Source organism: Coregonus clupeaformis, chromosome 1, assembly GCF_020615455.1.
Source record: "Coregonus clupeaformis isolate EN_2021a chromosome 1, ASM2061545v1, whole genome shotgun sequence".
Classification (NCBI taxonomy): domain Eukaryota; kingdom Metazoa; phylum Chordata; class Actinopteri; order Salmoniformes; family Salmonidae; genus Coregonus; species Coregonus clupeaformis.
The window spans coordinates 58,394,954-58,523,639 of NC_059192.1; the positions used below are offsets into that span (position 1 = coordinate 58,394,954).

The 128,686-nt window shown below is 43.1% G+C and overlaps 4 protein-coding genes across 6 annotated transcripts; 2 read left to right on the forward strand and 2 right to left on the reverse strand.

Annotated features, from left to right (window-relative positions):
• The first annotated feature begins 1,540 nt into the window (after window positions 1-1,540).
• On the forward strand, window positions 1,541-51,282 carry LOC121571160 (trithorax group protein osa-like). The gene is given in 10 exon segments (XM_045222026.1): window positions 1,541-3,912; window positions 39,694-39,848; window positions 45,897-46,041; window positions 46,609-46,815; window positions 46,945-47,159; window positions 47,681-47,811; window positions 47,902-48,029; window positions 48,134-48,260; window positions 49,548-49,614; window positions 49,616-51,282. Coding segments are annotated over 10 exon segments (3,270 nt in total). The 5' UTR covers window positions 1,541-1,934; the 3' UTR covers window positions 49,733-51,282.
• A 713-nt stretch (window positions 51,283-51,995) lies between these two features.
• On the reverse strand, window positions 51,996-92,769 carry LOC121571168 (ubiquitin thioesterase Zranb1). Of its 2 annotated transcripts, none has more exons than XM_041882516.2 (10): window positions 91,866-92,769; window positions 78,266-79,282; window positions 63,307-63,494; window positions 62,580-62,733; window positions 61,020-61,091; window positions 58,297-58,495; window positions 56,854-56,974; window positions 55,928-56,057; window positions 53,799-54,028; window positions 51,996-53,496 (listed from the first exon to the last, which is right to left on the reverse strand). In XM_041882516.2, the coding sequence occupies exons 2-10, from the start codon at window positions 79,209-79,211 to the stop codon at window positions 53,290-53,292; spliced, it is 2,247 nt and encodes a 748-aa protein (XP_041738450.1). In that variant the 5' UTR covers window positions 79,212-79,282; window positions 91,866-92,769; the 3' UTR covers window positions 51,996-53,289. The 2 variants fall into 2 exon arrangements, with proteins under 2 accessions (XP_041738450.1, XP_041738440.1); XM_041882506.2 differs by lacking the exon at window positions 91,866-92,769 and adding an exon at window positions 90,935-91,850.
• A 3,283-nt stretch (window positions 92,770-96,052) lies between these two features.
• Window positions 96,053-107,797, reverse strand: LOC121571177 (BRISC complex subunit Abraxas 2). 2 transcript variants are annotated; one of them, XM_041882534.1, is made up of 9 exons: window positions 107,670-107,797; window positions 106,666-106,756; window positions 106,112-106,148; window positions 105,667-105,733; window positions 105,367-105,557; window positions 103,956-104,075; window positions 103,775-103,859; window positions 97,978-98,095; window positions 96,053-97,887 (listed from the first exon to the last, which is right to left on the reverse strand). In XM_041882534.1, the coding sequence occupies exons 1-9, from the start codon at window positions 107,739-107,741 to the stop codon at window positions 97,343-97,345; spliced, it is 1,326 nt and encodes a 441-aa protein (XP_041738468.1). In that variant the 5' UTR covers window positions 107,742-107,797; the 3' UTR covers window positions 96,053-97,342. The 2 variants fall into 2 exon arrangements, with proteins under 2 accessions (XP_041738468.1, XP_041738462.1); XM_041882528.1 differs by having other exon boundaries at window positions 103,956-104,078.
• A 397-nt stretch (window positions 107,798-108,194) lies between these two features.
• eef1akmt2 (EEF1A lysine methyltransferase 2) lies at window positions 108,195-117,680 on the forward strand. Its single transcript, XM_041882541.2, has 6 exons — window positions 108,195-108,657; window positions 108,871-108,936; window positions 109,174-109,288; window positions 109,932-110,039; window positions 116,423-116,639; window positions 117,412-117,680. Exons 1-6 carry the CDS (start codon window positions 108,554-108,556, stop codon window positions 117,507-117,509), a joined length of 708 nt encoding a protein of 235 aa, XP_041738475.2. The 5' UTR covers window positions 108,195-108,553; the 3' UTR covers window positions 117,510-117,680.
• Window positions 117,681-128,686: the final 11,006 nt, after the last annotated feature.

The window sequence follows — 128,686 nt, forward strand, 5'->3', positions numbered from 1 at the left end:
ATCCATTTCCCTCTCTCTCTATCTCACTTGCCTTATTTCCTTCTGTCAACTATGGTTTCCTGGAACTATATAGTATAAAAACACAAAGGGAAAACGTCAGTTGGTCTGAAGTCAATTCCACTATCAATGATAATGCCCCTTTTCCTCTCAACCCATAATGCAACAGCAGTGGGCGCTTTAGCATTTCCTCTGACATCTTGTCCAGTGTAATTGCTTCTCTTCCTAATTACGCAACACTGATTAAAGAACGATAGCACGATCCACCACTGCAATCCAGCAGCCAATCTGGATCTTCACGATGGTCTAAAAACCGAATGCAGGGTAAACCCTAGTTTGTCAACGTGGTGGGATATTTGAAGGGTCCCCTAGCTGTCATAGCAACAGAAAACATGAGGCCCCAGCACTGATCCCAGGACAGGGTTAATGAAAATGGAGGCGTCCTCTCCGCCTTAACATCTGTTCTCATGCATTAGTTAACAGGAGCAACGGGGATCAAGTGTCAGATGGCCAGGCAGGTAGGTAGGCCTAAGAATGATGTGCCAAAGGGGGACTGGGAGGATAGGAAGGATTCACAGAGGGTTTTAGGGATTGCTTAGGGAAGTGCGTGTGTAGTGACACAAAGTGCATTCTCCCCCCAGGTCTCTCTGACAAGGGGCAACATCCAGATTAGAGCTTCGCTTGGTAAAGGGGATCAACAAGGCTTTGGGTGAAGTGCTGTGGTAACAGCAGGTAGACAGAATGTGGTTGGAACAAATGGCTTTAGTCCAACAATTGTACATTTTAAATTGTTGCTTTGAGGACAAGCCTTGCTTTTGTCAGTTTCTTTCACGCTTATTATTTGTAAAGGGTGGCAGGTTCTAATAATGTTTTCAAAGTGTGTATGTTTTTAGCAGTCAGTTTCCCATGGCCCCCTGTGGGTTCTGTGTCTCAGAGTCCCAGTCGTCTCGTGACATTTAACAGGTCGTCTCAGTGAGGGGGGAGAGTGTGACAGGAGTTTCATAGCAGTTGCGTGGTCACTCTGTCAGCGTCGGCCCAGGCAACGTATTAGTGTCCAATCAGAGTGGATATGATGTTTCCTGACAGCACATGAGACTTAGCAGGGAGATCTGTATTCATTTCAATCACCCGCCTGCCTGCCTTCCCCTCCCTGAGGACTACTAGCGGTGTAGTGTAAATCTCTCCTGCTCAATGAACGAGACCCAGCCGGCCCTGCAACTCGTTGACAACAAAATCAAGTGATCAGACCCAGGTAAGTGTCCCGGGCCACGGATTTAGATGGAGGTGTGCCCTCGTGTAAATGGACAGAATCCTCAGAGATACTTTTTATTTGGTTCACGTAACATCACGATGGGCAGCAGAATTAAGCGGTCTTTATTTAGACTGTAATCCCTCAGCAATCGCCGGAGTGAGTAAAATGTCCCAGAGTAGGGGAAGGATAAACCCTACTGGATTAGTACAAGCCCCTGCCTACTACCCCATCCCATCCCCTCCAATATTCCCTCCTTTCAAGTTTTTTTCCTCTCACCGCATCGGGTAGCCTACATGGTTGGTGGCCAGCACAAGCACGGACCCTGTCATTGTGGTTCAATGGAGTAGTTGGGGCTGCCTTTGCAACATTTGCACAGTGTGGTGTCCTCTTTACCTTCTCACAACCAGCAACAATATTTCCATAGATTAATTATTCAAGGATTGCCTGTCAAGGGGGAGCCACTGAATAGAAAGGACTTCAGGAGAGCCAAAAAAATTACAGCTGGATATCAGGTGAAACGATATACCCCACTGCTTCATCTCTTTTTGCTCCTCCTCCTCTGTCCTCCCTCCCTCCTTTCCACTATTTTGATGTAAATTGTAACTGAAGACTTGAAAGAAAACACCAACTACTCCCTGCTTTTTTTTTCCCTGTGTAAAGCTGTCTTCAGTTTTTTTCTCTCCAAATGCTCGTCGCCAGCAAGCAGTTGAGGATCGGTCGTTCCCACAGTTGGGACACCCTGGGAGGGAATGAGGGTCAGTGGGCCGGGGGAGAAAATGTTTACGACCAACAAGGCAGGATAGCGGGCCGACGAAACTCGCTGTCTTACGGGGGAGAAGGAGGAGGTTACTACGAGCCTACCCCTGGGATGTGTCCTCCGGACCTGGATCTGAAACGAGACACCTACTCCTACCAGGACTCTTTGTACAGCCAGCAGGGCTACGCTACTGATCCCTGGGGAATGAGAAAGGGCTCAGTCCCTGAGCTAAACCACTACGACTGTCCACCAATGCCTCACAGTCACAGAGGATCCATCGTCTCCCAGGACTATTATCCCCATGACCCTGCTATGGTTCCCCGACCACCAGAGGACCCCCTGGGCTTCTACCGGGTGGAGCAGCAGCCTCAGCAGCAGCCTCACCCGCTCAACAGATCCCCGTCCCACTACGGGATGAACCCAGTGGGATGGCCACCATGGGACCAGGGACATGGAGGGAGGCCCGGACCTCCGGGTCCTTCATCTGCTTCTCCTCTTCCTCCTCCGCCAACTGCCCATGGCATTAACCAGGTTTACAGTCAGCCTGCAGCTGTAGCTGCTACCGCTGCTGCCAAGATGATGCCAGATGGCCAACACTCTCCTGCTCACTACGGGATGGAACAACCCTCTTCACCTCGTTACGCATCTGAGCCACCCCCTCTAGCCGGCCAGCCGGTCTACACTGACGTCAACGGCCATCCCCTGGTCCCTCGGCGGCAGCAGCCTGCAGCCACCTGCCTGGTGGTGGACCCTAACACTCAGGGGCTGGATGGGAGCATGCAGCAGCGAGGTATGATGATAAGGCAGGAGTGCACTTTGCCCTACAGCGTTCAACAACAAGTTCCGCAGCCCAACATGCAGGTCTACAACCCCAACCCTCCTCTCTCCTCCCCTGTTCCTGCACCTGCTCCTGCCCCTCTTCCTCTCCCACCAGCCCCTGTAGCCCTCCCCCCTCCACCTCCTACAGCCAACCAGACGCCTGCAGCCTCAGTGGATCCCAAGAGGAACGCTGACCCAGAGTTCCTGGCTCTGCTTCGTAATGAGGGTCTCTCAGAGAGTACCATCTCCTCACTTATCAAGCAGGGCTTTGACACAACAGGCATGCTGGCAGTCATGGAGGAGAATGACGTGCGCTCTGTGGCTCCCAACCTAGGGCAGGCGCGGGTGCTGTCACGGGTAGCCATCAGCGTCAAGAGGCCCTTAGAGCCCCCTCCCACGCCCCAGCAACAGGACCCCATGCGGGGCCGCTCCAACAGCTTCAGCCACCGCTCTGACATGTACCTCCAGCAGCAGCAGCACCAGCAGGCCATGGGCATGGACCCCCGGCTGATGCCACCACAGACCCCTGGTGCCATGCAGACCATCTCCCCCACGATAGCCGAGGCCATGGCCAGGAGGCCCAACAGTGCTCCCTCTCAGCACCTTCTAGAAACCACACAGGGCTACCCAGGACCTCGTACACCAGGGACCTACAATGGCGCCATGGTCCCTGTCCAGTCCCGGCCCATGTCTGCATTCTCCCAACACCCGGGTGTCCCCATGCCGCCGGGCATGCAGATGATGGCTGCCATGCCCCAGCAGATGCAAGCCATGCAACAACAGCAAATGCCAGTGTCCATGCCTGCCCAGCCGTCACCTCAGCAGGCCCCGAAGGCATACTCCACCAACTACACAGTGCCTATGGAGCTGATGAAACGGGGCCGCAGCCTGCAACCCATGTCACCCATGCACAGCGCCCACCCCAACCCTCAGATGATACGCAAGGCTGGGGGCACCCCGTCCGATGGAGCCATGATGCCCGTGGGTACCACCATGCAGAACCAGAGTGCTATGGCCACCAACCAGAAGCTTAGCCGCCGTACCGGCCCACCTGTCATCGTCTCCACCATGGCATCACCAGATACAAGTAAAGCATACTTTTATCCCCCCGTCCATTCCCTCCTCTTCCTCCTCTCTCCTAGTCCTCCTGTATAGAATGTATCTTGGCTGTAGTGTATTTGTTGGCTACTGAAGGAGTATGGTTACTGAAGGAGTATGGTTTCTCTTGGGTTATATAAACATTTTTGTAGTTATAGATTTTTTCTATTTGAAATGAAAGCTCTGCTTAGATAACCATTCACTCCGCACTGTAAGACAATGATTAGGTATTGTGATTGTGCAATAAAATGTATTCTTCTTTTATACCCTTCCTTGTCAGGAATAACCCCTTTCTCAAATAACGATTGAATATTTAAGGCTATGAAACTTATGCTGTGCTCTTAAACCAAGTGCCCAAAAAGGGCCATTTATATGGTGTTTTGAGATACTTTTTCGGTAGATTGGGATGAATTTATCTCTTTGCTGCTTTCACATCATTTCAATCTACCTTTTGGCTGTGTGGAGCTATGCTTGTTGTTAACCTGTGTATGTGTCTTTGTATTGTATTGACAATGGATAAACATCTCAACTTAAGACTACCATATCTTCTGTGAATGGCTTTAGTTACAGTATATACATATTTTAGATAATGTTTTTTTTTTTGGTGACTGGCTTAATGGCCTAAAAGGATAACTTTTTAACAATGTCAGCCTTTAATCCTCCCCATGCCCTAGATATTTATAGTCAGCTGTTGTCAGAGTTGAAAAGCTCTGAGTAGGCCTACCTACCTCTTTCTGAATTAAGTGTTTTAGACACTCATGTGTACTGTCAATCATCTTTGAGATGCATGCTGTTCTCTGTATTGTTTTTTTTGCCACACATAATGGTTGTGATGACCAAGATGGAGGTTTGGAGTGGGGCAAGGACAGTGTGATGTGGTAGGGTGTGAGCTGTCATCTGAGGTAACGCTGCTTTTAAAGCAGAAACAGCCTGTCAGTAGCTGTCTTTGTCCAACCAATCTGGGTGGCCAGTATTCCATGGTCACTGTTAAACGTGGGAGACAGTGGGAGAATTGGAGCCATGAGTTTGTGTGCCTGCGTGCGTTGCATTGTTTGTGTGTGTGTGGGAGAGAGAAAGAGAGAGAGAGAGAGCTGTTTTTGCTGTATTCCCTGCCCGTCACCTCATCTGTAGGCATTTGAAGCTTGTCCACACAGAGCAAAGGCATAATTGTCCACACAGAGCATAATCTTCAGGGCTGGTGGCCTGGTGGGAAGGGTTAGTGGTTGCAGCATCATTCTGCTTATAGTGCATTGGAGTAGCCTGGAGCAGTAGGTTGGGTGTAGTGTTGCATACACTGTTATTTTCTCTGTTCAGGTGCAGCAGTGACCGTTGTAGGGAATGAAAATGAATTATGTGGAAAATGTTGAAATGAACTATATTGTTTACTGTAGCTCTCTAATAATGTTGGCGCTACATAAATGTGGAAGATGTGCACTAGCTATGATTTCAACAAGTCTGATTCATCATCAAAGTTGTTCAATAAAAAATGCATATGAAGAGAGAGCTGCTGCTATTGGACAGCATCCATCGGGTTGGACGGCATCCTAGCTGTGCTGCTGAAATCAAATTAATGTGATGATCAGCAAATGTGTCTTTTCTCTGAGTTACTGTAATGAGAAGCGAAAGGGGTTTAATCCTTTAGATCCTCGTTTTACAATACTGCTAATCCACAGATCCACTCCATAATTTCTGGACTAGGCTGGCATCTTTGGATTCCCCAGTACTAGAGCTACAGTTGAAGTCGGATGTTTACATAAATTTAGGTTGGAGTCATTAAAACTTGTTTTTCAACCACTCCACAAATTTCTTGTTAACAAACTATAGTTTTGGCAAGTCGGTTAGGACATCTACTTTGTGCATGACACATGTAATTTTTCCAACAATTGTTTACAGACAGATTATTTCACTTATTATTCACTGTATCACAATTCCAGTGGGTCAGAAGTTTACATACACTAAGTTGACTGTGCCTTTAAACAGCTTGGAAAATTCCAGAAAATTATGTCTTGGCTTTAGAAGCTTCTGATAGGCTAATTGACATCATTTGAGTCAATTGGAGGTGTACCTGTGGATGTATTTCAAGGCCTACCTTCAAATTCAGTGTCTCTTTGCTTGACATCATGGGAAAATCAAAAGAAATCAGCCAAGACCTCAGAAAAAATATTGTAGACCTCCACAAGTCTGGTTCATCCTTGGGAGCAAACGCCTGAAGGTACCACGTTCATCTGTACAAACAATAGTAAGCAAGTATAAACACCATGGGACCACAGAGCTGTCATACCGCTCAGGAAGGAGACACGTTCTGTCTCCTAGAGATTAACTTACTTTGGTGCGGAAAGTGCAAATCAATCCCAGAACAACAGCAAAGGACCTTGTGAAGATGCTGGAGGAAACAGGTACAAAAGTATCTATATCCACAGTAAAACGAGTCATATATCGACATAATCTGAAAGGCCGCTCAGCAAGGAAGAAGCCACTTCTCCAAAACCGCCATAAAAAAGCCAGACTACGGTTTGTAACTGCACATGGGGACAAAGATTGTACTTTTTTTAGAAATGTCCTCTGGTCTGATGAAACAAAAATATAACTGTTTGGCCATAATGACCATCGTTATGTTTGGAGGAAAAAGGGGGTTGCTTGCAACCCGAAGAACACCATCCCAACCGTGAAGCACGGGGGTGGCAGCATCATGCTTGGGGGGTGCTTTGCTGCAGGAGGGACTGGTGCACTTCACAAAATAGATGGCATCATGAGGAAGGAAAATTATGTGGATATATTGAAGCAACATTACATTTACATTTACGTCATTTAGCAGACGCTCTTATCCAGAGCGACTTACAAATAGGTGCATTCACCTTATAGCCAGTGGGATAACCACTTTACAATGTGTTTTTTTGTTGTTTTTTTTGGGGGGGGGGGGGTGGGTTGGGGTAAGGGGGGGGTAGAAGGATTACTTTATCCTATCCCAGGTATTCCTTAAAGAGGTGGGGTTTCAAATGTCTCCGGAAGGTGGTGAGTGACTCCGCTGTCCTGGCGTCGTGAGGGAGCTTGTTCCACCATTGGGGTGCCAGAGCAGCGAACAGTTTTGACTGGGCTGAGCGGGAACTATGCTTCCGCAGAGGTAGGGGAGCCAGCAGGCCAGAGGTGGATGAACGCAATGCCCTCGTTTGGGTGTAGGGACTGATCAGAGCCTGAAGGTACTGAGGTGCCGTTCCCCTCACAGCTCCGTAGGCAAGCACCATGGTCTTGTAGCAGATGCGAGCTTCAACTGGAAGCCAGTGGAGTGTGCGGAGGAGCGGGGTGAAGTGAGAGAACTTGGGAAGGTTGAACACCAGACGGGCTGCGGCATTCTGGATGAGTTGTAGGGGTTTAATGGCACAGGCAGGGAGCCCAGCCAACAGCGAGTTGCAGTAATCCAGACGGGGAGATGACAAGTGCCTGGATTAGGACCTGTGCCGCTTCCTGTGTAAGGCAGGGTCGTACTCTCCGAATGTTGTAGAGCATGAACCTACAGGATCGGGTCACCGCCTTGATGTTAGCGGAGAACGACAGGGTGTTGTCCAGGGTCACGCCAAGGCTCTTCGCACTCTGGGAGGAGGACACAACGGAGTTGTCAACCGTGATGGCGAGATCATGGAACAGGCAGTCCTTCCCCGGGAGGAAGAGCAGCTCCGTCTTGCCAAGGTTCAGCTTGAGGTGGTGATCCGTCATCCATACTGATATGTCTGCCAGACATGCAGAGATGCGATTCGCCACCTGGTTATCAGAAGGGGGAAAGGAGAAGATTAGTTGTGTGTCGTCAGCGTAGCAATGATAGGAGAGGCCATGTGAGGATATGACAGAGCCAAGTGACTTGGTGTATAGCGAGAATAGGAGAGGGCCTAGAACTGAGCCCTGGGGGACACCAGTGGTGAGAGCACGTGGTGCGGAGACAGCTTCTCGCCACGCCACTTGGTAGGAGCGACCGGTCAGGTAGGACGCAATCCAAGAGTGAGCCGCGCCGGAGATGCCCAGCTCGGAGAGGGTGGAGAGGAGGATCTGATTTTTCACAGTATCAAAGGCAGCAGACAGGTCTAGAAGGACAAGAGCAGAGGAGAGAGAGTTAGCTTTAGCAGTGCGGAGAGCCTCCGTGACACAGAGAAGAGCAGTCTCAGTTGAATGACCAGTCTTGAAACCTGACTGGTTTGGATCAAGAAGGTCATTCTGAGAGAGATAGCAAGAGAGTTGGCTAAAGACGGCACGCTCAATAGTTTTGGAGAGAAAAGAAAGAAGGGATACTGGTCTGTAGTTGTTGACATCAGAGGGATCGAGTTGGTTTTTTGAGAAGGGGTGCAACTCTCGCTCTCTTGAAGACGGAAGGGACATAGCCAGCGGTCAAGGATGAGTTGATCAGCGAGGTGAGGTAAGGGAGAAGGTCACCGGAGATGGTCTGGAGAAGAGAGGAGGGGATAGGGTCAAGCGGGCAGGTTGTTGGGCGGCCTGCCGTCACAAGTCGCAAGATTTTATCTGGAGAGAAAGGGGAGAAAGAAGTCAAAGCATAGGGTAGGGCAGTGTGAGCAGGACCAGCAGTGTCATTTGACTTAACAAACGAGGATCGGATGTCGTCAACCTTCTTTTCAAAATGGTTGACGAAGTCATCCACAGAGAGGGAGGAGGGGGGGGGGGGATTCAGCAGGGAGGAGAATGTGGCAAAGAGCTTCCTAGGGTTAGAGGCAGATGCTTGGAATTTAGAGTTGTAGAAAGTGGCCTTAGCAGCAGAAACAGATGAAGAAAATGTAGAGAGGAGGGAGTGAAAAGATGCCAGGTCCGCAGGGAGTCTAATTTTCTTCCATTTCCGCTCAGCTGCCCGGAGCTCTGTTCTGTGAGCTCGCAATGAGTCATCAAGCCACGGAGCTGGAGGGGAGGACCGAGCCGGCCGGGAGGATAGGGGACATAGAGAGTCAAAGGATGCAGAACGGGAGGAGAGGAGGGTTGAGGAGGCAGAATCAGGAGATTGGAGGGAGAAGGATTGAGCAGAGGGAAGAGATGATAGGATGGAAGAGGAGAGAGTAGCGGGAGAGAGAGAGCGAAGGTTGCGATGGCGCATTACCATCTGTGTAGGGGCAGAGTGAGTAGTGTTGGATGAGAGGGAGAGAGAAAAGGATACAAAGTAGTGGTCGGAGACATGGAGGGGAGTTGCAGTGAGATTAGTAGAACAACAGCATCTAGTAAAGATGAGGTCAAGCGTATTGCCTGCCTTGTGAGTACGGGGGGACGGGGAGAGGGTGAGGTCAAAAGAGGAGAGGAGTGGAAAGAAGGAGGCAGAGAGAAATGAGTCAAATGTAGACGTAGGGAGGTTGAAATCCCCCAGAACTGTGAGGGGTGAGCCATCCTCAGGAAAGGAACTTATCAAGGCGTCAAGCTCATTGATGAACTCTCCATGGGAACCTGGAGGGTGATAGATGACAAGGATATTAAGCTTAAATGGGCTAGTGACTGTGACAGCATGGAATTCAAATGAGGAGATAGACAGATGGGTCAGGGGAAAAATTGAGAATGTCCACTTGGGAGAGATGAGGATTCCTGTGCCACCACCCCGCTGACCAGATGCTCTCGGGGGATGCGAGAACACATGGTCAGACGAGGAGAGAGCAGTAGGAGTAGCAGTGTTTTCAGTGGTAATCCATGTTTCCGTCAGCGCCAAGAAGTCGAGGGACTGGAGGGTAGCATAGGCTGAGATGAACTCTGCCTTGTTGGCAGCAGAACGGCAGTTCCAGAGGCTGCCTGAGACCTGGAACTCCACGTGGGTGGTGCGTGCAGGGACCACCAGGTTAGAGAGGCAGCAGCCACGCGGTGTGAGGCGTTTGTGTAGCCTGTGCGGAGAGGAGAGAACAGGGATAGGCAGAGGCATAGTTGACAGGCTGCAGCAGATGGCTACAATAATGCAGAGGAGATCGGAATGAAATGAACTAAACATCTGGGAAAGGAGAGAGCGGGGCCTCCCTCACCACAACTCCCAAATATAACTCTCCCAACTTCCACCTCAGAAACTATAATTGTTCTAAACTACAGCGGTTCAATGTTTTCTAGGAATAGACTAATTTAGTTTATTCAGCTAGCTAACTAGGTGCAGTATTATTCCGTGAAAATCGTCCGGGCACCTAGTCATAAGACGCCAGAGCCAGCTAGCATGCCGGACTCCAACAACACGGTTTAGCGCCAATACTCGGCCACAACAAACCACCAGTGTATCAACACGCAAGCAGATCGTTCGTGTCCGTGTCTAACATTGTGGGTTAGTCCCGACAGCTTGAGCGAGTCCGTCGTCAACTTATTCAGCCAGTTAGTTTGCTAGAATAGTGAGCAAACTAGCTAGCCATTGCTTTCAGACAAAGATGAACCCCTCCTTTCACGGCACGAACACACAGAGAGCCAAACTAACGTTAACTAGTCACCCATGTCCTGAATTCCTTGAACGACTCGGGCTATCAATATGAAAAAAACAAAACACAAATGTAGGTTATGACTTACCCCTAGCAGCTACTGTTAGCTAGCCAAGTGCAAAGCTAGCCACTGAATTGACTCAGCCAGTTCGCGTCTGTTCGCTCGGTTGTTCCAGCTATTGTTTACTAGTAGCTATCCAGGTAGCAACAAGCTAGCTAAATTTCAAGCACAGTAGCCACTTGCTACCTAATGTTAACGGTTCAGACAATGAGGTTAGAAAACAGCTGAATGGTAGGCAATTATTGTATGTAATTATTGTAGGCAGCCAGCTGGCGTAATTACAGGCACTCTCAGGTGTGAAAAAACTATACCGTTGCTAATAGCTACTCGCCAGCTAGTCCAGGTGGTGGGTTAGTTAGCTAGCTTCGTGCTACACCGGGCACAGCCGAATACAATACTAACCTACAATAATTACATACAACAACCCACGATAACTACCTACAATACCTAACTACAATCTAAATACATAGTTTAAGCCTTACTCGACAAAGCCCAAGCTGTGTATAAAGCCAAGTTTACCCGACGCCAAGCTTACCCGACGTAACATCTCAAGACATCAGAAAAAAAGCTTGGTCGCAAATGGGTCTTCCAAATGGACAATGACCCCAAGCATACTTCCAAAGTTGTGGCAAAATGGCTTAAGGACAACAAAGTCAAGGTATTGGAGTGGCCATCACAAAGCCCTGACCTTAATCCTATAGAACATTTGTGGGCAGAACTGAAAAAGTGTGTGCGAGCAAGGAGGCCTACAAACCTGGGAATGTGATGAAAGAAATAAAAGCTGAAATAAATAATTCTCTCTACTATTATTCTGACATTTCACATTCTTAAAATAAAGTGGTGATCCTAACTGACCTAAGAAAGGGAATTTTTACTAGGATTAAATGTCAGGAATTGTGAACAACTGAGATTACATTTATTTGGATATGGTGTATGTAAACTTCCGACTTCAACTGTATAACCATGGGCTCCGACAGCTCCCCTACAGATTGAGAACAAATTGATTCATGAAGTCTGTCTAGTCTCATGAAAAAAAAGATGGTACTTCTGTTTATGTCCAAAGGACCCTTTCTCTTTAGCTATCTTTCTCTGCTGTAAAAAATATGCAGCCATGACACTAGCTCACCCTAGTTCGCTTTTGCAGACAAGGGTTTCCTCATGTTAAACACACACTCAGTACAACAAAATCATGTGCATGTGGCTGACATTTGTTGCTTAGGTAATTTCATCTGTTAATGGACACCCACAAAGCGCCTCTGAAAGCATATTCCTTAATTATGTGTTGCTAGGCAACAGGGGTTTGGTCGTAATCACAAAGATTATCTTCTCTTTTAAGGAGCGGGGGAAAGGTTTCACTGGAGTGGGGACTGGTGGAAATGGCTCAGAATTAGCATTTTATGCCAATGTGTTGAAAAAAGGGTGCTTGAGTTAATACTGTGAGAAAGAGGAAAGTCATAATTATGAGATTTTTGTCACCTCGTACTGAAATATGACCACAGAACAGTAATGGCGTTTGCCCTTTTTGAGAGCGGGAGGTAATACATTTTGCATTGTAGAAATTATCAGGGTCAACCGTTATTTTGGTTGCATAGAGTATGTCTGAGTATAATTTCTGACATTTGACAACATGATATAGGGAATATCTCAACCATTTGAGCTGGTAGAGCACGGCGCTTGTAACGCCAAGGTAGTGGGTTCGATCCCCGGGACCACCCATACACAAAAATGTATGCACGCGTGACTGTAAGTCGCTTTGGATAAAAGCGTCTGCTAAATGGCATATTATATTATTATTATTATATTCCTCTATACCATCTTCATAATCCATAATAAGTAAGCCTATATAAATATTTAGGTATGATATGCCAATAGCCTCAATATGTTCATTAGTAACACCTAGGGCTACACGATTTGGACAAAATATCTCATTGCGATTTTATGGCAATACATTCTAATTGCGATTATGAAAAGTGATTTTCAGACACTTGGGTGAAAAATTGGTAATTCAATCAGACATGGTTAAAACAAGTGTCAGGGTAGAGAACATCACTTCTAAAATGAGATCATATGAATTAATACATACTGCGCTAACTGAATACAAAACCAAATTGAACAAATATTTTCCAACATTGTTATACATCAAATCAAATCAAATGTATTGGTCACATACAGTGCCTTGCAAAAGTATTCATCCCCCTTGGCATTTTTTCCTATTTTGTTGCATTACAATCTGTAATTTAAATGGATATTATTTGGATTTCATGTAATGGACATACACAAAATAGGCCAAATTGGTGAAGTGAAATGAAAAAAATAACTTGTTTCAATAAAATTCTAAAAAATAAGTAACGGAAAAGTGGTGCGTGCATATGTATTCACCCCCTTTGCTATGATGCCCCTAAATAAGATCTGGTGCAACAAATTACCTTCAGAAATCACATAATTAGTTAAATAAAGTCCACCTGTGTGCAATCTAAGTGTCACATGATCTCAGTGTATATATACACCTGTTCTGAAAGGCCCCAGAGTCTGCAACACCACTAAGCAAGGGGCACCACCAAGCAAGCGGCACCATGAAGACCAAGGAGCTCTCCAAACAATTCAGGGACAAAGTTGTGGAGAAGTACAGATCAGGGTTGGGTTATAAAAAATATCAGAAACTTTGAACATCCCATTTTTTATTAAAACATTTAAAGAATATGGCACCACAACAAACCTCTCAAGAAAGGGCCGCCCACCAAAACTCACGGACCAGACAAGGAGGGCATTAATCAGAGGCAACAAAGAGACCAAAGATAACACTGAGGGAGCTGCAAAGCTCCACAGCGGAGATTGGAGTATCTGTCCATAGGACCACTTTAAGCCGTACACTCCACAGAGCTGGGCTTTACGGAAGAGTGGCCAGAAAAAAGCCATTGCTTCAAGAAAAAAATAAGCAAACACGTTTGGTGTTCGCCAAAAAGCATGTGGGAGACTCACCAAACATATGGAAGAAGGTACTCTGGTCAGATGAGACTAAAATTGAGCTCTTTGGCCATCAAGTAAAACGCTATGTCTCGTGCAAACCCAACACCTCTCATCACCCCGAGAACACCATCCCCACAGTGAAGCATGGTGGTGGCAGCATCATGCTGTGGGAATGTTTTTCATCGGCAGGGACTGGGAAACTGGTCAGAATTGAAGGAATGATGGATGGCGCTAAAGACAGGGAAATTCTTGAGGGAAACCCGTTTGTCTTCCAGAGATTTGAGACTGGGACGGAGGTTCACCTTCCAGCAGGACAATGACCCTAAGCATACAGCTAAAGCAACACTCGAGTGGTTTAAGGGGAACATTTAAATGTCTTGGAATGGCCTAGTCAAAGCCCAGACCTCAATCCAATTGAGAATCTGTGGTATGACTTAAAGATTGCTGTACACCAGCGGAACACATCCAACTTGCAGTTTTGCCTTGAAGAATGGGCAAAAATCCCAGTGGATAGATGTGCCAAGCTTATAGAGACATACCCCAAGAGACTTGCAGCTATAATTGCTGCAAAAGGTGGCTCTACAAAGTATTGACTTTGGAGGGGTGAATAGTTATGCACGCTCAAGTTTTCTGTTTTTTTGTCTTATTTCATGTTTGTTTCACCCCAAAAAATATTTTGCATCTTCAAAGTGGTAGGCATGTAGTGTAAATCAAATGATACAAACAAAATCAAATTTAATTCGAGGTTGTAAGGCAACAAAATAGGAAAAATGCCAAGGGGTGTGAATACCTTCGCAAGCCACTGTACACATGGTTAGCAGATGTTATTGCGAGTGTAGTGAAATGTTTGTGCTTCTAATTCAGACAGTGCAGCAATATCTAGCAAGTCATATCTAACAGTTCCACAACAAAAACCTAATACACACAATCTAAGTAAAGGAATTGCATAAGAATATATAAATATATGGATGAGCAATGTCATTATCAGTGTGGCATAGGCTAAGATGCAATAGCTAGTATAGAATACAGTATATACATATGAGATGGGTAATGCAAGATATGTAAACATTATTAAAGTGGCATTAATAAAGTGGCCAGTGATTGTCAAGTCTGTATGTATGCAGCAGCCTCTCTGTGCTAGTGATGGCTGTTTAACAGTCTGATGGCCTTGAGATAGAAGCTGTTTTTCAGTCTCTCGGTCCCAGCTTTGATGCACCTGTACTGACCTCGCCTTCTGGATGATAGCGGGGTGAACAGGCAGTGGCTCGGTTGGTAGTTGTCCTTGATTATCTTTTTGGCCTTCCTGTGACATCGGGTGCTGTAGGTGTCCTGGAGGGCAGGTAGTTTGCCCCCGGTGATGCGTTGTGCAGACCACACCACCCTCTGGAGAGCCCTGCGGTTGTGGGCGGTGCAGTTGCCGTACCAGGCGGTGATACAGCCTGACAGGATGCTCTCAATTTGTAGTAGTTTGTGAGGGTTTTAGGTAACAGACCAAATTTCTTCAGCCTCCTGAGGTTGAAGAGACGCTGTTGCGCCTTCTTCACCACGCTGTCTGTGTGGGTGGACCATTTCAGTTTGTCAGTGATATGTACGCTGAGGAACTTTCCACCTTCTCCACTGCTGTCCCGTCAATGTGGATAGTGGGGTACACCCTCTGCTGTTTCCTGAAGTCCACGATCATCTCCTTTGTTTTTTTGACATTGAGTGAGAGGTTATTTTCCTGACACCACACTCCGAGAGCCCTCACCTCCTCCCTGTAGGCTGTCTCATCATTGTTGGTAATCAAGTCTACTACTGTTGTGTCGTCTGCAAACTTGATGATCGAGTTGGAGGCGTGCATGGCTACGCAGTCATGGGTGAACAGGGAGTACAGGAGGGGGCTGAGCACACACCCTTGTGGGGCCCCTGTGTTGAGGATCAGTGAAGTGGAGATGTTGTTTCCTACCTTCACCACCTGGGGGCGGCCCGTCAGGAAGTCCAGGACCCAATTACACAGGGCGGGGTTGAGACCCAGGGCCTCAAGCTTGATGATGAGCTTGAAGGGTACTATGGTGTTGAATGCTGAGCAATAATCAATTAACAGCATTCTTACATAGGTATTCCTCTTGTCCAGATGGGATAGGGCAGTGTGATGGCAATTGCATTGTCTGTGGACCTATTGGGGCGGTAAGCAAATTGAAGTGGGTCTAGGGTGACAGGTAAGGTAGAGGTGATATGATCCTTGACTAGTCTCTCAAAGCACTTCATGATGACAGAGGTGAGTGCTATGGGGCGATAGTCATTTAGTTCAGTTACCTTTGCATTCTTGGGTACAGGAACAATGGTGGCCATCTTGAAGCATGTGTGGACAGCAGACTGGGATAGGGAGAGATTGAATATGTCCGTAAACACACCAGCCAGCTGGTCTGTGCATGCTCTGAGGACGCGGCTAGGAATGCCGTCTGGGCTAGCAGCCTTGCGAGGGTTAACACTTTTAAATGTCTTAGTCACATTGGCCACGGGAAGGAGAGCCCACAGTCCTTGGTAGCTGGCCGCATCGGTGGTACTGTGTTAACCTCAAAGCGGGCAAAGAACTTGTTTAGCTTGTCTGGCAGCAAGACGTTGGTGTCCGCGACGTGGCTGGTTTTCCTATTGTAGTCCGTGATTGTCTGTAAGCCCTTCCACATATGTCTTGTGTCTGAGCAGTTGAATTGCGACTCCACTTTGTCTCGATATTGACGTTTTGCCTGTTTGATTGCCTTGTGGAGGGAACGACCACTCTGTTTGTATTCTGCCAAATTCCCTGTCACCTTGCCATGGTTAAATGCGGTGGTTCGTGCTTTCAGTTTTTTGTGAATGCTGCCATCTATCCACGGTTTCTAGTTAGGGTAGGTCTTAATAGTCACAGTGGGTACGACATCTTCTATACACTTCCTTATAAACCCACTTACCGAATCAGCGTATAAGTCTATATTATTCTCAGAGGCTACCCGGAACATATCCCAGTCTGCGTGATCAAAACAATCTTGAAACGTAGATTCCGGTTGGTCAGACCAGCGTTTAATAGTCCTAAGCACGGGTGCTTCCTGTTTGAGTTTCTGCCTATAGGAAGGGAGGAGCAAAATGGAGTCATGGTCAGATTTGCTGAAAGGAGTGCGGGGGAGGGCCTTGTATGCATCGCAGAAATTAGTATAACAATGGTCTTAGTGTTTTTCCAGCACGAGTTCTAAAGTCAATATGCTGATAGAATTTAGGTAGCCTTTTTCTCAAATTTGCTTTGTTAAAGTCCCAGCTACAATAAATGCAGCCTCAGGACATATGGTTTCCAGTTTGCATAAAGTCCAGTGAAGTTCCTTGAGGGCCGACGTGGTATCGGCTTGAGGGGGGATATACACGGCTGTAACAATAACCGAAGAGAATTCTCTTGGGAGATAATACAGTCGGCATTTGATTGTGAGGAATTCTAGGTCAGGTGAACAAAATTATAATAGGTAGGATTATTACACCTATATACTGTATTAACAAACATTCAATTTTAACATGATCATCAAAATATACAGTACCAGTCAAAAGTTTGGACACACCTACTCATTCGAGGGTTTTTCTTTATTTTTACATTGTAGAGTAGTGAAGACATCAAAACTATGAAATAACACATATGGAATCATGTAGTAACCAAAAAAAGTGTTCAACAAATCAAAATATATTTTATATTTGAGATTCTTCAAAGTAGCCACCCTTTGCGTTGATGACAGCTTTGTATACTTTTGGCATTCTCTCAACCACGCTCAACAGAATACTGTGTGTATCAAGAATGGTCCACCACCCAAAGGACATCCAGCCAACTTGACACAACTGTGTGAAGCATTTGAGTCAACATGGGCCATTTTTGCAAATGTAAAAAAAAAAAAAAAAAATGCATTTGTATTCAGACCCTTTACTCAGTACTTTGTTGAAGCAACTTTGGCAGCGATTACAGCCTTGAGTCTTCTTTCTTGGGTATGACGCTACAAGCTTGGCACACCTGTATTTGGGGAGTTTCTCCCATTCTTCTCTACTGATCCTCTCAAGCTCTGTCTGGTTGGATGGGGAGCGTTGCTGCACAGCTATTTTCAGGTCTCTCCAGAGATGTTCGATCGGGTTCAAGTCCGGGCTCTGGCTGGGCCACTCAAGGACATTCAGAGACTTGTCCCATAGCCACTCCTGCATTGTCCTGGCTGTGTGCTTAGGGTCGTTGTCCTGTTGGAAGGTGAACCTTTACCCCAGCCTGAGGATCTCTCTGTACTTTGCTACATTCATCTTTCCCTCGATCCTGACTAGTCTCCCAGTCCCTGCTGCTGAAAAACATCCGAACAGCATGATGCTGCCACCACCATGCTTCACCGTAGGGATGGTGCCAGATTTTCTACAGACGTGACGCTTGGAATTCAGGCCAAAGAGTTAAATCTTGGTTTCATCAGACCAGATAATCTTGTTTCTCATAGTTTGAGAGTCCTGTAGGTGCCTTTTGGCAAACTGCAAGTGGGCTGTCATGTGCCTTTTACTGAGGAGTGGCTTCCGTCTGGCCACTCTACCATAAAAGCCTGATTGGTGGAGGGCTGCAGAGATGGTTGTCCTTCTGGAAGGTTCTCCCATCTCCACAGAGGAACTCTGGAGCTCTGTCAGAGTGACCTTCGGGTTGTTGGTCACCTCCCTGACCAAGGCCCTTCTCCCCCGATTGCTCAGTTTTCCAGGCGGCCAGCTCTAGGAAGAGTCTTGGTGGTTCAAAACGTCTTCCATTTAAGAATGATGGAGGCCACTGTGTTCTTGGGGACCTTAAATGCTGCAGAAATGTTTTGGTACCCTTGTGCCTCGACACAATCCTGTCTCTGAGCTCTACAGACAATCCCTTCGACCTCATAGCTTGGTTTTTGCTCTGACATGCACTGTCAACTGTGGGACCTTATATAGACAGGTATGTGCCTTTCCAAATCATGTCCAATCAATTGAATTTACCACAGGTGGACTCCAGTCAAGTTGTAGAATCATCTCAAGGATGATCAATGGAAACAGGATGCACCTGAGCTGAATTTCAAGTCTCATAGCAAAGGGTCTGAATACTTTAAATTTTTTATAAATTTGCACACAAACAAAAAACATGTTTTCGCGTCGTCATTATGGGGTATTGTGTGTAGATTTGAGGATAATTTTTTATTTAATCCATTTTAGAATAAGGCTGTAACGTAACAATGTGGAAAAGGGGAAGGGGTCTGAATACTTTCCGAATGTACTGTGCACAATCCTTGTCTCTGTTGACTCAAGTCTTAAAAATCCTTCTTTAGCCTGTCTCCTCCCCTTCATCTACACTGATTTGAAGTGGATTTAACAAGTGACATCAATAAGGGATTCACCTAGTCAGTCTATGGCAGGGATCATCAACTAGATTCATCCATGGGCCGATTTCTTTCTTGAGTGACTGGTCAGGGGGCCGGAACATAAATACAAATCATTTGTAGTCTGCAAATTGACCACAAGAAGCCCAAACAGATACTGTATAATATTTGAATAAAACATAATTTGTGTCTCTCTATTATGTTTGGGAATACTTGGGAACAGATTTCCTAAATTAAAATCACTTGGAGACGATTTCCTGTTGTGGAACCTCGGTTGGGGAACCCTGGTCTATGGCATGGATCTCAAAAGAGCACAGCACAAATTAATTAATTAATTATTTAATAACATTGAGTTCCTATTTTCTATTTTACCATGATGAGTTCTTAAATAACCTAAGTTAGTTATTTATTCAGGCAGTCATAGGCTGCAGTTGGAATAGGAAGCTTATGATTGTGTAATTATGTACAAGTAGGCTCAATCATTATTATAATAGAAATTAAGTCAAAGTGCCTTAAAAACATGTAACACGTAGCCTACCGATTACAAGGTGCAGCCTGTGTCCAAAACATTGGAGTCTGGTCCAGTCATTCAACGCGATGGCCTTTACCACGTTTGCGCCGTTACAGTTATGCACACTTGCTGCTCCTCATTCAGGCCCCAGGTGGCTAAGGGTGTTTTCACACTTGGTCACTTTCAGCAAATCTTTGCAGTGTGAGCACATTCCAAAGGAACTCAGAACCCTCAAAAGAGCCCCCGAAGTGAACCAAACTGAGACCACACACTAGATTACTGCAACACCGTTTCCCCTGTCATAACCCCTCACATTGGTGCCACAAAAGAGAGACAATTATGATGTGCAGTGGCGTATTCATTACGCCGATTCTGTTGCAAAACGTTTCTTAAAACGGAAGCAGATGGAGCGAAAAGCGGAGGAACCTACCTGAATTTCTCCAATAGGAACTCTTGTTTTAGTTGACTGTTTGGATAATGATTGCACCCCAGGTTTGCGGAACAAAACGTGTGCTGGTTTTGGATATTGATTAGCGATTGTCAAAATGTGTGTGTGGAGTTTTTAGTTCAGATTATTTGTTTGCAGTATGTGATCTATAGGCTTAGAGAGCTTCATAAGATGTTTATTCAATTGTGGGGTTTGATTAGTGTTAGAAGACAACATACAGTGAGGGAAAAAAGTATTTGATCCCCTGCTGATTTTGAAGACCAAGGCCCTTCTCCACCGATTGCTCAGTTTGGCCAGGCTGCCAGCTCTAGGAAGAGTCTTGGTGGTTCCAAACTTCTTCCATTTAAGAATGATGGAGGCCACTGTGTTCTTGGGGACCTTCAATGCTGCAGACGTTTTTTGGTACCCTTCCCCAGATCTGTGCCGCAACACAATCCTGTCTCGGAGCTCTACGGACAATTCCTTCGACCTCATGGCTTGGTTTTTGCTCTGATATGCACTGTCAACTGTGGGACCTTATATAGACAGGTGTGTGCCTTTCCAAATCATGTCCAATCAATAGGATCTAACACAGGTGGACTCCAATCAAGTTGTAGAAACATATCAACGATGATAAATGGAAACAGGATGCACCTGAGCTAGATTTCGAGTCTCATAGTAAAGGGTCTGAATACTTATGTAAATAAGGTATTTTGCAAAAATGTCTAAAAACTTGTTTTCACTTTGTCATTCTAGGGTATTGTGTGTAGATTGAACCACTTTTTATTGCGTTCCCATCATTGATCAACGCTTGGAAGGCTTCTTGATCAGAGTTCTAATCGCGTCTACATTTTAAACATTTTAGTCATTTAGCAGACGCTCTTATCCAGAGCGTGCATACATGTTTTTTTCATACTGGTCCCCCGTGGGAAATGAACCAACTACCCTGGCGTTGCAAACGCCATGCTCTACTAACTGAGCTACAGTATGAAAAAAATGTATGCACTCACTAACTGTAAGTCCCTCTGGATAAGAGCATCTGCTAAATGACAAAAAAAAAATATATATATTCATTCACCACTCTGCCCAATGGGAAACTCGCCCACGACATAGGCCGAGAGGTGAAACTACCTTAGCCTAGACCTACAGTGTTAAGTAGCAGAGAGACGCTGCTGACAGTGGGAATTTCTTAAATGCAGTTTCAACAGACATCCCCCAAACAAAAAACTCCTGACTCTCGGAAAATGAGTGTACAACTAGTAAATATTAGCTGATATTTCCATCAGATCTTTAGCTAGCTAGGTAGCTCAAGGGCTCTTGCTATTAGCCAGGTAGCTATCTATAACTAGCTAGCTAGAAGGATGAAGTTAGAAGGTAACGTTGAATGGAGCCAGACCTCAGCAGGAGCAGTTGACTGAAATTAAGCTAGCTATATATCAAAAGATGGGCTACTGTAAGTTCTCATAACAAAATACATTTTCTTTATAGGGAGTAGTGAGACAGACAGTGGTGAGTCAGGCCACAATGAAGGAGGCAAAGGAGATGCACATAGAGAGGGCGCAATGAAGCAAGCAGGGAGAGAGGTTAGTAGTACAGTGGTACCCAAACTTGGGGTCCGGGACCCATGTGGTGTCCCCTAAAATGTAAATAGTGTCCCCTGAGAGAATCTTTAATCTTATCAAACACATGAATAGCTTCTCTTCAAATAGTTGTAGAATACAATATTTTTGAGTCAACTAAGGGCCGTTTACACTGTCAGAATTCACTTACATGTCATTATGTGTTGGGACAGCCTGTGGTAACATTTTGTAAAATATAAAGACAATTTAAATATGAAGACAATTTAATATCATCATGTACATTGAACAAAAATATAAACGCGACATGCAACAATTTCAAAGAGTTTAATGAGTTACAGTTTATATAAGGAAATCAGTCAACATCATCAGTACTGACTTACCACTCATGTATTTAGTAAATAAGTATTGAAACATGTATTATTGAGTAGAACTTGTAAGGTAGTGATGAATAGTACGTTTTCTTTTTCATGAGGTTGTTGTGATATACTGACATCTGGTGGCAACTAGAAACAATTGCATAATAGGAACTATTACAAATTGATGGTCCTTGAAAATAAATATTAGTGCTTGAAAAAGTAATTGAAAGTCCTTAAATTTGACTTGCCACTGTCTGTACAAACACTGAGTGGGATAACCTTTTGTTCCTCTGAGAGACAAGTGCCTGACATCGCACCGATGACACAGCTTTGGGTACATGGCGCCATGAATAGGTTCTAGAAAGTGTGTACACATTGTAAATTACTTCAGACAGTCATGTCGAGTTGTGTCTACTTGGAACCAACAGGTACAGCATTCCCTCTATTCACCTGGCTTGTAATGTTAAAGACTGGTATAAAATAATAATATCTATTGTTTACAGGTAACCCATTCAACAATTCTAGATGAAGTTGCGTGGAAAAAGGAATGGGGGGGGCAAAATATGCTTCTCCCATGGACTAAGAAACTCAAAAGGGGTGATGATATTAATTAACAGTAATTTCGATCCGAATGTGCAAATTGTCCAAACAGATACGCAAGGTAGATGGATTATTTTAAATATGTTATTGGACCATAAACAAATATGGCTCATTAACCTTTACGGACCAAATAATGATGATCCACACTTCTTTGAAAATATATATAATAAATTATCGACCTTGCAAGCAATTCAAGACTCTATTATTATGGTGGGAGATTATAATACCGTTTTAAATAGCTCAATGGACCGTAAAGGAAATCACACTACAAACAATCACCCTCATGCTCTTAAGGAAATCATGAATGTCATGGATACATTAGAACTAGTAGATATATGGAAGCTTAAATATCCTGATCTAGTGAGATATACATGGCGGAGACTCAATCAAGCTAGTCGTCTTGACTTCTTTCTTATGTCATTCTCGTTGGCACCAAAAGTTTAAAAAGTGTTGATAGGGGACAGAATGCAGTCGGACCATCATATAATTGGCATATACATTACTCTTACTGAATTTCCACGTGGGTGAGGATATTGGAAATTTAATCAAAGCCTATTGGATGATAACTTGTTTTTAACTAGGACAGAGGAATTTATAACTGATTTTTTCCGACATAACATAGGTACAGCAAATCCCCTTATTGTATGGGACACCTTTAAATGTGCCTTTAGAGGCCATGCAATTCAGTACTCATCTCGAAAACAAAAGCAATTTAGGTCAAAAGAATCCATACTAACAAAGGAAATAGAAAGTCTAACAGAACAGATAGATAAAACTGTAACAGAGGCTCAGAATAAATTAGAAGAAAAACGAAAAGAAATGGAGAAACTTATTCAAGAAAGATCAAGTGTAATATATTATAAAAATAAAGCAAACTGGATGGAATATGGGGTAAAATGCACCAAATTCTTTTTTAATCTTCAACATAGGAATGCTACCAAAAACTGGTTACAAATGACGGAGTCACCTATGATTCACCAAATTATATTTTGAAGGAGGAAACAAAGTAACACATATGTTTTCATTTCAGTCGCCTCCATCTCCTCTAACTGAAACAAATTGTAGAGATTTTTTTTCTATTGATAATGTAAAATTAACAGCCATACAGAAAGACTCATGTGAAGGTGAAATTACAGAGGAGGAACATCTGAATGCAATTAAAGACTTTAAGTCTGGGAAAACTCCAGGGTTGAATGGCATACCAGTCGAGGTACAGTGGGGAAAAAAAGTATTTAGTCAGCCACCAATTGTGCAAGTTCTCCCACTTAAAAAGATGAGAGAGGCCTGTAATTTTCATCATAGGTACAAGTCAACTATTACAGACAAATTGAGGAAAAAAAACCCAGAAAATCACATTGTAGGATTTTTAATGAAATTATTTGCAAATTATGGTGGAAAATAAGTATTTGGTCACCTACAAACAAGCAAGATTTCTGGCTCTCACAGACCAGTAACTTCTTCTTTGAGGGGCTCCTCTGTCCTCCACTCATTACCTGTATTAATGGCACCTGTTTGAACTTGTTATCAGTATAAAAGACACCTGTCCACAACCTCAAACAGTCACACTCCAAACTCCACTATGGCCAAGACCAAAGAGCTGTCAAAGGACACCAGAAACAAAATTGTAGACCTGCACCAGGCTGGGAAGACTGAATCTGCAATAGGTAAGCAGCTTGGTTTGAAGAAATCAACTGTGGGAGCAATTATTAGGAAATGGAAGACATACAAGACCACTGATAATCTCCCTCGATCTGGGGCTCCACGCAAGATCTCACCCCGTGGGTCAAAATGATCACAAGAACGGTGAGCAAAAATCCCAGAACCACACGGGGGGACCTAGTGAATGACCTGCAGAGAGCTGGGACCAAAGTAACAAAGCCTACCATCAGTAACACACTACGCCGCCAGGGACTCAAATCCTGCAGTGCCAGACGTGTCCCCCTGCTTAAGCCAGTACATGTCCAGGCCCGTCTGAAGTTTGCTAGAGTGCATTTGGATGATCCAGAAGAGGATTGGGAGAATGTCATATGGTCAGATGAAACCAAAATATAACTTTTTGGTGAAAACTCAACTCGTCGTGTTTGGAGGACAAAGAATGCTGAGTTGCATCCAAAGAACACCATACCTACTGTGAAGCATGGGGGTGGAAACATCATGCTTTGGGGCTGTTTTTCTGCAAAGGGACCAGGACGACTGATCCGTGTAAAGGAAAGAATGAATGGGGCCATGTATCGTGAGATTTTGAGTGAAAACCTCCTTCCATCAGCAAGGGCATTGAAGATGAAACGTGGCTGGGTCTTTCAGCATGACAATGATCCCAAACACACCGCTCGGGCAACGAAGGAGTGGCTTCGTAAGAAGCAATTCAAGGTCCTGGAGTGGCCTAGCCAGTCTCCAGATCTCAACCCCATAGAAAGTCTTTGGAGGGAGTTGAAAGTCTGTGTTGCCCAGCGACAGCCCCAAAACATCACTGCTCTAGAGGAGATCTGCATAGAGGAATGGGCCAAAATACCAGCAACAGTGTGTGAAAACCTTGTGAAGACTTACAGAAAACGTTTGACCTGTGTCATTGCCAGCAAAGGGTATATAACAAAGTATTGAGAAACTTTTGTTATTGACCAAAGACCTATTTTCCACCATAATTTGCAAATAAATTAATTAAAAATGGATTTTTTTCTCTCATTTTGTCTGTCATAGTTGACGTGTACCTATGATGAAAATTACAGGCCTCTCTCATCTTTTTAAGTGGGAGAACTTGCACAATTGGTGGCTGACTAAATACTTTTTTCCCCACTGTATACCAAACCTTTTTTGATATACTCAGAGGACCGTTATTAGCATGTTTTAACCACTCCTATGTAAATGGTAGATTATCAGACACTCAAGAAGAAGGTCTGATTTCATTATTACTGAAACAGGATACAAGTGGAAAATATAAAGATTCAGTCCATTTAAAAAATTGGTGTCCCCTTACACTTCAGTGTTGTGATGCAAAAATTCTAGCAAAATGTATAGCACATAGAATTTAAAAGGTATTGTCGGACATTATTCATTCTAATCAGACAGGTTTTTTACATGAGCGATACATTGGAGATAATATAAGGTAAGTACTGGAAACGATAGAACACTATGAAATATCTGGGAAGCCATCCTACTTTTCATAGCAGACTTCGAAAAGGCATTTGATAAAGTACGACTGGGGTTTATATACAGTGGGGAGAACAAGTATTTGATACACTGCCGATTTTGCAGATTTTCCTACTTACAAAGCATGTAGAGGTCTGTAATTTTTATCATAGGTACAGTCTAGCCAGTCTCCAGACCTGAACCCAATAGAAAATCTTTGGAGGGAGCTGAAAGTCCGTATTGCCCAGCGACAGCCCCGAAACCTGAAGGATCTGGAGAAGGTCTGTATGGAGGAGTGGGCCAAAATCCCTGCTGCAGTGTGTGCAAACCTGGTCAAGACCTACAGGAAAAGTATGATCTCTGTAATTGCAAACAAAGGTTTCTGTACCAAATATTAAGTTCTGCTTTTCTGATGTATCAAATACTTATGTCATGCAATAAAATGCAAATTAATTACTTAAAAATCATACATTGTGATTTTCTGGATTTTTGTTTTAGATTCCGTCTCTCACAGTTGAAGTGTACCTATGATAAAAATTACAGACCTCTACATGCTTTGTAAGTAGGAAAACCTGCAAAATCGGCAGTGTATCAAATACTTGTTCTCCCCACTGTATATATGCAAGAGAAAAAAAAAACATATGGGGATTGGAAGTGATGCAGACAATTACATTGATGGAAGTTACAATCTATCTACAATATTAAAGCTGATCTACCCCCTAAAAAATTTAATAATTATAATAAATTAAAAAAAAGACGGGTATTCATTTTGTCCTTCAAACAGTAGGGCTGCTTGCATTCTTGAAATATACTTTATTGAGTACTATTGAGCATACGTGTATAGGAGTTTGAGGAGAAAAAAGGGGTCATTGAAAGGTGGCGAGTGTGAAGTTTGATCAGTAGGAAAGTAGAGTATTCCCAAGCAGATGTTTCTTTTTTTCTTTTTTTTTCTTATCACTAATGGTCTACTGGTAATATAAAGTCAATCTCTCGATCTACCTACTATAACTCTGCCTCACACTAGGATTACATTCTCACTCCCTCATTCTATCTTTCTGTAGAATATGGAACATAAACTGTCCAAATTAATTTCCAAGGAGAGAAAAAAGTAACAGAAAAAACATCAGAATGAGAGACATTTCTCCATATTGCTTCTCCATACTCAGCTCAGCACATTCATTCATGATGACTGTGGTTGTGGTTTTGAGTCGTGCAGATGAAGAAAAAAGAGAGGAGAGGGTGGAGGGATCAAACCCTGACCAGAGAGTGAAAGATTAGATGAGTGGAAATTCCCAGATGCCATTTGTGAAACGGTGAGGAAAGGGGGAGGGATGGGAGAATACGGTACACACCCAATGGTTTAGTAATCCCATAGAAATGAATAAAGAGATTATAATCCCTCATTTCCAAATTCTACATGCAGTAGAAAGGGCCGTAGTTACAGTGAGGGAAAAAAGTATTTGATCCCCTGCTGATTTTGTACGTTTGCCCACTGACAAAGACATGATCAGTCTATAATTTTAATGGTAGGTTTATTTGAACAGTGAGAGACAGAATAAGAACAACAACATCCAGGAAAACACGTCTAAAATGTTCCAAATTTATTTGCATTTTAATGAGGGAAATAAGTATTTGACCCCTCTGCCAAACATGACTTAGTACTTGGTGGCAAAACCCTTGTTGGCAATCACAGAGGTCAGACGTTTCTTGTAGTTGGCCACCAGGTTTGCACACATCTCAGCTCCCTCCACAGATTTTCTATGGGATTAAGGTCTGGAGACTGGCTAGGCCACTCCAGGACCTTAATGTGCTTCTTCTTGAGCCACTGCTTTGTTGCCTTGGCTGTGTGTTTTGGGTCATTGTCATGCTGGAATACCCATCCACGACCCATTTTCAATGCCCTGGCTGAGGGAAGGAGGTTCTCACCCAAGATTTGACGGTACATGGCCCTGTCCATCGTCCCTTTGATGCGGTGAAGTTGTCCTGTCCCCTTAGCAGAAAAACACCCCCAAAGCATAATGTTTCCACCTCCATGTTTGACGGTGGGGAAGGTGTTCTTGGGGTCATAGGCAGCATTCCTCCTCCTCCAAACACGGCGAATTGAGTTGATGCCAAAGAGCTCCATTTTGGTCTCATCTGACCACAACACTTTCACCCAGTTCTCTCCTCTGAATCATTCAGATGTTCATTGGCAAACTTCAGACGGGCCTGTATATGTGCTTTCTTGAGCAGAGGGACCTTGCGGGCGCTGCAGGATTTCAGTCCTTCACGGCGTAGTGTGTTACCAATTGTTTTCTTGGTGACTATGGTCCCAGCTGCCTTGAGATCATTGACAAGATCCTCCCGTGTAGTTCTGGGCTGATTCTTCACCGTTCTAATGATCATTGCAACTCCACGAGGTGAGATCTTGCATGGAGCCCCAGGCCAAGGGAGATTGACAGTTATTTTGTGTTTCTTCCATTTGCGAATAATCGCACCAACTGTTGTCACCTTCTCACCAAGCTGCTTGGCGATGGTCTTGTTGCCCATTCCAGCCTTGTGTAGGTCTACAATCTTGTCCCTGACATCCTTGGAGAGCTCTTTGGTCTTGGCCATGGTGGAGAGTTTGGAATCTGATTGATTGATTGCTTCTGTGGACAGGTGTCTTTTATACAGGTAACAAACTGAGATTAGGAGCACTCCCTTTAAGAGTGTGCTCCTAATCTCAGCTCGTTACCTGTATAAAAGACACCTGGGAGCCAGAAATCTTTCTGATTGAGAGGGGTCAAATACCTATTTCCCTCATTAAAATGCAAATCAATTTATAACATTTTTGACATGCGTTTTTCTGGATTTTTTTGTTGTTATTCTGTCTCTCACTGTTCAAATAAACCTACCATTAAAATTATAGACTGATCATGTCTTTGTCAGTGGGCAAACGTACAAAATCAGCAGGGTATCAAATACATTTTTCCCTCACTGTAGCTGAGAAAGAGTGAGGACGGCTGAGGACAGACAGTGTGAGAGAGAGAGTTGGAGTACGAAAATGAAAATTAAAGGGGAATGAAATGAAAGAAAATAAATGAGACATTTGAAGCCCTATCCGACCCCTCCACTCCTCCTCCCTCTTTCACACTCTCTCTTCTCCCTCTCTTTTACTCTTTATCTCTCTGCCAAGCAGGAAGTCACATTGAATAATTCATCCAGAGAAAATGAAAACTTCATGGCTATTAAATTTCTGAGCAGAAGTGGCTGCACTAACCTTGTTTTCTCCAGTTGAGAATATATGGGAATATAGAGGCTTTGCAGGGGAGAAATGCTCACTACGCTGGCTGACTGTGTTTTACCAGAGGGAGGCCATCTTGGAAGGGGAATCTCATTTTCTGTGTGGCTGTAGAGTAGTAGCTGTAAGGGAGTAGCCCTTCAAGGTTATGATTCTTGCTCTCCACCTCGACACGTCCCTTATTCTCTGTCCCTATTCTATCCTGTCTTTTATGTTGCTTTTATACCTTGAGGTATCTACCTGACAAAAGGAGTTATGCGATCTGGTGTGTCTAGATCTAATGGCTTTGTACATTTTTAATATTTCGCTATCAAGTCTTATCCAACTTCTAAACCTTATGTGAGGGATTTCGCTGAAACGACCTCACCTGGGATTTAATTCCGCACACACCAGCAGCACATGAATGTGTTAGCTCATTAAGGCTCTAGTGCTGAGTCGGACACTATCATCAGGTCTCCGGCAAGACAACATCAGCACTGATAAGCAAGCTTCGCTACACCTCCTTTATCTATTCCAGCTGTGTGTGTGTAAATGGTGTGTGTTGTCCTGTAACTCCATCCCTGGTGTTGTGAGCTGACATCTCCCCAAAGAGCTTTCTGCCTTCAGCTGGAACAGAGCCCAGCTGTGTGTGTGTGTGTGTGTGTGCATGCCTGTGCGTGTACTTGCATGCGTTCGTGTACTTGCATGCATGCGTGTGTGCATAACTTTTCACTTACTGTATGTGTGTCTTTGTGCGTTTCTCTGTAGACAGTGTATAGGAGGAGGGTATAGGGGAGCTTTTCTCTCCCTCCTCTCTCTTGCTCACTGTGTTACCAGGCCAGATGGCTCATGTCACACAGAAGAGAGTGATGGAGAGAGCATAATGAGAAAAGAGGAGCTCCAGAGCTGAGACACCCTCCCCTCAAGACACAACATCTGGAGTCCACCTGCTGCTGTGCCATCCTCCTCTGTCTCTCTGTCTCTCTCTCTCTCTCTCTATATATATATATATATCCCTCACAAAACCGATGCGTTAGCATCAATTAGCGACAATATGCAGAACATGTCTTCTACTAGGCTAACACATTGGTGGATGTACACTGAGTATACCAAACATTAGGGACACCTTCCTAATATTGAGTTGCACCCCCTTTTACCCTTAGAACAGCCTCTACAAGGTGTCAAAAGCGTTCCACAGGGATGCTGGCCCATGTTAACTCTAATGCTTCCCACAATTGTGTCAAGTTGGCTGGATGTCCTTTGGGTGGTGGACCATTCTTGATACACACGGGAAACTGTGAAACTGTTGAGCGTGAAAAACCCAGCAGCGTTGCAGTTCTTGACACAAACCGGTGTGCCTGGCAAGGACTACCATACCCCGTTCAAAGGCACTTACATTTTGTGTCTTGCCCATTCACCCTCTGAATGGCACACATGCACCATCCATGTCTCAATTGTTTCAAAGCTTAAAAATCATTATTTAACTGGTCTCCTCCCCTTCATCTACACAGATTGAAGTGGATTTACAAGTGACATCAATAAGGGATCATAGCTTTCACCTCGTCAGTCTATATTATGGAAAGAGCAGGTGTTCTTAATATTTTGTATACTCTATAGATCGGGTTTGGTTAAGGAAGTCATTGAAAACAAGCTTCCTAATCAAACTATCTTTGTCATTGATATGTTAGGCATAGATGCCATTTCTAACATTAATGTCAATTAATGGTTTTCCATTCTCGCACACTGAAGTGGTGTTTGTGTTTGTTCCTAGAAGGTTGTGTTGTGGTTGTAGAATAACCTCTAATTGAAGGCAGACTTGTTAACCTGTATTTATAAATCCTGTTAAGTCCTGTTGTAGGGCATTTTGTCAGTGAGCTCCATCTGTGGCTTAAATGTACTCCTTCAGACTACTAGCCCTAGAAGTAAACAATCTGTTAGTCCTTTTTTGGGGTTTAGAACAGCACTGAGGCTAATTAGACTGTTACAGAGTGCAAGTGTGTTTAATACCTTGATTACATTGTGCCTCAATGTAATCAAGGTATGAAATTATTGTATTTGAAAATAACAATCATTTCTTACCTTGATTACATTGAGACACGATCACATCTCCTTTTTTATTTGTGGGAATACTTGGGAACAGATTTCCTACATCAAACTCATTTTTAGCTGAATTCCTGGTGAATTTTTGTTTGTTTTTGACCAAAACTAAAATCCCCCTCACCCGGTTTTGGCCCGTTGCCGACCCCTGCTCTACAGTGTGTGCATTCTAGCAGGGGAAGCTCAGCTCTATACTCTCCCTCTGTGTCTCTGACCTGGTTTTGTCTGACTGAGTTTGGCTGAGAATTCATTAATCCTTCACTGCTGTCACTGCCACCAAGACCACTGGAGGAGTGGGTTCAGAAAAGGGTTAACTGTGTGCGTGTGCATGCATGTGTGTGGGCACGTTTGTATGTAGGTGTGCATGTCCTATGGTTGTGTACGTCAATGTATTGTCATGACAAACTTGGTGACACAAGCCACCAAACCATGCGAGGTTGTGATCATTTAAGGGACAACATGCAGCTGATTGTAGGAGAGGTTACTTTCCTGGGAATATGCTCGAAAACATGCCAGTGATATTTCTAGTTTTTCCTGATTTCCAGTTCTTTGTCGACGTAACCCTTTAGTAATCCTTAACCGCAGTCTCATTCTTTTCTTCCTTGTTTTTTTTTGTGTATGCATGCACACACATTTGTGTATTTCTGTTTATTTGCCCTTGTGTGTCTGTTTCACTTAATGTTGGCAGGTGATGATGTTGATATTTTACTGCAATCTTTTGTTGATCCATTAGACATTAGGTGGACAATGCAGGTTTCAGAGAAGAACACACCATATGTGTACTTCAGTGATTGGGTGTGAAAATAAATGGGATGTTTTGTGAAGAAGGGGGAAGCAGGAGGGAAATAACAGAGTGTGAAAAGGAGGGAGAGGGAAAGTGGAAAAAAGGGGGCTGGCGGTCTTAAAATGCAGTGAAGGCCAGATCACAAATAATAAAACTGAGCGAAAGGGAGAGTGGGGGAAAGGGGGAAGGGGGAAGGGGGAAAAAAGAGGGGAGGAAAATGTGTTGAGTGCAAGCAGAGCGAACGGAAGAGTGAGTCGTCCGCACCAGGAGCGCCGCACCACTCGTTTTGACTGGAACTCGTTTAGGGATTTTCTTTCTTTTCATTTTCCTCTTTTTTTCCCTGCGTAGCTGAGGCTCTCTGGTTTGCTCTGTCTTTTCTTTCTTCCTTTCTTTCTTTCTCGCTCTCGGCCTCACACAAAGGCTGGTGGAGAAAGCCTGCGATCTAAATAGCCAGAACGGAGCGTGCAGTAGGGTGGGAGGGAGAGAGAGAGAGAAAGACAAAGACAAAGACGGAGACAGAAGATATTTGCGATCCACGAGAGGAGAAGAGAGGAGATTGCTGGCGGATGCTGACTGGAAAAGAGCGGTTTATGCCCCGGAGGTAAAATAAGTGACGCTTCTTCTCAGTCCGAGACTATTCATAATCCAACCAACCTGACCCCCCTGCCCTGAACCCCCTACTGCTCCTGTCACCCCCCACAAGGCTCGCAAGGATGGAACAGCTGAGGGGAAGGTGAAAGGTGCTTTTGGACAACGACTGACAGATAGAGACTGAGCAAGAAGAAAGGAGAGAGGGAAAAGGAGGAGAGGAGGGAGGGGGTAAAAGAGAGGAGGCGGCGGAGGGGATACCCTCAGGACACACTCGGAGAATCCCCCCTGCCCACTTCTCTTTTTTTTATTTCCTTCTGCCACTGCCATGTGCCTCTCTTAATCTGAAGAATGTGGAGACCGCATTTCCCAGGCAAGAAGCATGTTTCCTGTTGGTTGTTCTCTCTGTGTGTGTGTGTGTGTGTGTGTGTGTGTGTGTGTGTGTGTGTGTGTATGTGTGTTGTGTGCGCGCATGTGTAAGTGTACCTGTGTGGGGTGTCATGTATGGGAGCATGTGTGTAGAGGGGGGTCTGTAAAGGCTTGAGGCAATTGAACCTCAATTTGTCTGCAATGAAGTGTGTCATGAAATAGTGTGTGTGTGTGTGTGTGTGCATCTGTCTCTCCACTTGGCTTGAAACCAGTGAACCATGTAAATCAAAGGGTAGGAAAGCGAGTGAGTGAACAGAGAAGATCGAGGGGGGGTTGTAATTGGGTGTCGGGAGTGTTGGGGGGTGGTCATTGAAGAATGGTTGTGCGTGTTACCAGTAGTATGAGTGAGTGATGTCTGTGTTTGTGGGGTGCATGATCTTATACAGTGTTTAGCTCCTTTGTAAACAGTATGTAGTTATTACCACAATAAATCCCAGAGAGTCTGTGTCTACATGGCAGGCAGTGCTGTGTGTGTGTGTTTTTTCCTCCCTGTGGTGTATATACGGTCCATGTGTGGTAGTTCCCTGTGTAAAGAATGCCAGTGTGGTTGAATGGGAGCTGAAGTGTGCTGTCCACTAGTCGCCTGCTTTTGTCTCTGGCCCCCAACTGTGTTCTAGAAAGGGAGCCTCGCTGAGGAAGCACAAAGGCTGCCATTTAGGAAGAAGGACCTTCTTTCACGTCTTTCTCCCTCTCTCTATCATGGTCTCGTTATATCTCATTCGTTCTCCCCCTCTCCAGCTCCTCCACTCGCTCTTATTTCCCTGTATCTCTTCTCCCTTTCTTTCTCTGGCCCCCCTTTCTGCCCTCTCTTTCTTTTGGCAGGGGAGTGGTTGGTTGGTGGGGCTGGTAACAGGGCAGGGGCAGCAGGGTGGTGATGAGTGGGGAAGGATGGCAGGCAGAGGGAGGACAAGCAGGGGCTTTGTGTGTCTACAGGGGGGATAGGGTGTGCTGGGAAGTGTGAGAGGGGGCAGGGCGCCGATATGGTCCAGATAGGGTCTGGAAGGGAAAAACCTGCCAACAAAAGAAGATGATATGCTCTTTACCCTCTTGCTCTCTCTTTCTCTCTCTCTCTTGCTCACACACAAGCATATACACACACAGTATGTACCGTAGCTCATGTTCTGACCCCGTGCTGATTCATGCTGTACAATAGTGAGTCCTGACCTTTTCCTTATTTATTCTATATAGGGGGTTAGAGGAGGGGCACCGGGAGGCTGTGTTTTGTGTGTACATGAATGCATACATGCATGCATGTGTGTGTGCATATGTGTGTGCCTCTGTGTGTCCATGTGTATTGTGTGTGTGCTTTTTTTATTTGATGCATGTGGATTGGGAGCTGGCCCTCTGAGGCAGTGCAATGTTCCAGTGCTCTGGCAGAGCTCCAGTAGAAATGAGAGGAAACTCCAGAGAGAAACGCTGCCATGTCACTACCCATCCACGTACTGTCTCTGCAGCAGGACTTAAACCATGCTGCTTTTGGCTACTGACCAGCCATAGACACACGTTACACTTATTCATGCTCCTGGAATATATTGATACACAAAGACATAACACATTCACATACCTCTCGTTTGTTGTTTTCTTAGTTGGAGTCAGAACCTCTCTTTCTTTCGGTGTGCCAGTTTTGGAGGCCTGTTAGTTTGAGTGAAGATGTCTGTCTCACCACTGGTTGCCATATTGAGTCAGGAGAGTGAGACCCCCACTCTGAGCCAACCTGTAACCGTGGCCTCAGCTAGGGAGTTGCTAGGTAACAAGAACCAGCTGTTGGTCCTAAGCCATTGAGCCCCTCTTGGCTCTTTATCTACATTAGGAAAGAGAGCAGATTCTATAAAACCCCATTCTGAGCTTGGCGACAGCACAGCGGCATAGCCCTGACATCACCGCGCCATGGAAAATCCTCCTCACTTCCTTTTGTTTTCTCAGTTTTATCGTTCAACGGGCTGGTAACTAGAGGCCAGGGTAGATGTATTGAACGTATCACACACATACTTTAGCCATTGGGGCTGTGTTTTGTCATCTTTCTCACACTTATCCATGAAAGAGAATTAGAGAAAGGCAGAATGAGAGTGGATGGATGATGAAAGCCAGGGGGTGGTTTAGATTGAAAGAGACAGCTATTCCCATAATTAGGGATGGTGGTTTGAAAGAATTGTACTATTCGAATAGAATCATACATTGTTGGCGGATATCAGGGTATTCGAAATACATGTATTTTTTGTATATTAGTTATAAAAATATATATATTTTTTTTTACTTACGTTTTTAACCTGAGCACTGCTGTTCTAGGGAGAGAGGCTGGCGCTCTATTGATGCAGCTGTGGAGGTGCCGGTGTATGATCAGATGGGAGCGAGCAGACGGATGGAGAGAGAGGCAACTCGGCTACAGACAAGACTAGCTAACTTGTAGCAGCCACAATGTTATTTATCATCCCATATAACAGTGTCTGTCTTGACTAGAGTAGCCAGTTAGCTAGCTAGCTAGGCTATTTGAGGCCACATGCTGCGCTTTCTACTCAATTATTCAGATAAAACAACAGCCTACCTGTTGGTTGCTCATTGTAGCCTACTCCTTCTCATTTTGCTAACTTTTTATTCCATAATTTAATTCCATCTTGCGTTGCATTAGTGAACTAACTCTCCACTAGCTACACATTGAGCCTCTTTGCCGATTTGATTGGCCAACATAAACAACAAGCTACACAGGTAAAGGCTACCGGTTGGCTACCTGTCTTTTTATGGGGCGCATGTCATAAAAACGCAATTGAAAAGTTTGTTGTTTTATAAAATGTATAATTTGAAATGTCATGGTATATTCTTGTATCCAACAATGTCACATGGATATTTTAATTTAATTTAGAAAAAGCCTTTAATGTATTTGTCTTGCAAAAATGAATACTCACACAGGTATTCGAATACTAACGTCCGGTCAGATATTTGAATAATCGTGCACATTTCTACCCATAATCTGTTGCGGAAAACCTGATCGGAGAACAGGGGGAGTGCAACACTCCCTTAATTAGTCAAACTATCTCACTGTTCTATTAGCAAGTATGCTAAACTGTTTGTTTCCAGATAGGACATTGTTACTGGAACTATGCAGCATGTAAACAACAACGTATCGGGTATGTGAGACAGTCTTTGGTGTCTCAAGGTGGTCCATTTCTACCTCAAAGCTGGGTCTTCTGTCAGGAAACTTGTACTAACAGCTGACCGTTAGTCTTTTAAAGTAAATGTGAAATGAGGCACACAGAAATATCACAGCATATCACTCATTCTGTTATTTGAAGGGTACTTAAAGAAGGGTACAAAGTGAGTTAGCTTACAAATGACGGCATACAATAGTATGGCCGCTACTAATGAAATACAACTCAAGTTCCAAGAGAAACGGAAGAGAAACTGATGAGAAAATTAAAATGAGGGATTGTTTCTCAATTGTTTTGCTCTCTTTAGGAAATTATTCTCATCTGTGACTCATCCTCTGGCAGCGGAGAATAAGAACTATGATCAGGCTTCCAACTGGGAACTAGACACCCCATCGTATTCTCTGAGGGAAAAGCACATTTCTATGAATGTTTTTTTCTATTTATTTTGTCAGAATCCAAAAAGGTTTTTAGTGGCAGAACATCTGGGCTTTATCTGTGGATGGATGCTCATGTCTCTCTGCTCTCTGACAGCTTCGTTCATACTGGCCTGGTGTCAATCTCAAGCTCATCTCGGGAGCAGTATCACAACCACACTGCATGGTGGTGACACACTTCCTTGTGAGTCTCAGAGCAACGTCATCTATTGGTTGTGTTAGTGTTCTTTGATAATAATGCAGAGGAAATAGAGTAAAATTGTCTACATTTGTTTCCACTTAAGCACATAGACCATAGGCCAAATAGTATCTCCTGTATTTACGTAGCTCAGGGTGTAGTAAATGATTATCTATTAACTATGAAGTGTATCAACTTGGTGGCTTCAAAAGTTACAGTGGCATCTTTATCCACTAAAACAAAGGGCTCATTTAATATTTTCTCCCTCAAAATGAGCCTAATATCTTGTCTACTGTGTAGGCTCTCCACCCTGTTTTGACTAGTGTTTACCCCTGCACTGGTTTCCTATGACACAGGTGTTGGGTGGGGCTCAGGCTAGTCTGCCAAATTCCCATGGTGCTAAACAGACCAGTGCATTTAGCACAGAGGAGGGTGAGACACATTGCCAGGCTGGATTATAAGTCTGTAAGTGCTGATCCAGGACCAGCTGTGGTGGTGGATTTGATTGGACACACAACTGTAACTTCATGTTTGGTTCCCGGAATGCACAGGTTCCTGGCGGCGGATATCAGGACCCACAACTAGGAACTTCACAGTTTGCCCTGGGTACGGCCTTGCACCCGATCCTTGGGATGTTAGCTGGCACAAATGTAGATCTCCTGAGCTAGTTTTCATTTCAGTAATCCTCAAGGGAGAGAGTCAGACCCTATTAGCTGTCTGTTCCTGGTAGCAAATTGGTTGAGAATCACTGCTTGGGTAGCTAACACAAGTCTTGGTGTCTCTGGCAATGTTACTTATCACATGAGTGTGGTTCATAGAACCACGTGGGTTGCATAAGCACTGGTCCTGGACCAGCTGTGGTTATGAGATCCCAGAGGACATATCAGTTCTGTAATGATGTGGGATCCCATGGGGAACAGAGCTAGCCAACAAGAGCAGCTGGACTGGATGAATCCACTCCAACTGTGTGTGCGTGCCTGTGAGCAGTGTGTGTGTGTGTGTGTGCTGGTGAGTTTTTGCACATGTGTGTGTGCGTATCTGTTCATCTTCACTCTATTTTCAGATTATCCAGAACATGTATGCATACATTAGTATTGCATTATGGCATTAAGAACATACTGGTACAGTATGGAGCTGTAGCACATTTGACGTGATGTGACTTGCATTTCATAGAAGGTGGAGGCGTGACTTGCCTTTCATAGAAGGTGGAGGCGTGACTTGCCTCATGTTGTTTTCTCCCAGGCTGCTTTAAGAAGCTCTTCAGAATTTTTGACCAGGTATTAGGTCCTCATTAGGCTCTCATTAGTAGCTAATTAACCAGCAATTTATCATGTATTTAGCACAGCTTCTTATTCGGTCTTATTAGGGTGCTGAAAGTCTATTAGCCACAAGGTAATAATGAATCATAAGTATATTAAACCACTTCCTACAGTGTTGCCAGTTTTCCGCCAGCCTCTTATCTGTGTGTGTGTGTGTGTGTGAGAGAGAGAGAGAGAGAGAGAGAGAGAGAGAGAGAGAGGGAAGTAAGGGGAAGAGAGATACAGAGAAAGAGAGAAAATATCTTCTCAACCACTAGGCCTATAGGACCTGCACACTGCAGCAAATACACTACATGGCCAAAGATATATGGACACCCCTTCAAATCAGTGGATTTGGCTATTTCAGCCACACCCGTTGCTGACAGGTGTATACAATCGAGCACACAGCTATGCAATCTCCATAGACAAACATTGGCAGTAGAATGGCCCGTACTTAAGAGCTCAGTGAGACAGAGAGAGAGAGAGACCCTCTGCTCCCGGCTAATAGGGTATTTGAAAGAGGTTGTTTTTATCTGTGCTATGTTAATGGGGGGTATTAGGAGACTCTGGTGTGTGTCTGTGGAACAGTATTTTACTTCAGAGCACCCTGCATAGTCCCTGAACTGTGCAATGTATAGCTATATTGACCACTCTTCCAGGGATATTGATGCTGTAGGTGCCCTATTCACTCAATTGTAAAGAGCAATATTGTCATGGCAATTTCCTTCCTCGGCGCTCCTTCATGTACAAGGCTGTGAGAGTTGATTTGACACAGTGAGAGGCACAGAGACACTAGCCCATGATCAAATCTATGCACTAGCCTTTCCCAACTCCTCCACACTCACATGGCTTAGTGGTGACCTCAGTGGATACTGGCTGTCTGTCACAGCTGTGACATTATACAGGATGTCTATAGGTGCTCTATAGGGTGTACTGTATGAAAATATGTTTCTCATTCAGCGCTATCCCTACCATCACCTTATGATTTTAACCTCCCTGGTTCCTGCCACCAAGACAAATTTCATACATTTATTAGGCTGGATTCAGTTTAGGATGTTGTGGTTAGCTGGGTTTTGTTATTGCTAAAAACTAATGGAAAACCAAAGAGTGTTATCGTAAAGCACATTATTTTGGTGTTACATTCTGACACATTTCTATGTATTCTCTTTTGTATTCCTGATGCTATCTTGTGTTCTCATTCAACGGGCACAGGGTACAGTTCTTGCGACAGAGTGCTGAGAGAAAAGCTCAGATCTGCTCCCCAGCAGCACAGATGCCACTAAATAAAATATTTCATAATCCTGCCCAAATCCTGTAATCACCATGACAACAGCAGTAGGGAGCGAGGGAGCGATGGAGGAGTGGTGTGAACTTCCCCACTTTCCTTTTTTTTGTTCCATTCTGTCCAGTCACTCTTCTCTTTTTCTCTCTCTGTCTCTTCTTGAATTGTATCTCTGGAGTTGGCTAGGTACTGTAGCTCACTGGTGTGTTACCGTTGAAGCTCCAGGGATGATTCATTGGTGTTATTATGAGGTGTGTGGAGAAGGTCGAGATATTGTGGTCTATAGTATGAGACTGTAACAGATACAGAAGACAAGTGTGTGTGTGTGATTGCTTAGGTGTGTGTGCATACATACACACACACACACACACACAAACTGCCCCTGCAGGGTTGTGATATGGTGGGAGTGACCTCATAAGGTGAAAGGCCTTGTTCCCTGGTGTCTGGAGTTACCGGGAGTCACATCATGAGACACAGAAGAGGTGTTGGTTATTTCAGGAAGTGTTGAGTGTGTTATTGATCTGTCTTACCAGGTTAGAGGGAGATGATAGTGAAGAGCACTCAGTTCAGTTTGAGTTAGAGCATTCATTGTACCAAACTGTCAGTCTTCACAGTAAATATCTTGTGTATGTGCATGTGCATGCGTGTGAAGATTGCATACGCACATCCAATGTCTTTGACAAGGTTCTGTCCTGTTAAAAAGAGACTCCACACACGGCAATCTATACTCCCATGTGGTTTATTGTTGACAATGTTCTGACCCTTGAGGTTTTCATTAGGTTTCCTGTGTCGTGTGTCTTACAGTACTCTACTGTAACTGCTGTGTGTGCTTTAGGGAGGCTTCATAATTAACACCTCTCTCCCTCTCTCTCTCGCTCTGTCTCTCGCTTTGTAGGTATCCGGCCCCAGATCATGAATGGGCCCATGCACCCTCGCCCCCTAGTGGCCCTGTTGGATGGACGTGACTGTACAGTCGAGATGCCTATCCTCAAAGACCTGGCCACTGTCGCCTTCTGTGACGCCCAGTCCACACAGGAGATCCATGAGAAGGTACAACACACACTTACCCACGTACGCCCACTCTTTCACGCGCTGGCACGCACACACACGCACACACACACACACACACACACACACATACAGGCACACGTTACACACTACACACTGAGACTACATGGGCTTCCACAAAAGAATAAGCCTTAACAATGTGCATACCCTCAATTCAAACTGTAGCTCTTTTCATGCCCCCCCCCTCCTCCTCCCCCTCTCCTCCTCATTTTCCCCCTTATTCACCCCTCCTCCTCTCACTCTTCTCTTTCTGTAACATAAAACTGATATTGCAGTACAGTATATTGGCTCTCCCAGTGATTTCATTATGATTTCATGTCATTGGGTGTCAGTGTGCTCCTCCTCTCCTCTGGTTGTTAAATAGAGAGGCTGGTTATGAGAAAGGAATGTCATAGTATACTGAGCTAGCTATATCTGCAATATACCAGTGCAAAATAAAATATTCCCCTCTTCATGTAAAGTACTAAATGTGCAAAAAGGTTGTTAAAGCTGCAATATGTCACTTTTTGGGCGATCAACCAAATTCACATGTGAGTTATAAATCATTATAATTGAAAGCAAGTCTAAGAAGCAGTAGATCTGTTCCATGTGCTCTATTTCTATGCTTCCCGTTCTTAAGTTAAGTTTTTGCATCTTTTGCTTTCAGTTTTGTTCACCAGCTTCAAACAGCTGAAAATACAAATTTTGTTATAGAAAATATATTGCACAGCGGTTTAGATGGTACAATGATTCTCTACACAATGACTGCTTGTTTTGTCACAAACTGACATTAGGTGAACTATTAGAGCGTAGCGATTTCTGCATATTGCGTCTTTAACAAAGCAAAACAATTTCCATATATTGTGTATGTTGACCTTACAGTTTATCAGTGTTGAAAACCCTAATAATCAGTGATAATCAAATTGCCTGTGTTCTTGTTAACACGGTTTGTTGACATATCTTTTGTCAGCAAAGGACATTTTGAACCATTAAAAAATATATATTTGGGTGTGATGCACAGAGAGAGCGAGTGAGATTGGAAAATAGAAAGGGTTGGATGGATGGAGGGAAGGAAGGAGAAAGTGAGAGGAAAAATAGGACCCGGGTTCTGTTGACCACTTTTGACACGCTTCTCTCTGGACCCTGGCCGCTCCCCTGCTCACACACACCAAGGCCTTTCTGTCCAAACAGCTATTGTTTGCGCATAAATTACACAGCGAGGCTGCCTGGCCTGGGTGTAGAGATATTGACAGAGCTCCCGCCTTTGTCTACGAGTCAGCAGAGACAGCAGAAGTTGCACTTCACACACACGAGAGGAGAAATGGCCCCACACTCACATGCAAACAAACCACTAACGTTGGCTCAAACACACAGGCTCAAATACAAACAAACTCATACACACACATGCTGACTCACATTTACACATACACACACTTCACCTCTCATACACACAAATTCACACACTTTCATCATACATACTGAAACACACACGCTGCTGCCTCTGCATGCATCGCCTGAGAAAGATGAGCCAAGTTAGTTCCCTGACAGGAGCCTGAATCTGTATGTTACAATGACTCACTCATTTCAAAGCAATGCTAGCGTGCTCTCATCATGTTTTGGTGCTGACTTATCACTCTATGCTGTGTTGTGTGGGCAAAAGGGTTAGCATGCTAGCATGTTATCTTTCCCTCTGATGTCAGAACAATGTAAGAAGTTTAACCATCTGTTTGTGGACTTGATACCATGAGTTAGTGAGTGAATTGATACAAATGAGTCTTTAGCATTATATCAGCTTTTATCTGTACAATAGAGTGGTGTACCGATACCACTCCACCCCCACACAAACTCTCCTCGCATAATTTTGAAAAACTTTCCTGTTAACATCTATTGGGTTGAGTCCATCCATTTTTTTTTACATTTTAGTCATTTAGCAGACGCTCTTATCCAGAGCGACTTACAGTTAGTGAGTGCATACATTTTTCTTACTGGCCCACCGTTGGAAACGAACCCACAACCCTGGCGTTGCAAGTGCCATGCTCTACCAACTGAGCTACAGGAGGCCTAGATAACATCTCCCTTTTGAAGACAATGGTATGGAAGGAACATAGAACTGGATCCTTGACAAAGAGCTTAGAGAAAATGTATGTGAAATCAAATAGAGATTGTAATGGAAGCAGGACGGAAATATCGTTGTGTCATTTCAAGTCAGGAATCATAATTCTTAATCAAAGTAGTTATTGCGACAAATTATAGATTTTGTTCTTAATTTGAGAATAAAAAATTCAAAATAAATGATTTTAAAGGTTTTAATTAAATTAAGACATACTACAGTGGGGAAAAAAAGTATTTAGTCAGCCACCAATTGTGCATGTTCTCCCACTTAAAAAGATGAGAGAGGCCTGTAATTTTCATCATAGGTACACGTCAACTATGACAGACAAAATGAGGAAAGAAAATCCAGAAAATCACATTGTAGGATTTTTTATGAATTTATTTGCAAATTATGGTGGAAAATAAGTATTTGGTCAATAACAAAAGTTTCTCAATACTTTGTTATATACCCTTTGTTGGCAATGACACAGGTCAAACGTTTTCTGTAAGTCATCACAAGATTTTCACACACTGTTGCTGGTATTTTGGCCCATTCCTCCATGCAGATCTCCTCTAGAGCAGTGATGTTTTGGGGCTGTCGCTGGGCAACACAGACGTTCAACTCCCTCCAAAGATTTTCTATGGGGTTGAGATCTGGAGACTGGCTAGGCCACTCCAGGACCTTGAAATGCTTCTTACGAAGCCACTCCTTCGTTGCCCGGGCAATGTGTTTGGGATCATTGTCATGCTGAAAGACCCAGCCACGTTTCATCTTCAATGCCCTTGCTGATGGAAGGAGGTTTTCACTCAAAATCTCACGATACATGGCCCCATTCATTATTTCCTTTACACGGATCAGTCGTCCTGGTCCCTTTGCAGAAAAACAGCCCCAAAGCATGATGTTTCCACCCCCATGCTTCACAGTAGGTATGGTGTTCTTTGGATGCAACTCAGCATTCTTTGTCCTCCAAACACGACGAGTTGAGTTTTTACCAAAAAGTTATATTTTGGTTTCATCTGACCATATGACATTCTCCCTATCCTCGTCTGGATCATCCAAATGCACTCTAGCAAACTTCAGACGGGCCTGGACATGTACTGGCTTAAGCAGGGGGACACGTCTGGCACTGCAGGATTTGAGTCCCTGGCGGCGTAGTGTGTTACTGATGGTAGGCTTTGTTACTTTGGTCCCAGCTCTCTGCAGGTCATTCACTAGGTCCCCCCGTGTGGTTCTGGGATTTTTGCTCACCGTTCTTGTGATCATTTTGACCCCACGGGGTGAGATCTTGCGTGGAGCCCCAGATCGAGGGAGATTATCAGTGGTCTTGTATGTCTTCCATTTCCTAATAATTGCTCCCACAGTTGATTTCTTCAAACCAAGCTGCTTACCTATTGCAGATTCAGTCTTCCCAGCCTGGTGCAGGTCTACAATTTTGTTTCTGGTGTCCTTTGACAGCTCTTTGGTCTTGGCCATAGTGGAGTTTGGAGTGTGACTGTTTGAGGTTGTGGACAGGTCTTTTATACTGATAACAAGTTCAAACAGGTGCCATTAATACAGGTAACGAGTGGAGGACAGAGGAGCCTCTTAAAGAAGAAGTTACAGGTCTGTGAGAGCCAGAAATCTTGCTTGTTTGTAGGTGACCAAATACTTATTTTCCACCATAATTTGCAAATAAATTCATTAAAAATCTTTCTGGATTTTTTTTTCTCAATTTGTCTGTCATAGTTGACGTGTACCTATGATGAAAATTACAGGCCTCTCTCATCTTTGTAAGTGGGAGAACTTGCACAATTGGTGGCTGACTAAATACTTTTTTTCCCCACTGTATGTGCAACATTAAATAAGGTAGTGAACAAATGGAATACATCTGTTTTTATCTTCTTTTTTTTTTTTTACAACCCTGCATTGAAACCAAATCCTTTAACCTGCAAATATGCTATCTTCATTCTAGGTATTATAATAGCTACTAGGCTACTGCATGTCTTTCTCACAGGAAACATCAACATACAGTATAGCCACTAAGTATTTCCTCAGAATGCATGTTAAGCAAGACTTTGCTTATGGACGTAAGGAAACGTTAGCACCATTGGTAATATTATTAAAAACATACATTTATATTGTAAAAAAAAAAAAAAAAAACATTGTACACCAATCAGACCCAAGTATGTGCAAATGTTAACAGGAGGTTGTTTGACAAACCGTGGAGGGTCTATCGGGGTAGTGCACATATACTGTGGGAGTGTTTAAAGATCAGAAGCAGGTGGATGCGTGTATTCTTTCTTGTTCAAGTCATATCACAGTATGCTTAAATTTTTTCTACTACATTTCCCTCTATATAGAGCTGGTTTTACTGATCATCATGGTGATTGAGTGGATAGAAATAGAAGGTGTGTATACAATCTAAAATTGTTTTATTTCCAGTATTAGTCACACGTTACTTGGCTTGCATATAAGCTGCTTTACATCCGGGCCATGACGAGACCAACTGAAGTAGAGTGGAGGCCATGAACCAGGAAGTCCTCAGACAACCCTTCACCTTTGACTCCCAGCCCCAGGTGTAGTTCCTGCTTGAACTCTGGTCCTATAGGGTGTCTGAATTCTATTCCTACATAATTATTTATTAACCCATTGAGAGATCGAGTCCTCAGACAGTCAGACACAATCTCTGGACTGCTGTGGAAACAACCCTAGAGACTAAGGCTGGATTCCATTCTGAAATCCTGGTTCCTTCCCTCAGCCCTTGACCTCTCCCTCTCACAGTCATCATGGGACTGGAAATAAAGAATAAAGAAGAGATAAAATGACAATAGCACTCCCTACCCTTCTGGTAGTCTAAGTGAACCCTTTGCTATCTAATTATCTTTCATCCCAGTCCCTTCAGATCTACAAGGAGACAGTTGTCAAGAAAAGAGGCAAGGGAGAATTCTTTGAGAATGGAATGAATCCCTGCTCTGCAACACCTGCTGGACTGGCCTGGAACCTCTCGGAGCCTGTTTCAAAGAACCCTGCCCTGGGGGCTGTCCTATCTGCCTGTCTCCTCCACTGGTGCCTCCCCTGTTGCCTCCTGGCCCTCAGGCTGTCTCTCCTTCTCTTCCATACTCTGTTCCCCTTCCTGTGTACCCACCTCGCTCCCCACCTGCGTGGGCTCAGGTTCAACTGACACCTGGGAGGTCTCTGGGCTCTCAGGGGCCCCGGAAACCACCTCGTCTGGGACAGGGGAAGGTGGGGTGGGTGTGGAGGGTTGTGGGACCCCCTCCCTGGAGCGATCCTCAGCATGGCCCACGGAGCAGGTCTCACTGTGGGAGTCAGAGCCCCCCGCACCCTCGCGCCAGAACAGCCTCTGTCCTGGCAGTCTCTTGGTTTCCACACCAAACTGCTTTTTTACAACTACTGTATATTTTAATACTGGTCCACCATCATTATAAAAAATAATCACTCGTTCAGTTTTTCCATTTAGTCTGACACATTGCTCAGCGATTACCCCTCTTGCTTAATGACTCACACAGCATTGGTCATTACAACCCACAGGACGTGTTGTCTCCAGCCAAACTTGCCTCTGGCTAGCAGCACAGCCTAAGCAATTAGATGAATGCATGAGGAGAGCTTTAACCTTGAATTACCATCTAGTGCTGACTCGAGCTAGCTCTAATAAAAATGTTATGGAAAGTCACAGCTATGCTAATCTGGCAGGCCAAGCTAATGCAGTTAGCCAGAGGAGAATTTAAAGCTATTATTTACCCAAAGCGCCTGACAGGGTGCACTTGCTAAGCTATCTGGGGATCTGGATAACCATCAATACAGTTTATGACCCTGCCTGTCTCCACCCTCACCTTGTTTCCATATACAGATTCTGATAATGCAGGGCTTTTGATTTGTTTATTCAACATTTTTTAAGATAATGATGAAATGCCTTTAATGATGATGATGATGATGAAGGTGACTCTCCTTTTCTCTATCAGGTGCTGAACGAGGCAGTAGGGGCCATGATGTACCACACCATCACCTTGACCAGAGAAGACCTGGAGAAATTCAAGGCTCTACGCATCATCATCCGCATCGGCAGCGGCTACGACAACATCGACATCAAGGCAGCCGGAGAGATGGGTAAGAGAGAGAAACCGAGAGGATAGAGGAGAGAGGTATAAGATCAAACTGTATTGATCCTCTAAGGGGACATTTTATTGCATCGGCCAATACGACCGACACAACATAGAAACAGCAACAACAACCCACTGCAGCCAAGACTTTATGGAATGTAGCCAAACCAAACACTACTTGTATACTTCAATACATACCATGTAGTTGAAGCATTATCCCCTAAATACACAGACAACAGCTGTGAAAGCATTGATAAGAAATACTCCCCCACAGATTTCATTTTTGCCCCAGGCATGTCACTTCATAATTAAAACAAAAATCCTCATTAAACATAGTAGCCTGGTGTGAAACGTGTCTTTAATCTTACCTTTTTTTAACTGTTATTATTATTATTATGAAAAGCTTCAATTTGAATGAATGTCACTCGTTGCCTTTCCAAGTGGGTACATGTTTCTACATGTTTCTTGGATACTTAGTTGTTCCTTCCATAACCAGCACATTGCTGTGCACAGGGCTTCTACTTATTTTTGGTGTTCTACTTCCCTCATCCTGTCTTCCCTCTCTCTTTGCCAGGCATCGCGGTGTGTAACATCCCATCGGCAGCGGTGGAGGAGACAGCCGACTCCACTCTGTGCCATATTCTCAACCTGTACCGGCGGAACACCTGGCTGTACCAGGCTCTCCGGGAGGGTACACGGGTCCAGAGTGTGGAGCAGATCAGAGAGGTGGCGTCCGGAGCCGCCAGGATCCGAGGAGAAACACTGGGCCTCATCGGCTTTGGTGAGTCACAGGAGATGTCTGTCTTTGGCAGTAACGCACTCAGTTGTGATAGTCCTTGGTTCACATACACACACACAGCCATAACATTCTGATCCGCTTCTGACACTGTATTCGTGTGTATGTCTAAAGGTCGTTCAGGGCAGGCGGTGGCGGTGCGGGCCAAGGTGTTTGGCTTCAACGTGATCTTCTACGACCCGTACCTGCAGGACGGTCTGGAGCGTTCGCTGGGTGTTCAGCGTGTCTACACCCTGCAGGACTTGCTCTACCAGAGTGACTGTGTCTCCCTGCACTGCAACCTGAACGAACACAACCACCACCTCATCAACGACTTCACCATCAAACAGGTACACACACTCACATGCATGCATGCATGCAAACATACACACACACACAATCCTAAAATAGGCCATAATTTACCATGCACAGTACAGTACTGTGTACCCAGCCTCGTGGCCTAGTTGGTGATCAGCACTGCCACCTACAGTCAGCTTTTCATACTGCATGCTGCTATAGAAGTCTAACATCAATTTCCTCTTTGAAATGTGAGGGGCGGTCTCATCAAGGAAGAACCTGGTTAATGTGCTAATTAATGAATTTCAGCTTTTGTCAAGATGAAGGGATCACTTTTATCCACACTCAATGAATCTCTGTCTCTATCTTTTGGTACACAGAAGTTTTATTCCATTTGCTTTTTGGGATTTGAATCTAAGCTGTTGTTACGAGGAGCATACTGCAGGGCACCTTGGGGCTTTATGGTTGAAAGCACCACTACAGGCACATACTGTACAAGTGGGCTCCCACATGTGTATTCTCCAGGAGAGGGAATGTCACTTAATCTCATTGCAGATATCTACTTTTGTTTAAGATGCGTCAGGGTGCGTTCCTGGTTAACTCTGCGCGGGGAGGTCTGGTGGATGAGAAGGCCTTGGCTCAGGCCCTGAAAGAGGGCAGGATACGGGGGGCCGCCCTGGACGTCCATGAGTCAGAACCCTTCAGGTGAGTGTGTGTTTATCTGTGTGAATAGATAAGTTAATCAACTCGATTATCCAGTTCACCTTAGCCAATCTCTTTCTCTGGTGTGTGTAGTTTTACCCAGGGTCCTCTGAAGGATGCTCCTAACTTGATCTGTACTCCTCACACGGCCTGGTACAGTGAACAGGCCTCGCTGGAGATGAGAGAGGCAGCCGCCACAGAGATACGCAGAGCCGTCACTGGTACACACACACACACACACACACACACACACACACACTTATCACACTTAGAAACTCATTTGGAGCTGATTCTTTACTGGAATGTTTTGGTTTTTCCGATGCAGGCCGTATCCCAGACAGTTTACGAAACTGTGTCAACAAGGAGTTCTTTGTTACCACAGCTCCCTGGACGGTGGAACAGCAGCAAATGCAGCAGCAAATGCACCCCGAACTCAACGGTGCCGCATACAGGTATCAATCACAACCAAACAGACCATTATGTAGGGAACCCCTATTTTTGGTCAGGTCCACCTCCTCTTGCGTATATATTCCACATAAGCAGGACTTACATTTTTTTATAAAAAGGGGGATACAATTATTTATTGGTACAGCAGGAGTCATTTCCGAGCTCAGAATTGTTTTGTTTTGTTCCCTGTATTCAATATGATAACTTATTGTCTTTTCTATTTAACATTGGTGGTATTTTAGTTTCCGTAGTGGCATATAGTGGAAATGAAGCGCTATGGGGGAAACATTGATTAGTTACTAACTACCATCCCTTGCTATTATTTGTCAGGAAGTCACAGTATTGACCTCTGTCTCTCACCCTATACCTACTGTCTCAACTGGACTGAACTACTTCTCTTACACAGCCGAGTCAACCAAACCATGGTACAGGCCATAGGAACGGGGGGAATGCAAGACAAATTATATACCTAATAGAGAACCAGGTAAATACTACCAATGCTGACCCACAATGATGGGCTCAGGCCCACCTGTGCTGATCAAAGCAGGAACTGCTGTTGGTTTTCATGATACTGAAAAGTATAGTCTGTGTCTGCTTTATTTCCCACCCAATATACCCGCTCTGCCCAACCTCTCATTGCACCCCCCCATTTCCTACCCCAAAACCAACAAATGTGGCCAAACCTAGCCACTTGTACCATGACAAATAATTTAAAAAATCTATTACAAGGTAGCACATAATGGCAACCATTTGATTGTAGGTACAGTCAGCGTTGTATTCCATATTCCTGCACAGGAAGTATGAGGTCTACTTGGGTATATTTGTGACATTTGTATCATTTTCCCTCTAAACCCCCCTTTTTCTCACACAGTTCAGTGTCTGTCCCCTGAAATATTCTGTCAGGAATCTTTCCTTGACCTACCATCCCTAGTCCTACACCATTCCCTTATGCCAAATAGAACTATATTTTGTTATCTGAGTGATTTAGTAAATCAAGATATATTTCTCTGATACGTTTATCAGTTTCCCAAGAACAACAGATGAGGTCTTGTGGTCGTTTTGAATCCAGAATTGACATGTAAGAGTTGAATCAGTTTTCAGATTTCATGATGACTGTTTTGCACCACACTATTTCTCCAATGTGTGACTTCACTTTCTCACCACTGAATTTGATCCTTTGCCTCATTTCTAAACTGAGGCAACACATGTTTTTAAATGTAGCTTATCAGGTTGTTGTAACCTGAGGTATTGTTATGGTACCATGTGACCTCACCAATGTCTCCCTGGCACAGGTACCCCCCTGGTGTGGTTGGTGTGGCCTCTGGTGGGATCCATGGGCCAATGGAGGGGATGGTGCCTGGGGGGGGTGCCCATCGCCCACACCCTTCCCTCCGGTACCCACCCCTCCCAGGCCCCGTCCCCCAACCAACCCTCCAAACACGGGGAGCCCATGAGAGAGCACATGACCGAGCCATAACTCTGCATCCAGAGAGGAAGGAGTTCATATATACACAACTGACCCACCCACTCTTAGACCAGCAGACTGATCGTTAGGGTTCACACAGAACACCGGAACCAAGTGGGGACAGTGAATATATTCACAACTGCTAGTCCAAAGTGGGGACCGTCAAAACTCATGTTCAGAGGATCCTCTTTTTTTTTCTTAAAAAAATAAATAAATCCTGTTTTCTGGGACACGTTGTTACCGCATGCCAGAGTTACGGCCCGTCCACCTTGACTGACCCACCAATAGGAGAGCTTGGAAGGACAATGACATCTGTTACTGGCCAGCCTCCAACCCCACCCTGCCCCATTCCATCATTTCAGTTCACGTGTCTATTTTTCTTTCCCCTGTTCTGAGACCACCCTACAAGTGAATATCGGTCTTTCTGTTCTTCAATGTGAAAAAAGAAATGATTAAGAAATGACATAGTTCAGACAGTAGAAAAAGACAATTGGTGTTGCCAATGGCATCAGCAGTCTCAATTGGGACCTCTATACCCTGTCCTAGTCCATCTCTCACCCTGTAGGTTGCTGGCTCCTGAATGTACAGACAGGATTTGATGGACACATCAGGGTTGCCAGATCTCTTGAGCCTCATGACCAGTACGAGACAAAAATAATAAGCCCAAATTGCCATCCAGAAACCAAACTCAATTTAAGTGAATATGGGACCTGAAAACCTTGAGAACACCCAATGTATTATAGAGAAGATTTTGATCTGGTATACTCCTTTTTAGACATCTAGTTTCTCTGAGGAGCTTCTTCAAAGCTCCAGGTTCTGACGCACAAGGGGGATGAGAGACTGTTGTTGTAAAGGTCATGATCGCAATCTTAGACAATGTAAACTTTTAACAGTTGATTAATTGCCTTTCATTCCAACTCCGGATTCAGTAATTACATGTGGTGGTATGTCACAAAAATATCAAAATAAGAAATGCATGCAAAAGCACCTCTGCTTTTACCTGGACCTCCACATCATGGATTTGGACATTGTCACAGGTGTTTGTATGCTAGAGGGCTCTCTTAAAATGTCCTGTTTTTTTTCTCACCAAAAGGACCTACACAGTAGCACCAGCCAGACAGGAAAGGGTTTGGAAGTTGAGGTTACTGACTCAGGAAAAATAACTTTTGCAGAAATCTTTTCCCCAAAATTATGTCTGAAAGAAAAAAAAGTCTGGATCGTTTCACGTGTTTCCACCTTTTCTTCATTGTGGTATTTTTATAAATCAAACCTGTTTTTTGGTGTTCAAGGTTTCTGCAGAGTCCTGTTAGATTTGTATTGCCTAGTTAAATGTTCTTATAATGATAGTATTATGTGAACCACCCTTTTCTTTCTGTTCTTATAATGAAAGCCAGTTGAAGCTCTTGGAGGCATCATGCACTCTGTGAGCAATAGCAACATCCCTAGTGCCCTGACTTTAAAAACCAAACAATCTGTTAGCAGCCCTGTCTTGCTAGTGTGAGTATTTGTACAATTCAGTGCAGTTCAAATTAAAAAATGCTGTTTTATCATGCTCTGTGAAAGGTTTGTGAAAGTGTTTCTTTGCTGCTTATTTATGCATACGGTTTATAGACCAATGTATAACTTAATGTAATGACCTTCAGTTGACCCTTTCTGGATTCTGTGGTGGAATGGGTTTACTGGCCACACGGGGTTGCTAGAAACATGTTCCCATAAGAATTTATAAAAATGAGTACCATTATATAATTTTGGATAAATAGTCTACATTTTAATATAGGGATGTCTAAAAAGGAGAGTACTATGTATAACCAGGTGCACCACACGAGTCAATGCATACTGAAACGTTCAAACTACACCATAGAGTTGAAGTTTTATAGACTTCATAAATTGGACATTAAAAAGGTTCTTTTTTCCCCTGTCTGTGCCACACGCACTATAGCGAGGTCAGGCTTTTACCTAAATCCACAACTATTGCATAACTACAAAGCAACATACACATGATGCTCAACGTGTGTATAACTAGATTGTAATACACCAAAATAAGTTACAGTACTCAACTCAATGACAAGGAAACCCAACAAAAAGGTATTTCACTGCAAAAGTATGACCACTCATGATTCTTTGGTTTATGTGCAGTCTCACAAATACCTTAAACTTAATTCAAGATGGGTTCACATATAGACAAGAAGCATACATTAGAGGAGAAACACACAGGTACCATGGGTTAAACTTGACAGGGAAGAATAGCAGGACAGAAAAAGAAACATGACGAAACTAGTGTGATTCTGTTTTAATGTCGACATTGAATGCATCTTACTCTCTCCTCCAAAAAAAGCACCAAACATCCAAATGAGGTACTAAATTACATGAGAACTGAAGTAAACTTTCATAATGGTTATTTTCCTCAAAGCAAAAATGTTTGTGCAACAAACGTCTTCATCAGGATTGAAAGAAATGACAAAACCACAAAAAGAAATACAGAGAATCAAAGATCTCAGCTCAAAAGCTCCCAAACAAATAAATATGTAGAATTAGTTTGGAGATCAAGAAAATAAAGACTTCATTTTGGCCATTCTGGGGAAAAAGGGTAAACTAATCATCAATGTGTTGGATCTCCTAAACCTTAGTGACACTAGCTTTGAGGTGAAGGGAATTTCCTTTTCAAAGCTTCATAAATTACCTTTATTCAAGCAGTTAGTCATAAATGTGCAGTGCTTAGTATTAAAGGGATACTAAGGGGATTTTGTCAATGAAACCCTTTATCTACTTCCCCAGATGAACCCGTGGATACCATTTGTCTCTGCGTGCAGTTTGAAAGAAGTTGGTAACTGCTAGCAGATACCATAGACTTCTATTCACTGCGCTAACGCTAATTAGGATTGGCTCGCGAAACTACCTCTAACTTACTTCATACTGGATGCAGAGACAAATGGTATCCCCGTGGGTTCAAAAAATGTATGCACTCACTAACTGTAAGTCGCTCTGGATAAGAGCGTCTGCTAAATGACTAAAATGTAATGTAAATGGTTCATCTGACTCTGGAGAAGTAGATAAAGGGCTTCGTTGACAAAAGGGCTTCGTCCTAAAGTATCCCTTTAAGAATTAAGTTCATAGTACACAATTGCAGCAGTTCTCTGTTAGGTGCCCTGACCCAAAGATATGTTGGCCTAGACCCTGCCCATCAAAAAACAAGACAACCATTTCAACTGGAAAAACTACTAAAAGGACAGTAATTTTGGGTGTGTTTTCGGCAGTGCCCATAATAAACCGATATAAAGATGTGTTGATTTGAATCGATGCTGGTATATTTCCTTATACTTATTTTTTAAACAACCACATGCATTTACACTTTTGCCTAAAGATTTTACATGAAAATCAATAAAGATCAATAGCATTTGAAAACTACAATCCTTTAGTTCTGATCATCCCTAGTTATTTTTTCTGTCAGTCTCAGGTTTGTCCAGATAGCTCTAAGTGTGTGTCCTCTGCCAGGGTAGAGTGAGGCTCATGATTCCCTCCCCTTTCACAGTTTGTCCATGCCCCTAGGGACCCCGCCTACTCCCGTTTTGTTACTCATCATCTTCCTCACCGTCTGAGAGCGAGGCACAGGGGCGGATCTGTCGGTAGCCGTCCAGCCACTTCTCCACCATCTGTGTGACCAGGGGGTGGTTCCGCCGGCGGGAGCTCTTCTGCATGGCCACCAGCACTCCACCCTCTGTCACACAGCAGTCCAACCACTCCCTGAGCAGCTTCTCCTGCTGCTCCTCATTCCCCATCTGACACACACAGACAAGAAAACCATCAACCATGAGACTACATCTCATACTTTAGAGAATGCTCTCATACTGAGAAAATCGCAATTAGTGCAGCCAATCTCCCTTACTTTTCACATTCCAGTCACTTCACGAGAATAGCAAAATACTTACATACGTTTTACACTATAGTCACTTAGCAGATGGTGTAATCAGCATGAATAGCGAACTTAGCTTGAATTAGCATGAATGACAGAATCCTTGAAAAGCAGCCAGTCGGGGTCCATATAAATATTCATGATACCACAGCGGGAGCTCCCTCCTACCTCTTGTGCTGAGAGAAAGTGGATGTGGAGCAACTTTCTCTCACTGTCTACCAGCGGTAGGAAGGTGACTGTGACGTCATCGTCTGTGTTGAGGTTGGCGCCTGCACCCCGATTGTCGAAGCCGTCATTCTCCATGGCCACCAGTGCAGAGAAGTGGCCGCGGGTGTAGCCCAGAGCGATGGGACTCTTCCAACAGAAACTCTGCTCCCACAGCAGGGGCAAGTACACACCTGGAGAGAGGACAGGGAGGGAAGGGGGTGAGATGAAGAGTGAAGGAGGAAGAGAGGAGGGGGAAATCAAGGGAGGAGGTAAAAGGGACATGGGGAAGGAAAGAAAGAGAAATAGAGAGAGATGACAAACCAAAATGTCAAAACAGGCTGACATATTGCTTACCAACAGTTTCCCAAACACAATGGACAATTTCCCTGAGACTATTCCATCAGCCTCATAACCCACTAGACAGCATCTACAAGTGAATGGGACACTTCACCTTGTGACCATAACTTAAACCACAAACCACTGTTTTTGAGCATCTAGAACAGTTACTATCCCTCACTGTTCAACCGTCTGCCATTGTGTGTTTACTGGGTTCACCTGGCAACCAATTTAAAACTGAGCTTTCTCCTTCCCTCCCTCCATGGACACCCATAAGCCTCTCCTTCCCTTGGCAACACAAACAGTAGCCTATATCATTCCTCCATTACCACATGCAGCCCATCGTTAGAGAGCTTTTATTATGGCTGCACGGGCTCTGCAGGCTAATTAAAGCCAGACTGTTTACTAGGGCCCACGGAGGTGGACCCCGCCCTCAGCCCTTATTGGACGCCCGCTTTACACTACCACTCCCTCTCCTCATGATGGCTAACATATGCTGAGAGACAGACTTTTAACAGTATGTACAGTGAACCATGCTCCTGCATTGCTTCATAGTTAGGGGGTGGGATTATTTTGTCAGAATTGTTCTTCGACTGGTTTTAGAGAGAGAGTCACATGCATGCTGTATCAGCATTGGAACAATCCCAACGAACAATTGTAACCACCCTCCCTTTACTAAACAGATCATCTACTTGGACTGATTCTTGATGCGGCTACAGTTCCTGTAAGAATGAAAAGACAGATTATGTGAGCAATGGGATGTATGCAGACACGCTTGTGGCATTTCACACTGGGACTCTGCACCTAGGCTCAGTAGTGGACAGCTACAAACTAGGGATGTGACAAATGGAAAAACATTCTTAATGTTTAAACTCAGTTTTTCATTAAAACTATAAGAAATGTTTATAAAATTCCATGTGAATTGATAATGCAGCTGCCAGCAACAGTTTGGGTCTCATGAGATGAGCGAGATGCAACACTACTCTGTCACACACAGTATCTGCACAGGTTTGCTTCACACTGCTCACAGCGTGGTAGCCAGGGCACCAAAACAGTGGGGAAGTTGAGCCTCGTGCTTCAATGCTCCTAGTTGTTTTTCGGTTAGGGATTCTTAACATTTAAGGATCTGCATTTAGTTGAAACATTACAATGTTTTAACGCTCACACCCCTAATACGGACTACAGCTTGTGTTCACTGGGGTGCAACGTGCAGAAGAGTAAGAAAGGAATAGGTTATATTATGGAAAACACATTCTTCTGTAATGTACATTAGGGAATCGTGTCTTATAATACAGTTCTATCTGCAATGCTAAGGGTCATGCCACAAGACTGACAATTTCTAAATCAAGTGTCAACTCCCTCCACCTGTGACACACTGCTGTGTAAATCAAAACACCTCTGAAAGTGCTATCCGGAAATCCATTATTGATTGAATACTGACCTTTGAGCAAAACTCTCAAATCAGCAAACCCAATCGAAAATTAGCATCATCCTTGTGCCACGATTCATGTGCTAGGGCTAATTCAAATCAGAAGGGCTTTGTCTGACCCAGCAGATATTGTCCAACCCATGGACACAGACTGGGCCGTCAATCTAATTGGACAAGAAGAGATAAATCTGCAACACTGTGCATTTTGAGAGCATTTTGCTTGACAGGATTACTACATAGCTTACTACATCAACGGGAGAGAAAAAAGCCTTTAAAAATCAGCCCAATTGAAGACTGAGGCCAAAGAAAACAGACATCATCTCACCTTGAAAACGGGTGTACCCAAGTGTTTCACCACGGAAACTTTTGTAATACTTCACTCCATAGACGATGATTGGTCTACGAAGAATGTGTGCAAGAACAAAAATATGAGTCTGCTCCAGGCTGGCTCCAGGCTGTAGAGAGAGAAACAACACAAAGAGAGAGGCACGTCAAACTACCTTTGTGGTGCATAGCTGCAAAATATACTATTAGGATTTGTGCTATTACTTACTATTAGCTGTTAGGCTAACCTGATTGGACGTACATCCAGCAATACTGTAAGCCGGAGTCTTAAAACCATGCCTTTATACCATAAATATGTGATCAAGAATAATTTGATTGTTAAAAAGAAAACCTTAAGTCAATGCCTCTGTTGGTTCTACATCTTAAATGATTAATATAGTAGAGGAACAGTTGAGGTTACACAACTGTCAAATAAAAATGACAGTGGGGGCTCTCATACACTGGGGTTTTCTATATGGTCAGAGCAGTATGGCATTGCATAATTCATGGGCAGTAAATGCTTTTCATATTTTAGCATATTACAGTACAGATGTAGGATCTTAATTTCACCTACATTGTCACAGCCAAATAATCCTGCAGCAACAGGATTTGAACGTTTAGTCTATAATGTTGCTTGATCAGTGGTTAGGCTTTTAGCAGCCCAAAAGTAGGTTCCATGAAAAGTGCAATACTGTTATTATAACCTTGTGTTAGAGTGGGTTTTCAGAATTTATGTAAATCACAAAGCTCATCTGCATTTTCTGCGGTGCAATCTTTTTTATATATAATTCTCAACAAAACAGTGATCAAATTAAGATTCTACATTTGTACACTGCTGATCCCAAGTCAAGTCCTTCCACCTAAAAAGCTTAAAGCTTTATGTATGTATGTATGCATAAGGAAATTAGTGAGTGTGTGTTTGTGTACCTGGCTGGCCAGTGAGAGGATGAAAGCCCAGTCTTCCTGCCACTGTTCCTCCCTGAGTGAGAAATGCAAGCCGAAGCTTTGGGAATACCATGACTCCCACTCCTTCCAGCGCGTGTAGAACCTAGACAGACAGAACACACGTCAGTGACCCTCTGTTTTGTTTTGTGTGTGTGTGTGTGTGTGTGTGTGTGTGTGTGTGTGTGTGTGTGGGGGGGGTAGAACAGCTTTAATATTGCAGCTAGATTGTAGCTTCCATCACTGTAATTGTCTGCATCAAAGTGATGCAGTCAAAAGTTTGGACACCTACTCATTTTTATTTATTTTTACTATTTTCTACATTGTAGAATAATAGTGAAGACATCAAAACTATGAACAAACACATATGGAATCATTTAGTAACCAAAAAAAGTGTTAAACAAATCAAAATGTATTTTATATTTGAGATTCTTCAAATAGCCACCCTTTGCCTTGATGACAGCTTTGCACACTCTTGGCATCCTCTCAACCAGCTTCACCTGGAATGCTTTTCCAACAATCTAATGATTCAATCTCTTCGCAGCAAAATCTGCAGAGCTGGGAAGGTTGTATTCCCCATATAAATTACATTATTTTGGTTGCAAGAATGTTGTATAATAATTTAAATAGAAATTTATACATTTTGAATCCGGCGTCGTTTTGCTTATCAGTTCATAAACCATGTGCCATGGAATCAGTACGTCAAAAATCTCTTCCCAACAATTTTGTAATCTATATGGCATGGCTGTCAATCTTTGGACCTTGAATGAAACTGGTATATTTATTTATTTATCACAATTTTCTTTAACCAATTATGGTCTTTAATGCAGGGCCGACACACAAGTTCCTTACTTTTTCCCCCTACCACATTCCTCTTCCATTCTTGCAGTAATGCTGCAATTTGTTGGTTGTAATTTTGGGTAGAGCAGATATTTCCATATGTTTTTGTTAGCTGCATGTGCGACATAACTCCACCAGTCCTACCTATGATATCATTTACGAAGATTATACTTTTTTTTTTTATAATCCTAATATCATTGTTTTTTATCAATTAGTATATTTGAGTTTAATCACAATATTTGTTGTATTATTTGTTCTGTAGTTTCTGGTGGATGAAATTGTAATTGCAACCAACTTTCTTTGGCTTGTTTTAGAAATGGTGATATTTGGAAGATAACTGAAAGTGAGAGGTTGTAATCTGAATAAAGGGGAAAAAGGCCATTCTTGAACATAGGGTGAGACATTCTTACTAATTTGCTAGAGAACCAGTTTGGATTTAAGTATTGTTACTCAAATGCTTTAAACCCTTTTGCAATGAGAACGGTTGTCCTTTTTCCACAATTAAATAATTGGTTTGCATAAACAAACATAGCCTTCTCATCCTATCCCCATGCCCAGACAAAGTCACACCCCAGACCCAGGCCTCACCAGTGGGAGCAGTTGTGCAGGGTGTCGTGAAGGGTCTTGCGGAGGACAGAGTCCTTGTCATAGATGCCCCAGGTGGCCTGCAGTACTGAGTCTAACAGGCAGTCCCCGGCCGTGCGGTTCCACAGGGCATACAGCCTGCTGTCCAACCGCGTTCCTAGCTCTATAGACCAGTTGATGATGGGAGACTCCTCCTCCAGCTCTGAGAGAGAGAGGGAAAGTGAGGCTTTCAAAGGGCACTCTTTGGTTTTACATGGTGTGCAGGCTTTTGTTCCAGCCCAGAACTAACATCCCTGTTCAATTAATCAAGTATTGTAATGTGTAGGGATGTACAGTGATTAGTGATGTGCAGTTCGCAAACTATTCATTCTTTTGTAACGACTCTTTACTGACTCGAGAGTCATGATTCGTTTTTCGTTCATTTTGTTGTTCGTTTGACCTCCTGGCCACGATTACAACAGAAGGATTAAGACGCGCTTCTCCGGCTCAGTGGCTCCGAAGACGTGCGCCGACCAACAACTCTAAAATAGATCATGCTGCAGGCAGCAATAACAGCATAGAGAAGAAAAAGACATGTTTAGAACTCATAATTGATTGCATGGTTCAAGAATAAATGGAATTGATTGATTCTTGAATTTTATGATAGAACCAAAACATACACTGTCTTTGCTATAAAAAAAACTTGAGAACGAATCGTTTGGGGTGCTGCAGTTCGTTCAAGCAATGCATTCCACCAAGAGTCGTTCACAATCTTGTCCGTTTGCGGCCACAACTTTGTTTCAAATGTATACATAGCAATCAACAAATGTACACATTGTTTAAAGCACATTTTAAAAGTCTCAGTCACAAATGACAGCTCCATAAGCCCGTTATGGTGAACGACAACAGGCTTGTAGAATCATGACTCTTTCGAGTTTTCAGTTCATCATATTAATTATTTTTACTGAATGAGTTGAAAAGATCCAAGTCAGTAAAAAGAGCTGAACTTCCCATCACTAACAGTGATAGCAAGGACACCATTGTGATGCTGGGCTTGCACTATGTACAACGACAAGGTGCGGATGGCTGAAGGTGCCACCTTGATTCTACATGACCGGTGATGGCACTGGAAAGGACCCCAGCATGATCATATTTCAAAGAGGGGATCGAGTGTGATGAAAAGTGATACACCTGCACTTGCAGCTTCATCATAGCAGAGCGAAAGACAGGAGCGTTTGGAGGTGACTAGGGTGACTTTGGTCACCTGGTCTTCCATACACTGGCTTGTTACCCTTGGTGTGCTAAACAGGTCACAAGACACCCTAGAGAGTGTGAGCAATCAGTGTGGAAAAGTACCATTGACGGCGTGTGGAGGAAGTACAGTCATTTACTAAAGGTACTGGAGGAAGTAGTCATTCACTAAAGGCCTCTACACAGTCTACGCAACGGATCCGACTGAGGTTTGTTTGCATTGCTCTCAACGTAGTTCTAAGTACTTTTGTGCGGCAGAATTTTTTTTACGCGACGCAAATGCCGTAGCTCCGTTTGCGTAGACTGTGAAATCACTGTGGAGAGCCCTTTAGGGATCAGTGAAATCTTAAAACTCAATTAGCATGATTAGCATGGATGCAAGCACACACGATAATGGCAGGCAAAATGGCAGGCAGGGAATAGACCTGTAATACAACACTATACAGCAGCCTTCTCATGTAGTAGAGAGGGGATAGGAAGCTATACAGATGCCACCCACTGTTGACTATGACAATGGTCTCTCGCTCACACACACACACACAAAATTCAGTAAAATAGTGGTATTGTACAGTGCCTTGCAAAAGTATTCATCCCCCTTGGCGTTTTTCCTATTTTGTTGCATTACAACCTGTAATTTAAATTGATTTTTATTTGGATTTCATGTAATGGACATAAACAAAAGTCCAAATTGGTGAAGTGAAATGAAAAAAATAACTTGTTTCAAACAATTCTAAAAAATAAATAACGGAAAAGTGGTGCGTGCATATGTATTCAACCCCTTTGCTATGAAGCCCTTAAATAAGATCTGGTGCAACCAATTACCTTCAGAAGTCACATAATTAGTTAAATAAAGTCCACCTGTGTACAATCTAAGTGTCACATGATCTCAGCATATATACACACATGAAATTCTTGAGGGAAACAGAGGTTCACCTTCCAGCAAGACAATGGCCCTAAGCATACTACTAAAGCAACACTTGAGTGGTTTAAGGGGAAACATTTAAATTTCTTGGAATGGCCTAGTCAAAGCCCAGACCTCAATCCAATTGAGAATCTGTGGTATGACTTAAAGATTGCTGTACACCAGCGGAACCCATCCAACTTGAAGGAGCTGGAGCAGTTTTGCCTTGAAGAATGGGCAAAAATCCCAGTGGCTAGATGTGCCAAGATTATAGAGACATACACCAAGAGACTTGCAGCTGTAATTGCTGCAAAAGGTGGCTCTACAAAGTATTGACTTTGGGGGGGTGAATAGTTATGCATGCTCAAGTTCTGTTTTTTTGTCTTATTTCTTGTTTGTTTCACAATAAAACAATATTTTGCATCTTCAAAGTGGTAGGCATGTTGTGTAAATCAAATGATACAAACCCCCCCAAAATATCCATTTTAATTCCAGGTTGTAAGCCAACAAAACAGGAAAAATACCAAGGGGGGTTAATACTTTCGCAAACCACTGTAAGTTACTGAAATTCACATGAAGTAAGTCAATATTTCACCTTTCTGTACATCTCGGTCTAGCACCTCGTCAAACAGTTTCTCCTGAACTGTTGGGGGCAAGTCCTCGATATCTGCAGACAAAAACACACAGGGTGGCATTCAATTGCTTGAGATACACAACACAAAAAAGACATGATACAGTTCATCATCCAAAAACTTCCCAAAAAGGGAAAGTTAGAGGGCAAGTATTTATTTGACAACAGTGAAATGAAATGTAGGGCTTGGAGAAGAAAGTGAATCCGTCTTCACCTCTTGACCTGCACACGCCTTAAAAACTAAGCCAGGCTGAAGTGATTAGGGTTTAATATCCTGAGGTTGCAGGAGTCAATGCTGCATTGTAACTCTACAAGCTGACGTCTCTGCAAACTACAGACACCACATTTGACTGTTTTCTATCCAATGTCAAACCATGTTTTGTTTTGTGTTGCCTTTTCTTTCCACAATAAAGCTACAGGGCTACTGTGTGTGATTGGAGCCCTTGACAACAGTAGTGGCTATTCTTCAGCTCAATAAATGAATGCATTGACATTGTGCAACAGAACAGAGGGGCTTCTATAATGGCCAGAAGCCAATGCATCTGCATGCTCCCCAAATACTCTGCATACCAGACATCACTGCTTATCAGCCCTGCAGTTCTCGTCTTTAACCACAACGTAGCCTATTTCTCAAGTAGGAATTCAACTAAAATAGCTGTAGACTCAACCTTGCGTACCCTACCAAAAACGTTGTACCTATGGGCTCCAGACTAACTTTTCCCCCTGGTTTTTAAATTGGTGGCACCAGCATATGATTTGGTCACACCAAAGTTTTGCAGCGGCGTCACACAATAGAAAAAAGGAGTGGATTGGATTTTGAAATGTTATTCAATCAGAGAGTATTTTTGTTGTCCCGGAGCACTAATAGGGGGACAGGCCGTGAGTGGCTCGCTCATCACAGCAGCAGGCCCCAGCGAAACAGGCACAGGGCAGACACTTGCATTACAGGAATCATGAGGATAATGCTTTTTGACCAAATCATGGTTTTAGCCTCATAAAAAAAAAAAGAGTAAGTTTGGAGTGAAGTGATCATGTTGAATGTGCAGCTCGCACCGATACGTCCAATTAAGTTTACTTGCACAGTCAAGTCAAAGGATTGCAAAATGTGACTAAATAGTTGCAGTTTGGAGCCTTGTGTTTCACCAAATCATGATTGTAGCCTACTCAAAAACAGAAAATGTTGACAGAAATGACTAGCTAGAATTTGCAGCTCGCACAGATGCAAGCAATTCAATGTTTTACTCGCACAGCCAAGTCAAAGGGTGGAAATACGCAACCAAATCGCCACACAACAATACCCTAAGATGGTGCCAGGGAAAATATTTTTCTCAAGAGTAGTTGGAAACAACCATACCATTATGCAATTCCCTAACACAAAACATGTATTCTACCATCATATAGGCCTAAGACATGAAGCTTTAGTGTAGAAGAGCAGCAAAACAGTTGACGCCACATAACTATACACAGTAACTAGGCGAAATAAAACTACTGCAGAAGTATATAGTAGGTCAGAGGGAGGCTGACCTGCTGGCAGCGTGAAGGTGACCAGGTCAGTGAGGAAGTAGCAGGTGAAGTCTCCCTTGCGCTGCTGCAGGGAGGCAGCCACCTCACGGCGTATCTGCTCCGTCAGCTCAGGGCACACCATGGCTGGGATACACTTAGCTGCCTGCTGGGACACCTAGACAGTGACACAGAAATGATAAAATGTTTCCTACTGCAAATAAAACCCAGGTGAAACATTCAGAGTGTTGCAGAGAGAAATGTAATGAGTAGAATCCCTGACTCGATTCCCTGTTCAATCATATGTTTAACACAATCCATATCCATTTGAACGTTCAGTAACACTGCACCCTCCTGAACAGGCCCCAGGTAGACCCTGCCCTGTCCCGTCCTTCCTTAGGGGACATAATCCTGCCGGTCCTTCCAGGGCTCACACACACTCACTGACCCTGGGATAAGAGCCTCCTGTCAGCAGCGGGATAAACTGGGATCATGTTTACGCACCCATCGATCTGCCACACATACACCACATCCCATCCACTATGTCGTCTCCCGGTAGATAGAGGTTAACAAAGCTCATCAGCGGTATCTTCAAAACATTGATAAGCAGAACCTAACTCAACCTGGAGATGGAGTGACTATTAACCAATACATTTAATCTACACTAACTGGTACAGCAGAATAAAGACAACGGTCTTTGACCTGTACCATTACAGCTAACACATTGGCAGGGCCTGTATGTCGTCCTGACCTCAGTGAGGAGCACGGCCAGCATGTCCTGCCTCTGGAAGCGGATGGCCAGGTGGACCAGGGTGAAGCCATCGTCAAAGGCAGAGGGCCGGTTGAGAAGACGCACCTCGTCGGACGTCAGCTGCCTGGCGATGTCCCCACCTGATGATTTATAGGCCTCTACTGCAGCCAGGTCCCCCTCTACCACACCTGCAGAAAGAGAGGAGGAGGAGGAGGGGGGGAATCAGTGAGGAGTTAAAAACACAAGCTACACAGCACACACTACATAAACTCAGTGTAAAGGTCACAAAACATTAGGAACACCTTCCTAATATTGGAGTTGCAACCCCTTTTGCCCTCAGAACAGCCTCAATTCATCGGGGCATGGACTCTACAAGGTGTTGAAAACATTCCACATGGATGCTGGCCCATGTTGACTCCAATGCTTCCCACAGTTGTGTCAAGTTGGCTGGATGTCCTTTGGGTGGTGGACCATTCTTGATACACACGGGAAACTGTTGAGCGTGAAAAACCCAGCAGCATTGCAGTTCTTGACACACTCAAACCAGTGCTCCTGGCACCTAAAACCATACCCCGTTCAAAAGGAACTTAAATCTGTTATCTTGCCCATTCACACTCTGAATGGCACACATACACAATACAATCTCAACGTTTAAAAATACTTCTTTAACCTGTATCCTCCACTTCATCTAGACTGACAGAAGTGGATTTAATAAGTGACTTCAATAAGGGATCATAGCTTTCACCTGGTCAGTCTGTCATGGAAAGTGCAGGTGTTCCTAATGTTTTCTACACTCAGTTTATCTGTACATTGGACGTGGTGGAAATTCTTAGAGTTTGCCCAATCATTTGTAGGCTATTCCTTGCCAAAACCACATAGACACTGCGGTAGTTTTACTACTACAGTACTGAAACAAAAACACCATTTGAAAAAGAACAACATTATAGAAAGTGTGGGGGAAGATAAAAGTAGAGAACATTTCCAGTGCTACTACCAGCCTCATCATTTTCCGTCTGATTTCTGGAATACCCATGCAGCAGTCTCTGGCATATTTCACAACATTACTCCCTGGCTAACTATTGTTTAACACTCAAAAAGGGCCACACTCACACACAAAATGCTTTGAAGCATAATCAGTATTCAGACTTCTTCCCCTTTTCCACATTTTGTTACATTACAGCCTTATTGTAAAATAGATCACATTTTTTAAAATCCTCAATCTACACACAACACCCCATAATGACAAAGCGAAAACAAGTTTAGACATTTAGAAATACCTTATTTACATAAGTATTCAGACCCTTTGCTATGAGACTCGAAATTGAGTTCAGGTGCATCCTATTTCCATTGATCATCCTTGAGATGTTTCTACAACTTGATTGGAGTCCACCTGTGGTAAATTCAATTTATTGGACATGATTTGGAAAGGCACACACCTGTCAATATAAGGTCCCACAGTTGACAGTGCATGTCAGAGCAAAAACCAAGCCATGAGGTCGAAGGAACTGTCCGTAGAGCTCCGAGGCAGGATTGTGTCGAGGCACAGATCTGGGGAAGGGTACCAAAAAATGTCTGCAGCATTGAAGGTCCCCAAGAACACAGTGGCCTCCATCATTCTAAAGACTCTTCCTAGAGCTTGCCACCCAGCCAAACTGAGCAATTGGGGGAGAAGGGCCTTGGTCAGGGAGATGACCAAGAACCTGTTGGTCACTCTGACAGAGCTCCTCTGTGGTAATGGGAGAACCTTCCAGAAGGTCAACAATCTCTGCAGCACTCCAACAATCAGGCCTTTATGGTAGAGTGGCCAGACTGAAGCCACTCCTCAGTAAAAGGCACATGACAGCCATTGGTGTAAAGTACTTAAGTAGAAATACTTGAAAGTACTACTTACAGTGAGGGAAAAAAGTATTTGATCCCCTGCTGATGTTATTGCCCACTGACAAAGACATTATCAGTCTCATAGTAATGGTAGGTTTATTTGAACAGTGAGAGACAGAATAACAACAAAGAAATCCAGAAAAACGCATGTCAAAAATGTTATAAATTGATTTGCATTTTAATGAGGGAAAAAAGTATTTGACCCCTCTGCAAAACATGACTTACTACTTGGTAGCAAAACCCTTGTTGGCAATCACAGAGGTCAGACGTTTCTTGTAGTTGGCCACCAGGTTTGCACACATCTCAGGAGGGTTTTTGTCCCACTCCTCTTTGCAGATCTTCTCCAAGTCATTAAAGGTTTCAAGGCTGACGTTTGGCAACTCGAACCTTCAGCTCCCCCCTCAGATTTTCTATGGGATTAAGGTCTGGAGACTGGCTAGGCCACTCCAGGACCTTAATGTGCTTCTTCTTGAGCCACTCCTTTGTTGCCTTGGCCGTGTGTTTTGGGTCATTGTCATGCTGGAATACCCATCCACGACCCATTTTCAATGCCCTGGCTGAGGGAAGGAGGTTCTCACCCAAGATTTGACGGTACATGGCCCTGTCCATTGTCCCTTTGATGCGGTGAAGTTGTCCTGTCCCCTTAGCAGAAAAACACCCCCAAAGCATAATGTTTCCACCTCCATGTTTGACGGTGGGGATGGTGTTCTTGGGGTCATAGGCAGCATTCCTCCTCCTCCAAACACGGCGAGTTGAGTTGATGCCAAAGAGCTCCATTTTGGTCTCATCTGACCAAACACTTTCACCCAGTTCTCCTCTGAATCATTCAGATGTTCATTGGCAAACTTCAGACGGGCCTGTAAATGTGCTTTCTTGAGCAGGGGGATTTTGCGGCCGCTGCAGGATTTCAGTCCTTCACGGCGTAGTGTGTTACCAATTGTTTTCGTGGTGACTATGGTCCCAGCTGCCTTGAGATCATTGACAAGATCCTCCCGTGTAGTTCTGGGCTGATTCCTCACTGTTCTTATGATCATTGCAACTCCACGAGGTGAGATCTTGCATGGAGCCCTAGGCCAAGGGAGATTGACAGTTCTTTTGTGTTTCTTCCATTTGCGAATAATCGCACCAACTGTTGTCACCTTCTCACCAAGCTGCTTGGCGATGGTCTTGTAGTCCATTCCAGCCTTGTGTAGGTCTACAATCTTGTCCCTGACATCCTTGGAGAGCTCTTTGGTCTTGGCCATGGTGGAGAGTTTGGAATCTGATTGATTGATTGCTTCTGTGGACAGGTGTCTTTTATACAGGTAACAAGCTGAGATTAGGAGCACTCCCTTTAAGAGTGTGCTCCTAATCTCAGCTCGTTACCTGTATAAAAGACACCTGGGAGCCAGAAATCTTTCTGATTGAGAGGGGGTCAAATACTTATTTCCCTCATTCAAATGCAAATCAATTTATAACATTTTTGACATTTTTCTGGATTTTTGTTGTTGTTATTCTGTCTCTTACTGTTCAAATAAACCTACTATTCAAATTATAGACTGATCATTTCTTTGTCAGTGGGCAAACGTACAAAATCAGCAGGGGATCAAATAATTTTTTCCCTCACTGTAAGTCGTTTTTTGGGGTATCTGTACATTACTATTGATCTTTTTGACAACTTTTACTTCACTACATTCCTAATTAAAAGAATGTACTTTCTACTCCATACATTTTCCCTGACACCCAAAAGTACTCATTACATTTTGAATGCTTAGCAGGACAGGAACATGGTCTAATTCACCTACTTAAAAAGAGAAAATCCCTGGTCATTCCTACTGCGTCTAATCTGGCGGACTGATTAAACACAAATGCTTTGTTTGTAAATTATGTCTGTGTTGGAGTGTGCTCCTGGCTATCCCATTTTAAAAAATTAACAAGAAAATTGTGTCGTCTAGTTTGCTTAATATAAAGGAATTTGAAAGGATTTACCCCTTTACTTTTACTTTTGATACTTAAGTATATTTGAGCAATTACATTTACCATTGATCCTCAAGTATATTTAAAACCAAATACTTTTACTCAAGTAGTATTTTACTGGGTGACTTTCACTTTTACTTGAGTCATTTTCTATTAAGGTATCTTTACCTTTACTCAAGTATGACAATTGGGTACTTTTTCCACCACTGATGACAGCCTGCTTGTAGTTTGCCAAAAGGCACCCAAATGACTCTCATATCATGAGAAACAAGATTCTCTGGTCTGATGAAACCAAGATTGAACTCTTTGGCCTGAATGCCAAACGTCCCTACGGTGAAGCATGGTGGTGGCAGCATCATGCTGTGGGGATGTTCTTCAGCGGCAGGGACTGGGAAACTAGTCAGAATCGTGGCAAAGATGAACGGAGCAAAGTACAGAGAGATCCTTGATGAAAACCTGCTCCAGAGCGCTCAGGACCTCAGACTGGGGCGAAGGTTCACCTTCACACATGCCAACGACCCTAAGCACACAGCCAAGACAACGCAGGAGTGGCTTCGGGACAAGTCTCAATGTCCTTGAGTGACCCAGCCAGAGCGCGGACTTGAACCCAATCGAACATCTCTGCAGAGACCTGAAAATAGCTATGCAGCAACGCTCCCCAGCAACGCTCCCCATCCAACCTGATAGAGCTTGAGAGGATCTGCAGAGAAGAATGGGAGAAACTTCCCAAATACAGGTGTGCAAAGCTTGTAGCGTCATACCCAAGAAGACTCGAGGCTGTAATCACTGCCAAAGCTGCTTCAACAAAGTACTGAGTAAAGTGTCTGAATACTTATGTAAATATGATATTTCAGCTTTTTTAATAAATCTGCAAAAATTTTATAGAATACTGTTTTTGCTTTGTCATTATGGGGTATTGTGTGTAGATTGATGATGGAAAAAAACTATTTAATAAATTTTAGAATAAGGCTGTAACGTAATAGAATGTGGAAATATTCAAGGGGTCTGAATACTTTCCTAATGCTCTGTATATGGGTGTGTGTTTTAGCTGCAGTAAAAAGTAGAAACATGGAGAAAGGAACCAAGACAAAAAGTGAGTGGGAGGACTAACTGTGCTGTTCGGAGCTTGCCAGAGAGTAATAAAGAGAGAGGGAGAGAGAGCTCAGACAGGAATGTGAGAGACTGGACCACAACCACTTCTCACAGCAGTCCATTAGTGGGTGTGCCTGCCAGCCGTCCTGCACTCACACATCATTTACAGCACACATACACAAAACATTAGGAAGGAAATGGATACAAAAGAGTTGCTCTATATTTGGAAGGGTGGAGAACATTGAAAAATATTGAAGACAGAAAATGAATGAACGTGCTCATTTCCCCCCACAGAAAATGTCCATGTAACGGGCCTTTTCAAATCAATTTACATCCATAAATGTTGTTGATGTGATATTGATATGCAATTTAGCAGACCCTTTTATCCAAAGCAACTTCGTTATGCATGCATCAATTTTTACATATGGGTGGCTCTGGGAATTGAACCCATAATCCTGACGTTGCAAGCCCCATGCTCTACCAACGGAGCTACAGAGGACCATTGTTGTAAATTAGCATCAGCAATCTAGGTACATGTAGGTGCAGATCAGTAGGCCTACACTAAACACAGAACACTCAGAAGATAAACTACAACAACATTCTTATGACCGCATGGAGTTACAGTGGGGGAAAAAAGTATTTAGTCAGCCACCAATTGTGCAAGTTCAACCACATAAAAAGATGGAGAGGCCTGTAATTTTCATCATAGGTACACGTCAACTATGACAGACAAATTGAGAAGAAAATAAATCCAGAAAATCACATTGTAGGATTTTTTATGAATTTATTTGCAAATTCTGGTGGAAAATAAGTACCGTATTTTCCGCACTATAAGGCGCACTTAAAAGCCTTTCATTTTCTCAAAAAACGACAGTGCGCCTTATAATCCGGAGCGCCTTATGTATGGATCAATTGGTTAATTGGTTGATCCATACTGGTTGTACACGGCGCTCAAGGTGCTCTGTCAAAATGTTTCAGTATGAAAAACCAATAAAAACAATTTAATAATAATGAAATGTTTCAGTACGACTGGTAAACTACAAAGCCGCACCACTTGCAGCATTACGGTAGCCAGTACACACCGGTATTGTGCTTACTCACAGTCCCACACCACTTGTGTGTGTATAAAGACCCCAAAATGGCACCTTTCAAGAGACACGCTTACGACGCAGAGTTCAAGCTCAAGGCTGTCGGTCATGCAGTAGAATATGGAAATAGAGCAGCAGCGAGAGAATTCAACATTAATGAATCAATGGTACGGAAGTGGAGGAAGCAAGAAGATGACCTGCGCCAAGTAAAGAAGACTAAACAGAGTTTCCGCGGGAACAAAGCGAGATGGCCACAGTTAGAGGACAAACTCGAACAGTGGGTTGTTGAACAGAGAGCAGCAAGTAGAAGCGTCTCTACAGTCACTATTCGAATGAAGGCAACAGCGCTAGCACGGGACATGACAATCGATGAATTTCGAGGCGGTCCTTCTTGGTGCTTTCGTTTTATGAAAAGACGTAATCTCTCCATCCGCACACGAACTACCGTCTCGCAGCAACTGCCAAAAGATTACCAAGAAAAGCTGGTCACTTTCCGCGCATACTGCAAAAATAAGATCACTGAAAAGAAGATCCGGCCAGAGCATATCACCAACATGGACGAGGTTCCACTCACCTTTGATATTCCCGTGAACCGCACTGTGGAGAAAACGGGGACCAGTACGGTGTCTGTACGTACCACAGGGAATGAGAAGTCATCCTTCACTGTAGTTCTCGCCTGCCAGGCTAATGGCCAGAAACTTCCACCCATGATTATTTTCAAGAGGAAGACCTTGCCAAAAGAGAACTTTCCAGCCGGCGTCGTCATCAAAGCTAGCCCGAAGGGATGGATGGATGGATGAGGAAAAGATGAGTGAGTGGCTGAGAGAAATTTACGTCAAGAGACCGGGTGGCTTTTTCCACACAGCTCCGTCCCTATTGATCTACGACTCAATGCGCGCCCATATCACCGATGCTGTCAAAAAACAAGTGAAGCAAACTAATTCGGAGCTTGCCGTCATTCTGGGTGGATTAACTAAAGAACTCCAGCCGCTAGATATTGGTGTCAACAGGGCGTTCAAAGCTAGACTGCGAGCTACGTGGGAGCAGTGGATGACAGAAGGCGAACACACCTTCACCAAGACGGGGAGACAGCGCCGGGCGACTTACGCCACTATCTGCCAATGGATCGTGGATGCCTGGGCTGATATATCGGTCTCAACTGTGGTCAAAGCTTTCACGAAGGCAGGAATAATATCTGAACTGCCAGGCAACAGCAGCGACACTGACTCGGATAATGACGAGAGGGAGCCGGGCAGGTTGGATGCCGTAGTCGCCCAACTGTTCAATTCGGACACTGAAGAAGAAGAATTCGAGGGGTTCGTGGATGGGGAATGAACTGAAAAAGTGAGCTTTACGTGTTATATGTAACTGAACAATGTTGAGTTATGCACTAACGTTTGATTTAGTGGTATCAGACTGTTTCTTTTACTACGTGTTTACTGAATCAGGGAAAGGTTCCCCTCCACGTTTGGGAGAAGAGTGAGCAAGGCTGGGAGATATTGTTAATATGCACATTAACGTTTGAACAACATTACCATGGGAGTGAACGGAGTTGTCAGAACGCTTAATAAAGTTTGACTTTATCGGACTGTTTTGTTGACATTCCTTTTAGCACAGCTCCATCTAGTGGATGCATAACGCAACCCCAGTCAATTCGTTTGACTACAGTATCTTCTATTCTATGCGCCTTATAATCCGGTGCGCCCTATATATGAAAACAGTTCTAAAATAGGCCATTCATTGAAGGTGCGCCTTATAATCCGGTGCGCCTTATAGTGCGGAAAATACGGTATTTGGTCACCTACAAACAAGCAATATTTCTGGCTCTCACAGACCTGTAACTTCTTCTTTAAGAGGCTCCTCTGTCCTCCACTCGTTACCTGTATTAATGGCACCTGTTTGAACTTGTTATCAGTATAAAAGACCTGTCCACAACCTCAAACAGTCACACTCCAAACTCCACTATGGCCAAGACCAAAGAGCTGTCAAAGGACAACAGAAACACAATTGTAGACCTGCACCAGGCTGGGAAGACTGAATCTGCAATAGGTAAGCAGCTTGGTTTGAAGAAATCAACTGTGGGAGCAATTATTAGGAAATGGAAGACATACAAGACCACTGATAATCTCCCTCGATCTGGTGCTCCACGCAAGATCTCACCCCGTGGGGTCAAAATGATCACAAGAACGGTGAGCAAAAATCCCAGAACCACACGGGGGGACCTAGTGAATGACCTGCAGAGAGCTGGGACCAAAGTAACAAAGCCTACCATCAGTAACACACTACGCCGCCAGGGACTCAAATCCTGCAGTGTCAGACGTGTCCCCCTGCTTAAGCCAGTACATGTCCAGGCCCGTCTGAAGTTTGCTAGAGTGCATTTGGATGATCCAGAAGAGGATTGGGAGAATGTCATATGGTCAGATGAAACGAAAATAGAACTTTTTGGTAAAAACTCAACTCGTCCTGTTTGGAGGACAAAGAATGCTGAGTTGCATCCAAAGAACACCATACCTACTGTGAAGCATGGGGGTGGAAACATCATGCTATGGGGCTGTTTTTCTGCAAAGGGACCAGGACGACTGATCCGTGTAAAGGAAAGAATGAATGGGGCCATGTATCGTGAGATTTTGAGTGAAAACCTCCTTCCATCAGCAAGGGCATTGAAGATGAAACGTGGCTGGGTCTTTCAGCATGACAATGATCCCAAACACACCGCCCGGGCAACGAAGGAGTGGCTTCGTAAGAAGCATTTCAAGGTCCTGGAGTGGCCTAGCCAGTCTCCAGATCTCAACCCCATAGAAAATCTTTGGAGGGAGTTGAAAGTCCGTGTTGCCCAGCGACAGCCCCAAAACATCACTGCTCTAGAGGAGATCTGCATGGAGGAATGGGCCAAAATACCAGCAACAGTGTGTGAAAACCTTGTGATGACTTACAGAAAACGTTTGACCTGTGTCATTGCCAACAAAGGGTATATAACAAAGTATTGAGAAACTTTTGTTATTGACCAAATACTTATTTTCCTCCATAATTTGCAAATAAATTCATAAAAAAATCCTACAAATGTGATTTTCTGGAAAAAAAATTCTCATTTTGTCTGTCATAGTTGACGTGTACCTATGATGAAAATTACAGGCCTCTCATCTTTTTAAGTGGGAGAACTTGCACAATTGGTGGCTGACTAAATACTTTTTTTCCCCACTGTATGTATGCAAAAAAATATATACAATTTCGCCTGGCACAAAGCATCTAGACCTACCACTTTCCTTTATTTTCTCCAGTCCCCTCTCCTTGTTATCTCTCCTGTGTGTCCAGATCTCCATTTGACAGAGTCAGGACACACTTTTTACGAGAAAGCCAATTTTTGATTGAATTTCCCCTTACGGTAACACCAAATCAATTGAATTAACTAAAGGCTGGCTATGAGCCTGCATTCATAGGAGTCTGTGATTGATCTCAGACGCAGCAGAAACCCAGGGCCCTCAATGGTCGGTCAAGGAAGAAGTACAGACAGAGGTCCAGATGAACAGTCAGCAACAGGCCTGTGTGTTACTGTACCTCCCAATTGTTTTGACAGATTTCCAACTGGCAGCGTCGGCACTACTTCACAGGTCTTCTGCCACAACAGTAGCCTGTGACAACCAGTGACACACAGGCTAGCACTTCAGAATAGAGGGGGCAACATGCCATCTACATCAGTTTGTGCCCATTTACGACTTCTTTCCACAATGGCTTCATGGCTAAATTAGCCTACTGATAGTATGCATGATATAGCCTAGGTTAGGTAGTGTGTGATTCAGGGCTAGGACTACTCATGATAGCAACCAAAGAAAATAGATGACTTGCTCTATAGATTGCATACAGTGGGTTTATCCAAACAGGTTCTTCCCGCGGAACCGATTCCTGTTCAATAATTTATCCAATTATATCATATTTAATGTTTCAGGTTGTGTTGCAGCCTTGCAGGCAAGTCATGTAGCCTAGTTGATGTGCTAGCTACGCCCAGGGGTATTCAACTCCAGTCCTTCTGGGCTGACGCGTCTATGGGTTTTTTCTTCTTGGTACCAATAGATCTACCCACTCACACATGTCAAACAAGACTAGTATTGCAGCCTCTGTGCATTCACTCCTTTTACTGATTCATTCAGGTGTAATACAGGCAAGTAGACACACATCCTTATGTAGAACAGAAACTTGCAAACACACTCACACAGAAAGACAGGTTGTCAGCGAAAGCTTCCTGAAGCATAGAGACCACTTGAAGCCAGCATGCTGTGTTCAGGCAATGAAGAGTCTGTCTAATAAAAGATGAGAAACTCAGCTAATAAACCTGCTGTGGAACAAGCCAGTGGGCTGTAAAGCAGACAAGGAGGCCCTCAGTCATGCAGACTGCCCTTAATACAAAATGGGCATCTTGTCCTACAGTGGAGCAAACATCCTCAATCGCTAGCTTCTGGAGAGTACAGGCTTGGAGTGTATCATAGCAACATGACTAAAACTGCTCCTGGATATGCAATTTTTATGCAGGGTACATCCCACAATGCATTGTTAATGCCCCCATTTTACAGATTTTGCTTTGTTTTAAACAAACATTCAAAAGCTTAGCCTACATAATTATATGACACATTTCTACTGAGGATCATTGTGAAAAATACTATCTGGAAGCTAACGTAGGCTCATATGTAATTCATTAAGTCCAGGTGAGATGCTTGTTTAAACAAGTAACCTAAACATGTACACAAATTACATGTAACGCTAAACCAGCAGAGGGTACGTAACAGGGCTCTGGTCATGCAAACAGCAGGCTGAACGTCCTCTTCGATGTGAACGCCTGTATATTTTTGACTTGTGCACCAGTCAGTTATTTTTAGTGCAAGGCCTGCGGGCTTCCAGGCTGTCTAGCACCGCACGCTGGGCCCACTGTTTATCAGCCCCTGGGACTGAAGGGCAGGGTGTGTGTGTGTGTGTGTGTGTGTGTGTGTTGAGAGTGAGGGATCCCCTGCAGCACACAACGGACATGCTGGCCTCCCCTTCACAGTATTAAGTGGGGTCCCCTCAGACAATGGGGAGAACAGTCTTTGCTATGGGGAGTCCTTTGGATCAGCTGACAAACTGACTGGGATGAGCAACTCCACTATAAACAGCAGAGAGGCTAGCTAGCCAATGGAATCCTCTCTGCCATGTAGTCCAGACAGCAGCAGTGGAATTCACTCAGTCACCATTATGAGGCTTGCCTTCATTAACTTCAGGAGAAGTGCCGCTGATTGGACAAGCCCTTGATTCAAAGCTTCAAGGGACACTCTCTGAAAGGGAAGGTAGAGTATCCTCTTCACTCATCACACAGGCTCGCTAGACTGTGCATGATAGAGGTTGGGGGATAGATATAGCTGCCTCGCACATGTCTTTCTATAAATAAAAATGGGGCTAATGTGTGACATTGGGATACACATTTTAAAATGGTTTGAAACAAAAATAAAAATGATTATGCAGTTCCACGTGCACTTAGAGGAATGCAAATTAGCCCATAACTCCACCAATACAACATAGGCCTAGGACCAGGGGTCACGTTAACGAAGGATTTTGCGTTTTTCATGCAGAAAATATCTTGCTGCGTTTTCTAAATGCAGATCTAAAATGCTTCTGCTCGGCTTCAGTCAGGGTCGCTGCAAATCATGAACGTAAAAGGACTAATTTCGTGCTTCAATTGCACTTCTCCACTCTGATTAAATATCTTTGCGCTCATCATTGGATCACCAGAGAGCGCTCTGACTGACCTGTTGGCTACTGTTCTCCATTACTTTCCTCCGGTGTAGTTTCTCTGGTAGCAAGTTAAAATGCAAGATTAACTTTGAGTTAAACAATAGGAAATGTAGCTGGCTACATTCTTTCTATGATAAACATTAGAAATATGATGGCCATGCATCGATTTTGCCAACAATTCCTTGCTTTTTCAATGTAAGCTAATTTACTTGTGGCTGTTAGCGAAATCACTTTGCACTTCTGTTGTCATCTGATGGAGAAACAAATTCTGCCGAATGCGTTGCACTAATGTATGTTTTGTATAGAAAAACTACATAGTTGCACGCAGGGCCTAAAATTGGTCCGCCACCTGCCAAATGCGGGTAGATTTTGGCATTGGCGGGTAAGATGTCAATTTCACCAGCCACGTTGACTGGTGGTCAGGGCTCCACAGTGCAAGCATTTCACTCCCAATTGACAATAGAAATTGTCAAGTATAATCACATGTATAGTAAAATAAATGCTGCAGTAGCTGTTTTCAAAGTATTTCCACCGTTTTGTTTCATAGCTGGTAAATTCAATCGCACAAAGTCAAAGAACTACAAATCCTACACAGCCCATTCCACATCGCGCTGCAACACTGCCTGGCTGGGGGCTGTGCGCAAGTGAAGCAGTGAGTGAAAGATTCATTTTTAGAAGCGCTGCGCACAGGCATAAAAGTTGGTCTAATTTACTTGAAACTAAAGTCTACTGTGAGACTTTCTCCTTGTGTTTCTTGGCTATTGTTTTGTTCACAAGCTAGGTTGTTTTTCTATGTTTGAGTTTCAACTGCTAGGGAAGAGCTTCTACTAGTCAGACTCAATCGCATAGGAGCAAACATGACTTGAGTCGCATTACCACGGTAACCTCCCACCCTCAAAGGGGCAGGTGAACATTTTAGTCTTATCTGTGATATTTTGGTTAAAAGACTCAGGTCACTAAAATTAAACAATATACATTAAATAGTTTTTTTTTTATATAGTGCCTAATATAGACTCCCCACCACCCCAAAAAAGTGTAAAATAAGTAGGCCATTACCGCTTTAAGAACACTGCATTTTTGCCAATGCATTGATATTCAAATTATTATTACATTCTAAAATGTGGAAAAGAATGTGGACTTGCCTGACTAAATAGATTGGATGCCGATCTTTCTGTAACCCATGTGGCCGATGCAGGAAACACATAATAAAGCCATGAATAGTGGTAGCATTAATCTCACCATTTGAATCTCACCATCGCTGTTTTTATAATGAGAAAGCAACCAAAAACCAGGTTCCTTTAGTAATGGAAGGATTATGCATCGAAAGCTAAGTTGAAGCTGGCATTAGATGTCCTCATAATACCCGCACGTGGTTTTACTGCAACAGAGTAACGCAACACACTTCAATTGAAGCGGCGGGAAACAAATGAAAGTGACCACATCTCTCATAAAAACTGATCAGAAATGAAATCACTGATAATTATAAGGGAGCAGGATAACTTATAAATTGGCTACAATAATTACTAAGACTTTCAAGCACTGAATTTTTTAAGGTAAAACTATTCCAGTATTTGAATTTCTGGGCTCCAAATTCAAATTGGCCTTTTCAAGGCCCTTATATTGTTTAAAATTGCAGGTCTAACATGGAAAACAAAATGTATTTGTCATGTTATTTCATTACCAGTTCATATTATGAATAAGCCTACTAGGCTATGTAATTTGTTGTCATTATATCCAGAATAATTCATAGGAATAGCATTGGGTGTTGCGCAATAGTCTATCCCACACAATTGCGCACAGTAGACAGTGTCCAATCCGAGGCACAAAAACATATGAAAACATGAACTCATTACGTTGATGCTTTCTCTGTTAAATATAATGAGAACCTGCTATAAACCAAGCAGACAACAGATGATCAACATTAATTCGCTAGGGATATTAGATCCAACATGGATCCAGGCACACCGGCGTAACGAATGATACACCAAAATATTTGGGAGATTCCTCGCAAACACCTTTTTATCTAGCACTTGGGCTGTTGTTGCATCACATGCGCTATCACAACAGCTGTTTGTCACTTGACTGTCATTCAGAAAACTCCTTCCTGGATCAGATGGTGTGAAAATATCACAGTGTAATTAAACAGCGCGACACCAAATGCGCATCCAACAAGTATTATGCATAATTATTGAAGAATAACCTTTTCCGATAGAAGCATTCGATTTTGCAATCGCAAACATTTTTGGGATGCGTGTGCCCATGAAAACTGTTTTCACCACGTAACATAAAGAGACACTAAATGTTAGGTAGTTACACTGCATTTCTGAAATCTCCATACAAAAACAAAAACGGTCCGTTCAGCTACATCCAGGATTCTCACAGGGTTCAAGTTCAATGTCTAATTTAACTGATTAATATATGATATAACGACAACTTACACTGCCATAAATACAAGGACAGAAAACTAAAAAGTATTGTCACATGATTTGACAAATCCGTCAAATCACAAACCATGAGAAAGTGTTAAACAAGAGTTAAAACAGCAGATTTAATCTTAATGTAATGAAAACATTGGCAGATTATCATCAATGATTTATCAACAGCTGTAACAAGTTGTCCAGTGTAGGAAATCCTCACTGGTACCCTGGTTTATAGAACAACCCACATGCTGTTCAGTCTAGCAAACGAGAATATCTGTTGGGGGAGGAGGGTAGGATAAGGGTTGGAGGAACATAGTGAACCTATAGACTATGGTCGAGTTCCTGCCTGACAGATTGGTATATCATATGATGTGGTTAGCTGATATGGTACCTATCCGGCATTCATCTGCACTGTAGTCAGACAGGAACTCAACCTCTGGCTCCAGTCAACAAAGCACAGCAGTTCCCAACTGTTCATCCATCCACCCACTCAGCTTGCACAGGCGGCAGCCTCTCCTCTCACAGCATGAGCAGGGAAGCTGTTAACTCACTGCATAAAATGCATAATATAACACTTAATGCTAATTGTTGCTAAGTTGCAACAGAGATAGAATACTTTCCCACACAAGTTGAAGAACTCCCATTTCACAACAGAAGTACATAAATACAGGGGAGTTATTTCTCATTCTCCACAGCAGGCAATGCAGAGACATAAACAGGGTTCGAGTTAACATTGATTTCCTTGCATCCACTCACGCACTGACTCACCTGCACAGGCATTGAGAAACAACCAGTCAGTCCTCCTCATCCTGTTCTTTATCTGTTTAAGCCTCTTAAAGTCCACCTGCCGCTCCTCTATGCTCTCCACTCCGGCTCCCGATGCCAGCTCGATCCTCTGAAAGTCCATTTTAACCTCCGCCTCCCGCTTGGAGGTGTGTGGGGACCTTCTCTGGCCACCGCTGCACCCCACTACTCCACCTCCGCCTCTTCCCACACTCACACCCCCACCCCCCTTCCTGTTGTCACTGTCCTGCTTGTTGAGTATGGAGGGTGGTAGGATCTCGGGCTTCGAGGCCAGTTCGATGGGTTTTGCCAAGCTATTGGGCCTGGAGTGGTCACACACCACACATTTGCACGCTTTGGGCCAGTTTGCATAAGTGCAGGCGGCACAGGGCCAGTGCTGGGCGTGGGTGTTGAGGCGGTTGCGGTCGTTATACTCCTCGCAGGGGTCCGTAGGGGTGGAGGGGGGTGCGGGTCGGCATCCTGAGCCTGAGGTCTGGGGTGACTCAGTGGGGCTGCGTGGCTGCTGCGCCAACCCCTGGTGGCGCTGCTCCTGCTGATGTCCCTGATGCCGCTGGCACAGACATTGGGTGCAGCGAATGGCACTGGGCCAGTTTAAGTAGGTGCACATGTGGCAGGACCACTTGCTGGAGAGGGGCTCGGGGGAGTCTCTGATGCGGACACGGGGGCGGGCACTGGAGTCTGGGCAGATTAGGAGGCTGGAGCCTCCCTGGGGCAGGATGTTGCTGTGACTCAGACTCAGGGGTTCCCACTGGCGGCTGGCGTCCAGGCCAGGGCTGCTCCGGAAGGGCTCCACGGTGATGATGGCGCCCCCGCTGGGCCTCTGGGCGCGGCACATGGTGCACCTGATGGCCGAAGGCCAGTTCTCAAACGTGCAGTACTCACAGGCCCACTTGGCACCCAGCTCGGTCATCGTCACTCCACCGCTGGGAGGGACTCTGCTTAGCAGCTCCAGTCAAGGAGATCACACAGGCAAGCAGGATGCTAGGGAAAAAACAAACACAGGATAGGGTGAGGAGGGGCAATACTGGTCTGTAATCATCACAGACTGACTGCACTGTACACATTATGCAGAAACACACAGAATAAAGATCACAGATAGACCTAATATACACATTTAGACTTTAAATGGATGTCAACTTTGAAAGGAAATGTTTTCATAAGTAAAACAAGAACATCATTAGTTTGGCTAGTTAAGCCTACTATTATAGATAGAGTAACAGACCTGATATTAGAGACCTCAAAACTCTTTTTGACACAAAAACTAAGAAAGCTACACTACCACTTGTATTTCACAACTTCTGGGTCATTGTTAAACACTGTCAAACAGGGGGAGCAGGTCATGAAAAACAGCCTTCGCATTCATATCAACCCTGCTCAAACAGCTAAAACGATGTGCACTCTTGACCCGGCACTAATTCTCAGTAGGGTAAATCAAAGCCTGAGAGGCTCAGTGCAGCTGAACCCACATAGAAAGAAGCCAAGAGAAGCAGGCTGCAACCCAATCTTCTGCCTCCATGCCTCTTAAAACTGACACCGTAAACGCATCCGTAGACACAGAGCAAAGAGCTGTGTTACCTGGAGAGATGAAACCAAAACACCAGACAACACTCAAACTCATACCAATAATGAACCTTAAAAAGGTAGACTCAGCAAAATGATGTTGCCATGAGCAACACCGTAGATGTTGCGATGAGCGAGATGCAATACTTCGCTCTCACAGTGACATGCAGGTTTTCTGCACATAGTCTATGACTAGGGTGGCTGGAGTATTTGACAATTTTTAGGGCCTTCCTCTGACACCGCCTGGTATAGAGGTCCTTGATGGCAGGAAGCTTGGCCCCAGTGATGTACTGGGCCTTACGCACTACCCTCTGTAGTGCCTTGTGGTCGGAGGCCGAGCAGTTGCCATACCAGGCAGTGATGCAAACAGTCAGGATGCTCTCGATGGTGCAGCTGTAGAACCTTGAGGATCTGATGCCAAATCTTTTCAGTCTCCTTAGGGGGAATAGGTTTTGTCGTGCCCTCTTCACAACTGTCTTGGTGTGCTTGAACCATGTTAGTTTGTTGGTGATGTGGACACCAAGGAACTTGAAGCTCTCAACCTGCTCCACTACAGCCCTATCGATGAGAATGGGGGCGTGCTCTGTCCTCTTCTTTTTCCTGTAGTCCACAATCATCTCCTTTGTCTTGATCACATTGAGGGAGAGCTTGTTGTCCTGGCACCACACGGCCAGGTCTCTGACCTCCTCCCTATAGGCTCTCGTCGTTGTCGGTGATCAAGCCTACCAATGTTGTGTCATCGGCCAACTTTTTTTTTTGTTAAATAGATTTGTTCTTATTTTTTGGGGGGGGATAGATCAGCTTTAATATATCAGATAGATTGTAACTTCCATCAATGTAATTGTCTGGATCATTTCCAATCCCTCATGTTTTTTTTCTTCTCATATACAGTGCTATGAAAAAGTATTTGCCCCCTTTCTAATTTTCTCTACTTTTGCATATTTGTGATACTGAATGTTATCAGATCTTCAACCAAAATCTAATATTAGATAAAGGGAACATAAGTGAACAAATAACACAACAATTACATATTTATTTCATAAACAAAGTTATGCAACACCCAATTCCCCTGTGTGAAAAAGTAATTGCCCCCTTACACTCAATAACTGGTTGTGCCACCTTTAGCTGCAATGACTCCAACCAAATGCTTCCTGTAGTTGTTGATCAGTCTCTCACGTCGCTGTGGAGGAATATTGGCCCACTCTTCCATGCAGAACTGCTTTAACGCAGTGACGTGTGGGTTTTCAAGCATGAACTGCTCGTTTCAAGTCCTGCCACATCTCAATTGGGATTAGGTCTGGACTTTGACTAGGCCATTCCAAAACTTCCAAATTGTTGCTTTTTAGCAATTTTCATGTAGACTTGATTGTGTGTTTTGGATCATTGTCTTGCTGCATGACCCAACTGCACGTCAGCTTCAGCTCACAGACGGATGGTCTGACATTCTCCTGTAGATTTCTCTGATACAGAGCAGAATTCATGGTTCCTTCTATTAAGGCAAGTCGTCCAGGTCCTGAGGCAGCAAAGCATCCCCAAACCATCACACCACCACCACGCTTGACCTTTGGTATGATGTTCTTACTGTGGAATGCAGAGTTTGGTTTTCGGCCAGGCATAATGGGACCCATCGCGTCCAAAAATTTGACTCGAGTTTGCCAAAAAGCACCTGGATGATCATCAAGACTCTTGGAAGAACGTTCTATGGACAGTTGATTCAAAAGTATAACTTTTTGGACGACATGGTTCCAGTAATGCCTGGCGAAAACCAAACTCTGCATTCCACAGTAAGAACATCATACCAAAGGTCAAGCATGGTGGTGGTGGTGTGATGGTTTGGGGATGCTTTGCTGCCTCAGGACCTGGACGACTTGCACCAGTCCCTCTTGCAGCAAAGCACCCCCACAGCATGATGCTGCCACCCCCGTTCTTCACGGTTGGGATGGTGTTCTTCGGCTTGCAAGCAACCCCCTTTTTCCTCCAAACATAAATGATGGTCATTATGGCCAGACAGTTCTATTTTTGTTTCATCAGACCAGAGGACATTTCACCAAAAAGTACGATCTTTGTCCCCATGTGCAGTTGCAAACTGTAGTCTGGCTTTTTTATGGTGGTTTTGGAGTAGTGGCTTCTTCCTTGCTGAGCGGCCTTTCAGGTTATGCCGATATATAGGACTCGTTTTACTGTGGATATAGATACTTTTGTACCTGTTTCCTCCAGCATCTTCACAAGGTCCTTTGCTGTTGTTCTGGGATTGATTTGCACTTTTCGCACCAAAGTACGTTAATGTCTAGGAGACAGAACGCGTCTCCTTCCTGAGCTGTATGACGGCTGCGTGGTCCCATGGTGTTTATACTTGCATACTATTGTTTGTACAGATGAACGTGGTACCTTCAGGCATTTGGAAATTGCTCCCAAGGATGAACCAGACTTGTGGAGTTCTACAATTTTTCTTCTGAGGTCTTGGCTGATTTCTTTTGATTTTCCCATGATGTCAAGCAAAGAAGCACAGAGTTTGAAGGTAGGCCTTGAAATACATCCACAGGTACACCTCCAATTGACTCAAATTATGTCAATTAGCCTATCAGAAGCTTCTAAAGCCATGACATCATTTTCTGGAATTTTCCAAGCTGTTTAAAAGGCACAGTCAACTTAGTGTATGTAAACTTCTGACACACTGGAAATTGTGATACAGTAAATTAATAATGAAATAATCTGTCTGTAAACAATTGTTGGATAAATGACTTGTGTCATGCACAAAGTAGATGCCCTAACCGACTTGCCAAAACTATAGTTTGTTAACAAGACATTTGTGGAGTGGTAGAAAATCGAGTTAATGACTCCAACCTAAGTGTATGTAAACTTCTGACTTCAACTGTATATACATACAGTGAGGGAAAAAAGTATTTGATCCCCTGCTGATTTTGTACGTTTGCCCACTGACAAAGAAATGATCAGTCTAATTTTAATGGTAGTTTATTTGAACAGTGAGAGACAGAATAACAACAACAAAAATCCAGAAAAACACATGTCAAAAATTTTATAAATTGATTTGCATTTTAATGAGGGAAATAAGTATTTGAACCCTCTGCAAAACCCTTGTTGGCAATCACAGAGGTCAGACATTTATTGTAGTTGGCCACCAGGTTTGCACACATCTCAGGAGGGATTTTGTCCCACTCCTCTTTGCAGATCTTCTCCAAGTCATTAAGGTTTTGAGGCTGTCGTTTGGCAACTCAAACCTTCAGCTCCCTCCACAGATTTTCTATGGGATTAAGGTCTGGAGACTGGCTAGGCCACTCCAGGACCTTAATGTGCTTCTTCTTGAGCCACTCCTTTGTTGCCTTGGCTGTGTGTTTTGGGTCATTGTCATGCTGGAATACCCATCCACGACCCATTTTCAATGCCCTGGCTGAGGGAAGGAGGTTCTCAGCCAAGATTTGACGGTACATGGCCCCGTCCATCGTCCCTTTGATGCGGTGAAGTTGTCCTCTCCCCTTAGCAGAAAACCCCCCAAAGCATAATGTTTCCACCTCCATGTTTGACGGTGGGGATGGTGTTCTTGGGGTCATAGGCAGCATTCCTCCTCCTCCAAACACGGCGAGTTGAGTTGATGCCAAAGAGCTCCATTTTGGTCTCATCTGACCACAACACTTTAACCCAGTTCTCCTCTGAATCATTCAGATGTTCATTGGCAAACTTCAGACGGGCATGTATATGCGCTTTCTTGAGCAGGGGGACCTTGCGGGCGCTGCAGGATTTCAGTCCTTCACAGCGTAGTGTGTTACCAATTGTTTTCTTGGTGACTATGGTCCCAGCTGCCTTGAGATCATTGACAAGATCCTCCCGTGTAGTTCTGGGCTGATTCCTCACCGTTCTCATGATCATTGCAACTCCACGAGGTGAGATCTTGCATGGAGCCCCAGGCCGAGGGAGATTGACAGTTATTTTGTGTTTCTTCCTTTTGCGAATAATCGCACCAACTGTTGTCACCTTCTCACTAAGCTGCTTGGCGATGGTCTTGTAGCCCATTCCAGCCTTGTGTAGGTCTACAATCTTGTCCCTGACATCCTTGGAGAGCTCTTTGGTCTTGGCCATGGTGGATAGTTTGGAATCTGATTGATTGCTTCTGTGGACAGGTGTCTTTTATACAGGTAACAAACTGAGATTAGGAGCACTCCCTTTAAGAGTGTGCTCCTAATCTCAGCTAGTTACATGTATAAAAGACACCTGGGAGCCAGAAATCTTTCTGATTGAGAGGGGGTCAAATACTTATTTCCCTCATTAAAATGCAAATCAATTTATAACATTTTTGACATGCGTTTTTTTGGATTTTTTTGTTGTTATTCTGTCTCTCACTGTTCAAATAAACCTACCATTAAAATTATAGACTGATAATTTCTTTGTCAGTGGGCAAACGTACAAAATAAGCAGGGGATCAAATACTTTTTTCCCCTCACTGTACAAGGTCGTCAAGGTTCTCATTAGCAGCTTTGAGAATTTCCTTGTATATTATGCTCTCCCATCAGGGTGCTCTGGCTTTGTAGGACCAACCCTGCCAGGCAGGCTCAGAATCTTGAGGGGTCAGTGCTGCTCTAGTAGGTCTCTGACCACATTTATCTTTCTGTTTTTTTGGCTGCATATAGGCAACTTACAGCATGGCCATAAAACAGATGGGGACTTGTCTTTGGTGTATGGATCACTCAGGTGGGTGTCTAGGATATAGGGTTGGGGACCGTTCCATCATGATAGGACAATAAAAAAATAGATTAGATGTACACTTTATTTTTTTAAGTATATCCCTCATCTGCACAAAATTGAAAGCGCTCTCTCACAAACCCTGCTCACAGACACAAATTGGTTCTGGGATATGCAACCATTTCCTTTCTCACTCACTTAACACCACACTTTTCCAAACACAAAAACACACGCCACAACTTCCATCACAATACATACCCACATACTGTGCCTTCTATGTCTTCGGTTTGCTATGTTTTTATCTCCACTATGTTGATTGAGTACTTGTGTTCTAATTAGTTATTTTTGAAGATGTATTATTTTGCTTGTCATCCTTTCTTGTAATACCGTCTTATCCCTTTATAAAATACTATAAATGTGTTTTATTATTACAATCCCTACCATGGCTAGTATTGGGTGTTCCATTATTCGACTCCTCTATTAGAACTTTCAGAATAGCCATGGAGTAGTCTTTGTGTCATGGAACGTTTGGTTGTCATTATACAGTTTATCGACTATGAGAGCAACACGCTTCCCTTTTAACCTATTTTCATTGAAGATTAGGTACAGAACTTTGCGCCGTTCTGCAATCTCCCTCGGGAACTGATAATTCATGCCTATTTTCGTGCCAGCAAGTCTTTTACCTTTTAACCATTACTTTATCCTTAAAGAAAGCAAATTTGGCAACGATTGGACGCTCATATCTCGGTCCTCTTTGTCCGAAACGGTGTACACGTTTGAGTTGGATTTTATCGACAGCATCGAGTGGGATTTGAAGCGCTGTAAGAAAGAAGTCCTTCACAATTTCTTCGGTAACCTCTCCTTCTTCTTGGATACCCGTAAGTATTAGATTTTCTCTCATCGATCTAGTCTGTATGTCTAGTAAGGCTTCTCTCAGAAAGTTGTTCTCCTTTTTAAGTTCCTTAACGTCAGTTTCTATCTTAGTGACTGTCCCTTTTAGCTTTTTTGTATCTTTCTCCATTATCACAGCTTTTTCGTCACTCATTTCAAGACTCGCCTTCAACTGCGCAGTTTGTCATTTATCAACTTCAACAGATCGTTTTCCACACTTACCAGTCCCAGTGGTGAAAATCATAAATCTGTATCCGTTGAGGAGTCGCGTTCTCTTGGAGATTGATTCTCCTCGTTTATCCTCCGTCATGTTTGAGTGTTGCTTGTTGTTGTAATATTTGTTGCTACATTTCTCTAGCCTTATGATTTGTTTTGTTATCCAGATTTAATGAAGTATATGAAGTGCTAATATTTAGTCTAACTTACTGATATTGAATATTACGTTTTTATCTTGAGGTGATTCGCACCGCTGTGTGTTCAATACGCCATCTTGCAAACATCTGCAAACTTAATTTGGTGTCTCCAACACTATCATTAAGTTGAATCAACTGCCCAAGGACCAGGTTAGACGAACCTCATGGTTTCAGTATATTATACCATGATCATGATGGAAAGCTGGGGCTCCAGAATATTTTTGTGTGTTCGAAGCACTTAAAAATCACCAGTAAGTCACTAACACTTGTTTGTATCTAACTAGCTATATGTATTCCATAAAGCTTGCTAGTTAGCTTGTAATTAGGACTAGTGAGCTGTATCCGTCCAAATAACAGCTATAATATTCTTCTGCATTTTTATATTTATGCAAAACTGGAGATTCCACCAAGTAGGTGTAGATATCGCTATAGGCTACTTTGGGCCATTTGGCAGGGTTGTCTCCCCAGCTGGTCTCTGGCAAGTTGAAAGGCCATATAGGCAAACCAACAAGAATACACTTTTCTAAATACCTAGACCGTTCAAGGGCAAGTGAAGACTGGAAGTACAGTCGTGGTCAAAAGTTTTGAGAATGACACAAGTATTGGTCTCCACAAAGTTTGCTGCTTCAGTGTTTTTATATATTTTTGTCAGATGTTAATATGGTATACTGAAGTATAATTACAAGCATTCCATAAGTGTCAAAGGCTTTTATTGACAATGACATTAAGTTTATGCAAAGAGTCAATATTTGCAGTGTTGACCCTTCTTTTTCAAGACCTCTGCAATCCACCCTGGCATGCTGTCAATTAACTTCTGGGCCACATCCTGACTGATGGCAGCCCATTCTTGCATAATCAATGCTTGGAGTTTGTGGGTGTTTGTTTGTCCACCCACTTCTTGAGGATTGACCACAAGTTCTCAATGGGATTAAGTTCTGGGGAGTTTCCTGGCCATGGACCCAACATTTCGATGTTTTGTTCCCCAAGCCACTTAGTTAGCACTTTTGCCTTATGGCAAGGTGCTCCATCATGCTGGAAAAGGCATTGTTTGTCACCAAACTGGCTACCACTACCCCGGCCAACAGCTCTGCACCCTCCGCTGCAACTTGCCCATGCCCCCTCCGCTTCTCCTTCACACAAATTCAGACAGCTGATGTTCTGAAAGAGCTGCACAATCTGGACCCCTACAAATCAGCTGGACTAGCCAATCTGGACCCTTTCTTTCTAAAATTAGCTGCCGAAATTGTCGCAACCCCTATTACTAGCCTGTTCAATCTCTCTTTCGTAACGTCTGAGATCCCCAGAGATTGGAAAGCTGCCGCGGTCATCCCCCTCTTCACAGGGGGTGACACTCTAGATCCAAACTGTTACAGACCTATATCCATCCTGCCCTGCCTTTCGAACATTTTTGAAAGCCAAGTTAACAAACAGATCACCGACCATTTCGAATCAAACCGTACCTTCTCCGCTATGCAATCCGGTTTCCGAGCTGGTCATGGGTGCACTTCAGCCACGCTCAAGGTCCTAAACGATATTATAACTGCGATCGATAATAGACAGTACTGTGTAGCCGTCTTCATCGACCTGGCCAAGGCTTTAGACTCTGTCAACCACCGCATTCTTATTGGCAGACTAAATAGCCTTGGTTTCTCAAATGACTGCCTCGCCTGGTTCACCAACTACTTCTCAGATAGAGTTCAATGTGTCAAATTGGAGGGCCTGTTGTCTGGACCTATGGCAGTCTCTATGGGGGTGCCACAGGGTTCAATTCTTGGGCCGACTCTTTTCTCTGTGTATATCAATGATGTCGCTCTTGCCGCTGGTGACTCTCAGATCCACCTCTACGCAGACGACACGATTTTGTATACATCTGGCCCTTCATTGGACACTGTGTTAACAAACCTCCAAACGACCTTCAATGCCATACAACACTCCTTCAGTAGCCTCCAACTGCTCTTAAACACTAGTAAAACTAAATGCATGCTCTTCAATCGAACGCTGCTGGCACCCGCCCACCCGACTAGAATCACTACTCTCGACGGGTCTGACCTAGAGTATGTGGACAACTACAATCCAAAGTTAGAATCTCCAATCCAAAGTTAAATCCAGAATCAGCTTCCTATTTCGCAACAAAGCCTCCTTCACTCATGCTGCCAAACATGCCTTCGTAAAACTGACTATCCTACCGATCCTTGACTTCGGCGATGTCATTTACAAAATAGCCTCCAACACTCTACTCAGCAAATTGGATGTAGTCCATCACAGTGCCATCCATTTAGTCTCCAAAGCCCCATACACTACCCACCACTGTGACCTGTACGCTCTTGTTGGCTGGTCCTCATTACATGTTCGTCGTCAAACCCACTGGCTCCAGGCCATCTATAAATCACTGCTAGGCAAATCCCCGCCTTATCTTAGCTCATTGGTCACCATAGCAACACCCACCCGTAGTATGCGCTCCAGCAGGTATATCTCACTGGTCATCTCCAAAGCCAACACCTCCTTTGGCTGCCATTCCTTCCAGTTCTCTGCTGCCAATGACTGGAACGAATTGCAAAAATCTCTGAAGCTGGAGACACTTATCTCCCTCACTAACTTTAAGCATCAGTTGTCAGAGCACCTTACCGATCACTGCACCTGTACACAGCCCATCTGAAATTAGCCCACCCAACTACCTCATCCCTATATTGTTTTTTATTTTGCTCATTTGCACCCCAGTATCTCTATTTGCACATAATCTCTTGCACATCTATCATTCCAGTGTTAATACTAATTGTAATTATTTTGCACTATAGCCTATTTATTGCCTTACCTCCATAACTTGCTACATTTGCACACACTGTATATATATTTTCTTTTCTTTTTTTTTCTTTATGTTTTGTTTTACCCCATATGTAACTCTGTGTTGTTGTTTTTATCGCACTGCTTTGCTTTATCTTGGCCAGGTCGCAGTTGTAAATGAGAACTTGTTCTCAACTGGCTTACCTGGTTAAATAAAGGTGAAATAAAAAAATAAAAATCTGTTCTTGGATGGTTGGGAGAAGTTGCTCTCGGAGGATGTGTTGGTACCATTCTTTATTCATGGTTGTGTTCTTAGGCAAAATTGTGAGTGAGCCCACTCCCTTGGCTGAGAAGCAACCCCACACATGAATGGTCTCAGGATGCTTTACTGTTGGCATGACACAGGACTGATGGTAGCGCTCACCTTGTCTTCTCCGAACAAGCTTTTTTCCGGATGCCCCAAACAATCGGAAAGGGGATTCATCAGAGAAAATGACTTTAACCCAGTCCTCAGCAGTCCAATCCCTGTACCTTTTGCAGAATATCAGTCTGTCCCTGATGTTTTTCCTGGAGAGAAGTGGCTTCCTCGCTGCCCTTCTTGACACCAGGCCATCCTCCAAAAGTCTTCGCCTCACTGTGTGTGCAGATGCACTCACACCTGCCTGCTGCCATTCCTAAGCAAGCTCTGCACTGGTGGTGCCCCGATCCCGCAGCTGAATCAACTTTAGGAGACGGTCCTGGCGCTTGCTGGACTTTCTTGGGCACCCAGACACCTTCTTCACAACAATTGAACCTCTCCCCTTGAAGTTCTTGATGATCCGATAAATGGTTGATTTAGGTGCAATCTTACTAGCAGCAATATCCTTGCCTGTGAAGCCCTTTTTGTGCAAAGCAATGATGACGGCACGTGTTTCCTTGCATGTAACCATGGTTAACAGAGGAATAACAATGATTTCAAGCACCACCCTCCTTTTAAAGCTTCCAGTCTGTTATTCTAACTCAATCAGCATGACAGAGTGATCTCCAGCCATGTCCTTGTCAACACTCTCACCTGTGTTAACGAGAGAATCACTGACATGATGTCAGCTGGTCCTTTTGTGGCAGGGCTGAAATGCAGTATAATTTTTGGGGGGGGATTAAGTTCATTTTCATGGCAAATAGGGATTTTGCAATTAATTGCAATTCATCTGATCACTCTTCATAACATTCTGGAGTATATGCAAATTGCCATCATAAAAACAGGCAGCAGACTTTGTGAAAATTAATATTTGTGTCATTCTCAAAACGTTTCACCACGACTGTAGTTACGACATATCTAAGACTAGGGAATTAGATCGATATTAAGTTCTCTCGCAAGCCAGCCAACTAACGTCAGCTAACTGACAAAAAGGCTAGGGGTAAACAAACTGATGTAAGTATAATGCGACAGTTTTACTATCTTTACTGTCAGTGTTCGCAGGTCAGGTGACAAATTAGTGGCTGAATAAGTATCATGCAAATCATTTGTTGTTGTGACAGCCAAGTATGTTAATAACGATACTTGAGGCTGCTGAAAACGTTCATTGAAATGACAAAAAAAAATTCAGTAGTTTGCTTAGGATGCCGCCAAAATTAGGCTAATTACATGGGAGTAACGGGAATACCCTATGGCTGTACCCTACTCGGGGGCGTTGTCACGTGAAGCCACGCCTCGCTGTGTGTGTGTGTGTATCTATATTGCCTGGATTGGTACCTGATTATTTTTATTTTTTTAAGCAATCTGTGCATTGTGTCTACTTATTGTAGATTGCAATGTAACAAGACAACTACTGTAGCTAGCTAGTTTTGCTACTGCATATTGGGCTGGGCGTGTAGAATAAAATTTACAATGATTATAGCTAGCTATTTACAAAGTAACAATGGTAAAAAAAAAAGTATAACTAGAAGAAAAAAAACTATGGTAGCTAGCGTCTGTCTAATATGTACGGCGAAATTCACATTCGTTTAAGACAAGATTTCTCAACAGAAAATCAATGTTGTGCTCGTTAGTCTTTCTTAATTTGCGAAACTATTTATTTTGACAAGTCAAATTCTAACTAACGTTAGCTAATATGAAAATAATCTAGTTTGGTTAGCCAACTACAGTACAGTGAAGTACCCAGCTAACGTTAGCTATTCAATGTAGCTATGATGATTGCATTAAAGGTACCGTTATTGCTTACGTTCTAAACAATATCTCATACAAGACGTAACTGTGACTGACATTTAACAGTGGAGTCTGCTGGTCTTAACCAAAGATGTATCTGTGTTTTACCTTTTCCTGTATTTACACTCCTCTTCCAGGCGCAACCACAACAAACCGCTCTTGAGCTTCAGACCAACATTCTATCGCTCGAGCTTTCCCAACGAAACCCAATCTGTATGTCCCGAAGTCAAGCTTTTATTTGGTCAAAATCCGCATATTTACGTTTCCGTGCTCCGTTTGTGCGGACCTTCGAGACCTGTGCAAAGCCGCATATTTACGTTTCCGTGCTCCGTTCGTCTGGATCTACGAGACCTGTGCAATAGCACAACCACTCTCTTCTATGCAGTCTCTCCGGGGCTTTAAATCATTTTAATCCCAATTTCCAACCGCCGTTCTGTCTGCCTTTAATGGCGGCGTGGGGGAAGCTAGAAAAACCCAAAAAAATACACTTCCAGAGAGAAACAGGAGGATTTACCACCTGGATTCACCGGGCAAGCTGATTGGATAGTTTCTCTGTATTCTTCCTGTTGGCCTATGATATACGTCTTTCGTTGCCAATAGTTAAAAAGCTTTATCAAATATATGTATAACTCATTGATATATCTGTGGCTTTATCATAGCAGTCTCTGATGTCAAAAGAATATGAAACTGTAATACATTTCTGCCGTCTTGTCTCAAATTATGAACCACGGAATATTGCATTACACCCCATTCCCGGAGCCACCATCATGGCGTTTGTTTCATGTCTGTATCTCAGCTGGTTATCTTTAAGCGATATTAGGTTGACGTCATCTTTTGGAGAAAAAAATAAATACTGCAGCAGTCTGCAGTGAAGGGCAGCTTGTGGTTATTAAAAAAGTAATCGATGGAAGTTCTAGACCTACATCAATCAACATAGCATTCACGACTCTTTTGCCAACGACAGACTGACCCTGCTTTAAACTTATTTGAAGCATTGACATCGCACATGACAAAGATTTAAGATCAAAGGCCTGATTACCTGCATGTCCACCAATGTTGTTTACATGTTGAAATGTCCTTGTGGTCTGTCTTACATACGGAAAACCCACAGAAGCCTTAAGACACGGATCTGTGAGCACCGCAGCAATATACGGACAGGTGAGACAAAACATCCGGTTGATGTTAATTTTGTACAAACTGGACATCCTATTAGTTCTCTGAGATACATTGGAATATAAATGGTCAAGATGTCACGCAGGGGATGGGACATTGAGAGGAAACTTATTCAAAGGGAATCTTTCTGGATCCACAGGCTCAACACACTGTCTCCTCTTGGCCTTAACGAGGAGTTTGACTTGAAACCGGTTTTATAGTTTCATTACGTCCAAATTGTGTGTTTAAAAACAAATCCTAAATGAACATTGTGTGAATATTGTATGTATATTACTGTACATATTGATTGCATTCCTTGTATATGATCATATATTTTGATACATTGAATGTTAATATTGTGAACCTACGTTATACATTTTTTACCACCTGTTTCAGGAAGTGATGTCACTGAGTATTGCCCCTATATATATGACCTTCCACCTGGGATATGGATGCCTGAAGAAGACCACTCAGTTCTCTGGAACTGTCCAGAGCAATAGGAACGCACGGAATCTTGAAATTCTCTGGAAATCCAGAAAAAAGTTTTATAGAAATGCCATATGTATTTAATGTAATATTTGCTCATATGATTTCTTTAAAAAATACATGCAATCTCTTGACTTTTTCTCTCAAATGAATAATAATAATAGCATTATCTTGGACATTTATATAAAAAAAAGTTTTTTCAATAACTCCAGAGAATGACAACCGTTTTCCGTAATTCAGAAATCCCACTAATTAATTACCGAATTTGTATGTGAGAGATGTGAATTGTTAAAAGTCTAACGCAGCTTTTTTTTTCTCTCAATATTAAATCATTTCTGGGTAACATTGTAGTACCTTACTGTGATTGTTTTCAATTACATTGGTCAAAAAGAAACAAAAATAGCTTCTTAGCAAAGAGTAATTTCTCAGGCAATAATTTTGCTAGGACTGTCTGGGAGTGGGGAGGGGAAAACTGAAAATTAGCTGTTATTGATAGAAAGGTTTGGAACTCTCTCTTACTTATTGGTCTATTAACTAATTTACCACATGGTGACGTCACAATGGAAGGCCAAAACTCCATCCTACCAAAACAGACTGAAATTTCAGGCGGTCTTTTCAAACAGCTCTTACACTTAAAGGGTATTATCATAATTTTCACAATGTCACCGTATTATCCCAACCTAATAGTGTGGAATTATATATAAAACACAGGGAAATCTAGTTTGACTTCACTGGGCCTTTAACAGTTGGTCTTTCTGAACAACCCTCTACTCAGGCCTAAAAAAAGTGGGCAGAAAGGTTGAACAAATAACTCTGCAAAATAAATAAGAATATCTATTTTATCGCACCCCATTTAAGAACTGTGTTCTCTGTGAGAGAACAACTGTGACCAAAAGAGCTTGGCTTATTCCTGTCCCACCTATGATACAGACATGTTCAGACATCAGGGATTTAATCATGGAGAAGTTACAGGCTCTCAGGGGCCACTTTCAGCTTGGGGCCAAACCGTGTTGTTTAGAGTACTTTCACCCTCCTCTCCAGCCAGCCACTTTCATCCTGACTGAGATTCTCATAAATAAGTGCTTTTTGAATGCTACCCCCTCCCATCTACTGTACAGTGTACATTATTGATTACTTGTTCTTAACTCCCATTGTTTATTCCAGTGCTCAAGTGGAAACCACTCCTTTCACTCTCGATTTTGTCATTATAATCAGTTGTGACTTTGTCATTCAGTGATTAATATGTAAAAAAAAAAAAAAATGGAGTACCAGTCCGCCACGCTATGAGTTGACATTATGGCTAAGAGATGAAGGAAAGCTAGATGACCTTAAGACAGAAAGAGCAACATACAAGACATGGGCTGTACAGGGGAAAAGCTGGCTGCAGTAAAAAGGAAAAACTGCTTTACATGGTAAACCTCCTCCCTACATCCCTTCTGGCCAATTTGCAGATTATTGTTTGCACATTATCATGCTAAATGTCCTTCAGTTACCAGTGCTTAAACCCATCCATAGAGAATTGAGCTGTGTCATTGTCTGCCTCGAACATGCAAGGTCCCCTACATTCACGCAGTCTCCCCTCACTCACTAGCTTATCTCTAAAAAGTCACTGGGCCATCTCTAAATGTGTCACATTCTCATCGTTCTAGGCTTGACTCACAAGCTCAGACCTATCTCTCCGTCTGTGTATGGGGTTTCTTCCCACTATGATGTATACTGAACAAAAATATAAACGCTAAATGCAACAATTTTACTGAGTTACAGTTCATATAAGGAAATCAGTCAATTGAAATTAATTTATTAGGCCCTAATCTATGGATTTCACAACTGGGCAGGGGCTCAGCCATGGGTGGACCTGGTAGGGCATTGGCCCACCCACTTGGGAGCCAGGCCCAGCCAATCAGAATGAGTTTTTCCCCACTAAAGGGCTTTACTACAGACAGAAATACTCAGTTTCATAAGCTGTCTGGGTGGCTGGTCTCAGACAATCCCGCAGGTGAAGAAGACAGATGTGGAGGTCCTTGGGCTGGCGTGGTTACACGTGGTCTGCGGTTGTGAGGCCGGTTGGACTTACTGCCAAATTCTCTAAAACAACGTTGGAGGCGGCTTATGGTAGAGAAATTAACATTCAATTATCTGGCAACAACTCTGGTGGACATTCATGTAGTCAGCATGCCAATTGCACGCTCCCTCAAAACTTGAGACATCTCTGGCATTGTGTGACAAACCTGCACATTTTAGTGGCCTTTTATTGTCCCCAGCACAAGGTGCACCTGTGTAATGATCATGCTGTTTAATCAGCTTCTTGATATGCCACACCTGTCAGGTGGATGGATTATCTTGGCAAAGGAGAAATGCTCACTAACAGGGAAGTAAACAAATTTGTGCACAAAATAAATAAGCTTTTTGTGCATATGGAAAATGTCTGGGATATTTTATTTCAGCTCATGAAACATGGAACCAACACTTTACATGTTGCGTTTATATTTTTGTTCAGTGTAATTCCAGTTTCAAACAGCAATATTGGGATTCTTTGAAGGGTCAAGGAAGCAAGTCTACTGCAAAGTTGGTTTCTAACAGTACCCATCCAACGTGACAGTAGCCGCTGCAGAGTCCCCAACAACCGGATGTTCCGGTTTTCAGGGGAAATGGAAAAAGAGCATGTGACGCAACTTCTGCTTTTGGACATTAACAAGGCGACACTCCATCTTAACTCCTCCTCCACATTTACTGGAATGGTTGAACAGTGGAGAAGAGAACCTCCCCCGACAGTGTTTTTTCTTCTAGTCAAGACTAGTATATGGGGAATCTAGCTTCAGGTGTTTCTTTAATGCCTGCTACGTTAGCTTAACTAACGTGACAGTAAACAACCAAATTTGAACCAAAAGTGATGTGGGGTAAGCAGGGCACAACACGACAAATATGTACAAGGCGTAGGATAACACTGCAGGGTAAAGGATCCTCTCACCACAATTGGAACAACCTTCTTTCCAGTCGCTTTAATTGTGTGTGTGTGTGTGTGTGTAGTTACGAGCCGGTGTAACTGTCAAAATGGAAGGCACTGGACTCTGAATTGAGGTCATTTTTGTCACATTATCAAAAGGTCCATACACACTCAAAGCTGATTGGGCTAAATGTGTAAGGTCTATTGGTTTTGACAAGACAAACAGGCGATGCCTTGCTCCCAGGCTGTAACACACATATAGACACTACAGGGAGAAAACCTTTCCATCCGAATTACCTAGGGAGAAGCCATTCTAGTCAGTGCCAGCAGTAATGGAGACAACCAGCAGTGCAAGGACAAGAGGTGGAAGAAGCAGACAGGTCTTTGTAGAAGCGGTTTCTTGTTTAGTGGTAGCTCTGATGCAGCAGCGTTGTCTGGTTAGTAAAGTACGTTGTGTTTTCGCCCTGTCAACCCCATACAATGCACAAAAGCTGTGCTAGCTCTGCTCAGGTGGTCAAAGTGTATTACTCAAGTGGCACAACTGAACTCCATTGGTAAAGCACAATAAAGAAATCAGCTAAATTTGTTAAGTGCAGCAATGCGCATACAGATTCAGTGTTATTATAGAAGAATGAGACATCGAGTGACATTAATAACAGTTATTGTCATAAAAACAAATATAAGCACCCATTATAGTAGTGGCAAAGGAAAACTTTGAATAAAAACTATATTCTTTGTCATCAAAATAGGCAACAGCATGATTCATAAAAATACATCGCTTGTTAAAGGAAATTAATTCCTAATAATGACAGTTCAAAGTTGAGTGTCAGAACCGTGCAGGCTAACAAAATTATAGTTTACATATATAACTGACAAGATAAAGGAAACACCAACATAAAGTGACTTAATAGGACGTTGGGCCAGAACAGCTTGAATGCACCTTGGCATAGATTCTACAAGTGTCTGGAACTTCGAGGGATGCGACACCATTCTTCCACGAGAAATTCCATCATTTGGTGTTTTGTTGATGGTGGTGGAAAACGCTGTCTCAGGCACCGCTCCAGAATTTCCCATAAGTGTTCAGTTGGGATGAGGTCTGGTGACAGACGGCCATGGCATATAGTTTACATTGTTTTCATGCTCATCAAACCATTCAGTAACCACTCGTGCCCTGTGGATGGTGGCATAGCCATAGTAGCCAAAATAATGGCCTGCCCAGCATTTTTATACACACCCCTAGGCATGATGGGATGACAATTGCTTAACTCAGGTACCACACCTGTGTGGAAGCACCTGCTTTCAATAGACTTTCTACCTCTCATTTACTCACGTGTTTCCATTACTTTGGCAGTTACCTGCATCTCTCTTTCTTTGTAATAAGCAAATCACCCCAAAAAAAACAAAGAAAAAATAATAACCACTTGCATGTCTCACAAAAAAAAAGGTTTGAAGGCCGCAGGACATTTTCCTTTTGCTTTTCTTAAATTGTTAAAAGAAAGCAAAAATAGTGCAAGAGGTAATGGTACAATTGGATGCTTAAAGTTGGTGATGCAGATGTGACGCAGCATGATCCAGGAGAAGCGGAGTGGGTCTATCCATACGGAGAGGTCGGACAAACCAGTTGGCGTTTATTCCATTATAACGTCCTCCGTCCCTAAATCAAAACACATCCACTGAAGGGAGCCAGGCTCCAACGGACTAGCTTTTCCATGCTAGACAGAAAAGTTAAACCCCATGATGCCTGACATTCCCCCCAGAATAGAGATCAAACTAAGACAAACAGATATACACAGCGGAATATACCACCTGCGCATGCCTTTTATTTTCAGGGCTGGCACGTCCTCTGTAATATAGAATAATTATCTTTCATTGGTTGGGACGCCCTCCTATCCCGGTGCGTCAGTTAATTTTGTCCCCCCCCATGTCCCCATCTACTAGGTCTGTGAGCCACGGACTGAGGCGTCGCCGTCCGGACTGAGGGCGGCTGGGCGGCCCTGCGCCAACACACTGGCGGTAACAGGGGGCAACTGCCCCACCTCACTCACAAGGTTCTCATACTCGCTGCTGTCATCATCATCATCATCATCATCTTCCTCCTCGTCGTCATCCTCTTGCCCTGCGGCCTGTCTGTCCAGGGAGTCAGAGCTGGATCCGTCCCCGTTTCCCAGGTAGGGCGTACTGGGGCTTGGACCAGCACTGAGGCCCAGACCCAGTGGGCTGGGAGAAGGGTGGCCTGGGGAGCCCACAGCCTGGGGCCGGGGGAGCAGCGCAGCACTGGTAGGGGAGGACGAGGAGGGGAGAAGCGAGTCGTCCTGCAAGGAGAGGAAGTCTGCGTAGGCAGGAGGGTTTGCGGAAGGACCTGGCCGCTCGGGGGTGGATGGGGAGTGGAAGGCCACTCTGGACAGGAGGGAGGTCTCCGGGGGCTCTGTGTTCTCCTCAGGAGTGGGACGTGGCTCAGGGTTCTGCGCCTCCTGGAGTCCTGAAGGACAGAAAGAGACAAATAGGCTAAGATTAAAAGACAGGTTCAATAATTTGAGCAGCCAAATTCAAACCCAAATAAGTTACATACTTCTCTCTTCCTCCGTGGTTTTTCGTTTCCTGAGAACAATTTGCTGTTTGAGTTTGTTCACCTCCTCCTGGACTTTCTCTTTCACACGTTCACTCTGCTCAACCTCTCCACATACAGCCTGAAACAGGAAAAAAGCTAGCAATTCAAGAATCATATTATCACTATTTTTCACTCAACCCGTTGAATTTTTCCACATTTTGTTTTGTTACAGCCGAATTTAAAATGTATAAAATTGAGATTAGTGACACACAATAACCCATAATGTGAAAGTGGAATTTTGTTTTTAGAAATGTTTACAAAATCATTAAAAATGAAAAGCTGAAGAGTCAAAAGGTATTCAACCCTTTGTTCTAGAAAGCCTTAATAAGTTCAGTAGTAAATATTTGCTTAACAAATCACATAATAACTTGCATTGACTCACTGTGTGCAATAGTGGTTTACATGATTTTAGTTATGAATACCCCATCTCTGTACCCCAGACATAGAATTTGGTAAGGCCCCTCTGTCGAGCGGTGAATTTCAAGCAGATGTTCAGGTTTTCCAATGCCTCGCAAAGGGCACCGATTGGTAGATCGGCAAAAAATAAAAATAAAAGCATACACCGAATATCCCTTTGAGCATGGTGAAGTTATTTATTACACTTTGGATGGCGTATCAATACACCCAGTTACTACAAAGATACAGGCATCCTTCCTAACTCAGTTGCCGGAGAGGAAGGAAACCGCTATGGGATTTCACCATGAGGCCAATACACAGGAGTTTGGTGGCACCTTAATTGGGGAGGACTTAATTGGCTTGTGGTAATGGCTGGAGCGGAGTAGGTGGAATGGTATCAAATACATGGTTTCCATGTGTTTGATGCCATTCCATTCGCTCCGTTCCGGCAATTATTATGAGCCATCCTCCCCTCAGCAGCCTCCTGTGGGCCAATAGTAATTTTAAAACAAAGAAGGAAGCCTGTACAGAATACTCTGTACTGCTATTCCCTGTATATAGCCATGTTATTTTTACTCTATATTGTTATTCACTGTGTATTTATTCCTCGTGTCACTATTTTAAAAAATGTCTTGTTAAAAGGATCCGTAAGTAAGCATTTCACTGTTAGTCTACACCAGATGTTTACGTAGCATGTGACAAATAAAATGTTATTGGATTTGAATAAAGATATTCCAAAACATGCATCATGTTTGCAAGAAGGCACTAAATTAATACTGCAAAAAATTAGGCAAAGAAAATGAACTTTTTGTCCTGAATACAAAGCATTAAGTTCGGGGCAAATCCAACACAACACTGAGTACCACTCTTCATATTTTCAAGCGTGGTGGCTGGCTGCATCTGGTTATGAGTATGCTTGTCATCGGCAAAGACTACAGAGTTTTTTTGTGGATAAACATAAACGTCATAGAGCTAAGCACAGGCAAAATCCTAGAGGAAAACCAAGTTCAGTCTGCTTTCCGACCCTGGAAGATAAATTCACCTTTCAGCAAGGCAATAACCTAAAACACAAGGCCAAATCTACACTGGAGTTGCTTAACAAGATGACATTGAATGTTCTTGAGTGGCCTAGTTACAGTTTTGACTTAAATTGGTTTGAAAATCTATAGCAAAACTTGAAAATGGCTGTCTAGCAATGATCAACAACCAACTTGACAGAGCTTGAAGAATTTTTGTAATAAATATATTACAAAAATATTGTATAATCCAGGTGTGCAAAGCTCTTAGACTTACACAAAAATATTCACAGCTGTAATTGCTGCCAAAGGTGTTTTTAACATGTATTGACTCAGGGGTTTAATACATCTAAATCAGGATATATTAGGGTTTTATTTTTCATACATTTTTGACAGAGTATTTTGTGTAAAAATAACAATTAAATTCATTTTAAAATCGCACTTTGTAATGCAACAAAATGTAGAAAAGGTCAGGGGGGTTGAATACTTTCTGAAGTCACTGTAGCTATGGTGTCAACCAAAGCACCACATTGCTGTTTATGCAAGTATAGTATGTGACTTGTGTCATGACTATTGTCATGATATTATGACTCTCTCCTTGGTGAGGATCAAAGGTGCCAGATCAGCTTGGCAAATGACTGACAGATAGCCAGACCCCCCCTCTCTCCCACAGGAGAGGAGAGGGGGGTGTTGGGCCGGTTTTATGACTCTTAACAACCGGTCATAAATAGTTTGGAACATTATTCCTGACGTCCAAATGTTTGGAATGGTCAGTGGGGACCTAAATAATAATCATGGCATATTGTTTATTATTTGTGATGTCATTAAGGATGGTATAAATAAATAACTGTAACTCTGAAAGCGTACACATTGTAGTTATCAAGTTTACATCTAAATGTAGTATAAAATATATGATGAATAATTGTTTTATATAAACTTTTGCCCAGTCAGCACAGACATTGTGTTGGCGTGATGGAACGTCCCCTTTTTACCCGAATATAAAAGCCTTGGTAACGAAATTTACATTAGACCAGAAAACGTGAGTGGTGACTGCACGTTTAGAATGGTTAGAACTTTGAATGAGAAAGACCAGGAAGCATGGAGCTGTGGCTACACGGCTTAAAATGGTTAAACCAGAAAGACCAGCCGACGTAAAGCACGAGCTCACGTTACAAATGGTTGAACCGCTACAGACCAGCAGACGTGCAGTGGGAGCTGAACGTTACAAATGGTTGACACTGTAAGACCAGGAAATGTGAGACGTTAGTCCACATGTTTGAAATGGTGAGAAACTCTGAAACTCTCAATCTCTACACAAGAAGAAGAAACTCACTTGACCATAGCATTACCAGTCTGCAGCTGGCATGTAAAGTAGTCTAGAACTTTCACTAAAGACACGAGTTGGGAAGGATAACCCCATCTCAGATAACCGTTGATACATCTGAAGTATCTGGCCATAACAACCACTTCACTACCAGAGAAGCTCTACAAAGGACATTGTGACCTCTGGTGGACAAACCAGAGCCTTACACCCATAGGAGAAGACATTCTACACGTAAATACATTGCATTTGTTACCCAAACAGGCAGTGGTTAGGGTGCTAAGTATTCTGATTACCGTGAGCGTAGTTTCCAAATGTACGTACGATAAGTTTGACTCTCTTTGTGCCTTTATCCCTCCTTCTATTGACCCTTTTAGATAACCAAGCAGTCATGCTGTTGTTAGTCCGCTAGGGACTTTACTTATGTATTAAGTATGTATGTATTCTGTGTTATTACTTGGTTAACTAGTAAATAAATAATTAAGCCAATGTGTATATTGCTGACCCATAAGTAAGGTTAGGGTTCTGGCAGGTTCAAGGATAATGTGACGTTCAGAATGAGACTGATGAGGTAATGATTAATAAGTGACTGTTATCGATATATAAAACACACACACACACACACACACACACACACACACACACTACCGGTCAAAAGTTTTAGAACACCTACTCATTCAAGGGTTTTCTTTCTTTTTACTATTTTCTACATTGTAGAATACATTTACATTTTAGTCATTTAGCAGACGCTCTTATCCAGAGCGACTTACAGTTAGTGAGTGCATACATTTTCATACTGGTCCCCCGTGGGAATCGAACCCACAACGCTGGCGTTGCAAGCACCATGCTCTACCAACTGAGCTACACGGGACATACAACAGTATTAACATTAACATACACTGTAGGGACTCCGGAGGACATTTTGGTGGGTAGTCAACAGTCCCCGATCTACCCCTTGAGTCATGGTCAACGTTTCGAGTAGTGAAGACATCAAAACTATGAAATAACACATATGGAATCATGTAGTAAATAAAAAAAAGTGTTAAACAAATCTAAATATAATTTATATTTGAGATTCTTCAAATAGCCACCCTTTACCGTGATGACAGCTTTGCACACTCTTGGCATTCTCTCAACCAGCTTCATGAGGTAGTCACCTGGAATGCATTTCAATTAACAGGTGTGCCTTGTTAAAAGTTCATTTGTGGAATTTCTTTCCTTAATGCGTTTGAGCCAATGAGTTGTTGTGACAAGGTAGGTGGGGTATACAGAAGATAGCCATATATGGTAAAAGACCAAGTCCATATTATGGAAAGAACAGCTCAAATAAGCAAAGACAAACGACAGTCCATCATTACATGAAGGTCAGTCAATACAGAACATTAAGAACTTTTAATGTTTCTTCAAGTGCAGTCGCAAAAACCATCAAGCACAGTAATGGAACTGGCTCTCATGAGGACCGCCACACGCTTTTCCAACAGCCTTGAAGGAGTTCCCACATATGCTGAGCACTTGTTGGCTGCTTTTCCTTCACTCTGCGGTCCGACTCATCCCAAACCATCTCAATTTGGTTGAGGTCGGGGGATTGTGGGGGCCAAGTCATCTGATGCAGCACTCCATCACTCTCCTTCTTGGTAAAATAGCCCTTACACAGCCTGGAGGTGTGTTGGGTCATTGTCCTGTTGAACAATAAATGATAGTCCCACTAAGCCCAAACCAGATGGGATGGCATATCGCTGCAGAATGCTGTGGTAGCCATGCTGGTTAAGTGTGCCTTGAATTCTAAATAAATCACAGACTGTGTCACCAGCTAAGCACACCCACACCATAACACCTCCTCATCCATGCTTTATGGTGGGAAAGACACATGCGGAGATCATCCGTTCACCAACACCGCGTCTCACAAAGTAATGGCGATTGGAACTAAAAATCTCCAATTTGGACTCCAGACCAAAGTACACATGTCCACTGGTCTAATGTCCATTGCTCGTGTTTCTTGGCCCAAGCAAGTCTCTTCTTATTATTGGTGTCCTTTAGTAGTGGTTTCTTTGCAGCAATTTGAACATGAAGGCCTGCTTCACACAGTCTCCTCTGAACAGTTGATGTTGAGATGTGTCTGTTACTTCAACTCTGTGAAGCATTTATTTGGGCTGCAATTTCTGAGGCTGGTAACTCTAATTAACTTATCCTCTGCAGCAGAGGAAACTCTGGGTCTTCCATTCCTGTGGCGGTCCTCATGAGAGCCAGTTCCATCACTGCGCTTGATGGTTTTTGCGACTGCACTTGAAGAAACGTTCAAAGTTCTTGAAATGTTCCGTATTGACTGACCTTGATGGAATAATGGACTGTCGTTTCTCTTTGCTTATTTGAGCTGTTCTTGCCATAATATGGACTTGGTCTTTTACCAAATATGGCTATCTTCTGTATATCCCCCCTACCTTGTCACAACAACTGATTGGCTCAAACAAATTAAAAAGGAAAGAAATTCCACAAATTAACTTTTAAGAAGGCACACCTGTTAATTGAAATGCATTCCAGGTGACTACCTCATGAAGCTGGTTGAGAGAATGCCAAGAGTGTGCAAAGCTGTCAACAAGGCAAAGGGTGGCTATTTGAAGAATCTCAAATATAAAATATATTTTGATTTGTTTAACTTTTTTTTAATTACTACATGATTCCACATGTGTTATTTCATAGTTTTGATGTCTTCACTACTATTCTACAACATAGAAAATAGTAAAAATAAAGAAAACCCTTGAATGAGTAGGTGTTCTAAAACTTTTGACCGGTAGTGTATATCTTCTAAGAGTTTAATTCGTGAGATGGTAACTCGTTAAACAACTTCTTCCGTGGTGCCCCAAATTCCTAATGAGTTCATTGTTACATGATTAATTTAAAATCGGGTAACAATTAAACATAGTTAGTTGATTCGATAAATAACTGTCATCAGACTAATGAAAGTCACGTCACAACACTTGTATCAATTGAATGGTATGAATAGGAAATTTGCTGGCAGCCAACTCACTTGCACTTTATCTTGTAGTGCACCGTAGACTTGAAAAATTGTTCTGATATCCTTCATCACACCGTCTTTGTCAAAGAATTCAGCCCTGCAAAACATACAGCACATCCCATTTCCATCAAACATGATTCTCAATACTAAAGAATTAACGAGTTGACAGTGCCTACATGTGGGAGACACTCACCCATGCTCTTTGATGACCTTGGCATAGTTGAGTGAGGTGTTGGGGACAGAGGAGACTTTGTATTCCTGCTGGCTGGTGTTGCCCAGGTTCGGGATGCTGAGGGTCACCCTCTGGTTGTACCTGCTGGGTGGAACCAGAGAGTTAGTCTGATGATACACTACAGGCAGCCTAGCTCAAAATACCCTTACGCCCATTAATGGCTGGGGCAGCAACAGTATACTACATTGCTTTGATTGATGCCCAGATCCAATGGATCTAGTTGAGAGTTCAGAAGATGTAATAATCTGCTAATGTCCAGTTTCACCCACACAATCCCTCCAGGCCTCCACCAACCCACTCTGAGCCCTCGAGCCACAGACAGTAGTATTTAAGTCCCCAGCTTGATTCCAACACCCAAGCCTTGAATCCCTACAGACCTCCCGCTGCGCTGTCCATCTGACCCTAGATATAGAATGGCTAGACCTTACATAGTTGTTTAATCAATGTATGATGTATTTGAACGGTCCTTCTTTAAGGAAACCAGTCATGTGAACATTAAGACATTCCGACTCTTAAAATGTAAGATACTGTAGGACCAAGGGACATTTAAACTCTAATGTAATATTATCATTATATTGTCTATTGTATATTTGTTTAATATATAGATATTTTAATAGTGTGTTACATTGTAATGACATATTGATGTTGATTGTTTTCTGTCCAGGGACTACAGAAAAATCTGGTGCAATGGCATGTTGTACAAGGTCCCTGACAAATACATAAAGGAATAAACTAAATAAATGATATGCCTATGCACCTGAGGTGCCTCCACAACTAGCAACCATTTTGTCTGAAAGGAGAGGCCACTACTGTTCGCCACCTTAGTGGAATCTGTGCCACTGGGTCTTTCTGCTTTTATCCAACTCTCACATACATTGACCTGCCTGCACAGGGTGAGCAACAGCCTGGGAATAAACACAGAGAGGAGGCTCAACAGCCAATTTAATGTACAGTTTGCATGTGTGGATTGTTAAAGGGATACTTCAGGATTTTGGCAATGAAGCCCTTTATCTAATTCCCCAGGGTCAGATGAACTCATGGATACCATTTTGACGTGTCTACGTGCAGTTTGAAGGAAGTTGCTAACTAGCATTAGCACAATTGCTAATGTTCCTGTAGACTTCCAGTCAGTGCACTAACGCTAGTTAGCATTGGCTCACGAAACTACCTCCAACTTCCTTCATACTGGACACAGATATAAAAACAATATCCACGTGTTCATCTGACTCTGGGGAAGTATATAAAGGGCTTCATTGCCAAAATCCCTAAGAATCCCTTTAAGGGTGTGTGGATTGTTCAGCATCGCCAACATATGCACCAGCCTGTTTGTGCATGCTGTTCGGTGCATATAGCTACGTGTGGGTGGTCCTACCTGCGGTTGGGTCTGAACAGCACATACTCCAGGGCGTGTGTGGAGTTGTTGGCTGTGGAGATGAAGCTAAAGAGGAGAAAGACTAGGTCGGGCACACCCAGGAGCTGGGTCAGCTGCTTATGGATGATCTGTTCCCTGAACGACATCTGCTGCTGCGTGTTCCTCCTGAACCTGTACCAGCCGATGACATTCTACACAGGGGGGTCAAGTAAAAGATGCACAGACACTGTTTTAGCTAGATACTACTGGCCAATAATACCAAAAAAATTTAATACAAATAGACCTACAATAAATACTCACTTTCCGTCTGTCTTTAAGAATTCTGTTAAGACTCTCTTCATTGACTTGTCCAGCATAATCATAAAAGCTGGTGGGGGAAAGATACAGACAAAAAGTCAATTTCCTCACAGTAGCTCTGCATTAGTTACTCAAAACTTCTGGTGGGGTGGGGCCATCTACTGTTCACTGACAATTACATCACTCATTTGTTGAATGGAAGTACTGTGCGGTATTTGGCCTACAATGTGCATGATGGCATGATCAAGACAAAGCTTCATCTCAGATTGGATAAATAATGTATCAGATACATCACTAGTCTAGGCTAATTATATTCGAGCCCATAACTTTAATAGTTTGCACATAAACCAAGCAATCATTTGGAAAAACCATTTAACGAAAAGTAACGTCACAAAATGTCATTAAGGACAACAAATTCAATATAATTTTTTATAATATAATATCTTACCTAAATAGCTGTGCACAAGGTTCATGATTGTGGACTTCTGTTTAAAAAAAGAACCCAGCAAATGTATGGTTATTAAACACCATCATATATTGTTAGTCTAATGTCATCCCGTGTAGCTCAGTTGGTAGAGCATGGCGCTTGTAACTCCAGGGTTGTGGGTTTGACTCCCAAGGGGGACCAGTATGAAAATGTATGGACTCAATACTGTAAGTCGCTCTGAATAAGAGCTTCTGCTAAATGACTAAAATGTTTTTTTAAATGTAAATCCCACCACTATAAATGTTGAGATGCCTACGATTGTAAGACTTTAGACAGCCTACAGTAATATTGCATACAAAACACATTACCCAGAGACTAGCTACATAACATATTGAACAGCTGCTGTAAAGGTCTTCCACTTTAAACAGAAAAAACAACAAGAGACACTCCTTTTGATCTGAAACCTGCCATTCTAGTTTGACAGAATTCCACAGTAGCATGGAGCATATAATCCGTCAAGACAAGCCTGGAAACAAATAGGTTGGTTTCTTTGACTTGGCTACCCAAGGCCTTACCTACTACTTGGAGTAGTTCAGAACTGCTGATCTGTGTATCACTGATGCTGACAGTTTCCTCTTGCCTAACTTCTCCTAAAAGGAATCCCTCCTGTAGGAGCAAAAAGTTGTTTCTAATTATAAAACGTGAAATAGGCCTAGATAGAGAAACAATCAACATATTGGGCAGAAGTCAATTACTAATCCTACAATGACTCATACAGCACTGTTTGAGGCCTGACACTTTAAGCTCTCCCTTCACATTGTCAAATCAAATCATGTGTCAAATGTCATGTGAAACATTAGGCAGCATCGACATGCAACTCAGTTTGCTGACAGGTGTCAATCCAGTCTTATATCTAATGGTAAACAAAAACTTGTGTGGCTTGAATGGGTGATGACTTATTTGATCAATTCACTTCCTAGTTGTCCAACTAGCTAGCTTGCTAACTGTGTGGTAACATTGCTAGAATAAATTACTCAACAACAAAAAATACAACAAACAATTACTTAGCAAGAAATATGGAGCTACATTTTTAGCCAGTTAACATTAGCTAGCTAGATAATTTGACATGACTAGCTAACTGGCTACAGTAGATAATGCGGAAACAATCTAGATAGCTAGCTTGCTCTATCTTTCTGATAATGATATGACCAGAAGCTAACTAGTTCATTTGTAGTACTTGCTGTGCAGAAGGTGATGCAATTGACATTTTTCAAATATAGTTAACCAACTAACTAACTATGGCTACATCAATGTTGCATTGTCAAAAAAAAATATATACAGTCGACACCACGGAAGTCAGTTGGGTTGACATAGCTAGCATAGCAGGCTAGCCAACTAGCTAGCAAATGTCTCGCTATGTAAGTGATTGAGCTAAATTTGCAACTAGCTAGCAACAGGAAGATGACACTGGGAAATACACTGAGTTTATGCCTGAGAATAACATCCAAATATACACCCGTTGTAACTAAACAAATGTATGCACTCTCTCCCAATTCATTAAAATGTTTCCTGTACTTACATGATCAGAGTTGCTGTTAGCGCTGTGATAACACACAGAACTAAAAGTATAGCCCGAAATGGATGCCGCCATGATGGAAACATCCCATCTATACCTCAATGATACCACCACCACCACCACCCCCTCCCCCTGCGGTTGCACCACAGATAGAACAATGAGCTAGATGTTTAACCGGATGTCTAAATATGAAGCATCCGGTTGGCGGTTCAACTCACCACCAAATATGGCCCAGCAGTGGAGAAGGATGGATTTTGGCCGACATTCGGCTAATTTTCTCATCGATGAAACATTTTATCTCCATACAGTTTTATGTTTCCAAAACTAAAATATGTTACGAATAGAGTGGACTGTTTATTAGACTTTACCCTTTGCCAATTTCTTTTTAAAATGGCGTTGTTTAGAAGGAGTGCAAGGGCGAATTGAGTTAATGCACACGCGCACTTCACAGAGTAGGCGTTCCCTAACGGACAAATCAAAATACATGCTAGAACGCGTCAATAGGATCTCGCTAGCTCGTCCTTGGCTTTGCCCACCTCCTTGTTTGTTCTGCCTACTATGATTAATTTGCTCCCATTGGAAACGACAGGTTGTGGTCTATCTTGAGTTACTTATACAACTATCTTTGGTTGCACGCTCGCTCCTTAGGGCGTCATGAACATCATGGGAAACTTCTCTGACTGTGCATGTATGATTTTGTGTGTATTGTTATAAACGATAACGCATATCGCTTACTTTACGTTGACTAACTAGCTATTCCTCTTAATATGTGCACATGAAAGTCGAGGAAGACGTGTTGATGCTTGCTTCCTGCCAGCGTGTGTTACGTTGCTAGCTAGCGTTAGCTATTTTAGTATATACAGGAAGAAGCTAGCTATCTACCTGGCATGGAATCCATTGAACGCACGCGTGGCTGTCAAACTTCCTCGAAAATCGAAGAGGACTTGGTCAAAGATGATTTTACACCCTCGAAGCTCGGAACGAAAGAATAGTGAGTGTTCCAAAATGACACATCAATGTTCTCCTTGCCCAGCATAATTGCTAATGTTACATTTGTATTAGTATTTTTTGTATTTATTAGGGATCCCCATACGTTTCCTGGGGTCCAAACACATTAAGGCACTGTTCTTCGCCACTATTTTTTAGAAACGTTGTATCCTTCTGTTTCTAGCAAGGTGTTACATTATTTCCATTTATTTTTTAGCTGGGATGATGCGTACCAGAGGGAATTGCAGACATTTAAAGACATTGGAGACGTCGGTGAGATATGGTAAAGATAATACTGGTTATAGTGTAAATGGATCTGTGCAGCCCTATATCAACTTACAATGGATTGGAGAGGTGTTCAGAAGGGTCGAACTAATGTCTATGGGTGGAACGTTCATTTGCCTCCAACACTTTGCCCCAGTGTACCACCTACTACAATATCCAGCTACCAAGGACACATTTGGTCAAAGTTTATACAGTTGTCATTGTGCTGTACTGTGCCCCATCTCTATTTCCTAAGGTTTGGAGAAGAGAGTATGGACCGTGTACTGCGGTGGATGGAAAAAGAGGGAATCCCAGAAGATGCTGCTGTACTTGATATTGGCACAGGGAATGGTGTCCTTTTAGTAGAACTGGTAGGCTTTGAAAAAAATTGAAAGTTGTGTAATTACTATGCTGTAAAAATGCCTATTAGGCATACACACCTGTAGCATATACTGAATGTACAAAACATTAAGAACACCTGCTCTTTCCATGACATAGACTGACCAGGTGAAAGCTAAGATCCCTTATTGATGTCACTTGTTAAATTCACTTCAATCAGTGTAGATGAATTGGAGGAGACAGGTTAAAGAAGGACTTTTAAGCCTTGAGACATGGATTGTGTATGTGTGCCATTCAGAGGGTAAGTGTGTGAAGAACTGCAACGCTGCTGTTTTTTCCACGCTCAACAGTTAGCCCTGTGTATCAAGAATGGTCCACCACCCAAAGGACATCCAGCCAACTTGACACAACTGTGGGAAGCATTCGAGTCAACATGGGCCAGCATCCCTGTGGAGTGCTTTTGACACCTTGTAGAGTCCATGCCCTGATGAATTGAGGCTGTTCTGAGGTCAAAAGGGGGGTGCAACTCAATATTAGGAAGGTGTTCCTAATGTTTTGTACACTCAGTGTAGGACAACATTAGCTTGAATGCTTTCTTCACCTATGTCAATCATTTTTGCCTTTGCATGACTATTCATGTTCTTTATGCATTCTGATTTTTTTTTTCTTCTCTAGGCCAAAAGTGGATACACACATCTCACAGGAATAGATTATTCTGCAGCTTCTGTTGAACTTGCAAGAAGTGTACTGCAGACAGAAGACTGTTCTAATGTGGAAGTCAAGGTAAGCCCTACCTGCTGTGTGTGTAGAAATGATAATCGCTACAGTAACACTACAGTAACAGCTGTATTAATTGCTGTTGCACAGTACATTAGCAGGCCTAATAGCATTGTAATTGCAGTGCACAGTAATGGAGTTGAGCGGTTTTTGTTATTACAAGTGGTAAGGGAGAGAACCTATTTCTCTTTTGCAATAACAAAAAACACACTTAGTGTTTTGGCCATGTGTATACCAGCAATTGTTATGTGCAAGGGACACATGCTTACAGCAGATGGTATACTTCAAATCAAATCAAATGTTATTGGTCACATGCGCAGAATACAACAGGTGCAGACATCACAGTGAAATGCTTACTTACAGCCCTTAACCAACAGTGCATTTATTTTTAACAAAAAAAGTAAAAATAAAACAATAACAAAAAAAGTGTTGAGAGAAAAAAAAGAGCAGAAGTAAAATAAAATAACAGTAGGGAGGCTATATATACAGGGGGGTACCGTTGCAGAGTCAATGTGCGGGGGCACCGGCTAGTTGAGGTAGTTGAGGTAATATGTACATGTGGGTAGAGTTAAAGTGACTATGCATAAATAATTAACAGAGTAGCAGCAGCGTAAAAAGGATGGGGTGGGGGGGCAGTGCAAATAGTCCGGGTAGCCATGATTAGCTGTTCAGGAGTCTTATGGCTTGGGGGTAGAAGCTGTTGAGAAGTCTTTTGGACCTAGACTTGGCACTCCGGTACCGCTTGCTGTGCGGTAGCAGAGAGAACAGTCTATGACTAGGGTGGCTGGAGTCTTTGACAATTTTGAGGGCCTTCCTCTGACACCGCCTGGTATAGAGGTCCTGGATGGCAGGAAGCTTGGCCCCAGTGATGTAGTGGTCTAAGGCACTGCATCTCAGTGCTTGAGGCGTGCGTCACTACAGACCCCCTGGTTCGATTCTAGGCTGTATCATAACCAGCCGTGATTGGGAGTCCCATAGAGCGGTGCACAATTGACCCAGTGTCGTCCAGGTTTTGCCGGTGTAGGCCGTCATTGTAAATAAGAATTTGTTCTTAACTAACTTGCCTAGTTAAATAAAGGTAAAATAAAATAAATACTTAACAGTTGGTGGTACTATTGGACTGTATTGTGAGACCTATGCACAGACACCTACACACACGTCCATACAGTATGTCAATACCTCATACTTATTCATTATACAGTCATATTTTAATCAATTAAGAACATTTATATTGGTCACTAATGCTTTGGAAGAAAATAGGTGTGGTGGACTGCATATATTTGACATAAATGTCTGTCAGAATGATAATTTCATGAATAAAAACTGTTTGTTTCATTTTTTTATGATTAAGCATACTGTAATGGTAATAATGCCACATGTGCAGGACTGGAATATAAACATTTCCATTTCCAACGTTTATCCACATCCCACTACTCCATCCCAGTAATATTATGTTTAGGACTGTGGGTCTCTTGGTTGGACCCCAGACCACAGACAAACCCAGCCATTGATGCTTAGCTCTGCATGAATTCTCCAACCGCCAGTGACACAATCTAGCTTTCAGCGCACCATATCCCCTAGCCTAGGGCTGTTGCCATGAGGGGAAACTCTCCTGTGTTTACCTGGCATGTTGGAGGGGTAGCAGAGAGGTGTTAAAAGTAATGGGACTCCGCCTGGCTTTGGATTCAGCCACATTGTGGCCGGGCGAGCTGACGGGATTTAACACATCTGCAGGAAAACATGTGCAAGAAAAACAGGTTTTAAATGCCACTCATCCATATGATACCAAACCTAGGGATGAGTGAGGTTTCCTCCCCCATACACACACACACACACATGTATAGTCTCTTACTGTACACCTTCCTCTGGAGCAATGTTCCCTCTAAATTCTTCGGCACTGAGCAAATTTCAGGTCTGCTGAGAGCAAACTTGAACGTTGTGAAAATTCTGTGCAACTTCCAGCGCTCGTTTACTGTGAACACTGAGGCTGTACCCACTTTAAGTTACAGTTTAACAGCGGCCAAGTAGGCTACTGTGGCTATTTGAGCATAATATAGGCCTACCAGAGTGGCCTACCATAAAAAACAATGGAGAAAATGCATCCCATACCATTTTAACATGGAAATAGCCTAGTCATTCAGCCTAAAATAGCAGATAATGTGTGGTGTTTGATGTAGGCCTACATTCCATGAGACTTTAAAAAATATATATGCAGGGCTTGACATTAACCTGTTTATCCACTTGTCCTTCAGACAAGGAGGTGACTGAAAATGTTGTTGTTTGATGCAAGAAACCACTTTACAAAATAAAATGCATTATTGTTCTCATACTAATTATTACAGAGAATCAGACAAATTATGCTACCCTCTGCCTATTGGCTATTTAGCTTATTCAAGCATGTCTCAAAATACAACACTGCAAAAAAAAAAAGCTCTTTACCTGACTTGCTTTTCAAAGAAATCAAATAAAATTTTATTGGCCACATGCGCCGAATACAACAGGTGCAGACATTACAGTGAAATGCTTACTTACAGCCCTTAACCAACAGTGCATTTATTTTTAATAAAAAAGTAGAATAAAACAAAAAAGTGTTGAGAAAAAAAGAGCAGAAGTAAAATAAAATAACAGTAGGGAGGCTATATATACAGGGGGGTACCGGTGCAGAGTAAATGTGCGGGGGCACCGGCTAGTTGAGGTAGTTGAAGTAATATGTACATGTGGGTAGAGTTAAAGTGACTATGCATAAATAATTAACAGAGTAGCAGCAGCGTAAAAAGATGGGGTGGGGGGGCAGTGCAAATAGTCCGGGTAGCCATGATTAGCTGTTTAGGAGTCTTATGGCTTGGGGGTAGAGGCTGTTGAGAAGTCTTTTGGACCTAGACTTGGCACTCCGGTACCGCTTGCCATGCGGTAGCAGAGAGAAGTCTGACTAGGGTGGCTGGAGTCTTTGACAATTTTGAGGGCCTTCCTCTGACACCGCCTGGTATAGAGGTCCTGGATGGCAGGAAGCTTGGCCCCAGTGATGTACTGGGCCGTACGCACTACCCTCTGTAGTGCCTTACGGTCGGAGGCCAAGCAGTTGCCATACCAGGCGGTGATGCAACCAGTCAGGATGCTCTCGATGGTGCAGCTGTATAATTTTTTGAGGATCTGAGGACCCATGCCAAATCTTTTCAGTCTCCTGAGGGGGAATAGGCTTTGTCGTGCCCTCTTCACGACTGTCTTGGTGTGTTTGGACCATGATAGTTCGTTGGTGATGTGGACACCAAGGAACTTGAAGCTCTCAACCTGTTCCACTACAGCCCCGTCGATGAGAATGGGGGCGTGCTCAGTCCTCTTTTTTTTCCTGTAGTCCACAATCATCTCCTTTGTCTTGGTCACGTTGAGGGAGAGGTTGTTATCCTGGCACCACATGGCCAGGTCTCTGACCTCCTCCCTATAGGCTGTCTCATCGTTGTCGGTGATCAGGCCTACCACAAAGAAGTCTAGAAATGTACATGTTTTGTGCTCTTGTAGGAAGCAATCACTCCCCTATTGCTGACTACAAATTATCTATAGCTGGCCTAATCACTCACTAACTAGCAAAGGATATTAACAAAATGTGCACACGTGGCTACATGCAGCTCTCGATTTGATCTCAAAACAAGCCCATCTACTCATGACCGCTCATGCTGTAAACAGTCCAGTTCAAAGTAAATGGCACAGATCCATATATGGCAATAGCCTATTTGCACATGACTACTGCAGCTCTGATTGGTTATGGCTCACCAGTCTGTGTAGAGCGTGTCAATGCAATAGAATCCTACTCCGATGCGTTCTGCCTAAAACAAAATCTCTTGCGTAGTTAGTTTTGCATACTAAGTCTTGCCTAGTTCGTTTTGTTTCGGTATGTTGCATTGAAAGTGGCTAATATTGCGTCGATTCGATCACAATTGCCACAGTAAAGGGAAACGTTGATAGTGTTAACAGGGAAAACTAGAAAGTTGGCTAGAGCGAACATTGCTCTAGAGGTGTGTACTGTGTACTGTACTTGGTCAGAGTGCTTGCTGTTGAAGTCAATATTGACCTTAGTCTGGCAGCATTCCTGTCTGGGTAGGGGTGGGTGTGTATATCAGATGCAGGGGCACAACTTTCATTGGGGACTGGGGGACATGTCCCCCCCACATTCTGAAATTACATTTTTGTCTCCCCCAGTTGTATTATTGGAATGTGATCCAAAACAAGGCAACGGTGTGCTTTAGGACCATGCGGACGCCTCCGTGCGTCGGGTAGGCTGTTAGGAGTGTTTATCCGACTGAGGGGGGAAAAATACAAAAAATGTTATGTCCAAAGTTGTGCCCCTGATCAGATGGTATGTTTGCATCATGGTCCATACCTCCAGAGCAGTAGAAGATTGGAAGTGTGTGTGTGAGTGAGTGACTAGCCTGAAGCGTACCATCTAGTTAGAATCTGCCTGGGACAATTCCACCTCTGTCACCATTTGGAAGCACTACATGTTTTTCCACTGTTTTAAAGCCTCGCCCTCCCACCACTGGCCTAAATCACCTCACTGAGGTTTATGGGCGCATCCATCCAAAATGAACGGAGACATTCCAATGGACATACACATTTCTCTCAACACTGAATCACTGTTGACCCCTCATAAAACGGCAATGATGTGACCCTTAGGTGGTGGTGAGTGTGTGGCTGTTTGGCTCACCCCAGAGGTCTGGTGTTCAATGGACATAAAATAGGTATTTTATTGGTGGTAGGTCCTCAGAAGTGGTCAGTTTTGACGACAGGGGCGAAAGCACTCTATTTTTGCACAGATATTAGCCTCTGTCATGTGGTTACTCAAGTTCAACAGATATTGAAGCCAAAGATTGATGCTGAAAGTCCCTTTTTATACATGGTGCCTTCAAAGTATTCACACCCCTTGACTTTTTCACATTTTGTTGTGTTACAGCCTGAATTTAAAATAGATTAAAGTGAGATTTAGTGTCACTGGCCTACACACATTACCCCATAATGTCAAAGTGGAATGATGTTTTTAGAAATTAATTACAAATGAAAAACTGATATGTCCTGTCAATAAGTATTCAACCACTTTGTTATGGCAAGCCTAAATAAGTTCAGGAGAAAAAATTTGGTTAACAAGTAAAATAAGTTGCATGGACTCACTCTGTGTGCAATAATAGCGTTTAACATTTATTTTTTTAAATGATTACCTCATCTCTGTACCCCACATATACAATTATCTGTAAGGTCCCTCAGTAGAGCAGTGAATTTCAAACACATATTCAACCATAAAGACCAGGGAGGTTTTCTAATGACTTGCAAAGAAGGGCACTTATTGGTAGATAACATTTTTTAAATAATAATAATAAAAAGCAGACATTGAATATCCCTTTGAGCATGGTGAAGTTATTCATTACTCTTTGGATGGTGTATCAATACACCCAGTCACTACAAAGATACAGGCGTCCTTCATAACTCAGTTGCCAGAGAGGAAGGAATCTGAGTTTAATAGAGTTTAATAGCTGTGATAGGAGAACTGAGGACGTATCAAAAACATGGCAAAGAAATGCACTTTATGTCCTGAAAACAAACCCCTTATGTTTGGGGCAAATCCAACACAACCCATCACTGAGTACCACTCTTCATATTCTCAAGCATGGTGGTGCCTGCATCATATTATGGGTATGTTTGTCATCGGCAAGAAGTAGGGAGTAGAGCTAAGCACAGGCAAAATCCTAGAGGAAAACCTGGTTTAGTCTCCTTTCCAACAGACACTGTGAGACAAATTCACCTTTCAGCAGGACAATAACTTAAAACACAAGGCCAGATATACACTGGAGTTGCTTACCAAGACAACATTGAATGTTCCTGAGTAGCCTAGTGACAGTTTTGACTTAAATTGGCTTAAATCTATGGCAAGACTAGCAGTGATCGACAACCAATTTGACAGAGCTTGAAGAAATACTCACAGCTGTAATAGCTGCCGAAGGTGATTCTAACATGTATTGACTTAGGGTTGTGAATACTTATATGAATTAGATCTGTATTAATGTTTCTATAAATGTGCAAACATTTCTGAAAATATATTTTCACTTTGTCATTATGGGGTGTTTTGTATAGATCGGTGATGAAAAAAATAATTTAATCAATTTTGATTTCAGGCTGTAACAACAAAATGTGGAATAAGTCAAGGGGTATGAATACTTTCTGAAGGCACTGTATCAGTTGTTTAATGAAAATAGTTTTTGAGAAATGATAGACATGGCGTATAGGCTCTCTCATACAGCCATAATGTAGCTCAACACATCTGGAGTACCAGGCTATTGTATATAAATAGGATTCAAGTACATACTGATATCAACTCACTCACTGTGCCTTTTGCATCATACTAGGAGGTGGACTTCTTGAGCTGCTCTGGAGAGTTGAGCGGCTTTGATGTATGCATCGACAAGGGCACATTTGACGCCATAAGCCTGAACCCAGAGAACACTGAGGAGGGCAAAGCATGTTACATCCAAGCCCTGAAAGGGGCACTGAAGGAGGATGGGCTATTCGTCATCACTTCCTGCAACTGGACTAAGGAACAGCTACTACAGATGTTCAGCCAAGGTGAGTGAACCATCCGAGACACTCCTGGAATGTTGTGAGTGGAACATTGGATTACACTTTTCAGGACTCCTCCATCCCACGGTCAATATAATAACCTAAATATCTGTTTGTTTCCTGAATGCAAAGTTAGTTCTCATCAGTAGCCTTGATTGTTTATGGCATCTTTTATGCCATTATGATGGTAGTTTTGTATGCTCAATAGCAAGTTAAGAATTATCAACAGGGAGGAGGGCAGTCTGTTGGGCTTGTAAAAAATTTTTTGGGGGTGGTTCATTTCGGTGTCTGACCTATTATTAAAACATTGATATAATGCCTCAACCAAGACAGCTCTCTGGTCAAGTTATAATATATATAATAATTATTTAGGCTTGCCATAACAAAGTGGTTGAATACTTATTGACAAGACATTTCCTTTTTTTCATTTGTAATTAATTTCTAAGTGTCAGGTTATAACAAAAGCAGCCTTGTTTAGCCAGTATTTAGGCAAGCTTCCATTTGCTGTCACCCTTCAGCAGGAGTAAGAGCTGGGGAGGTGCTTTTGGGACCAAGGCCATGTGAACCTCATCTGTCAAAATGACAGCTTGTCTGTACTGGCTTTGAAGATGCACCACAGATGGTGAATGGTAGTTGCTTAAAAACCCACACAAAACCAGTGTCTAGTGCGAGGGTTAGAGGTTTTGAGGGAGTTTTACAGCTTGAAAAAGCAATGCTAACATAGCAAGGTATTAACTCTATGATTGCTGCTCATAAACGTATCTTCTTTGACTTGCAGGGTTTGATTTTGTGAAAGAGCTACCAACACCCCGCTTTCAGTTTGGTGGCAAGACTGGCAACAGTGTGACCGCAATAATCTTCAAACGACTTCACTGACTTTTGCCCTCAAGAAAAACAGCATTCTGAAATGTTGTTTTTATGGACTTTTTCCACAATCATTTATTTCTCAATTGAAAAGTTTCATTTTTGTGGAATGTTTTGAGAAAGGATCACACCAACAATCAGTATTCCACCAAATAAATAAATGTTATTTGTCTTGCACGTTGACATGTTTCCTCTTTCCTTACCTTTTCTCCACATTGTATCAGATTCCAGACATCAGACATCTAAATTGTGCAATGAGAATCCAACCGGCAATGTAAAATTCCTTCACCTTTTATTATGTAAAGTGGCACAGTGGTCTAATGCACTGCATTGCAGTGCTAGCTGTGCCACTAGAGATCCTGGTTCGAGTCCAGGCTCTGTCGCAGCCGGCCGCGACCGTGACTGGGAGACCCATGGGCGGTGCACAATTGGTCCAGCGTCGTCCAAGGTAGGGGAGGGTTTGGCCGGCAGGGATGTGGGTTCGTTTCCCACGGGGGGCCAGTATGGGAAGAAAACAAAAAAACATGTATGTATTCACTAACTGTAAGTCGCTCTGGATAAGAGCGTCTGCTAAATGACTAAAATGTAAATGTATGTAACCGTTCACTCTTTCTGGCATTGCCATATCACTGTACCCTGATGACCATTACCATATCACTGTACCCTGATGTGATGTCCATTACCATATCACTGTACCCTGATGTCCATTACCATATCACTGTACCCTGATGTCCTTTCACAAAGCTTAGAACTGTCACAAGGAAATGTGGGAGTTAGTGCCACTAAATATGATAGTCAGACACAGCAGAGGGGGCCATTTCTCAGCATTATAAATGCATCAAGCCTTGTCCTCTAATCAGCAGCACATTGTTACTTATCACATTAAATTTGACTATATTCAGATAATTAATGTAATTTGGATTGATTCATCCAAAATCGCCCCCTGGGAAAAAATATAACTTTTGATTGTCAAATAGCTAATCATAAAATAGCTATGTGGCTTTCTAATATTGTAAATTTTTGCTAATATTAAAGATGCATTATTTCATAATTACAGCTAATTTCCTATGAAACCTTTTAGTTCAGATTGCCATTAGTTCTTGGCATCTTATCATCCCCATTTCCTTTGTTCCTACGTAAGTATTTTTTATCTTTTAAGTGGATTCTCCTGCCTTGTGGCATGAGGTCATCACTGACCCATATGAACTCATCTTCATGTGGATTCAGTTAGCTGCAGTCAGAAGATCATGGAATATTAGGTCTTCCTAGAGTAGGGCACTGATAATCTTGTTCACCGGACACCAGCCATGTGTCCTCTAGCCTGTGTGAGGGAGGCTAGAGAACTGAGAGTACAGGGATAGTATGTAGTCTGTAACCTTTTCAAATGCTTATTAACCAAATAGGGATGGTATCAAGTTCAAAATTGTTATGCATAACTGCAAATCCAGGGAGCGTGTATAGCTAGCTATTCATTAATGTACCTTTGGATTGAGCTGTGGATGTATTCATCCTGTATACCTATGTCAACATTTTCTATTCACAAAAGTCCTCAGTTTTGCAATCCACCTTAATAACCAGCTCCTAATGAATACACAGACATGGTTCAAAGAAAGCGAAGTGATTTCCTGTCTTAACTCTGTCATTAATAACTGTCAAACTCTACCTATAATTGGAATCTGGGCGCATGGCCCAATAGGAGCAGTCAATGTGAGGCATGCTGTTGAGTAAACGCATGCAACGTGTTACGAGAATTATTGCCTGGAAATTTACAAGCACTGAATATCCTGCCTGGATGCGCATCATCATAGAATATCAAATCAATGTTCATTAGTCTTGTACACAGTTTAGCAGATGTTGTAGTGGGTGCAGTGAAATGCTTATATACGTATATATGCTTATAAATTGTATACCTTTACACAACCTTTTCCATTGAAACAAGATGCTTCTTGACTCTTCACTCAAATCAATATCGTCCAATTGACATTTACACTGTCTCAGAAGAGACAGCATCTAAGGAGTCTTCAAATGGCTCTTTGCTTGGCTGGCACAGAAACAATGTATTTGTTCTGCACCACAGATTATATTGAATTATGGACTGTAGCTCCCAACTCCTTACAGTGCAGTCGGAAAGTATTCAGACCCCTTGACTTTTTCCACATATTGTAATGTTACAGCCTTATTCTAAAAGGGATTACATTTTTTTTTATCCTCAGCAATCTACACACAATACCCCATAATGACAAAGCGAAAACCATTTTTTTTAGAAATGTTTGCAAATGTATTACAAAAAAAATCTAATAGAAATACCTTATTTACATAAGTATTCAGACCCTTTGCTATGAGATTCGAAATTGAGCTCCGGTGCATCCTGTTTCCATTGATCATCCTTGAGATGTATCTACAACTTGATCGGAGTTCACCTGTGGTAAATTCCATTGATTGGACATGATTTGGAAAGGCACACACCTGTCTATAGAAGGTCCCACAGTTGACAGTGCATGTCAGAGCAAAAACCAAGCCATGAGGTCGAAGGAATTGTCCGTAGAGCTCCGAGACAGCATTGTGTCGAGGCACAGATCTTGGGAAAGGTACCAAAAAATGTCTGCAGCATTGAAGGTCCCCAAGAACACAGTGGCCTCCATCATTCTTAAATAGAAGACGTTTGGAACCATCAAGACTCTTCCTAGAGCTGGCCGCCTGGCCAAATTGAGCAATCGGGGGAGAAGGGCCTTGGTCAGGGAGGTGACCAAGAACCCAATGGTCACCCTGACCGTGCTCCAGAGTTCCTCTGTGGGGATGGGAGAACCTTCCAGATAGACAACCATCTCTGCAGCACTCCACCAATCAGGCCTTTATGGTAGAGTGGCCAGACGGAAGCCACTCCTCAGTAAAAGGCACATGACAGCCTGCTTGGAGTTTGCCAAAAGGCACCTAAAGGACTCTCAGACCATGAGAAACAAGATTCTCTGGTCTGATGAAACCAAGATTGAACTCTTTGGCCTGAATGCCAAGTGTCACGTCTGGAGGAAACCTGGCACCATCCCTACGGTGAAGCATGGTGGTGGCAGCATCATGCTGTGGGGATGTTTTTCAGCGGCAGGGACTGGGAGACTAGTCAGGATCGAGGCAAAGCTGAACGGAGCAAAGTACAGAGAGATCCTTGGTGAAAACCTGCTCTAGAGCGCTCAGGTCCTCAGACTGGGGCGATGGTTCACCTTCCAACAGGACAATAACCCTAAACACACAGCCAAAACAACGCAGGAGTGGCTTCGGGACAAGTCTCTGAATGTCCTTGAGTGGCCCAGCCAGAGCCCGGACTTGAACTTGATGGAACATCTCTGGAGAGACCTGAAAATAGCTATGCAGCAACGCCCCCCATCCAACCTGACAGAGCTTGAGAGGATCTGCAGAGAAGAATGGGAGAAACTCCCCAAATACAGGTGTGCCAAGCTTGTAGTGTCATACCCAAGAAGAATCAATGCCGTAATCGCTGGCAAAGGTGCTTCAACAAAGTACTGAGTAAAGAGTCTGAATACTTATGTAAATGTATATTTTCGTTTTTAATTATGTATAAATTGGCAAAAGTGTCAAACTGTTTTTGCTTTATCAATATACACACACAATACCCAATAATGACGAGGGGGAAAAACGATTGAATACATTTTTGATTAAGTCTGTAACATAACAAAATGTGGAAAAAGTCAAGGGGTCTGAATACTTCCCGAAGGCACTGTATATAAAGTCCACTCCCTTGCACAGGTGCTGTTGCTAAGAGACGCAGTCACAAATACGGAAACTGGGAGACGGGACAATCCTGTTAATCGAAGTCATGTCATGAGAGTAGTTCAGTCAACTTTTCCACACAGCATTCCTTACTGTCAGGGTATGCTGCTAATGCAGTTGCAAAACACCATTCAAATAATCCTCCAATTGCATCTGTGGAAAGCACCTGATTGTGATCCTGTCACCATGTGCTGAGGGTTTGATAGTGGTTTGTTTGTTAGTTTACGAGGCTGTGAACAGGAACACATCTGGAGCGCTGGTGCTGTTAATGGAACTAAAGCATGCACAATGTACACCTTTTTTTAGGGCAGCAGTCATTAAACTGTCTCCAATAATTTGAGGCCTAGTAAATGATACATTTTGTTGAACAGAGGAGTTTCATTCATCTGCTTGGAGCATGTCATCCTCTTTCAACAGCCACCTGGCATGCCAAGCTAGTTCTAGGGCAGGGGTAAGCAATCCTACCGAAAAGGACTGGTGTGGGTGCAGGCAAAGGTCTGAACCCCACACAAGCCCTCACAGGATAAGATTGTCCTGTTTTAGGATGTCCATTGCCATAGACACAGGATCTGTGTCTCTTGAGTCACAGAAGACATACACTTGCCGCACCCTAACACCATGAATGCTGTACCTTTATTTCATTCTCAGGTGTGATACAGTAAATATTTATGTTTTTAATTCCATCTCCTTGGAAACGTTTGAGACCTCTTAATACGATTTATGTGCGCTGATTGAATTACTCCTGCATGTAGCTGTGCAGTTTTGCATACTGGGGAAGCAATGTGGAAGTGGGAGAGATTCCTCCTTGCCACATTTCAAAACATCTGCCAGGTCCCAGTGAAACCGTACAGGCAGCTCAGTCAACTTCACAGTTACAGAGTACATGGATGTAGCTACTGTAAGTATAATATATCTCTGCATACAATTATTATACATTCATGTAGGCTACTAGGCCTGGCCTAGTATTTTGTTTACGGCTACATAGTTTATATAATTTTAGACCTACTACATGTTTCTACATTACACTTTTTTTTTATCTAGTATATTTTGAAGTAGAACTATACAGACATTACTGTGACAAAGAAGGAACACTTTTAGACATAGGCCTACAAATGGCAATCTAAATTAGAGCATTTAATTAATAGGGCCTAGTATTTAGGCAAGTGTCATAAATTACAGGTTATAAAGGCCTGGAAACAATACGTTTCAATTAATATGCCACAGGCTGCAGTGGCGTCTATTCATTGATGCGAAGGGAAGCCAGGCTTACACCAAAAAATTACGAAGAAAAAAAGAAATAAAAACATACAAAATAACGTGTCTTTCGTCTCTCTGTGTTTCATAAATATCCTTCAATTCGCAAGAGGCTGAATGTATCTCACCGAAGAAAGCATCCAAGCGAACGAAACAGCACCTCTCTTTCTCTGTATGTGTAACCCATCTATGCTGTCTGGTCAAAACGAGTATGACATTGTTGCCGATGAAAAGATCATGATCATTAGAAAGTATATTACGGACTCCACTTTGAATCTGCGTATTTCTCCAAAGCTCAGTTGTCCTGAGTCTGCACAGAACTGCCAGGACCTAAGATCAATGGAAACTCAAGTTTTTTAATCCTATATCTCTTGACACATTCATGAAAATAGTAATGGCCTCTAAACCGTCAAGCTGAATACTGGACCCTATTCCAACTAAACTACTGAAAGAGCTACTTCCTGTGCTTGGCCCTCCTATGTTGAACATAATAAAAAACTATCTGCCTATATCGAATCTCCCATTCCTCTCAAAAAGCTGTTGCGCAACAACTCACTGCCTTCCTGAAGACAAATAATGTATATGAAATGCTTCAATCTGGTTTTAGACCCCCATCATAGCACTGAGACTGCACTCGTGAAGGTGGTAAATGACCTTTTAATGGCGTCAGACCAAGGCTCTGCATCTGTCCTCGTGCTCTTAGACCTTAGTGCTGCTTTTGACACCATCGATCACCACATTCTTTTGGAGAGATTAGAAACCTTAATTGGTCTACATGGACAAGTTCTTGCCTGGTTTAGATCTTATCTGTCGGAAAGATATCAGTTCGTCTCTGTGGATGGTTTGTCCTCTGACAAATCAATTCAAAGTTTTGGCGTTCCTCGAGATTCTGTTATAGGACCACTATTCTTTTCACTATATATTCTACCTCTTGGTGATGTCATTCGGAAACACAATGTCAACTTTCACAGCTATGTGGATGACACACAGCTGTACATTTCGATGAAACATGGTGAAGCCCCAAAATTGCCTACCCTGGAAGCCTGTGTTTCAGACATAAGGAAGTGGATGGCAGCAAATGTTTTACTTTTAAACTCGGACAAAACTGAGATTCTAGTTCTAGGTCCCAAGAAACAAAGAGATCTGCTGTTGGATCTGACAATTAATCTTGATGTCTGTACAGTCGTCTCAAATATAACTGTGAAGGACCTCGGCGTTACTCTGACCCTGATCTCTCTTTTGAAGAACATATCAAGAATATTTAAAGGACAGCTTTTTTCCATCTTTGTTACATTGCTAAAATCAGAAACGTTTTGTCCAATAATTATGCAGAAAAGCTAATCCATGCTTTTGTCACTTCTAGATTAGATTACTGCAATGCTCTACTCTCCAGCTACCCGGATGAAGCTCTAAATAAACTTCAGTTAATGCTAAACACGGCTGCTAGAATCCTGACTAGAACCCAAAAATGTGATCATATTACTCCAGTGCTAGACTCTACATTGGCTTCCTGTTAAGGCTAGGGCTGATTTCAAGGTTTTACTGCTAACCTACAAAGCATTATATGGGCTTGCTCCTATTTATCTCTCAGATTTGGTCCTGCCGTACATACCTACACGTACATTACGGTCACAAGACGCAGGCCTCCTTATTGTCCCTAGAATTTCTAAGCAAACAGCTGGAGGCAGGGCTTTCTCCTATAGAGCTACATTTTTATGGAATGGTCTGCGTATCCATGTGAGAGACGCATACTCAGTCTCGACCTTCAAGTCTTTACTGAAGACTCATCTCTTCAGTAGGTCCTATGTTTGAGCGTAGTCTGGCCTAGGGGTGCGAAGGTGAACGGCAAGGCAATAAAAATAAATAAAAAAAGCCAATCAGCATTGAGCTAAACTGAGTGAGCTCAGATGTGAATGGTCCTGGCGCAGCAAAAAAAAGTGTAAAGGGAAGCCAGTTTGGATTTGGCTTCCCACCAATCACATCACATTAGAAGCCAAACGTCATTGACAGAAAATGTGAATTGTTGCATCTCGTTGTGTCGTTGTCCTTCGGTGGCTAGTAGCTAGCTAAAATCGTCCCTTTCCTAACCTAGCCATGTATGGAGATATGGATTTCGACTTACATAATTCTCCGTACTGGCCAATGATTATAATGGCGATTCTGATCGAACCATAAATTCATACATTGTGCCCCTGGCCTGAGAGGATGTAAGTTCAACATGTAGTAACGTTAGCCTAATGTTAACTAGCTGGCCTAGTGAATCGTTGCCCATGAAAGGAAGTTAGGCTAGCGAGAAAGCATTTTAGCCAGGTAGCCTAGGACAGCAAAAACTAAAAGCTTGTATGACAAAGTCATAGACTGTTTAGGCAACATTGGCGTTTCTCTACAAGTAGGGTGAGTCAACATGTGTTTTTCTACTTGTACACACAAACACACAGAAATCAGTGCCATGGACAGCCACATCATATTTAGCTTACGTTGATTGAGATAAATCTTGTTATCTTTTAGTTGTCACTGTATTAGACTAAGCATAGGTGATTAGATGATGTTGAAATGGTGCTGGAATAGTGGAGTCAGCACCTGTTTTCTTTGCGACTTGTGGTAACTCTCTGTGGTTCTAAATCAATAGTTGTTTAGTAGTCCGAAAATGTGGGAAACATTAACTTGATTGACCATGCTGTAGGTAATGTAACAGTTTGTTACATGCAATATGTTTTGTGGACTTCACCGGACTGATGTGTTGCTCTCTGGTTTTATGATGAAACAAAGGTGTGGTTGAATTTATTATGCCACTGTGTCTTCTTATTGAAAAACACAATTATCACAACACATAAACACAGCAAAAAAAGAAACGTCCTCTCACTGTCAACTGCGTTGATTTTCAGCAAACTTAACATGTGTAAATATTTGTATGAACATAACAAGATTCAACAACTGAGACATAAACTGAACAAGTTCCACAGACATGTGACTAACAGAAATGGAATAATGTATCCCTGAACAAAGATGGGGTCAAAATCAAAAGTAACAGTCAGTATCTGGTGTGGCCACCAGCTGCATCAAGTACTGCAGTGCATCTCCTCCTCATGGACTGAACCAGATTGGCCAGTTCTTGCTGTGAGATGTTACCCCACTCTTCCACCAAAGCACCTGCAAGTTCCCGGACATTTCTGGGGGGAATGGCCCTAGCCCTCACCCTCCGATCAACAGGTCCCAGACGTGCTCAATGGGATTGAGATCCGGGCTCTTCGCTGGCCATGGCAGAACACTGACATTCTTGTCTTGCAGGAAATCACGCACAGAACGAGCAGTATGGCTGGTGGCATTATCATGCTGGAGGGTCGTCTTTGATGATAAACGCGAATCCGACCATCACCCCTGGTGAGACAAAACCGCGACTTGTCAGTGAAGAGCACTTTTTGCCAGTCCTGTCTGGTCCAGCGACGGTGGGTTTGTGCACATAGGCAACGTTGTTGCTGGTGATGTCTGGTGAGGACCTGCCTTATAATAGGCCTACAAACCCTCAGTCCAGCCTCTCTCAGCCTATTGCGGATAGTCTGAGCACTGATGGAGGGATTGTGCGTTCCTGGTGTAACTCCGGCAGTTGTTGTTGCCATCCTGTACCTGTCACGCAGGTGTGATGTTTGGATGTACCGATCCTGTGCAGGTGTTGTTACACGTGGTCTGCCACTGCGAGGACGATCAGCTGTCTGTCCTGTCTCCCTGTAGCGCTGTCTTAGGCGTCTCACAGTACGGACATTGCAATTTATTGCCCTGGCCACATCTGCAGTCCTCATGCCTCTTTGCAGCATGCCTAAGGCACGTTCACGCAGATGAGCAGGGACCCTGGGCATCTTTCTTTTGGTGTTTTTCAGAGTCAGTAGAAATGCCTCTTTAGTGTCCTAAATTTTCATAACTGTGACCTTAATTGCCTACCGTCTGTAAGCTGTTAGTGTCTTAACGACCGTTCAACAGGTGTAATGTTCATTAATTGTTAATGGTTCATTGAACAAGCATGGTAAACAGTGTTTAAACCCTTTACAATGAAGATCTGTGAAGTTATTTGGATTTTTACAAATTATCTTTGAAAGACAGGGTCCTGAAAAAGGGCCGTTTCTTTTTTTGCTGAGTTTAGGTTGTAAAATGACATTTTTTTCCTGGCTTGGCTTCCCTGGGGATTTTACCCATGCACCGCTACTGACAGATGTGGCATAGCAAGAAGCTGATTAAACAGCATGAGCATTACACAGTTACACCTTGTGCTGGGGACAATAAAAGGCCACTCTAAAATGTGCAGTTTTGTCACACAATGCAATGCCACAGATGTCTAAATGTTTGAGGGAGCATGCAATTGACATGTTGACTGCAGGAATGTCCACTAGAGCTGTTGCCAGATAATTTAATGTTAATTTCTCTACCATAAGCCGCCTCCAATGAAGTTTTGGAGAATTTGGCAGTGGTTCCAACCGGCCTCACAACCGCAGACCACGTGTAACCATGCCAACCCAGGACCTCAACATCCGGCTTCTTCACCTGTGGGATGGTCTGAGACGATCCATCCGGACAGCTGATGAAACTGTGGGTTTGCACAACCGAAGAATTTCTGCACAGACTGTCAGAAACCGTCTCAGGGAAGCTCATCTGCGTGCTCGTCGTCCTCACCACCCTTGACCTGACTTCAGTTCGGCGTTGTGACCGGCTTCAGTGGGCAAATTCTCACCTTTGACAGCCACTGGCACACTGGAGAAGTGTGCTCTTCACGGATGAATCACGGTTTCAACTGTACCGGGCAGATGGCAGACAGCGTGCATGGTGTGATGTGGGCGAGCAGTTTGCTGATGTCAACATTGTGAACAGAGTGCCCCGTGGTGGTGGGATTATGGTATGGGCAGGCATAAGCTACGGACAATGAACACAATTGCATTTTATCGATGGCAATTTGAATGCACAGAGATACCGTGACGAGATCCTTAGGCCAATTGTTGTGACATTCATCCGCCGCTATCACCTCATGTTTCAGCATGATAATGCACGGCCCTATGTCTCAAGGATCTGTACACAATTCCTGGAAGCTGATAATGTCCCAGTTCTTCCATTGCCTGCATACTCACCAGACATATCACCCATTGAGCATGTTTGGGATGCTCTGGATCGACGTGTACGACAGCGTTTTCCAGTTCCCACCAATATCCAGCAATATCCAGCCATTGAAGAGGAGTCTGACAATATTCCAGAGGCCACAAGCAACAGCCTGATCAACTCTATGTGAAGGAGATGTGTCGCACTGCATGAGGCAAGTGGTGGTCACACCAGATACTGACTGGTTTTCTGATCCAAGCTCCTACCTTTCTTTTTAAAGTATCTGTGATCAACAGATGCATATCTGTATTCCCAGTCATGTGAAATCTATAGATGAAGGCCTAATGCATTTATTTCATTTGACTGATTTCCTTATATAAACAATAACTCAGTAAAGTCTTAGAAATTTTTGCATGTTGCGTTTATATTTTTGTTCAGTGTAAATATGCTTCTCTGCATCTCTGCTAAAGTCTGGGTAAAAGATTGAAAGGAATGTGTCTTCCCACGGGGGGGCAGTATGAAAAATGTATGCACTCACTAATTGTAAGTCGCTCTGGATAAGAGTGTCTGCTAAATGACTAAAATGTCAATTGGATCACTTTTTAAATTTAATTTTTTATTATTAAGTACATTTAGTTATTTATATTCTAAAGTCTACCAACCTTGCCAGCAGGCATGCCAGCTAAGATAGGTAGACAAGAAAGCTACTCTAGCTTGATTGATATGGCTTCTTGGTAGTTAGTTATGAGGTTGGGAGATTGGGAGCCTATCTGTGCTAGCTAAAGCCAATTTAATAAAATTGCTAGTAGTATTATAGAGAATCAACAACAACATTAATTTATGTTTTTTTTTTTTATATGCCATTTAGCAGACGCTTTTATCCAAAGCGATTTACAGTCATGTGCATACATTTTTACGTATGGGTGGTCCCGGGGATCGAACCCACTACCCTGGCGTTACAAGCACCATGCTCTACCAATTGAGCTACAGAGGACCACTTTTACATGACAAATCTGAGGGGGCACGTGCCCCTGTGCCGCCTATGGGCATGAAGCATCTGGGCTGACGAGGGT

What these genes read in the sequence shown, in the direction of transcription:
- LOC121571168 (XM_041882516.2), bottom strand. Translation starts at nt 79,211, where the DNA reads ATGACCGAGCTGGGTGCCAAGTGGGCCTGTGAGTACTGCACGTTTGAG. An exon ending in TGGCCGTGCTCCTCACTGAG is followed by an intron (nt 62,734 to 63,306) that starts GTCAGGACGACA and finishes GTCACTGTCTAG; the next exon opens with GTGTCCCAGCAGGCAGCTAA. An exon ending in TGGGTACACCCGTTTTCAAG is followed by an intron (nt 54,029 to 55,927) that starts GTGAGATGATGT and finishes TCCTCTCTCCAG; the next exon opens with GTGTGTACTTGCCCCTGCTG.
- LOC121571177 (XM_041882528.1), bottom strand. Translation starts at nt 107,741, where the DNA reads ATGGCGGCATCCATTTCGGGCTATACTTTTAGTTCTGTGTGTTATCAC. An exon ending in TTCTTAAAGACAGACGGAAA is followed by an intron (nt 105,558 to 105,666) that starts GTGAGTATTTAT and finishes CCCCCTGTGTAG; the next exon opens with AATGTCATCGGCTGGTACAG. An exon ending in CACTACAAGATAAAGTGCAA is followed by an intron (nt 98,096 to 103,774) that starts GTGAGTTGGCTG and finishes TTCCTGTTTCAG; the next exon opens with GCTGTATGTGGAGAGGTTGA.
- eef1akmt2 (XM_041882541.2), top strand. Translation starts at nt 108,554, where the DNA reads ATGGAATCCATTGAACGCACGCGTGGCTGTCAAACTTCCTCGAAAATC. An exon ending in GTGTCCTTTTAGTAGAACTG is followed by an intron (nt 109,289 to 109,931) that starts GTAGGCTTTGAA and finishes TTTCTTCTCTAG; the next exon opens with GCCAAAAGTGGATACACACA. An exon ending in GTTCTAATGTGGAAGTCAAG is followed by an intron (nt 110,040 to 116,422) that starts GTAAGCCCTACC and finishes GCATCATACTAG; the next exon opens with GAGGTGGACTTCTTGAGCTG.